General features: G+C 41.1%; 8 protein-coding genes across 23 annotated transcripts in view; all 8 read left to right on the forward strand.

Annotated features, from left to right (window-relative positions):
* The first annotated feature begins 325 nt into the window (after positions 1-325).
* On the forward strand, positions 326-29858 carry LOC108444268 (Snf2-related CREBBP activator protein). 6 transcript variants are annotated; one of them, XM_037544365.1, is made up of 35 exons: positions 326-535; positions 2370-2443; positions 2640-5692; positions 6040-6081; positions 6484-6738; positions 8926-9111; positions 9236-9376; positions 9574-9763; positions 11809-11978; positions 12085-12172; positions 12315-12404; positions 12568-12735; positions 13637-13848; positions 14003-14180; positions 14284-14420; positions 14582-14751; positions 14946-15138; positions 17842-17978; positions 18220-18406; positions 18583-18752; positions 18866-19023; positions 19187-19405; positions 19518-19682; positions 19832-20005; positions 20665-20976; positions 21238-21392; positions 21485-21795; positions 21890-22092; positions 22294-22463; positions 22579-22775; positions 22897-23011; positions 23107-23226; positions 23605-23784; positions 23876-23959; positions 24111-29858. In XM_037544365.1, exons 3-35 carry the CDS (start codon positions 3113-3115, stop codon positions 28302-28304), a joined length of 12051 nt encoding a protein of 4016 aa, XP_037400262.1. In that variant the 5' UTR covers positions 326-535; positions 2370-2443; positions 2640-3112; the 3' UTR covers positions 28305-29858. The 6 variants fall into 6 exon arrangements, with proteins under 6 accessions (XP_037400262.1, XP_037400264.1, XP_037400266.1 ...); XM_037544367.1 differs by having other exon boundaries at positions 2646-5692; XM_037544366.1 differs by lacking the exon at positions 326-535 and adding an exon at positions 632-748.
* Positions 29859-30489: 631 nt separating this feature from the next.
* ttll6 (tubulin tyrosine ligase-like family, member 6) lies at positions 30490-45441 on the forward strand. 2 transcript variants are annotated; one of them, XM_017725355.2, is made up of 15 exons: positions 30490-30622; positions 34258-34419; positions 34642-34679; positions 36163-36281; positions 36376-36506; positions 37005-37161; positions 37303-37446; positions 37693-37778; positions 38045-38270; positions 38450-38628; positions 40653-40841; positions 40994-41141; positions 41633-41878; positions 42243-42519; positions 44558-45441. In XM_017725355.2, the coding sequence occupies exons 2-15, from the start codon at positions 34259-34261 to the stop codon at positions 44800-44802; spliced, it is 2346 nt and encodes a 781-aa protein (XP_017580844.1). In that variant the 5' UTR covers positions 30490-30622; position 34258; the 3' UTR covers positions 44803-45441. The 2 variants fall into 2 exon arrangements, with proteins under 2 accessions (XP_017580844.1, XP_037399900.1); XM_037544003.1 differs by lacking the exon at positions 30490-30622 and having other exon boundaries at positions 34289-34419; positions 34639-34679.
* A 1897-nt stretch (positions 45442-47338) lies between these two features.
* On the forward strand, positions 47339-51220 carry hoxb8b (homeobox B8b). The gene is made up of 2 exons (XM_017725306.2): positions 47339-47940; positions 50282-51220. Exons 1-2 carry the CDS (start codon positions 47517-47519, stop codon positions 50584-50586), a joined length of 729 nt encoding a protein of 242 aa, XP_017580795.1. The 5' UTR covers positions 47339-47516; the 3' UTR covers positions 50587-51220.
* A 3244-nt stretch (positions 51221-54464) lies between these two features.
* On the forward strand, positions 54465-78691 carry LOC108413418 (homeobox protein Hox-B3-like). Of its 10 annotated transcripts, none has more exons than XM_017685923.1 (5): positions 54465-54592; positions 70593-70713; positions 74129-74180; positions 76825-77327; positions 78041-78691. In XM_017685923.1, the coding sequence occupies exons 4-5, from the start codon at positions 76907-76909 to the stop codon at positions 78631-78633; spliced, it is 1014 nt and encodes a 337-aa protein (XP_017541412.1). In that variant the 5' UTR covers positions 54465-54592; positions 70593-70713; positions 74129-74180; positions 76825-76906; the 3' UTR covers positions 78634-78691. The 10 variants fall into 10 exon arrangements, with proteins under 10 accessions (XP_017541412.1, XP_017541411.1, XP_037400119.1 ...); XM_017685922.1 differs by lacking the exon at positions 54465-54592 and adding an exon at positions 57981-58037; XM_037544222.1 differs by lacking the exon at positions 54465-54592 and adding an exon at positions 66824-66915.
* hoxb6b (homeobox B6b) lies at positions 60676-63189 on the forward strand. The gene is made up of 2 exons (XM_017685929.2): positions 60676-61674; positions 62354-63189. Exons 1-2 carry the CDS (start codon positions 61278-61280, stop codon positions 62605-62607), a joined length of 651 nt encoding a protein of 216 aa, XP_017541418.1. The 5' UTR covers positions 60676-61277; the 3' UTR covers positions 62608-63189.
* Positions 63865-66142, forward strand: hoxb5b (homeobox B5b). The gene is made up of 2 exons (XM_017685928.2): positions 63865-64627; positions 65095-66142. Exons 1-2 carry the CDS (start codon positions 64036-64038, stop codon positions 65340-65342), a joined length of 840 nt encoding a protein of 279 aa, XP_017541417.1. The 5' UTR covers positions 63865-64035; the 3' UTR covers positions 65343-66142.
* Positions 78692-78797: 106 nt separating the features above from the next.
* Positions 78798-81619, forward strand: hoxb1b (homeobox B1b). Its single transcript, XM_017685927.2, has 2 exons — positions 78798-80771; positions 80884-81619. Exons 1-2 carry the CDS (start codon positions 80186-80188, stop codon positions 81216-81218), a joined length of 921 nt encoding a protein of 306 aa, XP_017541416.1. The 5' UTR covers positions 78798-80185; the 3' UTR covers positions 81219-81619.
* A 7978-nt stretch (positions 81620-89597) lies between these two features.
* The window catches only part of skap1 (src kinase associated phosphoprotein 1), a 51809-nt gene continuing 33060 nt past the window's right edge, over positions 89598-108346 (forward strand). The window contains exons 1-4 of the mRNA XM_017685915.2: positions 89598-89806; positions 91257-91362; positions 92812-92834; positions 93511-93621. Coding sequence (XP_017541404.1) covers positions 89767-89806; positions 91257-91362; positions 92812-92834; positions 93511-93621 — 280 coding nt within the window. The 5' untranslated portion in view covers positions 89598-89766. The remainder of the gene's footprint in view (positions 89807-91256; positions 91363-92811; positions 92835-93510; positions 93622-108346) is intronic.

Genomic DNA, 108346 nt, shown 5'->3' on the forward strand with positions numbered 1-108346 from the left:
CACAGACGTACTTCTGAAAGCTACTTCAGCGATCTTTCAAAGTGCGTTATAATCTGACTTCCTTACAAGTTCTCGTTACTTAGCCCGCTCTCGCAGGTTGACCGAGCCTTCGCGTCCCTGTGATAAAGCAAAACCACCGATAACGATGTGGCCGCGACATTAGCGCTGCTACGCGGGGAGACGACGCAGCGCCGGAGCTCCGCCGCTAAAACAGCACGAATCTGTTTCTCATATGCGGCACTACAGCGCCGGGATCCAAGTCTCGCGAGATGTCGGTCGCGCTCGGATCTCGTTCAGGCTCTCGTTCCTCCATTTCGCTGCGTCGAAAGTCTCCTCCCCGCAACCGCTCCATTCAGCGATCCGAACCCAGTCTCTCTTGGACCGCTCTTTAACTTGATCTCACGAACCTGCCAGTACCTCGTTGGGTACCGAGAGATAGTTTGGATCGGTCCCGTCACGGATTGAGTACGATTTGAGGCGGATGGCGACTCCTTCAGCGAGAATTTAGTAAAAGAAAAGTGCTCGAAATTTTCAGGTAGGTGGGAACTTAAGATGGCGGCGGAGAGAGGAGGGGGGTGGGGGGACAGGGGGAAGTATGAGGGGAGGGGGGTGTTTAGAGGCGGCGGGGAGACTTTGACATGGCGGGATAAGTTGACTGTCTTATGGATTCGGCTGATAAACATACAGCCTTACCGATAAACATACTGATCTGGAAGGCCGTGTGATCAGACTGGCTTCATGTGGCGAGGTAAAGGGCAGCGGAGGCGCATTTAGTCAGATTATGCGCTCCATAAGAAGAGCAGCGCTGTCTCACTTCAGCAAAAACGCTTTCGTCAGTCACTTTGATCAGACTGTAGTTTACATTCTGTAGGTTGGCTGAACTTGAAATGACACACAGGTAGTCGGTTAACGTTAACCAGCTAGCTGCCCTTCTTTCATGTTGTAAAACTGCGATGTCATGTGTAACGCAGCAGCGTCCTCATTCAGCACTGTAGCTTAGTTAATACGCGATTTATACTCCTAAGTAACTTGCAGACGCTGATAATAATGAATCCTGCCATGATGAACGCGTTTAGTCTCGCAACTGCAAACACTGTTCCTGTGTCTGGTAACCTGAAATATTCTGACATCGCGTTGTTTCGAGTTCACCAGTTGAACTAAAAAGAGAGAAATTAAACCTACTGCAGGATTTGTTGACTATCATCTTTTGGTCATACACATATGACCCCGCGTAGTGACGTCACTTGGCTGCCCCCCTCCTTCCCTCCCAAGCTAACATTAGCTAGGTAACCTAACGCTAGCTTAGCGGGGTCTGAGCGAATGGAGACCTCTAGCTACTTTTTTGTTTCGCTCACTTATTATGCTTAGAAACCCCCACAGCTGTGTGAATCGCGCGGGTCTGTCCAGCTCGTTGTTTTGCACCGCTAATTAACTTATAAGCTTGAAACTGCGAGTGTGCACGCTAGCGGGACACCGCATTAGCTTAGCTAACTAGCTAGCTTCAAGTTTTCTCCTCACGAAGCACTAAACACTTAAATACAAGAGGCCTTGACTTCTTGCGGCTAAATGCAGGCTGATGGTCTTGTACTGAGCCCAAAAATGATCCCGGCCTGTCCATATCTGTGTGCTGAGTGTGTTCAGGCCCGAGCCTACTGCAGCCCGCCGAGAGAGAGCGAGAGAGAGAGACACTGCCACACTGCCGCCACTCACTGAAGTTACGGCCGACAGACAGTCAACGATATAGGAAATGAGTGATGAAGCCCCCGCCCGATATGTCTGTTTAAATACGAGAACAAGCCGAGATTTTTGCTTGTGATGAGCTAAATTCCCCCCCTGGCCAGATCTTTAGTTAACTAGGTGGGTAATTAGGCCAGTTAGCGTCAGTGAGCGCTGTGGTGAGCCTGTGACTTAGCCCGCCGGCTAACTAACTACATGATGAATAAATCTGTACAGGTCTGTGCGCGCAGGCCATTTAGTTTCATCTCGGAGCTAACTGCTTAATGTTTAATACACATTGCTCATGTATTGTGTAGTACACATAGATAACAGGCGGACCGCTAATATTTCGCACTTCTTGTGCGCCTTTTTTCCTGCTATATCACCAAAATAATAAGTTAAAGCATGTCCTCATGCTGTGTACATTATCATACCGTATCCTGTTGAGCCTCGGACACACCACCATCGAAAACACGTAGGAAAGTTTTGAGGAAGTTGGCAACACAAATCTTGCTTCAACATAACTAACCTTAGAGTTTGATTTTTCTTTTTTCTCTCGTTTATCATTTGTCACCGACTCTCTGTTTTAGTATAGTTTACCGTGTCCCCTTCAGATTATTCAGTTTCACTTGTTGTAATCTTTTGTTTCTTAGATGCAGTGGTATTCTTGATCTCAGCATCCTGGAAGTGGAAAGTACGGAAGAGACTGGTCCTACACCACATACAGGTTGTTAGTTGCCCGGCTAAAATATTAGACTTTGACTAATTGTTAGGACTGACTTCTTTTTCTTCGTATTATAGCTATTGTAGTAGTAGTTGTTGTTGTTTTTGTTGTTTTAAAGATTTTGCTGAACTGTCCATTTGGTGTAAGAAAACACATCAACAACTTATGAAGCTTAGTTTATCGCTCTCTTTTCTTTAAGGTGCAGTGTGTAGCAGAGGCAGTCCAGGAGAAGGGAGACTTGGGGAGGAGGTGGTGCAGCAGCGCACCCCTCCGGCTGTGGCTGTGCTGGGTGGCATCCCTGCGGCTACGCAGAATGTGGCCGGGCCACCCCAGCATGCCCTGCAGCCGGTCGCAGCTGCCCTCCTACTACCACCACTGGTCGGCCCTGCCACTGAGTCAGAGCAGCAGAAAGCAGACACAGAGGCTGCAAGTGAAGAGCAGAGCACCACAGTGGCTTGGCAAAACTGCAACACCAAGGAGCCTGAGGACTACTCCACCTTGGATTTCAATACTGAGGCTGTCCAAAGACAACTGGTGTCAGCTGATTTTGGAGACATACAGAATCTCTCACACGGACTTTCTGTTTGTGAGACAGACCGGATTAAAAAAGGCCAGGATTTACATTACGGGTGTGATACTGAGAAAACAAGCCTTGCAGACAGGGAGACAGACATGGCAGAGAGCACAGGCATGGGCCACTGCCAAGACTGGACTCTTAGCACAGACATTACAGGGGATCCTGTTGAGATGGAAAAGGGACGACTGGCTCCTGAGAAAGTATATCTGGGGCTCAAGTCAAAGACTGGTCAGGAGCAATTGTCTGGAGCTCAGCACACAGCTGGAGGGAGCACCCAAATCTCTCTATCTCAGTCCAGCTCAACGGTCTCTACTGCAGATAAAGCGACAGACAGAGATCATAAGCAACCTGGAGATTCGGAGCCGTGCCAGAGTGCTCCACTTACAGCAACAATTATCACTGCTAGAAAAGAGACATCCAGTGAGCTTAATAATACCAAGAATAGCATGGATGAAATCACAAAGCAGGAGAGCATTTCTTCAGGTACAAAACCAGCTGAGAAAGAGGGGCAAGCATTCAGTGGATCTCACCCAAATGCAGAAGGCTCGACAACAAAGCAAGAAAAACTTCTGTCTAAGTTGTCTGTTCCCACTGACAATGGAGATGGCAGTCCAAAAGACACTGATGAGGGTGATGGATACCTTCCTAAATGCCTCCAACAGCCTCTCCTTGCTTCAGTGGAGATTGACTTGGCCTCTGTTGCACAAAGAACAGCTATCCCTAATGCTACCTTCCCTCACAAAATGCCTGTTCCCTCCAATCACCCTGGAAATGCACAGGCTACAAAAGAGAACCAGCTGAGCCCAGACTATGTGAATTGCGGTGGAGCCTCCAAACCTGTTTTAACAGGGAATGAGACTAGTGCTAGTGGGGAGCAGGAGAATAAGACTCCGTCTTTAGACGGAGGTCTGTTTGGCAGCGTGGCTGTTACGGAAGTACTTTATGATATTTCTGTTGAAGAACCAAAGGTGCCGGGGGATGTGACGTGCACTCACAATGTACAGGCCCCCAAAGTGACTGAAGGGTCTCATGTAGTGGTTTGTGGCCCTACAGATGTGGTTGTTAAACAAAATGACTGTGCCAACAGCATACAAGTGACTCTTTACCCAGATCGCCAACCCGACGGGAGCAGTCTCTCCCACACAGACAGATGTACACCTTCAGAGGGACTAGACTCAGATCAGCCATGTCTCTCTGAAACCAGAAATGATCCTTTGATCCAGCAAGGACAAGAATCCATTGCAACAGATCGGAAGCTCTCACAGATAATATGTGTAAATGATGGTTTTTCGGTGCCAGGTGGCATAAATGTGGATGACAAGCAGACTGAGGGGTCAGAGGCGTTATCTGGACTAAGCACTGTTGAGGTGAAAAATTTCATTGATGTTGGTATTCTAATGCAGCCAGGTATGGAGGACACATGGTTAGTTGTAAGTGAGTCTTCTCCTCTGATGGACGGGCAGTGTGCTAGCACCGAGGATGCTGACATGATGGACGTTAGCACAGAAGCCATGGTGCATTGTCCTGAAACTCAGTCGTCTGTTGCTGTCTATGAGTGCACGGTGCCCTGTTTCCCCTCAGACACTATTCATGAAGATGTTAAGCTGCTGTTGCCAGAAAGAGGAGAGGAAGATTCTGCAAATAAACATTCTCTTGAACCTTTAACAGAAACATTTATAGGGAAGCTTGGTACTTTGTCCTCTCATTCCCAGAGTGTTTTTGCTTCACAAAATACTTCATCTTGCCCAACAACTGTAACTTCTATGGAAACATTAACTACTGCGTCCTCCACTCAAAGAGAAATGTGTCATTCAAGTTGCATGCAAAATATGGTTCCAAAGCCTGCAGTCTGCTCTACAGTTGAGAGCACTTTTACCATGTCTGATCCTAAACTAATCAACACAACTTCCGCTGTGCAAGAGGAAGAAGTCAAGTTGACAGAAAAGAAACCAGATGTGTCCCATATTTCACTTCCATCTGGTGTTATTGATCCAAAGCTGCTCATCTTGAAGAGAGGTGAGACTCCTCTCCTTAAACATCCTTCTTCTATATTAGCTAAGGTTTCCAGAATCCAGGACCCACATGTCCAGTCTGGCACCCCCAGTGATGGCTCAGTCTCTGTAGAGTGCCTTTTTGAAAATGACTCAGCTGTACATGAAGGCACAGCTGGTCCATCTGAAAAGGAGCCCCTCGCGCCTCCCTGCTTTTCTGCCCCAAACAACCCCCTCAATATTACTGGTTCATCCTCGAAGGATGAGCTTAAAAAAGAGGCCTTAACTGAATCGGCATATTCCCTAGGACTTGAAGACCAGATTCCCCAATGTGAGCCTCTCTCTGCTTCATCTACCCCAGCTCAGACCCATAATTCGCTTGTCCTGCCTCCATCTTCAGGCAGTGCATGGAGCAGCGTGTGCAGTGCCATCGCTGAGCGGAATCAGTCTAAACAATCTCCTGCCAACCAGCCATGCCAAGATTCCATGTTGTTGGGGGGCGAGTTGGAGGTGGAGGAACAGCACTCACCAGTTCAACATTTGGCAGAAACAAAGGATGCTCAACACAACACACCAGGGCAGTTTGATGCTTCTATAGGAGAGAGCAGTGATGGAGAGGCAGACAGTTCTATGGAAGCCCAGACAGATGACAGTATGGTTATGTCCAGTTCAGTGCAAAACAAGGTAAGGAAAACACTGTCTGAGTCAACTGTTGCTGTGTATTCATGCTTCAGTAATTGTAATACAAAGCATGACCTGTAGCCTATATTGCTTGCATATTGTCTTTGCTTTTTTGTCTGTTTGTTTGAGTGCTAGCTAGGTTCATTAGTGTTAGGATGATGGACTAAAGACTGACAAAAATAATTAAACAATTGTAAGTTCAGAGTACTCCATCTATCAGCTGTCTGTTAACCAGCAGTGTTTAGACCGATAATTCGTGCTCATATGCACTATTCATCGCACTTTGTGAATGCCATCATCTGATTCTGGTGCACTAGTTGGCTGCATGTTGAGCCATGTGTGTTTTGCAGCGTGGACAGAGCAGGACAGACAGACAGGCCTTTTTATCAAAGGTAAGAGGTGTCAGAATCTTCTACCGGCATCTCTCATTCTTAGACTGTCAGTCTGAACTTGCAAGCTGACACTTCCTCTGCTAATTCTAACCTGACTGAAGGCAGCTGTAAAGCTTACAGAAAAATTTAGTTTGACTCACATTCGCATGGTTCACGCATAAAGTATATAGGAAAATAACAAGGTTTTATTATTTTTTTTATGTTCTTTCCACAAAAGATGTCACCTGTTTGTGTAGATCCACTCCAGCTGTCCTCACGAGAAACTTTGCTGTCTTGTGTTCTTGGTCTTTCTCCCAGTTTACAAATATGTGTATGCACATTGTATTTTTAGTGTGTGTGTGTGTGTGTGTGTGTGTGTGTGTATGTGTGTATAATTTGTGTATTTTCCTGTTCTTATCTGAGGTTCGACAGTGGATAGCTGGCAGAGCCACAGCAGGCTCTACTCCCTCCACATCTCGTACACCATCTCCACCTCCTGCATCATCATCAGGTGACTGGACCCAACTTCATTCAGACAAGGCTGCACCCTTTTGTAGCTCTCATGGCAAACAAACGCCTTCTTCCCATAACTCTGGCGGAGCCTCTCAGTCAGATCAAATGCTTGCCCAGCGGCCTCGCTCAGAGAAGCACACTGACATGGCAGAGTTGGCCAAGCATGTGAGTGAAGTATTTATTTTCTTGCTGCTGCATTTTATATCATTATTGTGTGATCTGCCTAATCCAGATTTTGTGAAATTCTACATTATTCCAAAGAATCCTGTGTCCCAATCAAGATACTGTAGCTGATTATTAATGGCATGTAACTAATTGTGATTAACAGGGTGCATTTTTCTGTTTATTATATGGAATTATGAAAGTACAAGTCTAAAGTGGCCACATTAACTGATTTAAAATGTTGCTTGCCTCCCAGCTCAAGACGGACATAGCTCAACCTCAGATAAAAAACATTATTCTCTGCTGCCCGAACATGTTCAAGTCAGAAGTTGAACTTTTGCTTACGAGCGACCAATGATGTGTCTTAATTTTTTCCATTTACTTTTGTTTACATGAGTTTGCCTCAGATCAATGGATTAAAATGCACTTTGTTTGTTCTTGTGATGAGCTCACAAAATTGCAATCAGATGATTATGCAATAATTGTGATGGGCCTACCAATAACCAGTCACTAAATTTACTGTTGTGTGCTGTAAACATTGTGACCAGTAAGTTTAAGTGTAACCAACAATCAAACTTGCACAACCAAAGGCATGATATCCAACAAAAAACCTGGACAAAGTAAAGGAAAAGTCAATCATTCCAGGTTTTTCCTTACAAAAATCAACAAAAATAACCATAAACAAGCCAAGCAATTTTGTGCAAAGCACTGTCAAATGCTGAAATAAAACTGCTCCTATTTAAACCGCAAACGAGGAAATCCTCAAGATACAGACATGACATTCAGAGTCCTTTGTAAAACTTCAACACTTTAGCCTCAAAATTCTCATCAGTGACCCTGGCTCTGTTTGGGGTGAGAATCAGGCCTGCGCAGCTGAGTAATCTCTCGACTGTTGCAGAGCTGTTGCGGCACCACAGCAGAACTAGATTTTTAGGTAAAATAATATAATCCACCTTTGCGGTAAAATTGTTAACACACAGTTCTAATAGTTTTCACAACAAATGGTCTTAAATGCTGGAGTTACACATTACTGGTAATTCACATGCGCTGAAGACTGACGCGCAGTCTGTTGGTCACCATAGCAACACACATAATGAAATGGCAAAGAAAAAGATTTAAGACGAACGTCAGTAATTTGGAGATGGACTTTTTTTAAAATAAAAAAGTACTCAGCTGCTTTCATCTACAACAACTAGCATAGCTGAAGTCGCTTCTCATTCACTAGCTTTTTGTTCGAATTGTCCTTTCCACTTTAAAGCAGTACAATATGGCACGTCAGGCACTGTTTAAGGTGGAACGGGACAATTTGAACAAGAAGCTGGTGAATGAGAAGAAACTTCAGCCTTGTTGAAAGACATTTTACAAGAAACTCGCAGAGAAGTTTCTTGAGATTCAAGAAAAGCGCCCACAGCTGAGCTAAATGTTGAAGTAGAGCAAAGTGAGTGAGGTTTTTGTTCATATTTTTAGTCTAATAGCACATCAGCACATACTGAGACATATTTACAGCCAAGATGATCAAATGGGCATAAAGTGTTGTGGCTCCCAAGGTGGTTTCATTTTTGTTGAAAGGACAAAATGTCTCTTACCATTTCGGTTGTGACCCCTAAGTTAAGCCTACTAGTAAGGGGTGATCAGCTTGTGGGGTGAGCGCGTGACTGTTTTTGAATTGTTTACAGCTCAGTCAGGATTGCACAGTCGCCACCAGCCCAGTTAACGACTGCGATCTATGGTTCAGATTTTGAGTGGACTGCCTGATGCCTGTAGCGAAAATTCTCGCTATAGCTACACAAAAATTTGTTGGGTACAGCTACTAGCTACATTTCATAAAACTGTAACGGCTACAAAAATTTGTAGTTGGCTACAAAATTACCGCACAACTTAGCTACTCCCTCATCCCTGTTCAGGTTGAAGGCATATGATCCAGCAAACTCAAATCATTGTGTAGGGTAAAAAAGTGTAGTGTTTAAATTTGTCAAGTCAAGGCTAATGTGTTTGTGTTTCGGTATTGCAGGGCATATTTCATTTGCTACACATAGCACTGTCAGTATGGCATGGTATTTTGTCGGTATAGCCCTTGTGTAGGCCAAGGTAACCAAACTTCCAAACCAAAGGGTTAGGCATTGCTTTACAAGTAACATGGTTCTGTACGGGATTGAACAACGTTGATTGCGTATTTTGTGTTTCTAACAGGAAGCAGAGATTGAACATCGGACACTTGCTCTGAAACGAGAAGGATTCTGGTCCCTAAAAAGATTGACTCGTGTGACAGAGCCAGTCCGGCCTAAGGTGCACTGGGATTACCTCTGTGAGGAGATGCAGTGGCTTTCTGCTGATTTTGCACAGGAGAGACGGTGGAAGAGAGGTGTGGCCAGAAAGGTATGCTTTGAATTTGTCTTCATATTTCAAGCATCATTTGTTTTCTGAATATGTACTATAGCAGCTTAGCAACATGACGCAAAGTTTAGAGATTTGAATCTAAATAAATTGCATATCGTTGCAGGTGGTGCGGATGGTCATGCGTCATCATGAGGAGCTAAGACAGAAAGAAGAGCGAGCAAAGCGTGAAGAACAGGCCAAACTGAGGAGAGTTGCTGCATCCATTGCGAAGGAGGTCCGCGCTTTCTGGAGCAGTGTTGAGAAGGTGATGCATTTGTTTACCGTGCTGAAATAATTTCTATTATGGTGGGCTTTTTAATGATGGCAAATGATACACAAAGTTTTGAGCAAATGTGTGATAGAGCAGGTTAAACAGTCCAAGTTTTGTTTGCAATTAATAAAGACTCGTGTATGTTTTTTGTCTTTGGTCTTACATGTTTAATTTCTGTTTTTTTCACACAGGTAGTGCAGTATAAACAGCAGTCTCGTCTAGAGGAGAAGCGCAAGAAGGCCTTAGATCTCCAGTTGGACTTCATTGTTGGCCAGACAGAGCGCTATTCAGACCTGCTCAGTCAGTCTCTGCAAGCCGTACCTGCAGTCAGTACCAGTGTTACCCCCCAGTACTCTCAACCGAATGCTACAGATGAGGATGGTAAGAAAATGTACCTGCACTGAAAATGTTTTTGTGAATTCAGTGCTATTACAAGTGCTGAACAAATTAAAGAAGAATTCCAAAATTAAATAGTGTGTAGAGAATCTCCCTGAATTCTTTACAATGGTGGTGTTAGGAACCAGGGGTTGCAATGTCTGCAACACAAATATAGCCATTTTGGTTGCTATTCAAAACAACCAGTGAACCTGATTGTGTCCTTTTCATATGTAATGTTGATAATGATAAAATAGTGGGAAATGTGAAGGAAAAAAAAGGTTTTAGGCCAAAATTTATTAAACTAATATTTCAGTTTTCAGGCAGCATATTTGTAAGCATTTCATATAATGTTCTGTGAGGCACCTTTTGAGGCGTTAAACCCTTTGGACCGCCACTGTGAACAATTCTGACTTTGTGCTGACCATTCTGACTTTTTTCAGAATTTCACATCAAACCTCTCTGAATGACTTCATTTACAACCCCAATTCGGAAAAGGCTGGGACGCTGTGTAAAATGTAAATAAACTAAATAAAAACAGAATGCAATGATTTGCGAATATTGTAGACGCATATTTTATTCACAAAAGAACATAATAATTAAAATGAGACATTTTACCATTTCATGAAAATTAACTCATTTAGAGCTTGATGCATCTCAAAGTTGGAACGGGCAGAAAAAAAACAGCTGGAGGTGCTATTTACAACTAACTCTTACAACTAACTGTGACTGGGTATAAAAAGAGCAAATATGGGCAGAGTTTCAACAATCTGTGAAAAACTGTTTCTAAGAAAAATGTGAAATTGCACAGATTTTGGATATCCCACCATCTACAGTATGTAATATCAAAAGATTTAGAGAATCTGAAGAAATCCCTGTATGCAAGGTACAAGGTCGACAGTCAATATTGGCTGCTTATGAGCTTCACGCCCTCAGGCGGCACTGCATGTAAAACAGGCATGATTTCTCTACTGGAAATCACTGCATGGGCTCAGGAACACTTCTAGAAATCATGTGTCTGTGAACACAGTTTGCCGTGTAATCCACAAATGCAAATTAAAGCTGTGTCATGCAAAGAAGAAACCATATGTCAGCGTTTCTGGAACGTGTTGACATCTTCTCTGGGCCAAAATTCATTTAAAATGGACTGGGGCAAAATGGAAAACTGTTCCGTGGTCAGGTTAATAATTAATTTGAAATTATTTTTGGAAGCCACAGACTCGAGAGGAACCATCCAGCTTATCAGTGCACAGTGTAGATGGCATGGGCAGCTTACACCTCTGGAAAGGCTGTATCAATGCTGAACAGTATATAGAGGTTTTAGAACAACATATGCTCCCATCCAGACAACGTCTCTTTCAGGGAATGCCTTGCATATTTAAGCAATACAAAGCTAAACCACATACTGCATCAATCACAACTGCATGGCTTAGCAAAAGAAGAGTCCAGGTGCTGAACTGGCCTGCCTGCATCATGAAACACAAAAATCTAGCAAAGAAGACCCTGGAGAGTTGCGCAGCTAGAATCCTACATCAGACAAGAATTGGACAGCATTCCTCTCTCAAACCTCTAGCAGTTGGTCTCTTCACTTCCCAGACATGTACAAACTGTTTTGAAAAGAAGAGGGCTGCTAAACAATGGTAGACACAGCCCTGTCCCAACTCTTTTGAGATGCGTTGCTGCCATTAAGTTCTAAATAGTTAATATTTTTCATGAAATGAAAATCTGATATGTTCTATGTGCTACCATGAATAAAATATGGGTCTATGACATTTGCAAATCATTTGCATTCTGTTTTGTTTACATTTAATTACATTTTACTTTTTAGCGTCCCAACTTTTTTGGAATTGGAGTTGTACATTTTACTGGTTGTTATGCAGAAATCCCCATTTTAAATTGAGTTCTATTACTTGGTGCTTTTCAGGCCTGTATTATGCAAAATGCTCTCATGTAGAAAAAGAAATGTAGAATGACAAGTACACTACAGTTGGCATACAAGACATTTGTATGTTGTAGAACCTTAATCTATTTTTTCTCTTTTTCCTTTGCAGATAGAGACTTTGAGCCTCCATGTGAGGAGGAGGATGATGAAGAGACTATTGAGGTGGAGGAGCAGCAAGAAGGAAATGATGCAGAGACACAGAGAAGGGAGATAGAGTTGCTGAGACAAGAGGGTGCACTTCCCTTAGACCAGCTGCTCAGCACCCTCACTCTCCCCCAGGTACTCTCTTCATACCAATCAACACTTTCTATCCTATTGTTGTCACTACTCTTTAGTTTCTTTGTCAGTGTCAGGATTTGCTCACTGTAAAACATTTATCTCGCAGCACTCTGCTACAGAAGATGAAGCTTCAGACGATTCTTCCTCTGCAGTTGAGGATGAGGACAAAGAGTTTTCAGCTAATGAGGAAGATGGTAATGGAAATTTTCACATAGCTTAATTTATCAAATTATTATGCATTTGTATCTCTTTAAGAAAGAAGTGTTCGGACTGAAATTTTCCTTTCAAGGAAGGGATTGTTGGATATTAGTATTAATTGATCTCTCTGCTCCAAAGCGGAAGATGTTGAGGACACCATTGAAGCCCAGGAAAGAGTTGAGGGAGATGGAGATCATGCAGAGGAACTTGATGACTTGGCGAAAGAGGGTAACCAGAGTTTCTTTTGTTTTTGTCTGTTACATCTTTAACAATTTATATCTATAGATTTCTTCAGCAGCTTGTACATCAAAGTTCTTTAAATGTATTCACTTCCATTTAAGATAACTTTTTTTTTTTCCTTTTGCACATGTTTTGTACCCTTGGCCTTCAGGTGAGATGAGTATAGATGAACTGTTGGAGAAGTACAGAGGGGCATATGCTTCTGACTTTGAAGAGCCCTCAGCATCACCAGATTCTTCAGAGGAGTCTGAGGGCACTGAAGAAGAGGAAGAAGAAGAGACTGAAGGGGATGACAGCAGGGACGACAGTGGCACATCAGGTACTTGAGTGTGGTGCCAAGATTCACCCATTTATAAAAGATCTGTTGAGTAGCAAGTTCTTTTGACCGAATACCAGTTGTTATTACTTGGTGATTGTTCCTTAACCAACGAGCCTAAAATCAATAAAATATAATTTACAAACCTTCTAGTTCCAGATCTGAAACCTGATTGAGTCACTTTCAAAGCCACTGTAAAATACTTGATATATGCAAGCTTATGTGGCCAGAAACTGTTCAAACCCTACCTAAAGATTTGGTTTTGTTTAAACCACCTGGCTGACAACTTTAATATGATTACATGGCCAAAGACTTAAGTTGGCAAAATGACTAGAATGTATAAGAATAGACTCGCAGAACGCTCTATATTCTAAAGTCATATTTATTCCTCGTTACGAGCATAAGTCAAAATTATTATAAATTCCATGACCAAAGATAAATGCTAGCTTTGTACCTCAGTAGCTCTCAGATGCGGTTGCTATCCATCCCGTTTTTCTTTATAATTTTGTACACCCATTTCCTCACACCACCATGCATCATACTTTCTCTTGGGGAACATGGACAAAAAAGCCTTATCACTTGCAGATAAGTAAATCCCCTTTTGAACTATAAATTGTTTATTGGAACTTGGATAAAGCGATTTTTTTTATTTATTTATTTTTTTTATTAAACCAATAGCATTGGCTGAAGGGTTGTTTGTTCGTTAACAAATGGTTGAGCATTTACATCCCTTCTCTTGAGCCATAGTTTGTTTACTATAAATATTTGGGTGGTGATACTTTCAGATATGTCCATTTTTAATATCCATCTATTAAATACAAACGTTAGAGCTGGTTAGTGTAATGTTTTACTGAAATGTACTTATTCCTGTGTGTGCATTTTTTTTTTTTTCTTTTTCTTTCAGATTCAGCTGCAGCTGAAGATAGTGATGAAGAGGAGGAAGCTGAAGCAGAAGAAAGTGATGATGATGGAGGAGAAGGAATGGAGATTTTATTGCGGGAGGGAGATCACAGCCCCTCTGTGTCGACATCTCCACGTCCTAAAAAGGAGATCAGCCATATAGCTGCTACTGCTGAGAGCCTACAGCCTAAAGGATACACCCTGGCCACAACAAAGGTATGGGCTTTTGCTGTATTACTAGAGGATGTTTTTTGGTTTCATCTTAGTAAGATTTTCTTGGGCTCCTTTTATTTCTTTCAGTTGTTTAGTTGTGGTGAAGAATTAATAATTATGTGATTTGCTTATTTTTTCCCTTTCCTTCCTTTTAAAGGTGAAAACACCTATTCCGTTCTTACTTCATGGAAATCTGCGTGAATACCAGCACATTGGACTAGACTGGTTGGTCACCATGTATGAAAAGAAGCTCAATGGTATCTTGGCAGATGAAATGGGACTTGGTAAAACAATTCAGACTATTGCTTTGTTGGCGCATCTGGCCTGTGAAAAAGGTAAGACAGTGTGATTTGTCCCTGTAGTTCCTGTGCCATTACATCCGCTGCCAGACATAAGTGGAGTGGTGACATTTTACACTATATCTTGCATTTCTCAAAGGTAACTGGGGACCTCACCTGATCATAGTTCCCACTAGTGTGATGCTGAACTGGGAGATGGAGTTGAAGCGCTGGTGCCCCGGCTTCAAAATCCTAACTTACTATGGCAGCCAGAAAGAACGTAAACTCAAGAGACAGGTTAGCCTAAGCTTTCAGTTACCTGCATTATTATCACAAAATTTAATTTTGTTAGCTACACGTGTGTGTGTGTGTGTGTGTGTGTGTGTGTGTGTGTGTGTGTGTGTGTGTGTGTGTGTGTGTGTGTGTTGTGGTAACTTTTTCTTGCTTTCTTTTGTTAGGGCTGGACGAAACCCAATGCATTCCACGTGTGCATCACTTCATATAAGTTGGTTTTACAAGATCATCAGGCCTTCAGACGCAAATCTTGGAGGTACCTTATTCTGGATGAGGCTCAGAACATCAAAAACTTCAAGTCCCAACGCTGGCAGAGTCTGTTAAACTTCAACAGGTGCTTCAAGAATTGAATTTAAATTTTTCTTGATTTAAAATTATTTTTGTATTCAACATTTGTTTTGCTTTTTGTTTTGTTTTTTTAATTGTCAGTCCAAAGGCTTGAATTCTAAAGCAGTTATTGCTGTAGTGGCAAAATGGTATTAATAAAGCCTTCCCTCCTTCCCTCTGCCATTGTTATCTTGCCTGCAGTCACCGGCGTCTGCTGCTCACTGGTACTCCCCTGCAGAACAGTCTGATGGAGCTGTGGTCACTCATGCACTTCCTTATGCCACATGTCTTCCAGTCCCACCGTGAGTTCAAGGAGTGGTTCTCCAACCCGTTGACTGGCATGATCGAGGGCAGTCAGGAGTATAATGAAGGGCTTGTCAAAAGGCTGCACAAGGTGTGTGCTCTCATATAATCAGTAGACATGTGTTTGTGTAAATACAAAACTAGTTTTAAAAAATTGTCTAAATAGGTGAAAATTGCAAAATTTTCTTTGATGTTTATATAAATTAAAAATGATAAATGCAGGATACTTAGCATTTTTGATCTTCAAAAGGCAAAAATTGTGCTCATTATGAAACTGCTGTTTATAAAGTGTTCCAAAAACATCTTAATCAGTCATGAAAAAGGAGCATCCTGGAAGGAATATTACTTTAGTGTCCACGTCTCTTTGCCAAAAGATGTGGTTTGACAAGTCCATTTATTTTTGACAAATAATACCTGTTGCGCTCTCCGTACCAAAATAGAAAAGACCCATCCATATTGTTACCAACGCCAAGTTCAAAAACCAGCGTCCGCCATGATTTAGGGTTTTAGTTGCAGTGATTTAGTGTTTTAGTTGCAGTGGCATTGGTAACTTGCACATCTATGAAGGCACCATTTATTGCTGAAGATTAGGGAGCAATATATCGTTGTTGTCGGAACAAAACCTCGTATCTCCATTTTTGATGTTTTTTGGTTTTTGATATAACTTGAAAAAGCCTTTTTTTCTTTTTTTTTACATATAATAAAATATAAATTTCGTGATGAATGGACCAAAAGAAATGGCCGAAAATGACTTGGAAAAACGTTTGGTTCCATTGACTTGCATTAAAAGTAAAGTAGGTTTTTTCCTTCTCCTGTAAAGTTACCATTTTGGAGATACAGGGTTTTGTTCCGACAACAGCGACATGCTCCTATCTAGATGGTGTCTTTTTCAAGTATGTCCCTGTTTGTTTTAGCAGCACAGTGCCAAGTGACATACTGCACATGTAACAATAGCAATAGCTTTGCAGTCCAAGAGTGCAGGTGCTATGACCTGCCTCCCATTGAAAATATTTTGTGCATTGTGAAGTGCAGAATACAACAGAGACCCCAGACTGGTTAGCATCTGAAGTGTTGCATCAAACAAGAATGGAGAAAAATTTCTAAACTACCACAGTTGGTGTCTTTTTGTTTCCAACTGATTACTTAATGTTATGAAAAGGAAAAGTGATGTAACACAGTGGTAAACATACAGATCCCAGGAGAGGACGTGGGTAAAAATAATTATTTTCATGGAATGTTTTGCCATTTGTACACACATTTTAAAAAATATTTTATTTGTGACCACAATTTCTTAAAATTGTTTCTACAATTAACAGTGAAGGCGTTATGAGGACATTGTAGTTTTCCTTGTGATAGCCAAATAGTCTATTGAAAGGAATCAGCTTTTAAATTTAGGTTGAGGTTGTTGTATGCGTTTGCTAACCAACAATGAAGACTTTCACTGTTCATTTAACAAACTCTCTTGCTAATACAAAAGATAAATAAAACTCCAGTATTGTTCTTGTCAAAATGTAAAGCCAAGCATGTGAAAAGCAGAAGCTAAAATAACAAAACTAAATCATTTAATCATGTAAATAATAAAAAAAAAATCTATCTAAATTTATCTATCTAAATCTGTGTATTCTGCTGTCTGTCCATAATCTGTTGCAAATTCTGCAATCACAGGTCTTTATTGAAACAGAGGAAAGTCAGCATCTCTGTGCTCTTACAAGAGGCTCGCTGTCCTCTGAGACCAGATATTTTCCACTGCAGAGAAGATATGCTCTGATGAAGTGGATGGGAAAATTGAGAATGTTTGTGGCGAACTACTCAGAACAGTTAAATTTGAGCATTTTGTGTAAACATTTCAGCCCTTCGTCCAGCTGCTCTGTATATTTGCGTGGTCACAAACAATTGCGGAAGACCAAAAACCGGATCTGTTTGCGAATGCTTTGCTGCGTTCACCGAATTTGAACGCACCTTTAGCCTCAATGTTAAGATAATGATGCAGTGTTTAAAACTGTAGATGCTATTTGAACCGCGAACAGGGTCATTCTGAATAATAGTTACTTGCTTCTCTGTTCCAAACCTGACTACGATAAATATTTTAGAGAACATGCATTTCCAGATAGACGTAGGACAGCTTTTAACATTAGCTAGCTAGATCAACTTCAGTGAAACTGATTTGCATGTGCTCCCATGCAAGCTTCGGCCGTTTTTTTCTGAGTTTATCATGAAATGCTCCCACACTTTTGAGGATTTTTTTTTTTTTTTTTTAGGCTGCCATTATGCTTTTGTCAACTATAAGCGTTAACATGAAAACGTAAAATAAGCGGTAACGTGAAAACATTTCTAGTGATCACCAGAAAGATGTGTAATGACGTCACTAACTGAACTGTTAATTGTGGAAACAAATTAAGAAATTGTGGCCATGAATAAAAGAAAATGTGCACAAATTCTAAAACATTCCCTCAAAGTAATCTCTGGGGCTCTGTATAAAAATGCCCTGTCCCAACTTTTTTGGAACATATTGTTGGCATCAAATTTAGAATAACCATGTATATTCAAAATTTTTAATTTGTAGAAACACTGTCTTGTCTTTGTACTGTTTTCAACTGAATGCAAGTCAAAAAGATTCGCAAGTCCCTGCGGTTTGTTTTTATTTATATTGTACCTACTGTCTTAATGTTTTTGGATTTCAGCGTGTACTTGCAACTATATTGATTCTTTGCCGCATACTGACAGACAAAAGATTGTTCTCCAACATCAGTATTCACTGCATTCTTCTTCACACTCAATGCATCCCTTGTTATAGGTACTGAGGCCTTTCCTCCTGCGGCGTATTAAAGTAGATGTGGAGAAACAAATGCCCAAAAAGTATGAGCATGTTGTGCGTTGTCGCCTCTCCAAAAGACAGCGCTTCCTCTATGATGACTTCATGGCACAGGCATCGTGAGTGTCCATTGACTAGAATATTATATAGGTGATAATGATAACAGCTTGTGGAAAACAAGAATTTGATTTATACTGATTACAATATTTAGAGTGATGAATACTGATTTATTTGATTATGTTGTTGGAATGTCCTGATGGGTAATGTTTGTAGACGATCATTTTTTAAATTAATTTATTTATTTAATTCCTCTTTCTGTCTTTTTCTCAATTTTCTTGTATTGCTTATTTTATTCACTAGTACGAGGGAGACTCTGGCCAGTGGCCACTTCATGTCTGTGATCAACATCTTGATGCAACTGCGTAAAGTATGTAACCACCCCAATCTATTTGACCCACGGCCTATCCAGTCCCCCTTTATCACTGAGCCCATCATCTACTCCACTGCCTCCCTGGTCCTGCACACCTTGGAGACCTCGCCTTTCCAAGTGAGCATTTGTTTTCCAATCAAGCAATGTGCACTACCTAATGCCTTTTTATGATGCATTGAATATGGTGAAATTATGTGAAATCAATGCACTTTGTGCTGCCCTCTGTTGTTTGCTGGTGTTGTCCATTTCTTTGCCTTGGAATGTTTATTCCTTTTGTCTCTCTTTTCTCATAGCGCTGTGAACTCTCGATGTTTGACCTGGTTGGTCTGGAGGGGCGCATGTCACGATACCAAGCAGACATCTACCTTCCTCGCAGGAAAGTGAATCACCAGCTGATTCAGGAGATCATGGAGTCCCCTGAGCCTCCACCCAGACCCAAACCTGTTCGCATGAAGGTGAACAGGTAAGAGATTCCAGGATAATTACTTATTAAACCAGAGTCCTTTGAGTTAATGTATCATTGTTCCTTGTGAACTTATTGTCCATTAATAACATGGTTAAATATATCATGTAAAGGATGTTCCAACCGCTTCCCAAGTCTGAAGGACGTTCATCAGTGACTACAAACAGCCCACGGCCCTCATGTCCTGTCTCTGCTGCTGTCCATCCTCCACGCCCCCCTCTAATAACAGAGGTCACGCCCACTCAGCCTCCTGTACCATCAGCATCACAAGGTCAGCCTGGGCTCTCAGCAACTAGTTCTTTGTATATGAAAGGTCTGTCAATCTGGACAGCTTTAACAATTAGCTGATGCGTGTGCCCCAGTTAGCGTGAGAGAAAACACAACATCCATGTGCTTCTTCTTTCCTCCCTCACTCTCATCTGTGTGGATTTCAGTGTGTCCAGTCACTCCTGTTGCTGCTCCACGAGCTCCGGTGTGTCCAAGCGGTTCCTCCACTGGGGCTGCAGTCAGGCCCAGCGTTCCCCAACCAGTCCTGGCTGTTCGGCCCTCAGCACCCTCCAGCACCCAGACAGTGTCTGCTTCCCCTCAATCCCCCAGCAACGTCATGACACAGAGAGTCCTTCTAAGCCCTGATATGCAGGCTAGATTACCATGTAAGTTCACGTCACTATGAATTGGGAGTCTTGTTCTGAGCATGCTCATATATATATTTTTTTTTCACCCAAAAATAGATATTCAGTTTTACTTTCTCTGCGTTACACACAGCTGGAGAGGTGGTCAGCATTGCCCAGCTGGCCTCTTTAGCTGGCCGTCCGGTCTCATCCAGTCAGGGCAGTAAACCAGTCACCTTCCAGCTCCAGGGCAACAAACTCACCCTCTCTGGCGCCCCACTACACCAAGTGCCTGTGCCCCAGCCACGCCCCATTCAAGGTGAGTGCTGTCTTTGGTCAAAAGATTTTGGCCCTTTTCTTGCATGAACTGCCCCGAATAGGTTTATGTTCCTGCACGCCTGCAGTCTGTCTTAAGTGTTGGTGTAGTCTATGGCCTAACACTTTCTCCTGTGATTGTGTGTCCTTTAGGAAATGTAATGCATCTGGTATCCAGCGGTGGGCAGCACCACCTTATTAGTCAGCCAGCTCAGGTGGCAGTCCTTCATACAGTTAGTCAGTCAGGTAACAGCTCAGCAAATCCCAGCCCAGGCAGCACAACCCCAACCTGCTCTGGACTAGCAGTACCCCTCACTGCTGCTCAAGGTACTGGTGCTGTCCTTGAGTTCATCCTCAAAATCATTCTCATGATGGTGGCTACAGTACTGTAGCCTGGGTACCAGCCTACCTGTTGCAGAGCAAGACATGGGTAGTGTGGTATTGGTTGTGTGGATTTTGTTGCAAGTGTTATAAAAACAGATCTTACGGTAACCAAGCTTTTTTTGTAATAAATACTAAAGGGACACACAAGAATAATATTGTGATGAGTGATAAGTTGCAGGGAAGGTTTGCTTAGTTCAGCCCTCTAGATCTAGAGCATCCTTTTTGCAAGCTCTTTTTAGAGTTACATTGTGTGATTTTGCAGAATACAGCAAATGATTTTCTCTGCTCTTGCTTTTATGTTTGGTGTAGGTAAGCTGTATTAAGTGGTTCAACACGTGTTGTATTTGTATCACCTATAGGCCTCACTGAGTGGGAATTAGACAAAATATAAGTGCCATAGAAACTTAACATGCGTTCTAAAACATTTTTAGGTTTAGATTGTGTTGGAAAAGCAAGCACGAACTCCTGAGCTGTAGGGATTGCGTTAGCTCTGCTACTGTAAGCCATAGTATGGTGCCCAGTCCAAACGCAGTTTTTTGAATATAAGCTCAGATTAGTATACAGAATATATGTTAACCTCTGTTTTCCATTCTCTTATGCAGTACCATCAACAATGGTAAGCGGACCGGGAATTGTTAAGATTGTTGTGCGCCAGGCAGCAGGCAAAGAGGCTGGGCAGGTTCCCACTCTGGCTGTGGCCCCATCCCCTCGTGTTGCCCCCCCACAGTCTGTCTTGCTTCATCCACATGGTACCCCAAGCCCTGCTCTCCGACCACCTACTCCTCAGCAGACTCCCCATCGGTCTCCTGTTTATGCTGCACCACCTCGAGCTCCTACCTCGGGCCCAAGCCAACCTCCATCCACCCGCCCAATGCTCAAGGTGGTACAGGGATCGTCATCAAGCACAGGGCTAGGTGAGCGGAAACTAGATATTTTATATGCATGTCCACAGACCTGGCGTTTAGGGTTCTCCTCCAAGCACATTCAGCTGTCCAATGACGTTGCCCAAGCAGTATTTCGAAAAGATATGATGGCTGGCTTTTGCCTTTGTTCTCCTAGCTCTGGTGGTATTGTGTGATTTTTGGGTGTCCTAACTAGTTGATGGAGTTAGATATTACAAAACCTGGGAGGGGAAAAAAAACACTGCTGATGTTGATTCCTTTTTTCTGCTGCAGCTAAGAATGCTTCATTAGGGCGTGAGGAGAGCAGTAGTGATGTCACCCTGCGAATGGGCAATCATAAGCCTACATCCTCGTCTCAGAACAGTACAACTGTATCTCAGCGTGCTCGAGTCCAGCCTCCACCTCCACCACGATCCCCTTTCTACATGGTATGAATTCAAATATTATAGATGGTATGAACTGAAAACAGTTTTTCTTTCACACTGATTTATTTCAATTTGTTGTGTTCTTGTTCTAATAGTCATGGCTTGCAGACCGGCGTAAGACTCAGAGAGATGCCCGGATCTCTCAAATTATTCGAGTCAATGAACTGCATAGCAATGCCAAACCAGTGTATGGGCGAGAGGTTTTGGACTTTCTCACCTTCCTCCCAGGCCACAGTCCCATCCCTGCCCGCCCTGTTATTAACATGTGGAGCCACTCCGGATACAGTTCTTGTCTTGCTGCGCAGTCAAAGTATGTGAGTGACCATGTGGACCAGAGCAAAATTCTCCAGAAATCCATTCATAATTGTGAAGAGAGGCTTCAGCTGCTGTCTGAAGTCATAGACAGGTATGCCTCCAATCCTTTACAGTGATACTTCAGCACTTGTTAAATATCTGTTTTTGTATTCAAGTTATTGTATAACTAATGCCCCTTCTCATAGGTTCACGTTTGTCATTCCTCCAGTGGAGGCCAAGCCCATCACCATGCACTGCTGCCACCCCCCTCCTTCTCTCAGCCACCAGCAAGCTCTTTTTTCCTCAATGCTTTCTACCCACTTTTCTCCTCTTATGGATACCTTGCACCGTATCCAGCGCAATATGCGAACCCAATTTCCTGACCTGAGACTTATCCAGTATGACTGTGGTGAGTATCCCATTATTCTTATTTTTTGAGCTCACATAACTATTTGCAGCTTAGTTACATTACCAGAATGTTTAATACATTTTAAGTAATCTGGAATATTACACAGGTTTATATTTAATTTTTTTTACTAATACTCTGTATTGCATGGGTCCCAGTGTAACAGCTGAAATGCTCTAATGGTTTATTTTTGATTGTGTTTAGGTAAGTTGCAGACCCTCCATCATCTGCTGCGGAAACTGAAGACTGAAGGTCATAGAGTGCTCATATTTACTCAGATGACTCGCATGCTGGATGTGCTCGAGCAGTTCCTCAATTACCATGGACACATTTACTTACGGCTGGATGGCAGCACACGAGTGGAGCAGAGACAGGTGTGTGTAGTCATCTGGAGCACTGCATGATTTGTGTCTTATTAGCTAAATTAAACCTTCAGGTCATTTAAAGTGTATTTTTGGTAATACTTTTGATATTTTCTCTACCTCTCAGGCCTTGATGGAGCGCTTTAACGCAGACCGACGCATCTTCTGTTTTATCTTGTCCACTCGTAGTGGTGGTGTGGGTGTAAACTTGACAGGGGCTGACACAGTAGTATTCTATGATAGTGACTGGAATCCCACCATGGATGCCCAGGCCCAAGACCGCTGCCACCGTATTGGGCAAACTAGAGATGTTCATATCTACAGGTGCTGGCTATAATTCTAAATATTTATAATAAACTCCATTAGCGTGGACAGTTTAAACAGATGCTTATGTGGATCACTGGATTGTTTGTACTTCATCATTTCACTGTCAAAATATCTTTAGGCTTATCAGTGAGCGGACTGTGGAGGAAAACATCCTGAAAAAAGCCAACCAGAAGAGGATGTTGGGAGATATGGCAATTGAAGGGGGGAATTTCACCACTGCCTTTTTTAAACAGGTATAGTTTTTTGTATTGTTCTTTTATTACCATAATCATTATTTATCAAGAAATGGTTAATGTAAAGTGGTGTCCTATCTCTTAATCTCTTACAGCAAACTATCAGAGAGTTGTTTGATGTGTCTGAGGGAGAGAAGAAGGAGGCTGAATCAAGTGTATCTCCATCAGATGATGAAGAGGCCATCAATAAACAACAAACTAATATTTTAGAGCAGGTAAGTCATCCTTTTCTCAAAACACTTTGATGCACCTTTGGCTATCAGAGCTAAGATGTGCTGCTATTTTAGTTTACATGAATTAAATCGGCGGCACGGTGGCATGGTGGGTAGCGCTGTCGCCTCACAGCAAGGAGGGCCTGGGTTCGATTCCCCGGCCGGGCGACCGGGGTCCTCTCTGTGTGGAGTTTGCATGTTCTCCCCGTGTCTGCGTGGGTTTCCTCCGGGTTCTCCGGTTTCCTCCCACAGTCCAAAAGACATGCAGTTAGGCCATTTGTGTAAAAAATAATCAAATTGTAAGTCGCTCTGGATAAGAGCGTCAGCCAAATGCCGGTAATGTAATGTATACAAACCAACAATCTTTATCCTTCATACTAGGCCTTGTGTCGTGCTGAGGATGAAGAGGACATAGTAGCAGCTTCCCAGGCCAAAGCAGAGCAGGTAGCTGAGCTAGCAGAATTTAATGAAAATATTCCTTTGGATGATGGTGAGAGCAGAGACCAGGAGGAGGAGGAGCTTTCCAAGGCGGAGCAGGAAATTGCAGCTCTAGTTGAACAGGTAATAATTTGTCTCTGTAAAATGATCAGTCTTTCTTTACAATTTATGTTTCTTCATATTCTTTGTGTATGCTGTTTTTCCTTTCAAATAGCTCACTCCCATAGAGCGATATGCCATGAATTTCCTGGAGGCATCTCTTGAGGATATTTGCAAAGAAGAACTGAAACAGGCAGAGGTAAACTCTTGTTAACTGGTACTAGAAATGATGTCAACCGTACTAATCTCAGATAAGGACATATTGTAATGGCATTGATCAAGTTGATAATGGTTCATATATATTTTTTTAAGATGTGTGCTTGAGTGATGCTTTTTTGTCCTGACAACAGGAGCAGGTTGAAGCTGCAAGGAAAGGACTAGATCAAGCAAAGGAGGAAGGTCTGAAACTGCATCAGTCATCTGATAATGATGAAGAGGACTCCGCACCACCCAGTCCTGAGGAGCATCTTCCAGCTCGCCGTGCACGCAAACACAAAGAGAAAGGTGCTCCGTCTACGAGGGTCAGTGGTAGGCTTAGAGGAACACCTGCTAAAACGGATGATGTGTCCTCAACACATCCATCGCCTGACAGAGAGAAAGGGAAGAGGGGTGAGACACTGACATCTGAGCATAGTGGGAACCGTTCCTCTGGGTCCAGCTTGAGCCTCAAGTCTCCCCAGCCCAGAGAAGTGCCTGAAAGACTCCGTAGTAGTGCACGGGGGAGAGGAACAACCAAAGAACACGTGGCCTCCCCAGCTCCCACCCAGGCAGATAATGTGATGCCCCAAACTGATCAGCACGCCTCAGATTCTGGACAATCTCCAACACATGATTTGGTCTCCAAATCCAAACTGGCACCATCCCCACATCACCAACCTCCCTCTCCATCTGGTCCAGTGCCTTCAGCAGCTGCCTCTCCATCAGTGGACAGAAGCTCAAGTGGACTTACGTCTACACTGGCAGCAGCACACAGAGAAGCAGATGATGAGCATGGAGTAGAGGTACAGTCATATAGTTCTCAGCAGGATGTAAAAGAGAGAGAGAGGGGGGCATCTGTATCTTCAGACTCCATCTGCTCTCCAGAACACCAGCCTGAGCAGGATAACCAACCCTCACTCTTTTCTTCACTGGCATCTCCGCACCCACGTTCACCACGCAAGCGGCAGACTGCTGATGGAGAGGTCCTCAAGGGCCTTCCAGAAGATTCCCCGTCTGCTAAGGTCCTTAGAAAGCTACCTGGCCGCCTGGTTACTGTAGTTGAAGAGAAGGAACCAAGGCGGAGGAAGAGGGGAATGAGTGGAAGTGGTGGAATACAGACTGAAGGTTCGTCAGAAGAGATGGAACACTCTGAGTCAGCCCAAGACACAGCCTCCCACTCTCCAGCCTCCCACTCTCCTGATCAAGCAAGTCAGTCTCTGAAAGATAAGCCTCTTCCTAAATCACCTTCCACATCTCCTCCTCAGCAGCAAGGACAGGACCAGGTCTCACCATCTTCATCACTTTCAAGTCCAGGGAGAAGTTACCAACCTTACTCTCCTACACATTCGCCAGATATGCCCGTCCTTCGCAACTTGCCAGTGCGCCGGCGCCTGGAGACAGAGTCTCGTATGGCTGCTCAGTTAGGAGAACAGTATGCAGGTAAAGGCAGAGGGCTAGACAGACGCACCCCTCTATCACCAAAGAAACAGGACCCTAATTTGTCTAAGGAAAGCACTACCAGCCCCCCTGTTGCTTCTGATCCCAATGCTACTAATTCTGTGTCTGTGAAGCGTAAACGGGGTAGACCCCCCAAAACTGCATCTAAACCAGCAGAACTCGCAGAACAGGAAACAACTGGGGTCCAGGACTCAAGGAGTGAAGAACAGAGTCCACCCCTCTCACCAAAACGAAAGAGGGGCCGCCCTCGCAAAGGTTCCAGCACAAATATTGCACCGACTGGTAAATCTGGACAAGAGGAAAATTGTCTTGCAACATTATCCGGAAGTCTTTCACAGGAAAATCTTCCGTCTCTAAACCTTAACTCGCCTAGTTCCAGTATTGAACCTTTAATTTTGCCCTCTGTTCCTGAGTGCATAGGAGTAAGCTCTTTAGCTGATGTCCCTTCTGCATCATCTGAATTCACCCCACTTCCTAAAACAGACTCTAAAACCACTCAGTCTACTACACCCATTCCTCCATCTCCAACACCTGTTGAATCGCAGATACAGCTAACGGATACTTCAGAAATCTCAGTGAAGGCTGAGCACACCAGCCTGATAACTACAGCTCCCCACTCTAACTCTCTAACCATATCAGCTGCAACCCTTTCAACCCTTCCTACAGCAAATGTTAGTCAGACCAACACAAAACCTTCACCTTCACTGCAGCCTGCCGCTATCCCAAGCGAGACCAGTGCTAGCTGTGCCCCTGTACTAGCCCAAGAACCTTCAGTTTCATCTCTGTTCTCAGTTTCTCAAAACAGTCAAGTAACAACTTCTTCACAGCCATCAGCTGTAGCAAGCAACAGCGCTACTTCAGAGTTATCACTAAAATCTAATAAGACTGCAACTCTCCCACAAATTTCAACTACGTCTACTGAATTGGTGTCACAGCCTTCTCCTGAGAGCAAGGTAGCAACTGCAAGCCCTCAAGAAATATCTCATATTCCAACTGTATCTAAAACATCTTCACAGTCTTGCCCTCCATCTGCACAACTATCCCATGAGGTATCATCTGAACCTGTTTTGAGCCCTGGTTCCCCTCCGCCATCACCAAAATGCGACTTGACTGAGCCTTCTCTTGAACCTAATGTACCACAAACCCCACAACAGCTGACACCTAATCCTAATGCTCCTGCTCCTTCTCAGTCTCAACCTAAGCCTGAACAAACAGTTCTAGCCCCTGTACCTTCCTCACCATCACCCAACCAAAGGACAACAGATCCTCCTCAGCCTTCACTGGCTTCCAGTGAGAGAACCATACAAAGGCCTCTGTCCCCTGCAGAGCAACCTGAAACTGAGAATCAGCAAGGCTCGGATGTATCAAAAGAGGATGGCGTAATTGAAAGTACAGAGAAAATGGAGGTGGAGCCCTTTGGAAATCCTGAGCAAGTAGACAAAGATGATACTCAGGTCAAAAGGAGGGTAGCGAATTTGCCAAAGGATCAAATGTCTGATGCATCGCTACCTGCATCCTCAGAAGTAAAATCTGCACCTGAAAAGGATGCAGCTGAGAAGCCAGTAGAGGAAGAGAGTCTAACAGAAGAACAAGAAAGAAGAGCTTCAGGCAAGAAAAGAAGCATTAGCAGACAAAGCAGTCAAGAATCTGTCCGGTCCTCCTCTCCGTCCTCTGTTTCTTCCTGTGGGACACGCTCATCTCGGTCAAAAAAGGCTGGGGAGAGTAGGATGCCTGCAAAGAGAAAACGAGTGGAGACAGACTCAGAAAAAGAGAGCACAGACAAAGGGACTGATAAGGAGCCAGTGACATCTGCAAGAAGACAGTGTTCCAACTCCTCCACCTCTTCTTCAGACTCTGAGGACTCTTCTAGCCCAAAGAGACGCCTTACTCGCTCATTACAAAAAAGCTTGGAGAAAGAGAACAGGAATGACAAAGGTGATGAGAGATGTAGTAGGCGGTCAGACAAGAAGGGTTATCAGGCCAACAAAGAGGAGGAGTCTAGAGGAGCGACTCCAGTTAGGGTAACCCGTAAATCCACAGGCTCACAGCCTGCTTCACAGCTGATGACTCCAACCTCCCCTGAGCCTGAGGTACTGGGCAAACGTTGCTCGGCCCTCAATGCTGCTGCCAAGCTCTTGGCTATGAGAGGAAGGGGACCAGATACACCAAGTCCTAGCTCCAAGGGTAAGGCATTTGGGCAGCAACAGGCATCTGAAAAAAGCAAGGGCAAGCCAGGACAGGACTCCTCAAGGACAAATTTAGTTAATAATAAAACAGGTAGTGGTCAGCAAACTCCTACTCGTTCATCAGATCCTTCACAGTCAACCACTGCAACAAATCTTTCTGCTGCCCGCTCCACACGGCAACGACCAGGCAACCTTGTGCCTCCTTTGGAAGCTGAAAATAAGAGGGCTGAAAACAAGAGGGCCAAAAAAGAAGAAAAGAAAAAAACTGCTGACCACAAGGAAGAAGTGGAGGATGAAAACAAAGAAACAAGGTCTTCAAGAGGCCACAGTGCCTGCAGTAGCATAAGCAGTGAAAGAGGGCCAGGCAGCAGTGGGAGCCGGAGTAGCAGTAACAGTAGCCAGTGCACTCGTAGCCTGAGCTCACGGAGCACGGGGCCGCTGCGCTCTCGCTCAAGAGCTCCTTCCTCGAGCAGTGACACAGAGAGAGGCAAAAGCAGGCAGAAAAAGACTGGAGATAACAGAGGTCGTGAAAGCAGGAGAGAGAGGCAGAAGCATGAGAAGCCAGAGCGGAGCGCTGGATCTAGTGAGGGAACTCCTGATAGGGTGCTTCGGAGCGTAGCTGCACTTGCAGCAGCCCAGGCTCGCACTCCAGCCAGCAACACCCGCTCCTCGACGTCCCAACAACGGCACTCCAAGACTTGATCAGGACATGAGATGGAACTGTAAGCTGGTGGAAATAACAAAAGAAATGCAGTGACGAGGAAAGGTTTTACTGGTTTTTATAAACGGGGATCAATTGTATAACTTGCCATACTTTAATGTTGTTGGCGAGGAGAGATCAAATTGTGAGTCTGTTGCACTTTGTGACAAGCTGAACTTGCTTTTGGTGCATTCTCAACTATGTCAAGTTAAGCCATCTTCAGTGTGGAGAGGGAGCATAGATACAGACAGATGGGGCAAAAAGGGTACCCATTAAAATGTGGCATTGCAGTCCTGGTGATGAGATCATAAGGACAGTACCTCACCGTACCATAAGGACTTTGGAAAGCTGGGCAAGGGGCAAGAGTTGTTAGTAGTTCACACTATGTACTGTAATCATTTAAAGACTGGAATACTAAAAGAAATATGTGTTAAGATGGGTCACTTAGGTTGTACCCTTTATACAGAGTTTACTTGTGCTGCAGGGGCGGGGTCACGAAAAGTCATTTATGCTACATTCGGAAGATTGAGTGGGATTGTACAATTGTTATAATGTTTTTAAACAGTTGGTTTGTGACAAAATGTTTGCCAGCTGTTGACTATTGTTTGTTTCAAGTCAGTTGATAAATTAAGAAAATTCTGTGGTTTCTTCCAGGGTATGAAGAAGAGAGCAGGTCTGTAAATGTGATTTTTGCTGCACTATGCTGGAGTTAGTCTGCTCAGACCTCTTTGTCTTGTATTTTTTTTTCCCTGTCCATTACTTTTAAGTCCAGCCTGCATTTTTCCATTTGCACATCTCACATGATGTCCCTGGCATTTGAGTGCATTGTGATAGTTTTTTTAAATCCTTTTCAATCAGATTACTTCTCTACTGGTACCTCACAATGTTTATGTATAGCTCTTGAGTTTGTGATGAATCTTGAAGTCTGCTTGTCATTTGCTTTCTGGCAATATGGATATGAGAGGCAGCCTCATTTTTTTTCACTGTTCTTTCCAAAGTATTAGTCAATATGGTCTACTCATTAAATTTTGTCAGACAGTCTCAAATCAGTGTGACAAAGTGAGAGTGCCTGCTGATCCACATCGGAGGGGATCTCTGTATGCCTTGTTAAGGAAAGAAGTTTGGGCTTCAAACATTTTTAGTGTTCAAAGTGTAATAAAGACATTTCCATCCTAAACCACAGGAGGTGTGTTCTTGTTGAAGTGCAACCAAATTGAAAACACCTCTCAAGTGTAAATCGCTATTGTCATCTGTTTTTCTTAAAAATTGTCCTTTTTATGGCAAGATTAAATGCAAATACTCCTGCAAGAACCTTCAGAGATTTTTTCCTTTCTTTTTGTTTCGGTTGAACCTTGGCTGTAAATTGCTGTCTTTGTCCCATTTTGGGGGTAGAGACTTATTTTGGGGTATGGGTAGAATGTGGTGATGGTCTTATTTTTATTTTGTTTGTCTCTTCTAATTTGTTACATTCCTAATGTTCCCTTGTAATTCCACATTGTTTTACTTGAAAGATTGAAACAACAAAAGTCGGTTGAATAAAAAGACCAAAAAATATATTTTACTTGTCATTACTTGATGGATATGCATCTGCTGGAAGAAAGTTTTCTGGGTGGTGACAGTGATTTAGCCCGTCAGAATGTTACCCTAGACTCCATTTTATATATTCATTTATTGATTTCCATTCAAATTTCTATTTTGAAAGTTTATAAAATATGTTGTAAAATGCATGTTTAAAACTAAATTTGAAACCTACCTGTTATTTGTATACTGTTTTTGATCCTTGACGCACTACAGTGTATGTTTGTACACGCTTTACCCCTGCAGTACGGTATTTGCTTGCATTAATAAGAAAGCTCTCAGGCTTGTTCAGTCACACCTCAGCAAACATAAGTTGAGCCTCTTCCCCTGTCCTCGTTTCCACATACTCTTAGACAAGCCTTGTATTCGAAATCATACAGATTAAGACTTGACCTTTAGAAAATTGAGAGGCAAGAGTGGAAAATGAAAAACATGATTATAAACAGTAGATTTAAAAGAGAAGAAATAAGCAATACATCGAATACTAAATTAGTTTTTAATTAAAAGTTTATTTATTCTCTTTCGAACGGTCAAGAACCAATCAGAAAGCTACTAGTATTGGAGCGCGAAAGGTGATTGGACGGCTGTGCTTTCGCTTAACCTGGTGCACTGATCTAGTCCCGCTCTTGAGACTGGGCAACATCAGAGCGTGAGAAAACACGTTATTGCTTGGCCATGACACGAAGAAATCCATAGCCTGATGTGGTTATTCACCTGCCGTGTCCTTTTCTAACGAAAACGGGTAAGCATTTGCACACATTCATCTGTAAGGAGTCCGGTAACTGTTCGTTTTTTCGTGAGTCTGTTTTTCGGGTTAGCCACACTAGCCGCTAATCTGTTTATAATGAAGCGTTCTGTTGCCATGGCAATTGGAAATGCGCAGCACGCAGTCGTGGTTATGCTAAAGCTAACTTAGCTAGCCAGCTAGTGTTTCTGGCTAGAAGAGCACATGATTAATGATACACGTTACATAGCTAGTTAGGCTGTATATCACTCGAACAAGTAACCTGGTTAACTTAGTTTTTTTTCCTGTGCGGTATTTCGTAAAAACCGGAGTGAATTTAGTGTGAAATGACTTTTCCTGAGTCTTCAGACCTGCTGAGAAGTACCATTGGGCTTATTTATCGCACGAATATAGTAGAAGGTTGAATTTGCTGATTATTTTGTAATTAAAGTAAACATTAACGGATAAAGTAGTTTGTAGAGCATAGATTTCGGCGTTATACCTCACCTGCTATCTGCCATACTTCATATTTTGTTGACTATTCAAATCTTACAGGCTGCGCATTTGTTCCAGCACAGATTTGGGTAACGTTAGCTAAAAAAAATCTCCAAGCTCTTCTCTAATTACCTTGGACAAATATAAGGGATTAGCGCGCTCTCTCTCTCTTCTCATTCTTGCTCGCACCCTGTCCTTCAGTTCATCTTTGGTGTTGGCACGTATCAGGTGTTGTTTTCGTGTGTTTCTAATTGGTCACTCGATCTTGAGGATTTGGTGTATCGGCATGTAAGTGTATCCGACTTGGGTCATTCCTACACAGGGGAGATGAATTTGTTCCTTTTTGTCAGGGACTATGTGCCAGCTTTGAGACAGACATGTGGCCCAGAGTACGTCACCCCAGCAGGGAGACTGACAGAGTATCAGTAGACAAGCCAAACCTGAGAGCAGACTGAGTCAGTTTAGTCATTTTCCACCTGAAGCTGGAGAGGCTCCCGAGGCCTCTGTCAATATTGGCAGACTGTTCTCAACAAGTTCACAGGTAGGTTAAGTGCGTACAGCAGTTGTCAATGTCACCAGTTGTGCCACCTGCTGTTGATGTTTCACATGCACTTTCGATGTCCTTTTCAACTGTAGACAGGTCTTTGGTAAAATATTAGAGAACTGGTTGTACAAACAGGCTATGCCGGTATTGAATGAGAAACGAGAATGTTCAGTGGTAACATTACTCCTCTGTTAGGTCAGTGGGCTGTTTCAGCTAAGCCAAGAGCCAAGAGTTCATCTTCAGGATTATCCAGATCACTGGATCAGAATACAGTTACCCAGCACCCAGGCCTCCCACAGCTTGCTGGGTTGTCCCTGCACACCCTCCTGTATTCATGGCCACCTGGGGCCAAGGTGCCTGTCCATCAGTGATGAGGCATAAAGTGTTGTGTCCCATATTTGTATCCCACTGTTCATGATTACTTTTGTTTGACTGTGTGGATTGCGCTGTTGTTGACAGATAGCCTAGTCACCCTATGGAGAGAAATGGAAATAGAAACGTGATGCTAAGTCCCTCTTTGCGCGCTACAAGCTATTCTAATGATATGGTTGATTGGGTTTCCGTGTGGGAATGTGACATCATGTAATTTGGCACATTCTCTCAGTTCTGCTCTTGAGTAATGCAGGTTTTGTAAATCCTAAGACAAGCTTCGTCTATTTCATGTAACGTCTCGGTGGATAAATCTGCCTCTGCCCTAAATCGTCTGATTGCAGAAAACATTCATGATGGAGTGTCATATTTAGTTAATGCTTCAGTATGTACAAAGTATAATGCACTGTTTTGGGTTTTATTAGTTTCTGAGATGTACAGTACTTTGCATAACCCGGAGACCATTGCTTCATTTAATTCCCAGTCAAAATGGCCATTAAGGAGACATTATTAATTTTTCAGGAACGGAACGAAAACAAAATTTAATAGAAAGTTACACAAAAGCCTCAACAACTGAATATACCAGGTTTGTCAGTATTTTGTGTCTATTCTTTGCCTTTATTACGACTTTCATTCTTTTCAGAAGACTTGCTCTCAGTTCTTCACAGAAATCTGCAGGGATATTTTTCCACACCTGCAAAATTCAGTCTTAGAAGTTGGTTGCATTTTGTGTTTCTCACAATCCAAGTGATCCCATTTACAACTCCATTTCCAAAAAAATTGGGAAGCTGTGCAAAATGTAAATAAAACCAAAATACAATGATTGCAAATGATTTAAACCCCATATTTAATTGAAAATGGTACAAAGACAACAAATCAAGTGTTGAAACTGAGAAATTATATTGTTTTTTGAAAAATTATGCCCGTTTTGGGGGCCACAAAAGGGTGGTAAAGTTGTGTAATGTTTAAAAAATACTTGATGGTTGATTGGCAACTGGTCAGTAGCATGACCGGTTATAAAAAGAGCCTCTCAGAGACGCTGAGTCTTTCAGAAGTAAAGATGAAGAGGAGTTCACCACTTTGTGAAAAACTATGTGAGCAGATAGTGGAACAATTCAAGAATAACTTTTCTCAGTGTAAAAGAGCAAAGAACCTTTGTTTTTCATCTACAATACATAATATAATTATAAAATTCAGAGAATCTGGAGAAATCTCTGCATGCAACGGACAAGGCCAAAAACCAGTATTTGCTGGCCATGATCATTGGGCCCCCCAGGTGGCACTGCATTAAAAACAGACATGATTCTGTTGTGGGAATCACTGCATGGGTTCAGAAATACTTCTGAAAACCAGTGTTTATGAAAACAGTTTGTCGCTGCATCAACAATTGCAAGTTAAAACTCCAAAACGCAAAGAAGAAATCATATATAAACAGGATCAAGGAATGCTGCCAACTTCTCTGGGCCTGAGCTTAAAATGGACTGAGGTGAAGTGGAAAAGTGTCGTGTGGTCTGACGAATCAACATTTGAAATTCTTTTTGAAAATCAAGGACGCTATGTCCTCTGGGAAAAAGACCACTCAGCTTGTTATCATCGTACAGTTCAAAAGCCAGTATTCAAGATATATACATGTTTTGGCAACATATGCTGCCATGCAGATGACGCCTTTTTCAGGGAAGGATTTGCTTAATTCAGCAAGATAATACCAAACCATATTCTTCATGTGTTACAACAGCATTGCTCTGTATTAAGTGTCCTCATGCTAAACTGGCCTGCCTGCAGTCCAGACCTGTCTATACTGAAAACATTTGTCGCATTATGAAATTAAAAATATGACAAAGGAGAACCCACAACCCCTCACAGGTGAAATCCTATATCAATTGATATATGAGTTGTTGTCATACAGTAGTATTTTCCATTAAAATATGGTTTACATTATTTTGCACATCATTGCCTCATATTTGTACTTACATTCTACACAGCATCCCAACATTTTTGGAAATGGGGTTGTACAAATATACTCATCAATCCATAAAACCTCATTCCACATCTTGGCTGTCCAGGCAGATTTTCCAGCGCAGATGTACCTGTAGAAATAATCATGATGCAAGCCTAGAATTTTACACACTGTAGCTGAGTATAGTGATATTTTTTCCTGACAATGCTAAGCAAATCTGAGATGGTCAGTCAGAAGGCCTTCTTGATTTCATGTTATTTGACTCCTGTCTTTCCTCTGACCTCTAAGCATGGGGCTTCCTGCAGAGAGTCCAGAGCCCCAGGACTCCTTTCAGTGTGAACCCAAAGCAGGAGAGGAGGGAGAGGGCTGGGGTAGCGATGACCATGCTGAACCCTGCACTCTCACCCCTTTATCTACAGGGAACAAGAAAAAAAAGAAAAGAAAGAAAAAGTAAGCTGTTTACTTAAACGTTAGCTATTGTTCATGTTGCCATGTTACATGATTACTGTCACAATCAAGAGGTTAGAGCCGTTGTATATGTTAGTCTTAGTCATTTCAATAGATAAGTCTTGTTATCTTCAACAAGCTGGAAACTGTCAGCCAGAAGAGTGTTTTAGAAACTCTGAGCACTGCCTAGGTCTGTCCCTTTGTCTGCTTCCTCTTTTCCAGATGATTGTGGATCAATCTCACCAATTGTAAATATGAGAGTGGTAAGTTCTGCTCCTGTCTAATGGATGTGAATTCTGGATGGATTATGACTATTTTCAGCCTAATCTCTATGTGCTGCAGTTGTAGCGTATGGCCAGTAATTTTGACTTTTTCTGTTCCTTGTAATGTTGACTGTTATAAGTAATTAGTGTAATTTGTTCTGTCAGGGAGCAGTTTTGCAGGGGAAGAAGGTGTGGAAATATGTTTTCTGCACAGCAGTTTGGGTGATGTTTTCACAGGTTCTTGCCTGATCATATGTGCTAGACACCATAAGAAAAACAAATGTGACTGCAGTTGAGTTTTACAATGCTGCTCCAATGTTTGAACAACATTCAACAAGAACAGCTTTGGTAACTCATTCCCACATGCCTGTCTTATTCTAAGAGCTTTATTTTAAGAGTGTAATAGCTGTACTATACTATGTAATAGTACTGTGCAAAAGTCATTAATTCATTCTTTTATTTAATTTCTAATAAAAATGGCCATTAAGCCCAAGTTATTGTTTTTTCAGCATCAGGAGATGCATAGTCAACCCACAAGTATACAGAAGAAGAACTAACATAATTTAAAGGAATAGTGTTTAGGGTGTCCAGTCTTTCTTTGCCTTTCAGCTTCCATTGTTCTCTGGAGACTTGCTTTCAGTTTTTAAACAAATCTGCAGAGATATTTTTTCCACAATTTCAAAATGACTTAGGGACTCTGGGGTGGTCAGTCCATTGTTCTGAGGACACTAGCAGCTTCTCCTTTGTTTGATTTACAAGTGTTCTTCTTTTTATCTATTTCAATTTCCCAAGAGCTTCTTGACAGCTACACATCCTTTCAAACTCAGTTGTTGTCTTCTCACAGTGGAAGGATGGACAGAAACACCACATTTTTTTTGAGATCTGAAGTAAGAGTGGAGCTTAATTTTCTCCTCCCACTCAAAAAATGAAAGCTTTAAGTGGTGTTTATCTGATGGTGACATTTGTGGTGATCTACCAGGTCTTGCAAGGTTATTAGCAATCCTATTTTCTGTATAGCTTTTAATATTATGAACCTATTAATATTCCAACATTTTTTGGAAGCTACTGTTTTTTTCACGTTTTGTTCTTGCTAGTTAATTATTTTATATCCATTCTCCTCAAAAATCTCCTGAAAAATGAAAAAAAGCATGTACTTAATGACTGTTTTAACTGGAACTTAAAGAAATGAATAGTCATCTCTGACTTTACATGTTGTAGTCATGTATTTTAAATATTTATTCATGGAGTTCTTGGCCTTTGTTATAAGTGAGCTTAATCTCAACATGTTGTAACTGCTTTTCAGTACAAGGAATACTCCACAATCACTATTTTCCGTAGAAACTGATACTGATGCAGCTCATAGAGATTTGGTTGAAAATGCTGAGGATTCAATTAAGGAAGATTTCTCTGTAAGCAGTCTTGCACTCTTGTAACTCCTCATTCGTGATTTAGTGTTCACTGAGCTTTCTGTCCTTTCTGTAAGTGCGCCGTGCTGCTCACAGATATGGCCTGCGAGAGGCTGGGGAAGGAGAAGACTGGACCTTATTTTGGACAGATTGCTCTGTCTCTTTGGACAGAGTCATGGATATGAAGCGATACCAAGTACTTACACTTGTTTTTCTCCACTTATAATGTAGGCCTGTTTTCAGCTGTCCTGTTTTTGCACTAATGGTACCTGTTTTTTTCTGCCATGAAGAAAATCAACCATTTTCCAGGAATGAGCGAGATCTGCAGGAAAGATCTTCTTGCAAGAAACATGAACCGTATGTTGAAGCTCTTTCCCAAAGACTATAACATCTTCCCTCGAACTTGGTGCCTTCCTGCAGAGTGAGTTTTTTTTTCTACTTTAGAGCTCCTAAGGCATTAAAAAAATAATGTTCCAGTTATATGTGTCACAGATATTCCATATGTTCCATCTTAAATTAGAGGTGGGCAGTTTGATGATATTTATCATTATTGCGATCAATTATATCATATAATATCACAATATTTATCTTTCTGAGCGAATTGTGGATATTGTCAGTATTTTAAAGACCACTAACCAATTGCATTTTTCATTACAAAGAACATAATTGATCTTGTTTAATTGGATTTGTGTATGTAAAATATTGAATAAAAATCATTATACTCAAAGCTCAGAAAAACAAAATATCTTGATGCATATTATTTATCAAGAAAATGTCTTAAAGTATCAAGGTCAGCCTAGGTGGTCAGTCTAGTCTAGGCTTACATCATCTCTACTCCAAATGCTGAGCAGTCTAAGATTAGGCTTAATCCCTATACAGAAGACCAGTCCATTTTAAATGTGTGTTAAATATGCTACAGTTACAGTGATTTTCAAGCCTACACCAGAGCCAAAAAGCATAAGACGTACATTTGCAAGCCAGACTCAGGTTGCCAAGGACGTGGTATCTTTCTCACCAAGTCCAGCAAGGACATTCGTCCAGGGGAACACATGATCTGCCAAGTGTATATATCCAGGGTGAGAGACACTATTCATAAACCTGCACAGCCATTACATGAATCAAAACTCTTTTCTGATGTGTGTCCCATGTTACAAATACACGATGAATTACATAGGTATTCTCTGTAATGTTTAAATGCATTGTCTTTCTTTCCACAGCCATTCATAATTGACAGATTCAAGTTTGACTTGCGCATTTACGTCTTGGTGACTAGCTGTGACCCCTTCCGTATTTTCGTGTATAATGAAGGACTAGCCCGTTTCTGCACCAGCCAATACAGTGAACCCACCAGCGGCAATTTGGTGAGACAAAGCAGACAGCTTGGTGACTTACAAAACATATATTCATTTGTAATATTCAATTAATATATGTGGCACCTTTAAAGTAGAAAAGCTTGTTAAGCAAAATACTTGTCATTAAAAAAGCAAAAATAGCCAATGTTGATGCAGTATCAAGTATCAAATACATAATACAACATAACATTTAACCATTTGTATGGATTAAGAAGTTTGCTCTCTCTTTCTTTTGCCCGCCCTTTTTCCTAAAAGGATGAAGTTTGCATGCACCTGACCAACTATGCCATCAACAAGCACAGTGAGAATTTTATCCGGGATGATGACACAGGCAGCAAGAGGTAGTATGTTTTTCCTAAATAGACAGGTATTTTTAAAAAGCCTGAAATAACAGACTTTTGCTGGCTCCTATTACAAAATTATTGTGTTTGTTTCTGAGATGTATAGCATAGTATAGGATCTGTCTAAATCTATGCATTGATCCTGCATGACATTCACTAGGACAAATCTGATCTTGCTTTTCAACTAAAGAACTTATTTAGTCATGGAAATCTCAAAATAATCTCATAAATCTAACACCAAATTCTATTGTTTTACTTTCTTGCAGGAAGCTTTCTACCCTCAACAAGCATCTGGAGGCCATGTGTTATGACACAGAGAAGGTGTGGGTGGACATTGAGGATGTGATTATAAAGACCCTTATCTCAGCTCATCCCATTCTCAAGCACAACTACCACACCTGCTTCCCCAACCATGTGGCAGGCAGTGCCTGTTTTGAGATCCTGGGCTTTGATGTGCTGCTGGACCACCGGCTCAAGCCCTGGCTACTGGAGGTAGGAATACCTTTGGGAGTGTGTCATTCCGTTTTTCTTCTGTCTAATGGTTAAGCACCAGATCACTTTATCACCTCCGTTCTGCTTGTGGCATTCTCTCGCTGTATGAGGGAGTTTCATTTTTTGTGTATATATTTGCATTGGTGTCTTGAACCACTTCTGTCTGTATTTATGTAAAGGTCAATCATTCTCCAAGCTTCACCACTGACTCTCGTTTGGACCGTGATGTGAAGGATGGCTTGCTGTATGACACTCTGGTGCTGATTAACCTGGGGGCTTGTGACCGCAAGAAGATTTTAGAAGAGGAGAAACGTAGGGTGAAAGAACGACTACAGCAGAATCGCTCCAGAGAGGCCAGGTCCTCCATTGCCACTATTATGCACAATCACTGCCTTTGCAAACATCCTGAAAGATTATGTTGACCAAATTCAATACCTTAATAAGCACCTGTGAGCCCAACAGGCAGGTTTCAAATTCTTGACAGGTCATTGTCTAAATTACATTCCACATGCATGTTATTAGCATCAGTGCTTCTTTATTAGTCGGCAGTCTGCTGCGGTCAGTAAATACATCTGCCTCTAGCACGTCACACTTATTTCTGGTTTAAGCCAGAACCCATATTGGTTTGCAATTTGGACCCAACCTGAAATCAAAATTGACATTTTAGCTACTTTAAAAACTAATCCATTACAAATTGCTTATTACATCTCTCAGACTGTAATGGGAGTGCTTATAAGAAATAATCATTTGAAAAAATAATCTCACTACTCATTACTTCTGTGTTACTCTCTAAAACCCAGACAAATCTGAACCAGCTGGAAAGTACAAGAGGAAACCCAATAGCCCCTGTCATGATTTACAAAAAATAACCTATCACGGTAAACACTGTTCAAAAGGCCTGTCTCTGAGTTTTGAGTAAGACAGACGTAGGTATGTTGATTAAAATGATCAAACAGCTTAAGTAGCTCGAAAACAGCTGCCTCAAAATAAAATCTATGTATGTAAAGGCTACAGGACTGCTTCTAAATGTATTCCCTTTTCTTCTTCAGCACAGGGATCTTTATTTTGCTCTCCAGATTTACATTCTACTGCAGTGCACATATTCACAATCAAAGATCAAAGTCATGAAGTCAGCTGTCGCAGGTAGCACATGTACAAATTGTGTACAAGGACAGACACGGATAAACTACAAAGAGGAAATTTATGTTTCAGATGCATTATATGTGATTAATACAGACATTTGAGGTTCCAAATACTCGACAGGTCTAATTCCACACTTATGTTGTTAGCATCAGTGCTAATAACTTGCACATGAATTGGTGGAATTCCTACTAAGTCAGTAGCTGTATTGTGATTGGTGGAATTTCTACCATAATACGTTATAGTGCTTCTTTACAGGAAAAAGTAATCACGTTACTGTTACCCCCAGAACTGGTCCCTGGTCATTTTAAGCATGATTCATTGTATCATTTAAAAAATAATGCTCTTATGTTCTTGTGATCTTGCAGCTAACTGATAAAAAAAATATCATTACATCACCATGATGTTACAAAATCGTTGCATTTTAGCCTGTTTAGTCTGCAGTAGGTCAGCTGTTGGATTCTTCTTTTTCAGTGATGCATAATGCAGGGTGGCCAATCAGAACTGAACTTGTTTACATCAGTCTTAAAGGCCCAGCAACAACCTGTTTAATTTTAAGGGATAAAGAGAGGTAAATCCCTGGGAAATGGTAGCATAGAAATAATTTATGACTGCTATAGAAACACAAATGTTATGTGTGAGTTTCATGACATAAATAATAAAATACGCAAAACATTTGGAATATTGCCCCAATATCTAAAAAATGTACCTTTCAGTAATCATTATTGTAGTTAAAGTTGCATTTGTATCAACAATGTTTCACTGAGACCCAGGCCTAGTTGAAAATCAAAGTTCCATTATATCTCTGTGCATCTGCTTAGCTTTCCACTCTCGTAGTTCACCCATTGAGAAGTCAACATGCACACCCACCCGCACACACACACACACACAGATTCCTGATTGTTTAAAATTACTGTTTGATACGTTCTGTCAGTTGTTGTATCAGTTGGATCACTGAGCAAAAAACCTCCCAGGTCCATTTAAGATAACAACAGCAATAAAAGGGAAAAAAGGAAATGTTTATATAAATAAAGAATATTCTCTTGATAAGATGTTAGAGAAGATGTAATTTAGGGGAGACAGTGCTTGTGACTCACCATACCTTCATTCAGGTAGCCTGACATGTCTGTGAGTTTCTCAGTCATATTTTGCAACTACCCAGCCATACCAAAGCATCGCAGCTATCCGTTTAATGACAAAAACTTGCTTTACAAAGATTCTGCTGGTCTGTTTTATTATTAGGAATGAGGAACTTCGCCAGTCCCAGGCAGCCAGTATGGAGCAGATGCAGAGATATGAAGCCAAACACCTGGGAGGATTCCGACGTATCTACCCCAGAGAGGGAGGAGAGAAATATGAGAAATACTTCAAACATAGCAGCTCTCTCTTTCAGGAGACAGCAGCCTCCAAAGCGAGGGAGGAGTGTGCTAGGTATGTGCTTCATATTCAAGCATCTCCATTTCTTCCCAATGCATGCAAACACAAATAAATGTGAATAAACAGAGTAAGGTGCCCCCTTAATTGTTGTTTGGAGTACGATGCTGGAATGTCAGTGTCAGGTTACTGTATGTTCGTGTGTCCAGGCAGCAGTTACAGGAGCTGCGTCTAAAGCAGGAGCAGAAGGGAAATCACAGGCGGGATTTACAGGGGGAATCTGCAGGAGAGAGAGCTAAAGTGCGCAAAACGCAAACTCGAACCACAAACTCCAGCCCAAAGTCTGAACAACAAGACGTGAGTTGTCTTCTAGCACACCGGTCTGCCTGTTTGTGTGTCCTTTATTCACTTCTTTAAAGTGTAAATGTTGACCTACATCACTGTAATTAGTGTGTATTGAGAAAGTTTCAGCAGAATGCATCAAGAAATTACTAGAAATGAAAATTGTAGTATATTTGTCAGTCATTAATACCTTAAAATATTTAATAAAACATCTTAAAATACCTTCTGTTGCCTTTTTATAATATTTCAATGACCAACAGTTATTAACGAGATTCCAGCTTTGAAGTTTTTATGTGGTGTACATTAATCTACCACTAGAGGGAGCTAAAATGTTTGATGAACCTGTCTTCCTGGAAAGCTGAGCCAGTCACTGAAATGTATTATTATATTTAAGTAGTAAATATATTCATCTATTATAATGCATTGTTATGTTTTTTTCAATGATTCATGTCAGTGTTCAGCCCTACTTTAAATTCTGTGATTTCCTCTGGCTGACTTTTCTTTAGCATCTGTCCATGCACCCCCTACCTGCTTCAGTAGGAGATATTTCTCAGGCTCTGGATGTATCAGAAGAAGAGGAGGTGGCGCGAGTCAATGGACTCCTGGAAAGGGAGAACTTGCTGCGGGACTTGGGGGTAGTTGATCAGGTGCACAGGCTACTCCAGGGCGCCCAGCCTCAGTCTGATCCTGCCAGACATCTGCAAGAACAAACCATTGTTCATTCACGTAACAGACATGAAAAGCTGAGCAAGGTAAGAGAGCATAAACAAAGTGGATAAGTAAAAGCAGTAGTTATATTCCATCTATTTAATCTGACTGAGAAATGAAGCGGAGAAGATTTGTGATTTTAATCCAGTATGAATGTACAATATTCATGGTTTTTTAAGATTACTGAGTGGGTTGTCTGTTGCATAGTGCTGATGTTTACATCCAGAATATGACTTTTAATTACAGACTCTCTGTGTTAATTTGGAGAAATGACACAGATTATTTGTCCTGTATGAATTGGCCTTCACAAATTACATAACAAGACCTTAGTTAATCAGACAAGTCCTATTAATGATTATGTATAGGGTATTTGGAGTTATCCTCATATATCATTTCGTACTGTTGCAGATGGATTCTCTGGCAGAGTTCTGGAGGCAGAAGCACCCTTGTGCTGTGATTCAGCGGCAGGTTCCTCCTGGAGCTAAGCCCTGCCTGCAGTACATTCACACTCACCTTCTGCAGCAGGATGCGCACTGGCATGAGTGGGGTCCTGCTCGACCAGCGCAGAGCGAGCCGGCCGGCTTGCAGCGTTATGCACTGGAAACAACAACGGCGACAGAGGCCAAGCGGAAGGGTCTGATGGATCATAAGAGAGTCACCAGTGCCCATCGTGTGCAGTGTACAAGTAAGCAAATCCAACCAGTTTCTAGGCTGCTCCTTTTGGTGTCTCAGCATTCTGCTGTTTGTGTGGTTTTATATGTCATAGATTATTTTTATATAACTGGATTTCCTTATAATTAAGAATATTTTTGTTACTGCACCTTTATTAGACTGTTATAATAAGTTACACATGCTCTACAGAGAACACACTTCTGCACATTTTAATGAACAATTACTGTCTACAACCCCTGGCAAAAAGTATGGAATCACCAGTCTGGGATGAGCACTCATTCAGACATTTTATTCTGTAGAACAAACTCAGATCAAAAACATGATGCAATAATAAGGTCATTCCAAAGTGCAACTTGTTGGCTTTCAGAAACACTAAAAGAAATAAAAAAAAACATTGTGGAAACAAAGTAAACGTTACTTTTATTGAGCAAGCATGGGGAAAAAAATATGGAATCACTCAATTCTGAGGGGAAAAAAATGGAGAAAATAAGGACACACCCAGTCAATTTCCTTTCCCTAAATGGACACCTGCCTCAGATTAGATCTGCTCGTTAGTCTGCAGTTAAAAACACCTGCAGTCATGACACCTTGGAGGGCTGCTGGACGAAGTGGAGTGGCAAGAACCATGGCTCCAACAAGAGAAATGTCTCTTGAAACAAAAGAGAGGATTGTGAAACTTCTTGAAGAAGGTAACTCTTCACTCATGGTTGCTAAAGATGTGGGCTGTTCACAGTCAGCTGTATCCAAGATATGGACCAAATACAAACAGCATGGAATGGTTGTTAAAGCCAAGCGTACTGGTAGACCAAGAAAGACCTCAAAGCGTCAAGACAAAGAACTTAAGGCCATTTGTCTTGAAAACCGAAAAAGTACAACTAAACAGATGAAGCATAAATGGGAGGACGCTGGAGCCAATGTATGTGACCGAACTGAAATTTCCACAGTCCTTGAAGATATGGGGCTGCATGTCAGGCAAAGGCACTGGGGAGATGACTGTGGTTAATTCTTCTATCAATGCACAAGTTTACATTGACATTTTGGACAGTTTTCTCATCCCTTCAATTGAACAGATGTTTGGAGATGATGAAATAATTTTCCACGATGACAATGCATCGTGCCATAGGGCAAAAACAGTGAAGGCATTCCTTGGAGAACGACACATTCAGTCAATGTCATGGCCTGCAAATAGTCCAGATCTCAACCCAATTGAAAACCTGTGGTGGAAATTGAAAAAAATGGTCCACAAGAAGGCTCCGACCTGCAAAGCTGATCTGGCAACTGCTATCAAAGAGAGTTGGCACCAAATTGATGAAGAATACTGTTTGTCACTCATCAAGTCCATGCCTCAGAGACTGCAAGCCGTTATAAAAGCCAAAGGTGGTGCAACTAAATGCTAGTGATGTATTTTAAATGTTCTTTTGTTTATCTGTTTTTCATGATTCCATTTTTTTCCCCTCAGAATTGAGTGATTCCATATTTTTTTCCCCATGCTTGCTCAATAAAAGTAACGTTTACTTTGTTTCCACAATGTTTTTTTTTATTTCTTTTAGTGTTTCTGAAAGCCAACAAGTTGCACTTTGGAATGACCTTATTATTGCATCATGTTTTTGATCTGAGTTTGTTCTACAGAATAAAATGTCTGAATGAGTGCTCATCCCAGACTGGTGATTCCATACTGTTTGCCAGGGGTTGTATTTACTGACTTTACTGACTGATGTTGGGGTAAATGTGAACATAAAATGCAGCCTGTGCCAAAGTTTTACAAATTAATAATAATTTACAAATTTACAAAAATTACAATAATTACAAATTATTATAAATTCTTAAATTATAAAATTATTATAAATTAAAAAAAAAATCATAAGGTTTTCGTATTTTTGTGTGCTATCTGTAGAGGACATTTTAACTTAAGTTGACTTAGAAAATAAACAGAACAGAATTTGATGAGGGGGTTCCAACTTTTGAGTATGGCTGTATGTAAACATCTGTTCTGAAGTTACACTCTTTTCTCTCTCTCTCTCTCTCTCTCTCTCTCTCTCTCTCTCTCACAGTCACTAGCCCTCTTGTTAAGGAGGGCATTATAAGCTCCCCTTTTGCGGAGCTGAGGATGCGAGCTGCCATGACGGCTGTGCCACAGCTGGTCTCCAGGCGACTGCGCTGTGCCCCAGTGTGTTCTGACCCTAAAGCCATGCAAAGTCTGTTCATCATCTCTACTGCAGCCCCTCTGGTCACACGGCCAGACCTCTCTTACACCCTCCGCAAAGCCCCCCGCAAAGAACCCCAGCAGAGCTGTTAATGTGGGAAGTGTTTCTGCTCAACAACACTATCTCCACAGCCAATCACAGCAGTCGTCCAGAGCGCATCCACTACCTCTGTTTGGTCAGAGCTCCGCTCTCTTTCTGTCTTTAATACTCATCTTTTCATCTTTTGGGAACTTTTTGATTTTCTTTAATTAAAAAGTATTATAGACTATGTTGGGGACTAAGAGGGGCTGGTGCCTGATGTGGCTTTGCTTTTTTATTTTTGGGGTTTCTTTCTTGGAATTTCAACACAAGTTTATTTTATTATATAAAAATTAACTATTGTGAGTACTTTTATAATATATGTATATTATATGTATATTATATGTCTTTCTTAGGCAATAAGTACCACATTGAGTAATGTATTACTGCATTGAGCCTTCACTTCTACTGAGCCTGTGGAAAAGCAGCTAGGTTATTTTAATAAATGTCAACAATTTTTATTGTTTATTAATTGGTGGGACAACATGAAAATAAGCTGTTTTCTGTAGAACATATAAAAATGTACAGTGGGAGTTTATATTTTTAATATAAAAAGAAATTGTATTTTAATACTAAGAAATAAAGCAAACAAAAATATCTGTATGCAGTTTAATTCACACTGTGAAATTCAGACTTACAGCTTCATCACTGTTTCTCTGCCAGAGCTGAAAATGAGGTAAACAGCACTAAATACTCATAAAATAAACCAAATGGAGCACAAAAGCCTTCCTTTAATCATATATCTCATCACTTTATTAAAAATGTGTCCAGATTTTTAAAATGTTTTTATTGCTCAGATTTTTAACCTTTTCTAAATTTCACGTTTATCTAAAAGCCATGAAACCATCCACATATGTGACGCCACACGTTAAAGTGTTAATAATCAGGATTTGAAATGATTACATTTTATTTGATAATAACAAATTAGAATTTTGAAGCTTTAATTAAAAGAATAAAGGGTTTCCACGTTTGATCTGTTATCTCCAATGACTTCTTTGTATTGAGGGAGACAAAATTTGAGTGAAATACTAATGTATAGTAGAGCATTACAGCCATACAGGACAACAGTAGCATAATAATATTAATAATAATGATAATAATAATAATAATGTCATAGATTTCTGCGAATAATCTGAACTTCTCGCGGTGTGTAATAAAGTCTGGTTGTGAAAGAAACAGTGAATTTGAGTTTAACGTTCAAATCAGAAGAACATATAAGATGAAGCGTCGCTGTTGAGCGAATGCAGAGCGTGCTCTGATAAACAGACAGACGCGCGTGCGGTTCTCAAAGCTCGCGCTCTTTTACCTGCTTCGTTCACTCAGCCGAGCTGTATTAACGCAGCCCGTTAGGATGTTAGGTATTCTGCCTAAAGGTGGCTTACAGGCGTGTCTTGCTTCGTCTGAGAAAATCGTGAAGCTTTTCACTGTGTTAGAAATTTTGTTTGTGCGTGTTTCGGGGAGAGTGGTGAGAATTATGTGGGGGGTGAAGTACTGATGTTCACCGCACAGCGGCGCTGCTGCTCTAAAATCATATTGTGCGCAGTTCATTCTCAGAGCAGCTCGTCATTTAATATTACAGTCGGAGTTGGTTTGACAAATTCAGGTCTGCTCGGCTCGTTAAAGGCTGTTCTGAGCGGTTTTAGGCTGCTGGTGGGTCCGAGTCCTGAACTAAAGTGGGGCGTCAATAGTGGGTCACTAACGGAAACCCCTTTAGAGCAGGTTTAGACTTTAGGTCTGAGCTTAAAAATCACAGACGTGTAAACTAATTTGAACGGCAGCTAAAACGCTCTGTCTCGTGGTGATTTAATGCGATTAAAGGCTCTCGAGACTTGTGTGGTTACAGAAGGCGAGTTTAGCAGCAGCCCCCCCACCCTCCATATGCAGTCTCTCTTTCTCTCTCTCTCTCTCTCTCTCTCTCTCTCTCTCTCTCTCTCTCTCTTTCTTTCAATATTTCTCTTTCTCTCTCTCTCTCTCTCTTTCTTTCAATATTTCTCTTTCTCCCTCTCTCTCTCTCTTTCTCTCTCCTCTTTCTCTCTCTCTTTCAATATTTCTCTTTCTCCCTCTCTCTCTCTCTTTCTCTCTCCTCTTTCTCTCTCTCTTTCAATATTTCTCTTTCTCTCCTTCTCTCTCTCCCTCTCTCCCTCTGTTCCTCTCTCTCTTTCAATATTTCTTTCTCTCTCGCTCTCTCTTTCAGTATTTCTCTTTCCTTCTCTCTCTCTCTTTCACTATTTCTCTTTCTCTCCTTCTCCTTCTCTCTCCTTCTCTCTCTTTCTCTCTCTCTCCCTTTCTCCCTCTCTTCCTCTCTCTCTCTCTCTCTCACTCCCTCTCTCTCTCGCTCTCTCGCTCTCTCTCTCTCTCTCTCTCTCTCTCTCGCTCTCTCTCTCACTTCCTCTCTCTCTCGCTCTCTCTCTCTCTCTCTCTCTCTCTCTCTCTCTCTCTCGCTCTCTCTCTCTCTCTCTCTCTCTCTCTCACCCCCCCCCCCCCTCTCTCTCTCTCTGCTCTGTGAGTTTGGAAACGCTCAGCAGAGCATCATCTCTCGGTTCTGAAGGAGAGCGCGGTTCCTGATCACTGAACACGGCTCTACTCTACAGGAGCTCACAGGGATGTCTACGGCGGCAGAAGTGGGCTTCAGTCTAGCGCGCACTGAAGCGGGGGGCTCTGTTAGCCTAACCAGTTTAGTTCGGATGAGCGGAAAAAATCCTAATAAGCCAAAAACAAACAAACAAGCATGAGCTCCTATTTCGTTCATTCTCTCCTCACCAAATTCAAAAGCACCGAGTCTCTTCGTTCCGGCTATTACGAGTGTTCGGGCTACGCGGGGGATTTCGGGGGGCGCTCGGCTGTGCTGTACGGACACAGCGCTGGACCTGCTGCCCCACACGAAGCCCAGCTGCAGGACTTTTACCCCCACGGAGCTGCACCCTTCCCTCACGCGCACGCCTCTTACACGCACAGCGCAGGGCCGTACGCAGAGCCCATCGGAGACCCCCTGGGGAAGGACACCGCGCACGGGCAGACCCTGTACTCTCTCCAGGACCCGGATTTAAGCCAGCAGTTCGGGGACTGCAGTCTGAAAGCGAGCTGTGCGAGTGATGGTCTGGAGAGCGCATCAGCCTGTCCAGCCCAGATGTACCCCTGGATGAGACCCCAAGGTGAGACCCGCGCGCTTTAGGAGACACCAGGCACGTTATTACCCCCAATTAGACTTTATGACACGTGAGAATTAGGCGTTATAACCGGAGATGGGTAGCAACGTCACTTAAAAGTGCTAGGCACTTAAAAAAGATGGTACTTCAAGGGTTCTTTAGTAAAGACAATGGTTATATTTGGAACCATGAGTTCTACATGGTTCATGGTTCTACATGGTACATACGAGTTTTTGCTTACATGGTTCTTTGTAGGGTGAAAGGTTCAGTCTCTATGGTTCTGTTTAGCACCAAAGGGGTTCTGATGTCCTCTCTATGTCAGGCATGTAATAACAGAACCTTTTTAGTGCTAGATAGAACCTATACAACACATTCTCCATCAGTCAGAAGGTTTTTAACCATGCAAAGAACCATTTAAGCATGAAATGGTTGCGTGTAGAAAAAACAAAAACCCTTTACTAAAGAACCCTTGAAGAAGCATCTTTTTAAAGAACGTTCTTAAGTTCAGGTTGGACGGGTTTGTACTGTTCTAAGAGTTTCCTGATTTTAGCACTTTTGGTTATACAGCCTGAATGAGACTTCAAGCTGAGATCCATAAGATGAGAGCCATGTCACGTTTTAGACTCCAGGCCTGCTTATTGCCCCAATTACATTTTATAACACACGATAAATTGGCGTTATAACCAGAGGTGGGTGGTTATTCCATTTGTTCAGTCCCAACCAGCTGCTTAAGTACAACTTAAATTGATAAGTGGTTTTCTAAGTATTTTTAGATGATAATTTTGCTAATTCAGCCCAGCTGAGCTGCTGGATAAAGCCTCGAGCTGAGATGTTATCTGAGGAAGCCTCCATGGTTCAGTCGAGACACTTAAATAGGCTGTAGATCTGCATGAGACCCCTAATCACATTTTACGACATGTGATTTAGGCGTTAGCTGCCTAGTTGCGTTTACTGAGTTCCACGTGATCAGCCGTCATTTTATTGCTGGATTTGTATTTTCAAATCAAGTCTGTTTGTGAAGAGAGGAACTGACTTTCACTCGTTCGGGTTCATTTCAGGTTAATATCGCTCTGTTTAGATGGCCTCAGGCTGCTTCTCTCCTGATTCGCCAGCTCAGCCTAAACGTGGTGGTTCATCTGCACCGGCAGTTTAACTGGCTTTATTCAGGGAAACACTGAGATCGAAACGACGTACAATGACACTACAGATGAAAAAATGCGAGATTTACCATCAGTTCAAATCTAAAAAACACTGCGAATCAACTCCTGCCCTGATCCACTTTTCACGGTGGAGCTGCATCACACGCTTTTAGACGCTTATCAGCCCAGAAAGAGAAAGAAAGCGCCTAAAGAGCCTCAGTTCCCTCCTCTTCTTCTTCTTCTTCTTCTTCTTCTTCTTCTTCTTCTTAAAAAAACATAAGCTCTGTCAGTTCAAGCACTGCTCTGGGAAAAAACAGCAACACCACCCCCCTAAACTAAGCACAATAATAATAATATTATTATTATTATTATTATTATTATTATTATTATTATTATTATTATTATTAATAATAATAATAAACCTTAAAGCACCCTCATTTATTATGAAGACAACAAATTAGAGCAAATTAGACCAAAGGTCTGAGAATGTGTGTTTTATTTTATGTACTGATGAAATTACTGGAGATGAGCGCGCGCGCGCACACACACACACACACACACACACGCACGCACGCACGCACGCACACACACACACACACACACACACACACACACACACACACACACACACACACACAGGTGGAGTTGTCGAGGTCAACTCTTGTCCAGGTGTCAAAATCCAGATGAAAGGAAAATAATAATAATAACTGACTGATTAAAAACGATCTGATGTAGATTACAGCGCTGATGTCATGTTCTATTATTATTATTATTATTATTATTATTGTTAATACTACTACTACTAATTATTATTATTTTCAGTCTACTGCATTTGTGTGTTATACTAACCATGGCTGTGGATATTCATACTTTTGCAAAACCGACAGTTTCTATTAAGTATTATTATTATTAGTAGTAGTAATAAGTAGTACACTTACTAGTATTAATATAGTCAAAGCTGGAAAGTAAGCAAAGTAAGAAAGTCAGAAAGTAAGGCCTGCTTGGCTTGTGAAAGGCTTGTTAGATTTTATGGAACAGTTTCCAGGTATCGTGAAACGCAGTATGCATTGATTTCTTGAACACAAAGGATCATGATTTTCTTCAGAAAAGTTCCGGGTTAATCTCTGAATTCAGTGTCTCCTCTACTTCTGACACCAACGCAACGCACGAATACTCGGTTACTCATGATCCCTCTTTCTGCCCATCAGGTGGCGGGCGGAGGCGGGGCAGGCAGACGTACAGCCGCTTCCAGACGCTGGAGCTGGAGAAGGAGTTTCTGTACCGGCCCTACCTGAGCCGCAGGAGGCGCGCGGAGGTGGCGCGTGCGCTCGCGCTCACAGAGAGGCAGGTGAAGATCTGGTTTCAGAACAGGAGGATGAAGTGGAAGAAGGAGAACAACAGAGACAAATTCCCCTGCAGCAGAGAGGAGCAAGAGGAGGTTGAGAGGCAGTGGCGGGAGCGCGCACAGGACAAGGGAACGTGCACAGCGGCCGAGGGGGTAACATCCCCCTGAGAAAAAGACAAGTTAGCTTCAAGATCTACTCTGGAGTAGACTGGACACTCAGTGGTCAACTGACAAAGAATAATAATGAAATAATGGTGTGGTCAAGGCTGTTTGTGTCTAAAGCGGATCCAGGTGTTATTGGTCATCGGGAAACGGACGGTTTTTAAAACATCTTGTTTCTTTCTTTCTAAATGAAAAAAAAACATACAGTGAATTTAATAGCATCATTAAATAAAGACAGTCATTGTGGTACGAAATTGTATGTAACCTACAAAACACCCTGCCTCTCATCACCCGATAAGCTGTGTGTGAAAGACTCAACAGTACGACTTACACAGCTGTCGTGGTTTGTATTGAGAGCTGACTGGTAATCGGGAGACTTTAATAACCCTTCTGTATTTCCAGCTTCTGTGGACCAGTTCATCTACAAATGTAAGAATATTGCATATTATATAATCCTATATTACATAACATACCGTACTGTATGACCTGATGTCCAGTTACTGGTAAAAATTGATAATGCGCATTGTTAAGCTCTGTCACACACGAGCTATTTCTTTTCTGAACGCACTGCACAGAAAGATTATTATTATTATTATTATTATTATTATTATTATTATTATTATTATACTGTCACTATGTCGTCCATGTTTCAATCAATTCTTGCGTTCCAATATCGTAATTGCAACGCGGCCGATTAATTTTTAGCGTCAGGAAAAAAAACATTATACAATTTAATAAAATATAATATAATAATCTTATAATAAAATAAAAATCTTAACTGCTCATTGAGCTGATGTTTGTTCGATATATGTTTGAATATAGTGGGTGTATTTTTTCACACATATGACGTGGGTCTGAAAAGGCTCTTACTCGTTTTAGATCATGTAAAATAAATCAGTGGGTTTTGTTTTATTTCTTTATTTAATTTTTTTTTTTTTTACAGCGTCCGTTCAGTTTTTCAAAGAAATCTGCAGGGATGTTTATCCACCTCCAAAGTTCAGTTGGGAGCATTTTTCTGCTTCTCACGATTCAGTAATGCTGTTGAGCTCTGCTCAGTGGAAGGATGGACAGAAACACCTGTGGAGTTTTTCAGAACTGAAGGAAGAGTGGAGCTTGATTTTCTCCTCTCTCGCAAAGAGGAAAGCTTTAAGTGCTGTGTATCTGATAGGGGCAGTTTTGGTGGTCTACCAGGTCTTGCATGGTTGCTAGTAGTCAAATTTGCTCTGCTTATACCAATCATACAATTCTTTTCACTTTTTTCTTTTGAACCTCCGTTTATTTCATTTATAATCCTGACAGAAATATCGCTTGATAAAGGAAAATCTCAAAGGTTTTTTTGACTAGAAAGTATTTAAATGAGGCAATATATTTTGCACACTGTAACTGTGTATATGTGTGTGTGAGTGTATCTGAGTGTGTGTGTGAGTGTGCATGTGAGTGTGTGTGTGAGTATGTGAGTGTGTGTGTATGTGTGTGTGTGAGTGTATGTGAATGTGAATGTGAGTGTGTGTGTGAGTGTATCTGAGTGTGTGTGAGTGTGTGTGTGAGAGTGTATGTGTGTGTGAGTGTATCTGAGTGTGTGTGTGTGTCTATGTGAGGATGTGTATGTGAGTGTGTGTGTGAGTGTATGTGAGTGTGTGCGTGTGTGTGTGAGTGTATCTGTGTGTGTGTGAGTGTATCTGAGTGTGTGTGTGTGATTGCTTGTGTGATTGTGACTGTATGTGAGTGTGTGCATGTGAGTATCTGAACGTGTGAGTATGTGTGTGTGATTATGTGAGTGAGTGTGTGTGTGTATGTGTATCTGAGTATGTGAGAGTGTATCTGAGTGTGTGTGTGTGATTGTGTGTGTGTGTATCTGAGTGTGTGTGAGTGTGCATGTGAGTGTATGTGTGTGTGAGTATGTGACTGTGTGTGTGTATTTGAGTGTGTGTGAGTGTTTGTGCAAGTGTGTGTGTGTGTGTGTGTGTGTGTGTGTGTGTGTGTGAGTATGTGAGTGACTGTGTGTGTGTATGTGTATCTGAGTATGTGAGAGTGTATCTGAGTGTGTGTGTGTGTGAGTGTGTGTGTGAGTGTATCTGAGGATATGTGAGTGTGTGTGTATCTGAGTGTGTGTGAGTGTGCATGTGAGTGTATGTGTGTGTGTGAGTATGTGACTATGTGTGTGTGTGTGTATTTGAGTGTGTGTGTGTGTGTATGTAAGTGAGTGTGTATGAGTGTATGGGAATATGTGTGTGTGTGTGTGAGTGTGTGTGTGTGTGAGTGTATGTGAGTGTGTGTGTCTATGTGAGGATGTGTATGTGAGTGTGTGTGAGTGTATGTGAGTGTGTGTGTGTGAGTGTGTGTATGTGTGTGAGTGTTTCTGAGTGTGTGTGTGTGTGTGTGTGAGTGTATCTGAGGATGTGAGTGTGTGTGAGTGTATGTGAGTGTGTGTGTGTGAGTGTTTCTGAGTGTGTGTGTGAGTGTGTGTATGTAAGTGAGTGTATGTGAATGTGTGTGTGTGAGTGTGTATGAGTGTGTGTGTGTGTGAGTGTGTGTGAGTGTATGTGAATGTATGTGAGTGTGTGTGTGTGTGTGAGTGTGTGTGTGAGTGTATCTGAGGATATGTGAGTGTGTGTGTATCTGAGTGTGTGTGAGTGTGCATGTGAGTGTATGTGTGTGTGTGAGTATGTGACTGTGTGTGTGTGTGTGTATGTAAGTGAGTGTGTATGAGTGTATGGGAATATGTGTGTGTGTGTGAGAGTGTCTGTGTGTGTGTGTGAGTGTATGTGAGTGTGTGTGTGTGTGTGTGATTGTGTGTGTGTCTATGTGAGGATGTGTATGTGAGTGTGTGTGAGTGTATGTGAGTGTGTGTGTGTGAGTGTGTGTATGTGTGTGTATGTGTGTGAGTGTTTCTGAGTGTGTGTGTGTGTGTGTGAGTGTATCTGAGCATGTGAGTGTGTGTGAGTGTTTCTGAGTGTGTGTGTGAGTGAGTGTATGTGAATGTGTGTGTATGTGAGTGTGTATGAGTGTGTGTGTGTGTGAGTGTGTGTGAGTGTGTGTGAGTGTATATGAATGTATGTGAGTGTTTGAGTGTATGTGAGTGTGTGTGTTTGTGTGTGTGTATGTGAGTGTGTATGAGTGTGTGTGTGTGTGTGAGTGTGTGTCTGTGAGTGTGTGAGTGTGTATGAGTGTGTATGAGTGTGTGTGTGTGTGAGTGTGTGTGAGTGTGTGTGAGTGTGTGTGAGTGTGTGTCTGTGTGTGTCTGTGTGTGAGTGTGAGTGTGTGTGTGAGTGTGTGTCTGTGTGAGTGTGTCTGTGTTTGTGTGTGTGTGTGTGTGTGAGTGTGAGTGTGTGGGTGTGAGTGTCTGTGTGTGTGTGTGTGTGTGTGTCTGAAGCCTCTAATTTAACATAATTTCATCTTTAAATCTCTAAATCTTTAATGCCCAGTGTTCCACTTTTTGTTAAACTGCAGTAAAATCAACACTTCAGACTTCAAGCTCCCGCGCTGCGACTGTGCGGGACTGAGGAGGGAATCAGTGCGTGCTGCTTCCTCTGATCACTGGCTGAATGTTTGATCAGGGTGGCTGTACTGTGAGCTGAGGTCGTACTGAGTGGCTCCGCTCAGTCCTGCTGTAAAGCTCCTAGCCCTGCTGGATGTATATGGGAGCACTTAGACTGCGGTCTGATTGTCCTTTTTATTGTCTCTTGTTAGGAGCGTATGTGAAAAGGGTCCAATAAAGATCCCTTTTGTGTTGATTGTTTTTCTTTTCTCTCTTCCTTCCTCCTGCCTGCTCTTTTTCCGGTTGTAAGGGGGGGTTGTCCTCAGAGGAAAGGGCACCAATCCTTACACACCGTCTGGCGCATCACACTTTACAACTACAGTCTCATTCACCAACTACAGACTCATCCATCCAGCACAGTCTCACTCTGTATGGCAGCTCATCATGGACTGCCCGTTAACTGATCCTCTGACATCTATCCCTGGATTTCATCTGCGAGCTTTTAGACACGTTTGGCGCATCTGAGAGAAGCTGGTGAGTTTTCGTGATCACTGCTCTTCTGCTGTCTTTCTGGTTACGCCAAATGACGTGTAGGAATGGAGTGAGAACCGTTTAGAATTTGAGTTTGCCTTTCATTTCTCTCTGAACCTCTCAGACCCGCGCGGGGGTCTGTTGTCTGTACTTCTAACTGTCCCCTTTTCAGTAAGCTGGGCCATCAATGACTCTCCACGGGATTATCCCCCTATTATAAAACACCGCGATGAGGATTTCAGAGGAAGGTTCCAGTGTTAGAGTGAAGACTGAGTGTATTTTTGGATTTTTTGTTAGTTTTGTCAACTTCGGATGTGAATGATGAGATTTCTCATAACTCAGAAATGATCTCAGATAAGATGTTTGGTCACGTGTCTGAGCTCAGGGTCAGTGAAGAGCTGTGTGTTGGTTTCCTCTCGAGCTATGAAAGTTCATTTTTACACCGCAGTTTGGCTCTGAAATGTTCCAACACTCGTTGTCTTTCAGTTAAACCTGCATGTCGCCAGTTTTAGTGTCACATACGTGTTTAATTATATCAAAGAAATATATACAAACCCTGAGATTTTAATATCATGCAATTTACTCGTATATACAGCCGAGCGTGAAGGTTTGGACACTTCGGTTCAAATGATGTTTTTTGTCCTAAGTGAAAATGAGTAAACAGATCGTCCACAGAGAAAACACGATTTAGAGTATAGTTACTGTCTGTTTACTGAGGCCAGCGCGTCGGAACAGAAAAGCAACTTTTTAACGTCTTTTTAAACAGAAATGATGCGTTAACATTTTCTGAAAAATGACTTAATTTCAGTGAATCAACAAACCGTAATTATTATTTGTAATGTATATTATTTGCATTACGTTTAATCCCTGAACCAGTGAAAGTGAAGAGCAGAGAGAGAACTGTTCAGGTCTGAGTTCTGCTGGTGTTCATTAAACGAGCAGTTAAACTGAGACCTTTGAGTTTGGATACAGTGTGTAGTTATATGACGTCAGTTTAAAAATTACATTAAAAAAACAAATGAGACTTTTGGACCACGTATAATAAAAACCTGCGGAGCTTATATTAAATCTTAGAAGTATGTTCTCTGGCAGAATTTATCATTATTAATTACTGATCAATTTTACTGAAGCTAAAATATAATATAATATAATATAATATAATATAATATAATATAATATAATATAATATAATATAATATAATATAATATAATATATAACGACATTTAAATTAAAATCATACGGGTTCCTGAAAGGCTTTGAAAGGCTGCCTCTGGTTGCTGGTAATGGACGGATTAATATCGTTTAGAAGAACATTATGTCGAACTCTCAAGAACCATAATACACACCAACAACACCAACAGTAATTATATCTGATAATAATAATAATAATAATAATAATAATAATAATAATAATAATAATGTACCGTAATAAACACCTGGATCTAGTCCAGTCTGGCCAAAGGGCAAACTGTGATCTTACTCAATTTAAAATATCTCGCCTGAAAATCGGACTTTTGTCTATTACTATTATGATTTTTCAGCTGACAGAGCGCAATCATGAAAACCTGCTGCGGATTTTCACTAAAATATTATAAGCCTTTTTTGTAAATATGCCAACAAAACCAGAGTTGCCAGATAAAACGAAATAATATGATACAAATATAAAAAATAAACTAAACTAAATGAAAGTAGAGGGTATGTTCGTATGTCTGTGGATTCTCGTCATCACTGTCTGTTTAATTCGATGCTTTTTCATCACGTTGACGCTGTAAGACAAACATTTTACACTACAATAACTCAGTGATCCTGAGGAAGTAAATCCGGCCTACATTATAGTGCATTTTTGTTCCAGACAGACACCAGCAGCGAAATAACAACAAGGGAAAAACAGCTCCAGACATCTGAGAAACTCGGGCAGGCGCTCTTTGTTCATTGCTTTTATAAATTAGTAAATGCAGCTGTTTAGTCTCTCGAGGACACAGCTGTGTGAATAAAGTTAGTGCTTTACTAAACTTTTAGTCAAAGACCTCGAGTTAATGTAGCAGTTGGTTGTTTCTGCGCGCGCTGCTGTTTCAGAACAGAGTGCAAACGGCCGCTGATCATGAATTAAAAAGGCGACCAGGCCACAGTAAAGACCGTAGAGGTGTGTGTGGAAAAAACGAAACAGAGTCTCTGCTTCTCTAAACGACACAGGCGTGTTCGATATAAACCTCTATCTGTGTCTTTTATTGCTGCAGGTAAATCGCGGCTCTGCGCTGCAGAGCGACCGCCTGTAGGCCGATTTGAGGCCTCGGCTCGACTCTAGCGGGTTTAATGTTCCAGTTTGTGCGGACGGTTTGAGCTGAAGTCCATCCAGTCCGAGAACACGCCGCACAAACAGCGCAGCTGTCCGTCAAATCATCATTCAGAGAATCCAACTGCCCTGTTTTCAGCTTTTAGTCGGCCCTGCCGCCTTCAGGCCTGAAGGAAGTGGCCTGATTTCGGGAGGATCCGGGCTATAAAGCCGCTTTTGGGTTATTCTGTTTTATTGCCCCAATAAATGTCGGAAATCAGTGTTTATTCTTACAGGAAGTCTTTGTTTCCGCCGAGCCTGTTCAGCGCTGTAAAAGCTTTTACACCGTCCGTTTGTCTGGATCCTCCGCTCTTCTAGTCCGCTTATCCGGCAAAAGAGCCCAAACGGAGAATCTCGCTCCGGTTTAATTCTCAGATCATCTAGTTTTTCTCCAAAATGCTGAAACGTCGCTCCGGGAATCTTCGATTCCTGCGCGTGTTTCTAAGACCCGACAGGGAAGTGTCCGAATGATTAAAAAAGACAGGTTCGTTTAATTTTTCACACGACTCTGTTCATGACTCATCACAGATCACGGGCATTTTCACGGGTGGCGGAGCGACCGGGGAGTGAGATGCGCTCAGATTCAAACATCTCTCCTTTTTTAACGAAAAAAGATGGCGCCTGTCGAGCTTCTGCTGGAGAGAAAGCAATAAACTCCCAGTTGTTTATGAAAATTTACAACTTTGTGGTAGAAGTTTATGTGAGGCTCCGGCCCGTGATTGGCTGGGCGCGGTCACATGACCAGCTCCCTGTGAACATGAACTTTTTATGATTTCCCAAGTGGATATAATGCAGCATTCTTTTGGTCAGGGCGCAGTCAGTAACACCTCTGCCTTCCTCTTTACGCCTTTCTTCGTCCATAATATGGAGCTCTGTCTCACAAACTGCACCTTCACCGCCCGAGCTGGGTATGAAGATGGCTGGAGCCCCTCAGCATCTCCACCGCAGTGTCAGAGTGGATCCCCCTCTCAGAGAAGATCAGTCACTGTGTCGAAACTCAACTCGCTGGAGGGTTTTTTCGTTTGCCTCACGCTTTTGATGACCTTACTCGACCGAGAGTGCTTGACAAATGGAAAATTTGGGAAAGTGCTGCGAGCTGCTGATGACCGGAGAAGGTAGGACCCCGGGTGTGTTCACTCTGATGCTAAGCAGCGCATGTTTGTGTTTTATGTAAGCCAAGAGAACGATGGGCCTGCTAGGCGCTTTGGGGCAGACATGCCTGTTGCGAAGACGGTGGACGTACTGGACGCTGACCAAGGCAAGAACGCAGTGACTGTGTGAGTTCCTCCATAAATGCTAACGCGTGTGTGTGTTTATTGGATGCTGGTGGTTCTGTGCGCGTCCTACTGACGGAGCTACAGAAGGCAAAGTGAGAGCTGTGCTTTTAGACCTTCTCTGGCGAGCTTAACTGTGCTGAAAGGTCTACAAGTGGGAATGTGATGATAATGCTGGGCAGATCAGGTCAGCAGAGCATGAACTAGCACTGGAAATACCTCGCTTGTGAACGCAATGGCGGGTGTTTTTTTCCTCACAAAAACTGAACATGATTGCTGCCTAAATGATACTGAATGAGGCTTTGTTGATCTCTGCTGTGTGGTTATTTATTGTCCTATTCATATTTTCATCTTTGCCATTTTCTGCTCTTGTAATTGCTGTTTTTATGTATGCATTCATATTTTTTGCGCCACTGAGTAACCGAGGTCGCTTCTTCATGGTCATTCATAACGGTCACATATCATGAAGCATGGGCGCAGTTGTGGCTCCATGTATCTTTGGATGCGCTCAGCATTTCAGAAATGAATCCAGTCATTTGGTCATCTTGGAAGCTGTTGATCACCTTTTGTTTTAGCGTTATGCACAAGTTTAATGAATGTAGGCTCCTATAAATCGGCTCACTGTCCAGTTGTGTTTCTATGTTCTGAAATGCTGACTGATGGTGGATCAGCTGGCGGTTGATTCTGAATCTTTAACCGAGCTGAATCTCTTTTGTTCGTGTAGTGTGAACGGTGGGTTAACTACTAAAAGGTGCTGTTTATCCTGTAATGGCGCAGTGTGCCTCATTTCTTGCTCTGGGATGCCATCTAGTGACGAAGACACCGAGCCTCTGTCGACACTGACCACACCAATGGACAGGTTCTTTTGACGAACAGTCCGTTTTCCTGGTTTTGCCTGATCCTGTAGCCACGTGGATCCACGCAACGGTCAGCTCTGCTGATGTGTCCAGTCAGGCCACGGGCTACAGATCAGGCCAGATCAAGGACAGCAGACAGGAAAGGAGCTTTCTCTCACCTTCTGGGCCGCAGCCTCTGTGTTCTTGTGTGATCTGACTTTAGGCCCCACATGCGCAGACTGCGTTGTTGCCTCTACACGCGCACTTCTTCATTCCTCACACGTTTAAAAAACAGGGTTCTTCAACAGTTCTATTCAGAACCATAATCTACATGTATAACCATTTAATGCTTAAATGGTTCTTTGCATGGAGACGTCGTTCTTCATACTGCTGGAGAAAGTGATGTGTATGGTTCTACATAGCACCTAAAAGGGTTCTGCTATTGTTACGATGTCAAGCTTGCAACAATAGAACATCCCTTTTCGGTGCTGTGTAGAAATATTTTGAAAAAGCTTCCACATACACGTTCTCCATCAATCTGGAGAACCATTTCACAAGGCACAGAAATATTTAGCCATGAAAATGGTTCTAACTAGAACCCATTGTTCTAAATAGAACCATTGCCTTTACGAAAAGCCCTTGAAGACACATCTTGGAAGAGTGGAGGTCGTGGCGTTTAGATGGATGTGAGTGTAATTTCCTTCTCTTTCACTCAGCTGACCTTGCACAGCGCCGTCTTGTCCAGGCTGCAGGAAAACGCGCCTGCGAGGTGGACTGTTTTATTTGGCTGGCCTGAGAGTCTCAGACGAATCCGCGCTTATCCTCATTCACAACGTTTCATTTGCACAGCAGCGCCCACATTAAAGAAACATGAAAAGGCTACAGCGGTGAAAAGGGCAGAGAACCAGTCCTGCGGGACGGCCTGTTATTAAAATGCGCAGAGCTTTATTTGAAAAAGCGCGCGCCGCGCAATTGTGAATGTTGCTCTTGTGACTAAATAAATAACTAACCAAATAAATAAATAAATAAATAAATAAAATCGCAAGACAAAAATAAAGCTGCCACATTAAATGTCACAAAGCTTACAGTAGATCAGACCCTCTTTCCTGGCACTGGTGACGTAAACTGTGTGACACATTAAAGGAAATGTTTGCTTAACGATTAAGACAAATATATACATAAAAATCTGCATATGGGGGAACAACTGGTTTAACTTGGATGACAAATTATTCGTAACGATCCCTAAATAGATTAAACTATCGAATTCCAATGCAGTGCTGCTCTTACCGTTGAGTGTACCAGCCTGCTCGAAGATCATTCCACCTCAAATTTATTTTCAAGTCCCAGAAATAAACCGAGAATTCTGGAATTACAGAATCCTTTACTTTCTGGAAAAAAGCATATAGTATGTATAAAAAGGATATAAACTATAACATTACACAGAATGGTATAAAATACAGGCAGCTACATATAAACCTAGATTAGTTAGGGATGCAGTTTGAGTCTGAGTTGTTTTTTACCTATGAGCTGTATTTATACGTTTTTTCGTGAAGTTTTTTATTATAATTCAGTGTTTAAGGAGGGCTGATGTTCGCAGTGATGTTATATAATATAAATGCTGTATTCAGGATATCAGTGTAAATTTGTTGTGAACAGGGGGATCAGATCTTTGTACTTGTCGCACATGTAGATAAACCTGGAAGCTGTTTTGTTTAGACGCTAAATATCCGTGGATTCGGTGTCCGAGCGACGCCGCAAATGTCCAATAAGAGCGATTTCCCTGTTTCCTTTTTTTTGGCGATTAAGTGTGAGTGGAGAAATGTAATTGCTATAAATTCCGTAAACTTTGCCTGGACTTTATCTGAAACTTGTAAAACTTGTCAGATCGAAGCAGAATTTGAGCCTCATTAATGCGACATTTGTTGAAGTATTTTTCCTCAAATTTCCATGTATTAGTTAAATAGTAAGAAACTCTTAAATTCGAGGGCTTTCTATGCCTTGGGGATTCCATCCCGTGCAACAAGACCCCCCCCCTCTCCTTCTCCTCCCTAAATGCTTTTCTAGCAGAGCTGCTCGGGATTGGCCAGACCCTGATCAGCTGGTGCGTTTCCCTGCGCGCTCACATTGGCACCTCGCCACCCCCCCTCCGGCTAAAAGCAAACCTCAGATAAAGTAATGGCAAAGCACACTTGGACTATAAAACACAACAAATCATAAACCCTCGGACAAAAACCGTGGCCACCCAATGAGTTCCTACTTCGTCAACTCCACTTTTCCCGTGTCTCTGCCCGGGGGACAGGAGTCTTTTTTGGGTCAGATCCCGTTATACTCCTCAGGATATACGGACTCTTTAAGGCACTACCCGAGCACTGCGTTCGGAGCCACCAATGTGCAGGAGAAGGTGTACACGCCCTCCTACTACCAGCAGGCTGCGGGGGTGTTCGGCAGGAACGGAGCGGGCGCGTGCGACTACGCCGCCGACCGCGCGTGTGCTCTCGGAGGGCTTGAGGACTCGCTGGTGCTGAACCAGGAGCAGTGCAAGACGGACTGCACCGAGCAGAGCTCAGACAGATACTCTTACAGCGAGGACAAGCCGTGCGCCCCGGTCTACCCGTGGATGCAGAGGGTGAACTCGTGTAACGGTAAGTCTGCTCTGCTTCTCAGCCATGTGGTGTCGTTCTAACGACTCCGAGCCAGAACAGTATAAAGAAGCAGCAACCCCACTCACACAGAGGCTGCTTTTGGAGATCTGTCACTTTTTAACGACATTGTTAGCAGGAGCAGTTACGACCTCCCTGGAGTTTGGGCTTCTGTTTTGAGCTGCGCTTTGATTTTCAGACATATAGGCTGCACTGGTTGGTCAAAGGTTCTTTAGAATAGGGAACGGTTCTATTTAGAACAATGAGTTCTATATAGAACCATTCCAGACTCAATCTTGACATCGTCACAATACAAGAACCCTTTTTCGTGCGATAGAGAACCTCCAACAGAACCATATACAACACATTCTCCACCAATCTGAAGAACCATTTCTCTACGTAGAGAACCACATAAGCATGAAATGGTTCTATATAGAACTCATGGTCCTAAATAAAACTAAAGAACCCTTGAAGGACCCTGTTTTTTGAGAGTGAGGGGAGAGTGTGGGTTCTTTTGTCAATGAAATATGTAAACATTTCAGTTACCCAAATGTATTGGAGTCTGTAAGGCGCCGAAAAAGTTGTTAGCAGCAAAATAGTAATAATAATAATAATAATAATAATAATAATAGTCTGATATCTGATCTGGACATGCCTAAAGCTATCTTCTACTTCCTGACAGGCATGCCTGGAAACACCGGCCGCAGGGGTCGACAGACGTACACTCGCTTTCAGACTCTCGAGCTGGAGAAGGAGTTTCACTTCAACAGATATTTGACCAGAAGACGCAGAATCGAGATCTCGCACGCGCTCTGCCTGACCGAGCGGCAGATAAAGATCTGGTTCCAGAACCGCAGGATGAAGTGGAAGAAGGAGAACAAAGTGATGAACTCTGCGAAGGCCGGCGAGGAGGAGGATGGTGGCAAGGCGGGATAAACGCACCGCAGTACACGCACTGTGCAAAATATTCAAACAAGCGAGTCCAGCATTTTACCCCCCACAGTGTTGTAGCCTGTAGTATTTTGATGTAGATGTACAGATTTACCCAAACAGAAAGCAGCTACCTGTTTAAAGCGTTGTTGAGACCACAAGCCACCAGCAGAGACTTTCTGACGGCTTTGTGCTTTAAAACCAGGCATCTTTATCATTCTCACTAAGGCGGTGGGGACAGAGAACAGGGCACCTTGACCAACTTTGTGTATTATTATTATTATTATTATTATTTTTATTATTATTAATAATATTTGGAATTGGGCCTGTTTTAATTACCTGACAGGAAAAGAACGGTTGCTTTTCCAGCACCCTTGTTTTTCCACCTTCTAGCTTTTACCGAGACCTGCAGAGCGAAGTGGGAGGCTAAGGACATGGAGATGTTTAAACTGCTGTGTTGAACTGCTCTCATGCTTTATTTATTTTGTTCGTCACATTGTGTATGTGGTTGCAGTAAGAGCAAAGCATTAGTGAACTTTGTTAGCAATGCCATTTTTTGTCAATAAAATAAATGTTTAACCACGTTTATCTGCTCGCTTGTGTGCGTTGAATGGCCAGCAGTGCTGAGGACGTTCGAAAAACATATTAATATATAAGCAATAACATGAGCTAACATTTTTAATACAATCTAGACCACATTAAATGTTGATTCGTATGAATCTCTGAGTCGGAGAAAAGGCCTAAGTTCTGTTAAAATCAACATTTAAATCATGTGCGTACATTAGATATGATCTATCTATGAAGATCAGAAAAGACCAAAATGTATGCTTCATAATTTCCTCTACTTTTATAAAATAATAATAGGAATAAATAATAACTGCTACGCTTGGAAGTTGTTTCGAACGGGTTTGCTATGTCCCTGGATTACAAGAAGGAGATTAAGTCTATTGCATATTAAACAGACGCATTTACGCTCCCTTTCTTACCATTAAACCAAATATATTATAACAATTTTGCGCACATTTTTAAACGGGCGTCGTTGCACACAGTCTGAGTGGTAACACAGGACTGAAAAGTGCGCAGGACTGTGCAGGTGTTTTGGGCATTTTGCAGTTCTCCCAGTAGGTGACGCCCTCTGCTAACATGGGATGCGGCGCGCGACGGGGAGGCACCGCTGAGTTGAATCTAACGATCATCATTTCGTCATCATTTGTAAGCACAGAGCATGAATTACCTCTTGAAGTCATCAGAGAGAATTTACGACTGGTCAACAAAGGCACGTGACGCCCTAACGCGCTCCCATATTTGGCCGCATACATGGCAAAAACGAAGTACAGTGCATTGCTATAATTCATTTTTCCATCATAAATTGTGCTGCGCGGGATTTTAACGACCGAGACCTGCTCATCAAGAAAGGCTTTTAGAAATCTCCAAATGAGCTCTTATTTTCTAAACTCCTTCTCAGGGCGCTATCCAAATGGCTCCGACTATCAGTTACTAAATTATGGGACTAACGGCGCTATGAACGGCTCTTACAGGGACTCCACGAGCATGCACCCCGGCTCTTTCGGGTACACCTACAATGGAATAGACCTCAGCGTGAACCGCTCCAGCAACAACAACGCCCATTTCGGCGGCGTCGGAGAGAGCGGCCGCGCTTTCCCGAGCCCCGGCGCGGACGCGCGGTACAGGCAGACGAGCTGCTCGCTGGCGTCTCCGGAGCCGCTGCCGTGCGCCAACACCGACAGCCTGAGCCTCAAAGGCTCATCTCCGTCCTCCGAACAGAGCGCGACCGGGGGCAGCAGCAGGCTGACGGGAGGCGGCGGCGGCGGCGGCACGAACAGCGCGCACTTCGTGGAAACGGACGAGACGAGCGTGGTGTCGGAGCCCGAGGAAGGCGCGCAGCCGAGCAACCCGAACCCGCGAGCGCAGAAGCAAGAAACGGTGGCTACCTCCACCTCGGCGCCCGCCGACGGTCAAACGCCACAGATATTCCCGTGGATGAGGAAACTTCACATTAGTCACGGTAGTAAACATTTCTGCTGTTTTGATTTACGCGCGGCGAAATGGCCTCGAATAAATCTGCTCTCCAATCGAAAAGTCGTAAAACGAGAGTCATAAAAGCGATCATTAAAAGCAGTGATGCGAAATGATGGTAAAGATATGGATTAGATAAACAATCTGATGCAGCAGGGGAGAAACGGAGTAATTGGGCTTTTTTGTCATTCACCTTTACGATTCTAACATTTATCTGTGTGTGTGTGTGTGGTGGTGGTGGTGGGGGGGGGGGGGTTAATATTTTCAATTCAGAAATACTTCTATAGCTTTCTGATCCAGCTAAGATCAAACAGCGATAGGGAGAAAGACAAAGTTCCGTGATCTGGATGCTGGTGTAGGTGTAGTACACGGTGAAGCAGCCCAAATCCAGTTCTCTCGGTTCCTATAATATCTTCATGGTGCTGATTTCTCTTTTTTTCCCACCCATATCCATAGATATGACTGGACCTGATGGGAAACGAGCTCGAACTGCCTACACTCGCTACCAGACGCTAGAGCTGGAGAAAGAGTTTCATTTCAATAGGTATCTGACCCGGAGGAGGAGGATAGAGATAGCCCACGCACTGTGCCTCACGGAGAGGCAGATTAAAATTTGGTTCCAGAATCGGAGGATGAAGTGGAAAAAGGACAATAAGCTGAAAAGCATGAGTTTGGCTACGGCAGGAAGCGCTTTCCAAAACTGACCGTGTTCGACCATAGTTGAAAATATTCGACTACTGTTATCGCACTGCACCTTTTCTTTCCCTGCTTGGCGTTATCAGGCATCCGACTTGTCTGTGTAACTCGGTGTAAAACACGACATTTTTTTGTCAGCCGTTGAATATTGTCCATCACATATAGGCTATAGGCTACTGGTAGCCTGGTTCCAGCTGCCATGAAATAAGTGTAAATGCTACGTATCAAGGTTATACTTTCGTGGAAGAAAGCATGTTCCATGTAAACGCTCTTTGTGTGCAACTCCAGACCTGTAACAGGAATATTGTACAGTAACAACGCGCACTACCTATATCAGAGGCGATAGTCGAAAAAAAGAAAACTTTGTTGTACTCTTATAAACTTGTATAGAAACGTCAGTGTAGACCGTTTTCCAGTTTTTTGCAGGACATTTATGCTTGTGCCGCGTTTATTATGAAGTTCATTTCTTGCATAGGATAGTCACATTGCGGAAATATATAAAGGAAAAAAAAGAAAAGAAAAGAAAAGAAGTGATCTATATTCGCACTTAGCCTACGTTTGTGTACTTTATGTTGCATCTAAACATTTCGGGGCTCGTAAAATGTTCCATGAAGGGTGAAATATGTTTGATGTCCAGTATTTTATTTGTACTGTGTGAGTGGTGTGTGTTCCGTGTTAAAACGCAAGAAAAAACCGAGGAACATGTTTTAACATTGATATGCTGGACATTTTGCCAGCTGAGTTTTTTTTTCTATTTGTGTCAATAAAAAAATGGTCGGTCATTCTAATTTGAAAAATAAAGTTTCTTTCAGTCTTATGCTGGCTTGAGTGTTTGCTTGCGCGGTGGACCTGTAGGACCATCAGTAGTGGCGGGTCAAGTTTACAAACCTCCTCCCCTTCAACGTTCATGCGCTCATGGTTATCGTTTTGCTCTGCATTTCAACCTATTGCAGCCTGAGGGATGCAGGCCTGAAGAACACTGGACTAAACGCGCAGACGCTCCTGATTTCATGACCTAACCCTGACTTATCGAGCCGCTTCATTCCGTTTCGTTTGGTATAATAAGCCCGTTCTAAATGTAAAATGTCAAAAGGGAATTTCAAGCTGTAACATGAAAAAAAAGCTGTTTTTCCACAGCGCTTTCAGAATAACTACTAAACCTATAAACTTACCTCGACATGGTCAAATGGTCAAGTGGAACTGCGCCTCTTAGGAAGTGCTAATAAAACTGCATGAATAATCTTACATCAGAAATATCAGACTCAGCCTTCAGTGATTTCCTCGCGAAGTCCAGTCTATAACATGGCCTTGTAGTTCTCTGCAGCGCTAAAAAGTCACGTGAGGTCCATAAAGTTAGCTTTATGGTTTTGGGGGTTGACAATGTGCTACATAATTCACATTCTTGAATGAAAGTGACGGTTTGACTGCTTCAGCGGGAGTCTAAAGGTTGTGGACGCCGTGTGGGGTGCTATAGTAGTCCAGCTACCTCGGCCAGTCTGACATGGCTAGTCACTGTTATTACTAATATTTTTAATTTCTGAAGGCTTTGGGAGACACTGAAAGACAGACGGACAGCTCAGAGTAAGTTTCACTTTTGTCTGTATGTACATTTAATTCATTCTCTTTTTTTCTTAGAGAATTGCAGTTTGCACCGTAATAATGAGGCCCAGATATTTTCCGTCTGACCGCTTAGATATGGACTACAGTGCTTTCTCGTTTGTCGAAGGGGCTGTATTTTAGAGTTGTGGATGCTTTTTTTATCAGCGCACTGCGTTGGCTGGCAGTATTAATGTTTTGAGTGATGTGCTTTGCCGATATTGTCCTCTCATATTTATAAAAGCAGCTACAAGCACGCGTTGAATGACAGATTAAGAAGTAATAAATTGGTCCTAACGAATTGTGGACTAGAAAATGTTTATATTTTTTCTAAAAAAACAAAAAAATAAACAAACAAAAATGCAACTAGGTCTAAATAGATCACTGAGGGAAGAAATAATTGTTTATTTATTTTGGGAAATTCAGGCAGCCTGATCAGAGACCCTGATCAGTCAGAATGGAAGTGAAAACATGATGTAATCGCAGCAAATTCTTGCAATGCACGAGGCTGCCCGATTCATGACTATTAAAGTCTCATTGTACTACTATAATGTGTTTTGCATATTGATAGGGGTAATCTGCGCGCTGTTCTCATCAATTATTCATTGGGAAGGGATCACTGCGAGGTCAGGAGACTAGTGCTGAACACATGCCTTACCAGAGCTCACCACCAGCTCCGTGCCAATCTGCCAGGACGAGCTCTGCAGCCTCCAAAAACACAGACACTAGATTACACTACATTACATTACACTGAGACTGGAGGTCATTAGACCTCGGATTTCTTCTACTGTAATATTGTCTGTATATAGCCCAAATTTGGGAGACTGTATAACGAGACCAGATTCGCTGCATGGACGCAAAATATTTTATGCGTATATAATTCTCACCCCGGAACAATTCATGTTGTACCTATTACGACCCACATCGAGTGTAAATCAAATGTAAGCTCTAGACTGAGCTGGTGGTCGTGTATACTGTAACGCTGCTTCGTGGCCAGCAGAGCCCGCCTTACTCCGAGCTCCTCGGCCGTCTGTCGTCCATCAGCGCAGCGCCCTCGAACATGGAGCTCTCTGCTGCAGCTCCAAGGCTGGGGATGAACACCCAGCACATACACGACTGGAAACCCTTACAAAACTGCTCTCGAGCTGTAGTTCGTTTATATAGACCGGGCGCGCAGTTTGAACAAGAACTTCCACTAATCACTAACGAAATAAACGGAGGATACATATTACTCTGACTGAGGCTGCCTGCTTTCCCCTTCAAAAACGCCCTTAAGCTAATGACCCGGCCTGAGCCACGCCGCTCTGCGCGCGTTTAATGGGATCTGAGTTCATCCTAAGGTCACGCAGCGAAGGCACGATTCTCACTTTATGGCAGGTCACAACACAGATGCCCACACTGCGTTGCAAATACTATTGCGCGTGTTGCAAATAATATTGCGTACTTACACAGCGGCTCCTCTTAACAGCTAAATCAAGACGTCGTTGTCTTGGAAGTGCAGCGAAAAGCAGAGCGTAGAGTTTACACGATGCAAAAACATAAATAGAGTTCAGCGCACTTACTTTTCGGGGAAGAATTATGCTGACGTAGCACATTTTATTAGCGTGCAATACATTTACATAAATTTGATGCACAGTTTTTTTTGCAGTGGCCTATCCAACTAAAGCTTTCTCAGTGCTCAAAATTAGGAACATCTATTTTCTATAAACTGGAGTCCATCAGATAGTATTAAAACAAATATATATATATATATATATATATATATATATATATATATATAATAACAACAACAATAATAATAATAATAATAATAATAATAATAATTATTATTATTATTATTATTATTATTATTATTATTATTAATAATAATAATAATGTGTCCTGTGCTCCGTGTTTGTTTGTATGGAGCTGGTAAAAGCGATGGCAGGGCGCGGCAGCAGGATGCCTAATGCAGTTGATCAATGATGTCGCGCTCAGGCTTATCTTTAATTTTTCATTCTCAATCGATTGTAATGCGTCCAAAAGGTTCTCTGCTATCTCGAAAGCAGCTCGGTTTGTTTCCCAGTTGCACGAACGCGGAGCGGTGCGTCAAGGAGGAAGCAATCACAGCCTGTACGCCAGTACAGTTTTACAGATTTACGATTTGAGCGGTGACGAGCCCAGAGATAAGATGGAGAAAAATGAATGGGATCGCGCGCGCAGGACAAACAAAGAGTGAAAGGGAAAATGTAAGTTTGCTTTAATTCGTTCACGGCCTTGTAACCTAATATGTTAAATATATGAGCGGCAGTTTTTGGTCTGTATTGATCAGAAACAGAAGACGCGCTGTTTGGAATAAGACTGTATTCATTAGAAGCCTGAACAGCGCAGCACTGCGCCGAGACCTGTACCAGCTGTTCTTTAGGCCCACTGATTTGGTCTGAGAGCCTGTTTTAGAGGAAAGATTATCTCTGACCATAAGCTTATGTGCACTCATGTGCACTGTTACAGAAGCCTGTGACGTTTTGTCAGCTTGGCAGGTCAGACTCGGACATATTTCGCTCGGGTCAATTTGTTGCTCATATCAGTCACATGACTGGAGATATCTGTCATCTATATATACCCTGTAGATCCGAATTTGTGTGCAACGTTATTTATTCACAAATTCGCGTCTTGGGGAGTATGTAGTTGATGTAAACGCAGCGTCGATTTGGAAGAGTGAATGTCGTTTCTGGCCTCTTCTGGTCATTTTTCCGCTTCATTCTGACCCTCATTAGTAAAGGCCTAGACTGTCAGATAACAAGGTTCTGTGCAGGGACATTTTTCTTTCATCAATGTGCAAACAATGTAAATGCCCCGTTAAAGGTACATTTTTAAACTGTTAAAAGTTTGATGGTGTACTTTAGATAGAAGAAAGATAATATTTGTACCTTTTCATACCTTAATGTTTTAAAACAGAGCGATACAATAAAAAGGCTTGAGGCAAGACAACTTACAACGCAATATGGAACAGTTATGTTCCCGAACTAAAGGTGCTGTAGACGTATTATTGAAGGTACCAGCAAAGTGACAATTCACTGCCCTTTTTTTCTGAGTGTTGACAGGCTGTAACATCTGAGTTGCAGGAAATGCAAATGCAGGTCAGATGCATTTGGAAATTTTCCCAAAGTATGTTTTCTCACATATGACAGCCATAACTGAAACTCACCGGACTGCTAAAGAGCTCCAAGCGTACTGAAGGGGACAGCACACACTCACACAGCTGGACGAGCCTTGGTCAGACACAGGTGCTTTTGTTGTCTAATGTGCGAGGGCTGTGAGTTTCTTGTGAGGATCCATCCACATAAAACTGAGCTGCTATTTGACCAGCTCTCCATCTGTGCTGTGCTCCAGTTTGGCTCGTACGCTGGTTGGCGTCGCCCTTCTTATATAGATTAACGGGAAAGTAGCACAAAACATCCACATTTCTGCCTTTTCTTCTCTTACACAGTCTCAGAAATCTATACCTACCTGTTATCTTTTATACCTTTCAGTCAGGCTGACTTAACGTAGTCTTTATCAAACCTTGCATTATATTCATTGATGGCTTGGCTGGGGGTGGAGAAGAGGGACGGACTAGGAGTTTTGAAATTGATTATATGAAAGAAATTCTATTCATGTCCTATATTTTCTGTTTTTTTCAGCAAACAAACACCTCAAAGAGGCAGTGACAGGACGGACACCGAGCAGAGATTTCCGTGCAACATCTGTCCAACTCCGCAGGACTCTGAAACCAAAGGGAGAAAGAAATATGGAGCAGACCAGGTACTTTTTCACTGAGTAGTATTTAAATAATATGCATGCATTCCTTGAAAATGCCAATTGTATGAGCAATTGTATCCATTCTCCTGGAAAACGCCTTCACTTTTAGATGTTAATGTCTTTGAAGAAGCCACATCCAGTTTCCCTGTATTTTATTTTATTTTCCCTCTTGACTACTGGTGTTCATTTTTACGCGACAGTTTCCAACCTCTCTTTATCCCTTAATATTTACACACACTGTTTTTATTACTGTGTCTTTAGTATGGTTATATTTAAGCGAGCTATAGTCTGATTGGCTGCCCTGCAGGGTGACTAGTTTAAAAAGCAGTGCGGACGGAAACCCCTCTTATAACTTCAGCATGAATGGGCGGAGCTATACTGCAGGCTGAGCTTGTGGCTTTGCGATTGCAAAAACGAATGAAAACATGCGAGTTGTTTGCAGTTTAGTTTGCATAAACTGAGGAGCTAACACTGTGTTTCTAAACTTACTGTTCGCATGCAACATCAAAGTCCTGCTTCAAAGCGAAGAAATATTTTATTTAAAACAACAATAATAGATTGCATTATCCTCTTAGTTAATTGTTTTTGAATATATGGCCTTTTTTGATGCTTGTGCACGTATTTAAAGAGTATTGAGAGAAATCGTTTTGACATAATGGAGCTCACCCTTTATACAATGCAAAAAGAGAAAGATAAATACAAATAGGGCACACATGTGGAACTGACACTGGCCTTGTGAGAATGATACATCTTTACATCACGCTGAACTTCACAGTGGGCTTTAAAGTGCGGTAGTAAGGACAAATTTAAAGGGCATCACCTGCTTGATTGTCACGTGACTCAGAAGGGTACAGGGCAGCTGTCTCATGGTAAGGGTGGGCTCTCTGAAAGGCCTCTCCTTCCGACCTAACAAAGAGGCCACAGTGATAGTGAATGATTATTGTGGCGTTACCATAGTTGTAATTTATTATTATTATTTATAATTTCTGCACAATTCAGTTGTTGAAAAGTAAATGATGAATTGTAGATAAACTTAAAAACTCTATTTTCTTTACAGTGGTGGTGATGAGAACCAGGCGGTGACAATAAGCAATTCCAGTGAACCTAGACGTGTTTTCTAAGTGTAACGTTACAGAACCATTCAGACGCTCGCGGATAAAAAGACCAAAAAATGCTTTACTGTTTGAATCATCAATCAAACTCGTTCTCAGAAAACAGGCACAGGTCAAATCCAGAAAGGCCAGAGAGTAAAGAAACACAAACATAACAGGCAAAAACAACCCAAAACGGGTCAGGCATAAACAGGTGAGTCAATATACAGCTAATGAGTGGTCGCGGGTGTAACAGATCAGTACTCAGGAGAGAGAGATCTGTGATTGGAGCATGGTGGAGGGTCAGGAGTCATGGGATCTCCCAGAGGATTCTGCGAGATGGAGTCCAGGGAAACCTCTGATCCATAGCGATGCGTGACACTGAGTTGTTTGCTGTAATGCTGATGCTGGTAAAATAGTGGTAAATCTGGGACTCTTTTTTTGCAAAAGCTTCTCAAAACTATCGCTAAAGAACGTCTCAGGCATCAGGCAGCGTGTTTGTAACTATTTCAGAAGGGCTCCGTGAAAGTTAGGTTTTAGAGGCGTTAAACTCTTTGGACGTCTGGTTCCTATCACTACCGCTGTAAATAATTCAGATAAGGCAGGTTCCTTTAGAACAGAGCACTTCACGTCAAACCACTCTGAATGACTTTGTTTACGTCTTAATGATTCAATTATGCAGACATTTTAAAGAATTAGTGGGATTCCCCTTTAAATGAGAATAATCGTGTCAGGAGTTTGATTTATAGCTAGTAATGCATGATTCTCACAAATGTTTTGACTTCCTGTCTGTAAACTCTAGCGTCTGACTGACCTGAGCGCCTCCTGATGGGGGAAGCGAATGTGAAGAACTTTTAACCTATTAAATTAATAAACACGTGTCACTGCGCATGACGTATCGCTTCTGAACAGACTGACTGGAATCGCCTACAGTCCTACAACCTGGACAAATGTCTGCACAGGAGCAGAGCGGTTCTGAGTTCTTGCAGGCCAGCAGCCTGGTCGAGTGTCCACCACAGAAACCTGTGAAACAGAAACAGGATTCTTTAATGTAGATGTCTGATTAGGGCGTCACAGCTCCAGGCTGGTTGCCTTAGTTAGATATTAACCCCTCACTGAGGAGTGCGCGTGAGCAGGAGAGCCGAACACTTGAGAGATCAAAGGCCTCCAGACCAATAAGGAATTGATCTGAACACCACTCTGGACGGCGGCAGTCTCTCATCTTCATCTTCAGTAATTACAATAGACTACCAGGAGAACTCCAGAAAGACGATTATTCAAGACCTTCACGCCATATCGACTGATTTCTTCATGGTGACAAGTTAGTTGCGCTAAAATTACAAATTGTTCTTCAACACCTGGCAAAAAGAACAGCCCCTAAACGCAATCTTTCCTGTTGTATTATTTAGAATATTCCTCATAAAGACAGGGTCACACACACACACACACACACACACACACACACACACTATATATATATATATATATATATATATATATATATATATATATATATATATATATACATACTGTGCAAAAGTATACAAGTGGGAATTAAAAGGTTGCTTATCTGGTCAGTATTTACTTAGAAAATGACTAATGATAAAAATAATTATAATGAAGTTCGACCACGGCCCTATCTGGACTAAGCGGTAAACGACGATGATGATGATGATGATGAAGTTCGGTATTATTAATTGTAATTATCGTCCAGTACTACAACTGTGTGATATTTTTGTGACTTTTATTACTAATATATATATATATATATATATATATATATATATATATATATATATATATATATATATATATATTAAAATATTTATCTATTTTATATTACTTTTATTACAAAGGCTGGGTTGGTTAGTGTGGACGCTCGGCCCTATCGTTATTTTGTCCAGAACGTCAATACTGCTTTAGCAGAACATCCTGATCTTGCTTAATTTTTGTTTGATTCGCAGTTCAATTTTTATCGATTGCTTACTCTGGGACACAGCACCATTTGCCTCGATCAGCGTTTACAGTGCGCCCCTCTCCTTCCTCTCGCTCGGTCTGCTGTCCAACCGTCTTGTGTTTCAGTCCGTTCAGTCCGTTTATCATGTGCGTCTCCCTCCTGTGAGCTTCACGACCCTCCTGAGTTGGGCTGTCCAGTCTGCCGTGGTCCTTTAGGCTGTATGCTTGGTTTTACTCTGTTTATTGTTGTTATCACTGTTCTGTTCTTCTGTTTGGGGCGTGTTCAGCAAAAATGTGTGGTAAAAATAGGACAGTGTTCCAGGCTAATGTTTCATGTGGGCAGCCCTGATTAACGGATTTTCCCCCTCCAGGTATTCGCCCTGTGTGGGATTCTCCTGCATAAAGTCTCCAGAGGTTCTGCTGGTGAGTAGACTGAATGGAGTTTGTTTAACTGGGATGTAAAACTGGGTTGAGCCACTGAAGTAACTAAGTCATTCAAGCTGAGAGAAGAACAGACTTGATCTTTGATCTGATGGTGGATTGAACGCGTGTCAAATTAAACCTCGCGTCTTTATGTGATGAGATTGAAGAGATACAGAGTAAGTGCTGTGTTGGACAGTCTAATAGCTGAAATCAAGCGCTGCAACAGAAAGACACACAGGCACTTTTGCTGTATGTTCATCCTGCATCAGTAGTGCCTGCACGGATATGAATGTGTTTCAGAAACACTGTGGATCCGAATTAATAGCCATTATTAGGCATTAGAAACACTGTGGATCCACATTAATAGCCATTATTAGGCTTTAGAAACACTGTGGATCCGAATTAATAGCCATTATTAGGCATTAGAAACATTGTGGATCCACATTAATAGCCATTATTAGGCTTTAGAAACACTGTGGATCCACATTAATAGCCATTATTAGGCTTTAGAAACACTGTGGATACACATTAATAGCCATTAGGTTTCAGAAAAACCTGGTTCAGTCGGTATCTTGATAAATACAAGCACGTAGCCTTCTGTAATTCGAAGTGGACTTAACCCATTGACGCTCACATCTGAATCTTTAAAGTTCATTTGATCTTAAAATTGGTTCATGGTTTTGTTGGGTCAATAAAAACCCAAAGGAACACAAAGGAAATTTATCACATCAACACAATTGCTTTTTTAAAGTTTGCGTTTTTGGAAATTATTGTGTTCATGCAGAACAATTTATTCATTAGAACCACTTAACACATTTCAGTCATGCGTTAAGCAATTCAAGCACCTGTTTTCAGTGTATTTGTTCTCTGAGCTTCTCTGCGAGCAGATCTGCAGAAATGTTTCAATCAAATTTTTAACAAAACAATAGAAAACCAAATTGTTATTATGAATAAACGTATCCACTTTATAAGCAATTAGATATCGAGCGAGTCGCCTATCAGTCAACTAAGGTGTAACTATGACATTTTATCGCCTCAGACTGGAGGTGAATGGAGGAAACTGGAGGAGTGAAAGGAGCCGTGTGTGTGTGTGTGTGTGTGAGTGAGGGGGTGATCTTTCTGATCGAGTAAGGGATTAAAAGCTCGATCAGATCTCTGATCGCTCGCTGATCTGAGGGAGCTGAAGTCTCTCCGCCGCGCGGGGTGAGAGCGAGCTGCGCGCGCTGGAATAGACTCAGTTTGTGAATGGCGGATATGTCCGGGTGATTTATCACCATATTACTTCAGCTAGAGTTCACCACGAGTTCAGGACCCTTTGTTCTTTCTTCAGAGTCGTCGCTTCTTTCCCTTTCCCTCGTTTCTTTTCCTGTGCAGTCCCTTTTCCACTTGTCTGTTTCTCGGCTTCTGCCGACAGTCGTGAAGGCGGTTCACCGCAGTAACATTTAAATACTTAAATAAATCTTTATTAAGTAAATTGGTTGCAAAACGAGGAAGAAGGTGAAATCTTTTTGTCTTATTTTCGTCGCTAAAAAAGACAACGCGGAATAAGGTGTATTTTATATATATATATATATATATATATATATATATATTTGCTAATTTTCATTTTATTCTTTACTCTTTTTTCACCTAGGCCATGCTTAAATGGTTCTTTGCGTGGTGAAAATGGTGAAATGGTTCCTCAGAACAGCATCGTAACATTTTTTTAAACAATAGCAGAACCCGTTTTGGTACCATTTTCAAAATAGTTCTATACAACACATTCTCCATCGATGCGAAGAACGATTTCACGTTTTTAGCATGCAAATGGTTCTCTACATGATTCGTGGTTCTTTTCTTTACTAAAGAAATCTGGACTAACCGTTTTTAAATGTGTGGCCTATTGAAATCTGGTATACGAGCCACTCCAGCTTTAAACATTCTAAACAAAACACGGCTGTTCTCTTCGTCTCCTGACAGACCGTCTGTATTTACAGGCTGCTTTTACTGTGGAAAATAAAAGCAAATTTCCAGTAACAGTTAATAAACCTGTCTTTTCGCGTTTGTGAGCGATTTTCGTTCAAACGCTCCTGCTTTTGACAAGAAAACATATACTCGGTGTGTGAGGCGCATCTTCAGCGCTGTGTGTTACACATGCTGCAGTTTCAGGCTTGACAAAAAGCTGATCTTCAAAGACAATTTCTAAATGCCAGGAAAATCCAGTCTCATCAAATACTACAGCTTAACAGCGGCCTGGGCTGTTATAGATTCATATCTGCTATATCTGGATAATCATATCTTCATCTGTTAGCACCACATAATAAAAACAAAGAGGCTCAATATTATTTATAGCTGCAAAATTAAAAGGAATTTCTGCACTGAATGTATTTGTTTCAAATGTACGCATCAGGACCTCATTTACAAAATATATCACATGAACACAGTTTTGAGCAAAAGTGCTAAAACAGTGCGACCAAGTTGTGCTCGTGTGATATATGGCATCCATTTGGAACTGATGCACATTTGAATCCGTAAAAATTCAATGCATATCTTTTCTCCAGTGTCTCTTTCGCAGGAAAGACACGCTCCCTTCCATGAGCTCTTTCAGCTGTGCAGATGGATTTATGTCTCCTCATTCATACTCTGTGCTGCTCTGACCTTTTAGGTCGCCTGCCAGGAGGCCTCTGGAAGGAAGCTATCACGTGACTTGAGATGCCAGTGTTTTGCCAGAAGCCCGAACAGCCGCGATGCAGCTAATGAAACCCTTCCAGACAATGCAGAGCAAGTTATACAACATCGGCTCCGGCGCCTCGTTTCAGAGTGACGGCACGTTGGGACACAGTGACGCTCCCCGGGAAGACCACCGACAGAAGAATGTTTGTCCATTACTGTACCTTGGAAACGACACCCCGAATCACCTAAAGAAGAGCAGCGAGGACACTACTCTTCTCAGCCTTCCCGGTGAATCTCACCACAGCTTTATAGCATCACCCCTCCATCTCCCTGCATCACCAGCGCTACACAGCTCCTCTCTGCACAGCGGCCACATCAGCACTGCTTCAAAGCTCAGCTTTACTTTTGACGGCAAGCAGATCTTCCCCTGGATGACAGAGTCTAAGAGAAATCCCAAACAGAAAAGTCACAGCTTCTGCGATGCTTCTGTTAATGGTGGGTGAAGTTACAGCTGGAAGTCACTATACATCATGAACAGGCATAGCATTATTAGCATTACTCAACTTCACGCTTAAAGCCTTTAAAAGGACCTAATGACCAGTAAACTGTCAGTGTAAATAAAGTTCTTTGGAGAAACGTGGATGAACCACTTGAAGAACTGATTGTTTGAAGAATGTTTCAATAGATGGCTTTTTGAAGAACCATTCGATCAGATGTGCGACGTGTGAAGAACACAAAGTTTAAAGAACGTCCACATAACGTGAAACTTTTTAAGAACCATTTAGGGCGCTTTATTTCTGATAGTCCACAGTGTTTTTGAGAAGAAAGAAAATACAGTACACATGCTTAAGACGATGGTTCTGCAAGGGTTCCCTAGTAAAGTCATTGGTTCTGTTCATTGTTTTGTTTAGTAATAAAAAGGGTTCTACCACTGTTGGCATTGTAACAATGGCAGAACCATTTTTGGTGCTATATAAGACCATTTTCAAAAAGGTTGTAGAGCCATATGCAACATGGTGGAGAACTTTTTCACCATGCAAATAACCATTTAAACTATAATAGTTCTTATATTAGAGCCATTACCTTTGCTAAAGAATCATCGAATCTACCATAGACAGCAGTTTGGTCATGCATTCATTTATTTGTTTGTTTGTTCGTTGGTTCCAGCGCTAATCAGTGCGTTCTGCTCGTGTTCTGTTGTTCTGCAGGCTCCAAAAGAACTCGCACTGCGTACACGAGCGCCCAGTTGGTGGAGCTGGAGAAGGAGTTCCACTTCAGCCGCTACCTGTGCAGGCCTCGGCGCCTGGAGATGGCCAGTCTGCTGAACCTCAGTGAGAGACAGATCAAGATCTGGTTCCAGAACCGAAGGATGAAACATAAAAAAGACAATAAACTGAAAAGAAAGCCCCCCTCTCCCAACGCAAGCCCGCCCCGTTCCCTGCGAACGAACGTTAATAACCCGCCTTCAGAGACTCTGAATTCTCAGCCTGTTAGCGCTCCTCAAAGCCGTGTGTCCACTAGCAGCCAGGTTTTCCGAAATCGCGTGGATTCTTGGTGTCACACGCAGAGAAATAGATCTACAAATGACTCGAACTCTCCATTTGTAAATGATGGTGATGGTGTTGTCTTCAATGACCACGGCTGCTTCAGTTATGTGGAGGGTAACCAAGGGGCTTTTATGACCTCCTGCGCGCCCCCAATCCACAGATTTACTCATTTTTCACACGTTTTGTCTCACAGTAGAGTTGAGCAGCACGAAAGCTGTCTGAATCGCAAATCCTGGTCCTCTGCTCAGCTCTAAAGCCATTTAATTTACTCTTCAGCCGCTTTGGCTCCCTTACTAAACAAATCAAACGTTTCGTTTAGTCTATCTTTGTACTGTTTTTATTTTTGTTTATTTGGATCAGTTTTCCTTCTTTCTTCTCAGCAGAGCACCGATCGCAGCTTCAGCGCTGTGTCACTCAAAATCATCTCACTGTCGCTTGAAAGATTGATTATCGTCCAGCAGGCTGTCTCTGTGCTTCCCTGTGAGCAGGCATGGTTTACTGCTTTCAGATTTGTACCTGTTGAAAGGAGAGCGGCCTTCATCAGCTGCGTTAGATTAAACGTGTTTTAATAAACAGCCTACAAATCCACCCTGAGCATCATTTCCATATGACTAATCATAAATATCTTGCATTAAGAGAGTTCTCTTTGCTTTTTTGGTAATCATTGTGCTGATGTGCAATATTTTATTCATGTGGAAATGATGCACATTTGAATCCAGCGCGTTCAGTGCATCCCTGTGCAGTGGAGTCTGTGTCCGCGCTGTTTTCCTTTAGAATCGGCTGCAGAAGTGACTCAGACCGTCTCCGATGAGAAAACAGAGGCCACATTAGTGTCTTTGTGTTGAGCTGGCCAGTTTTAATCCCTTACGCGTGGAAAAGAGACGAAAAGTTAATCGCAGATGGAAAGAGTGCAATCTTCAAATCTCAAGAGCAGCGAATTTGAATAGTTTCAAGTAGATCATTTTAACCTAATAATATCACGGAGCTTGTGAACTGTCTGTAGATCAATAATAAGTAACTGAGCGTCTGGTAAAAACGTAATTCAATTCAGTTCAACTTTGTCATTACACATTCAGGCGGTAGGCTACAGTATAACAAACACGCCCGGGCTCATTCTCTGCAGAGCGGTGCATAATTAATTAAGACAGGGACTTGAGTGCGCATGCACGAGATGGATGCCAGACAATAGGTATACGCAAAATAAATACAAAAACAATAAATAGACAGTAAATACAGAGGTAACCAAACGTGTACTGGCGCATAGAGCATATGTATGTGCAACATGTTCAAACTATATGCTGCGATTTTTAGGGGTGGTGTTCAGTAAATTATAGTGCGCATGTTAGTTCGAGTTCAGTCCAAGTATATAAACGTTCAAATCACGATGGTGATAATCGCGCTTGTGACGTGACGTGTTTCACAGGTCTTTAAAAACCAGAGCACTGCTGCAAAGCCAGATCACCCAAAGAAAACGTAGTAAAACCGTAAAACTGTTCTATATGGCTGCGATAAGAGCGCCTCTCTTCAGGCGCGCCCTGTGAACGTGTGCGCTTATCTGACCGATGGGCTGGATGCCATTGATGTGTTTGTCATGTAAATACAAGCCCTTTGATGGACACTCGCTACGCCCAAGTTGCTGCTGAAGGTCGCATCCCATTGGCGCACTTTTGGTCACATGACCTGTCACTTGGTTGATATGTAGCCGGATGGAACTTTTGGAGATTTGACGTACTGCTCCGAGGTTGCAGGGCACCAGGGCAACGCTTGACCCCCATTGAATTAACCACCGCTGGACAATCATACAGAATGAATTCTTACTTAGATTACACGACCTATAACCGCGGACCTAACCCCTTAAATGCCAAAGTTGGATGCTTCTCTTTGGATCAGGAGTACATGCAGAGCGCCTGTGCGAGCACCAACAGTTGCATAGCTGATGGGCGGCCGGCTGGAGGGAGCTCGCTCACACCGGCGCTGCATGAACCTCAAGGCATGGGCTACGCACATCAGGCGTCCCAGCCGTACCACATCAATCTGGATCTTGTTACAACGGGACAGGCCGGCTACGGCAAGCAGAACCGCGCTCACTTGGACTACGGTCACCAGAGCATGCTCGGTCAAGGAGAAGACCCCATGTATCTACAGTCCCCTGGCTTTCCTGTTGTAAGCATGGGACCCAGCAGTGGAACACCCGGCGAGGCGAACTGCAGGCCAGCAGCGCTCCCAGTGAGCCAGTACCCTACATATCCCTACGGAGAGAGAGAGCAGCACAGCTATGCGGCGTATAGCAAATACAGCAGCCTGATCCCCCCCGACTCCGACCCCAAGAAGAGCCCCAGCCAAACACCAACTTTCGACTGGATGAAGGTGAAGAGGAATCCGCCCAAAACAGGTATGTTCCCCAAAGATCTCGCCTCACGGAGGCCTGAGTGGGACTCATGTTTGGTGCTGGTTCGCACCATCGCATCTTCTTTCCTTCTTTAATGCTTGTTTTTGTTTTGCAGTCAAGGTCGCTGAATACGGACTCCACGGCCAGCAGAACATGATTCGCACCAACTTCACCACGAAGCAGCTCACAGAGCTGGAGAAGGAGTTTCACTTCAACAAGTACCTCACCAGGGCGCGGAGAGTAGAAGTGGCCGCCACCCTCGAACTGAACGAAACGCAGGTGAAAATCTGGTTTCAGAATCGTAGAATGAAGCAGAAGAAACGCGAGAAAGAAGGAACCGTGCCCCTCATAAACCGCGTCGCCGACTCCGCCGCTGGCCAGAGCCCGAACACCTCCAGCACCTCATCTCCAGCCGCCTCGCCAAGCTCGGACACTGCGGCCCCTAACTGACCACACTGAACGTGGTTTGCGCTAAATGACTGTCAGGGTGTTTTTGTGCCAAACGAACTTTCCGGTTGCGTGTCTCACTTTTATTTCTGAGGACATCTGCCTAACTTATTATGCATTCATGGACCAAATGTCAAACATCTCCTAGTTTTGTCAGTAAAACCATTTTGCAGATAAAGCATGTCGCTGCTTTAATTTCCCCCAAAAGCCCAAACATTTGGCCTTCTATTAAAATGATCACGCATTCAATTCAAGCTATGTAACTGTCTTCAGCCACTGAATGGCAGTTTTAGAATTTGCACTAGAAATGTACTTCGGAGAAAAAGGGTTGTGTTGATATGTGCACGGTGCTCGTCTGTCCTGTGCAATAATAATTGAATAAAAGTTCCTTTATTTTTGTGAAATGAGTCTCTTAGTCGCTGGAAAATGTGTTGATTCTTTCTTCATTTCAAAGCTCCTGTCTGATGTTGGTAAGATCATGTGCTTTGTTAAGGGGCATTACAATACAATAGGGTTCATTTAAATCAGTGATACCCCAGTATGTATAGTTTGACAAGAGGAATGTTGCAGTACACACCGGGTGGCTTCCTATGACCTTTTCACCTCCCAGTGCCTCCAGGCTTTCTAAACATGTAAACACTCCTGCCAGCTCACTTCCACAGCACTGACTCCTTCTGCACTTCTGCTCACTTGTTACTGCGCCATGATTTATGATGTGGGTTAAAGTTTTCGTTTCCAAATTTTCACAAATATCTGGCCAGAGAATATCATGCAGACAGAAATATCTCATAATCAAATATCTTTTGTACATATGATGAAGATGTACATATAAATATACACTGGCTTATGATTGTGGCCTGAACAATCATATCCAAACAAATATATTATAAAATCTATGATCCAAAGCATAAAAGTGCCCACCAAGTGCATTTAAATAATTATACAGACATGGTAATCATTTTAAAATATTGGTTTAACCTCTTAATATAAATACAGACATTTTGAGATTCAAATATTAAATAACACTAAATGTGAATTAGATTTTTTTTAAGTCAAGAAGTTAAGATTTACATAAAGGCATTTAAAGACGTTTGATGTGAATTAGTTCATTGTAGAGAAACTTACCAACTAATGTTTCTTTATAGTGGTAATGATGCTAACCAGGTGTCATGATGCCTACAATCCAAATTTAGCAATTATATTTACTATCCAAAATGACCAGTGACCTACTTGTATTTTGATCTTTTATATGTGATGTTAACATAAGTCAGGTAAAATAAAGGTACTCTGAAAACAAAACAAACCAAACAAAAATATGCTCTATCCATTAAAATAGTCCTGCATGCACTTCTTTGAATGTTTAAAAATATCTTTAAGGCTAAAATTTGATCTCAAAACTACTATAAAACAATGCCACCTCAGCAAATTGTCCAAATAAATGTACATTTAAGAATCTAAAAACAGTCAGATCTGGGATAACCTCTTCGTCAGCCTTACCTCCACCTAAAAGTTTGCAGGGACTTGACAACCCTGTTTCATTCCCCTGATCATCTGATGGACTGCTCCAATATTTACTCAGGGTGTTGGGTTTGCACAGTTCCTGCCCCGGCAGCACTGCACTGTCAGCACCCTCTCCACTGACCAGGTTCATCCAGAGTTCAGGCCCAAATTAATTCACTAAAGCCATGAGCCTGGCCAGCAAGAGAGGAGAAGGGTGCCTGACCAAAGGTCAGTGATGGACTAATCAACCCACAGCATTAGTCCCTCATCTAGTGTCAGTTAAATATACAACATTAACATAGATATCACATTTTAATTCTTCTAAGGTTGAGGATTTGCTCATTAGCAATGTAAGTTGAATATTTTTGTATATACTTTATCAATTAAACATAACAGAATGTTCAGAGAAAGGCTGTGTACACTGGGATTCCAATGTGGAATTTCCCACCAAAGTGTGTACCAAAATTAATTTCCAGTCAAATTGGCCAATTAGTAAAATGTATTAATTTTTCAGCAACAGAAAAAGGCACAGAAGCCTCAAAAACTATTTTTATTTTTTGTATATAGTGTGTCTCTGCTTTTAGTTTTTCAAAGAAACCTGCAGGGATATTTTCTCACTCTTCAAAAGTTCAGTCTTAGAGGTTGGTTGAATTTTCTGTTTCTCTCATTTTGTCTTTGTCTTCTTCTTGGCAGCTACACTTCCTTTCAGACCCCTAGTGTTTTGTTGCATTTGCACAGTGGAAGGATGGACAGAAACACTAGCTGTAAGTACTAGTTTTCTAATGGTGACAGTTTTGGTGGTCTACAAGGTTTTGCATGGTTGTGAGGTGTCCCATTTTCTCCATATCTTTCAATCACTTGTTGAACTCTAGTTTTGGAAACTCCTATATTTTCCTTCATTTTCTTTCTACTTTTTAATTAAAACATAACATGAACAAAAACAAATAACATACATAATGTCTACTTTAACTGGAAATAAATTAGGAGTCGTCTCTGACATAGCTCTATTTCTCTGTTAACTAACGTAAAATCTTGACATTGTTGGCAAAATGATCATTTTTCTTTGTTATCATTCAAGAGACCAGCTTTCATCTGAGATCATGTAAAAGATCATTGCTTCAGCTGCAGTTATCTAATTTTTTTTTGCTTAATGGGGGAAATTATGTTGGTGTAGGTACATTTGTTAGTCAGCTACAATTGGTGCAAGTGTAAGAAATGGTGTACGTGCTTCACTTTTACAACAGCTTTAAGCTCTAATGCTTATAATTGCAGCATTTTTGCAACGAATGTGATCATTAGTATGTTTTCCCTGCCCTTTTGGATGGCTTAGCTCTGGGCTCCCACTGGGTCCCCATCTGCAGGCGTCAGAGATGGAGCCACAGCCCTATGGAGACAGATGTTCAGCTTGCCTGCAGGAGGAGGATGTTTTTCACCAGCCTTTCAGCTTACAGGGAAACCTCATGCTACAGTAAGCGCGGTGTGGGGAGACAAGAGGAGGACAGTGGGGAATAGAGACAAGGTTAAAACACAAAAAAAGTGTGTCAGTGAGGAACAGTAGTGAAGAACAAACAAGAAGCAGATAGGAACTTTTGAGATTCTGTGGTTGCTACTACTAAATCATACATCTCAAGAGCCAGAGGTGGTGCTGAGCTGCTTTTTTTGCTGCATCACCCCAAGCAACGGCTGTAAGAGTGGTCTCAGTGCATACAACCCTTGCTATCCTCCCTCTGCTGCTTGACCTCACCAGGTGAGTAAAGCAGCAAGCCTCGGCATCCTCTGTGCCAGTGAGCCGTCATTCATCACCAGCACAGACAGCCCACTTTCCAGCTCTGCACGACACCAGGGAGGTCAAGAGTCAAGATAGAGAGGCCACAGCAGAAGAAGTGTAAGTATGATGTATGGCTTTTGCGCACTGCATACTGACAGGTGCAGCATCTACAATGTGGAGTCAGGTCGGAGATCTTCTGTGTCTTCTCCCTCTCTCTCATGCTGAGTACGGTTGTCACAAGAGCTTTTACAAATCAAATGCTGGCCTGGCTTGACTTCCTGAGTCTTGTTCAAGTCCTTCTGAAGCATGTCACTCCACAGGGGTACCTGAGCTCAAAGGGATAAAAAGAGAACTGTATACACTATTCATTGGCTTTAAACAAGGGGGTCAGAGGGGCATTTTGTATGTCTCCTTGCTTTTCACAGACACTTTGCTAAGAGTAGGGCCAGAGGCCTCATGCAAATAGCCTCCACCCCTTGCTGGAAATAGGCATAACAGGAAGGTTTCCTCCTCCACTCTCTATAGTGTTGTTTCTCAGAGAACTACACAACCATCCCCCTCCCCATGACCTGTACCCATATTCCTATGGTATGCCTTCAATCCATTACCTTGTACGTGTGTGTACGTGCGTGTGTGTGTGTGTGTATTACTGAAAAAAACAAATTTTTTCACAGCCATTTTCACAGATGTAGCTGGTTGGCTAAACTAACCTTAGCCTGAAACCTACTGCATTCTCTTAGCGCTTTCTTTTATTTGTCATCTTAGAAGCGTGTGCACAGCAGCTCTTCATTATGTTACTGTTTTTCAGCCCTGCTCAAATTTTCTGAGCTAGCATTAAAACAATGTTTAAGACAATCCAGTAATACTTAGGTAGCCTAGCCAATAAACTTTGTGAAACATTGGTGCTTTTTGAACATACTTTCTATTAATCAAATGTTTATGTAATATATCATATTTTAGTTATAGAAATTGGAAATAGGATATCATAGCTTTTCTAAAATAATTTTATCTAGGTTAAAATATGCTGATGGATTATGTTAGCGTGGTTACATTAGCAGATAAACATGAAAACTTAGCTGTTGGCTGTATCTTGGCAATGTCTTGATGTATTGCTACCTTCAAAGTGTATCTCAAATACCTCTACCTTCAAAATGCATTTCAATTACAGGTACTTTCATCAAAATATTGTTTTCAAAAGCACTGACTAATGAGACAACACACACAGCAAGGCATCAAGGCAGCTGCCTTCAGTTTTGGACACAGCACTAATGGTGATAGTTGACTTTACACTGTTCTGCTATCAAATTTGACAAGTCAAATGAGCCACGGTGAATGGAGGAGCACATTCTAGAACATCCTCACAATCAGACACTGGCACAGCACACCAACTCAACATTTTAGTTCATTATTGTTTCTTGTGGACATTGTCTTGATGTGCTCTGGGCTTTTCACATGTGTTTGTTAGACCAGTGTTAGAAGAAAAAAAAGATAATTTGTAGCATATGACCATTAGGGATGTTAAAGAATGTTACTGGACCTTCCCAAGGACAATCACTATCAGTTGCTGAATGACCTTTCATGGATCAATCTAGTACATTTATGCATAATATATTGTTTACAGAGGTTCAATAACTGGTTTATTTACAAGAATGTTTGGTAAATGATATAGAACAACCAGCACAGTTATAGTAGCTTGGTTTTAAAAAGTCAATGGTGTGAAATAGAGGGAGACAAATGAAAGGTGACAGAACATTTTATCAGTGACAGATTTACTGTCTCATTGGCTGCCTTCTCAGTCTCTTCTACTAAGCAGTGAAAGCTACATGTTTGTTCAAACAGATATACCCTCTCTTTCTCCCATCCAGCAGGACCTTGGTAAGAGTGTGTAAATAATGCACATAATCTGGCCATTTTTTAACTGTGATCTCTGTATAAATAATTATTATATGACTATTATATGATTATATGATTATATTATATTATATTATACCTTCATTGGTTCATAAGCAAGTAAATGGAGAAATCTGAAAGAGGCAATTACTAAATTCCAAAAATCACAAACAAGAGTAATTACATAATTAAAGACCACCTGTCCTTGCTTATTCTTTAAATTTAAATCCCTTAGTTTACTTAATACGACTGTTTTTGACTCATTTCCAAGCCTCTCATTAAGGCACATTACAGTAAATTTAAAAGGCCATGTCTTACATTTTTCTTGTTTATTTTTTTCCCCTCAAGATCCACTTATGGCTTTTGTCTATCAGAATAAAATTTTGTCATTAATAAATTTTACAAGACCATTTACAACCCTTGTTTAACTCTTTGAATTAAACGGCCTGTTTCTGTTACAGTGACATTAAAAATGATGTACGTAATTGACCCCTGTTTTGACTGACTGCTCTGTATTGCACTTCATTCATCCAAAAGCAGTTTGGGATGAAACACTCCCTATATCTTCAGTGTGATGGGGTGGAGCTAAATTATTGGAGGCTAAATAGATGGATATATGTAAACATATTAATGTTTGTCACATCATAAAATCAATACATTCAAATCAGTTTGTTTTTGCAGCTTCAATGATCAATGATCTGTATTTTATAACTTAAATATATGTGACTTTCTAACTTTACACATACAACCATAAACAATCTGTGATGTGGGAACTTTACACTGTCCCTTACACAGTGAAATATCACTGCTATCGACTTGGGTCATAACATACAGATAGATGCTTAGATATAGTACCTTCCTATGGGTGTTTATCCTGTGTGTCAGCTTTCTACTGAAGACCTATTCTTCTCCTCAGTTCACCTTGCTTGAGGTTTGGGTGGTAGCTTGTACTGATAACTTGAAAATCCTGTGGACAAACTGTCATGCTTTTTTGTCCTTCAGGAAATATTTACTACAGAACCTCTTAAGCACCACCTCAAACATCTTCTTACTGGTGCCTGTAGGTTTATCTACAAACGTGGGAGAGGAGGAGGTTAATTAGCAGCAAACAGCACACTGAGGTTCAAAAGGTCAAGCCAGTAGCAAGAATGAGCCTTGGGCTTTGAATGCATTCAATGGTGTGATATGTATCTGTTCCTTTATTCTTTACTCTAATTAAGCAAGCAACGAAAATGAGTTTATTGATAGTAATTGAGTCTCATCGAATGGCACTAACCTTAAACTCTGGAAGTGTCCCAGTGCCTTCAAACTGACCCCTGCTCTCCAGAGGAGTGCACTGCCTGTGTCTTACAGTGTGATTTTTGTGGAGGAGGGTGATTTACTCAGATGAGAGAGTGGTGCCCCTCCCCCAAGTGAAACGCAAATGAAAAGGAATGCCAAGATGAAAAAGCCTGCGTCTCCAGATAAGCAAAGAGAAGAAAGGAGCCAGCGAATGGCAAAGGAGCTCTCTTGGGGAGATGAGAGGTGCTGATGGCAGTGTTGGTGGTGGGAGATCATAGCAGGTTCCTCTCATCAGCCCGAGACTGTGTTTGATACTGGGTCTTTGTCGCCCTTTCAGCTGTGTATTGTTGGGCGGTGTAATCCTGGGCAGATTACAAAGGCTTCTTCCTTTCATATGACTATGCCCAGCAGGCAGGAGGCAGTGCTCATGGAGGGCTGGGAGGCCTTGCTCATTCCTCCCTTTTACCTTCAACAGGGGCTGTAGCTACAGGGACAGAGAGGAAGAGGTCAAACGGTCATGTCCTCTTTTTGGAATGCTACCCCCTCTACTCAATTCAGATTTGTTTTTCTCCTGTTACCATCCTATACCTGTCTAAAACTGTTACTGATAAGAAAACCTGGGCTGCTTTTTAAAAACTGTTATCTGACTGCAGTGAGTTTTGTGCTAAAAATACTTCGCAATGTGATCATCGTGATATTGTTTTTATACATAATATCTGACTGATAAGTGTGGTGCTTGTATTTGACATGTTGACCCGTTATAGTTCTCAGTAATAAACCTGTTTGCATCAGTAGTCAGGATTTTTTCTTAATTTACCCTTCTCAATTCATGAGTGGGTAAGCATTGTTCCCAAAAACGTGAAACACAATACATGTAATAAATCTACCAATTAAATGTACATAACAGTACAAGAGTCATGTCAAATGTCAGAGAGTCACCTAATACAAAAAGATTATATACAGCACTGAACATTGAAAGAAGTACAAGAATTTACACTATTCTGAGAGTCACTCATATTTTTCCATGTTTAATTTCTCTTGATGTGATAAGAAATATAGCATAGCTTTTATTAAAAAAAGCAACATATACTTATGCCAGACAAATCAAACCTCTATTGTATAGTGTAATTAGAACACTGTACACTTAATGATTGGAAAATTTAAAGGAGAAGTCCACTGATTAAAAATCTCTGCATAGTTACATGGTTAGGATGTAAACAAAGTCATTCAAAGTGGTTTGGAGTGAAATGGTTTATTGTAGAGAAACTTACTCCCTAAGATTTATTTACAATGTTGTTGATAGGAGCCAGCAGTGAGATGTTTCACATGCCTTATGTGTCTACATGTGTATTCTGAGTTTTTCTGTGTAATGTTGACAATAGTAAAATGAAATAAACACTATAATATACTAAATATTTTCATTGGGTAGCATTTTGCCCTGCATGTACCTCTCCATCATTGATGGATTTAAAAAAAATACTCTTTAGCTTAAAACCTTCTCAAAACTATTCTAAAACAGTGTTTCATGCATCAAGTAATATATTTGTGAACAATACATGTCTTCTGTGAGGGATCTTTTAATAGACATTAAATGGTTCAGAAGTCTGGTTCCTAACATTATCAGTGTAAAGAATTCTGAGTCATTAAGTTGCTCTGCAATGCACCATTTCATATGAAACCACTCAGCATGACTGTGTTTACATCTTAGCTATTTTGTTCTGAAAGAAAAAGGTTGAATTCCATGCTACCAGTAGGAGTAGTCTATAAACAAAGTTCATGATAGTCCATTTAGAATTTTCTCACCTGTAAATGACTCTTCTTTAACACTAGGCCCCACTCTTGTTCCACAGAATCCCACATTTGTTTAACCAAACTAGTTTCAGTTTCACAACATCGATAAAGTGCCCTTCCTCTCACACTCTGTAGAAGAGTGTGTGGATGTCTGCCATCACTTCACTCTTAGAAGCAGTGAGCTACGTTAGTACCAGTGAGGTATGCTGTGGAGACAACATTCACACTCAGAGGCCCTGAACCTTTAATTTTTTATGCAAAGAAACATAAGAAGGTAGGACAGGCCAAACTTTTCAGTGGACTTTTACTTTCAGAGCACTTATGGGGACAATTTCTGAAGATATCAGGAGACTTCTAGCAGGTAAAACACTAACAGTGTCTCATTAATATGCTTTTGTCTGTTCAAAAAGGAAAATATATAATAAGGGCTGATTCAGTGATGCTTTTAAAACTTTAATTATTATGTACTGTTGAATACATGAATGCTTGGTAAATCAGTGAAAACATAAATGGCAGGCTTTTATTTTTTGCATGTTGTAGTCATTTCTGCTTAACATCTCACATTTGCTCTTGTAACGCTAATAATCATGCTTAAAAAGAAATTACGCTGATTTCAAGATCATGTTGTTGAGAAAAAAGTCATTCAGAATGTTTTGATGTCAAATGCTTTTCTAGAGAAACTCATGGACTCTTGGACACTCATGGATTACTTAACAATGCTGGTGATAGAATCAGGGGTCATGATGTCTAGAGCACAAATATAGCGAGTTTATTTACTATCCAACACCACCTGTGAACCTATACATGTCTTCAGAGATCATGTATGTATTGTTGATAGTGGTAAAATAATGGTAAATCTTATAACTTCCTGCATGTGGTACTCTACACTCCACTTAAAGTATGTGTATTAGGATTTAACCTCAATCTCAAAACATACCAAAAAAATGTCTCAGACACCAGGCAGCACATTCATAACCATTTTAGGTAACAACTTTCTGTGAAGGAGCTTTAGGAACATATAACTCTTTGAGTGCCTGGTTTTTATCACCACCACTGTGAAAGATTCAGACTTAGTAAGTTTCTCTAGATTGTTTCATATCAAACAACTCTGAATAGCTTTGTTTCCACCATATTAATCACATTTAGCAAAACAGCTGAAAAACTGGTTGAATTGTCTTTTAAATCCGATCTTAGACATCAGCGAAAAAAAGAGTGGTATAGAGCCTTTACATTGTGCGGAGGTTCTTTGAACTTTAAAAATGTTCTTCTTTACATGTACAATAATGGGTCTTTTTAAGAGCAGTTGATTTAAAGGTTCTTTAAAGGACCAAAAGCGGCTCTTCTATGTCATCTCCCCAAGAAAACCCTTCTTAAAACCTAGTCTATGGCCAGTGTAATTACCATTAGTTTTGCACAGAACAAGATGAGGCTATACTATTCTGGATTTACTATTACTGTGTTGAGATCAGATCAGATGAAAACATTTTGTACTACTTGCTTTTCCATGAGGGTGGCCACCTGTAGATTAACATCTTCATTCATTCATTCATACACACAAAAGAAGCCACTGTCAGTTGTACGTACTGACGTTTATAACATTTGCATGAGCTGGTATTTCCAACTTGTTCTTTTGGAGAGTTTTTACATATAAGAGACATCAGTTGAAAGGCAACGTGTTTGTGCATAGAAAACATCACAACTCTGGATCTGAACTGTGTTTTCCACTCATGAATGTTTCCATTCTCTAATTTGGTCAGTTAGGTTTAGTTTTGCTTCCTCAGTTGTTCAGTGAATGTGTGATCTTTTATCAGATTGTGAGCTGTTTGTCTCCAGCATTCTGCAGGACGAGAACCTCAGTAAGCATGCTTACGAAGCAAGGGAAATTCTTCTGAACAACTTTCGAGTCGTCCACAACAAGTAAGAACTTCATAGGCTTTCAGAATTTGAACAGCCACCTCCTCAGTCCCTATCAAATACTAAGGGCCATGTGACTAAAAAGCCTTAGTAGACACATTTTAAAATCTTATGTCTCATTTGTTTTGAACTCAAAATTTTAACTGACATTTTAAAAATGAAAATTTAGCAAATAAAATATTTGAAATGTAGCTTGAAAATCAACTAGCTAATCGCAACCTTTGAAAAAAAGACAATGTTTAAATGAAACATGTTGAACAATAACACAGGAAGTTCCCTTCTTGCTTTGTTCTTCTTGCACTTGCTGCACCAGTTGTGCTTGTCGTTGTGGTTTTGTGGCGTGTGGTGCTGAAATAAGGGGTTTTATAGAGCAGCAGAAGTGTTTTCTTGTTTCCACTGTAGAATTTAGCAGCCTACTCAATAATCCACTCTGGGAGGGCACATACAGGTAAAAAGCAATGAAAGGTTCATTGGCTGAGCTGAAGCTTTGTGAGTGACAGGAAATGTCAATAATTACTGTGTTAAAAGGTGGAGATGGGTTTTATTTTAAACATAAATAATTCATAACACTCACGGTAACACTTTACCTGAAGGGTGTCTACGTTACTCATTCACAACATCTTACATAAACACTCCATAACATGTTTATAAATGTTTAAATCAACATTCAAAAAGCATATATGTTTTACATGACATTAATATGGACTACTTTCTCACTGTACTCAGTGAGAATACAGTACAGTGAGAGCACAGAGAGAGTAGTCCATATTAATGTCATGTAAAACATATATACTTTTTGAATGTTGATTTAAACTGAATGTATAATATATAATTTATTTTTTTTAACTAAACTAAACTAAACCTAATAACATTTTCCTCATACATTTATAGACTGTTAACCTTATGTACAATAAAAGTGTAAAGAAAACATAGAGTATAAAGGAGAAAGAACAGCAATGTAGAAAAAACAAATGCTTAAGAAAAAACAAATAATAAAAAAAAAGTTGAAACTTCTAAGCAAAATGTGCCTTTTGCACTTTTTTCAAAGGTGGGATGACATGTCATTTTATTTTGGCTGTCCAGAAATGAAAAATGGGCTCTTTTATTTTGAAAATTATATCTGAGCAAAATGACATAGTAGTCCATATTAACATTGTGTAAAACATTTATACTTTATGAATGTTGATTTAAACATTCATTCAAGTACAGTGTTCCCTCAGAATAATCAATTGGAAATCAAATACACTCACTGTTCAATCTCAAATAACATCTCTTGTGAAATACAAAAAAAGTAATGAAAATATTTGGTCGAGTAATTGTAACCATCCTCCATTAAGAAATAGCATCAGAAGCACAGCTGAAGGTAATTTAGGAGCATGTTTGATTCATTTCTTTTTGAAGAGATCATTTTATCTTGTCTCTTTATAATTCTGTTTAAATCCGTCTTTACAGAAATCCAGAGGAATTCCCCTACAGTAAGTGAATGCTTATGGTTGGTTATTGTTTTAACTGACTTTTACCATAAGAATGACATGGTAGCGAAATTTCTTTTTCCCTAAACAATATAATGTAACACATTGCAGTTTACATTCTTGTACTAATTACAGTTACTAATGTATGAAGAACTGTGTTACATATGGCTAAAGATCCCTGCGCTGAAGAAGAGGAAAGCCCCAACCTGTTTCTATTCCTTTGCTTTCAAATAGAATTAGTTCATTATAATTTTAGTCATGCAAATGTCTTTTTCAAAGGCAAGACATTTATAATTTATAAATGATATTTATAAATATTGGACTTTCCAGTTGGTACGTTTTCCAGGTAGCAGTAAGTAAACCAATTCCATTACAGTTTAAAAGAAGCAATTAGAAATTTGCAGTTGATTACTTTTTTGCATAACTCAGCATTCAATCACTCTGTCTTTGTGATATTTTACATCATTCATCATGCTCATCAAATGCAGTGTCCAGATACTCAAAGACAATTCTTATTTGACACTCTTATCCAGAACAGTTTACAAAATGTGCAAACAGTTTATGATTTAAAAGACAGCAGTCCTGTCTCAGCAATGTCCATTTAAATAAATACAAGTGTAAACCTCATGCGCAAACTCTGCTTACAGCTTTTATTTATTTATTCACTTTTCTCCTGTAGCTGGAGGGGAGGACAATTCAGATGACAACCACAGCTCTAGCCTGGGACGTTCTGCCCCTTCTGATGATCTGTCTGTGGCTTCGGACTACCAGGAGGACGCTGCACCCGAATGTGAGTCCAGACCTCCTTGTGTTGTGTGTGTTCAATTGAGTGTGATGTAAGAGCTGGTCCCCTTGTCAGGTACCATCTTCCATTGATTCCTTTCTTTGAATTTCAAGCTTCAGTCCTACAATGCTTGACCACAGTGTAGCAACTAGTTACATTCACACGCTTATTGTGCAAAAGTCAGACCACCCTTCACCTATAAAATGTCCTGACAAAACAGCCATAAATACAAGTTATTCGTTTTTTTTCAGGAGATATTTCGGAGAAAATTAGATACAAGATCATCCACTTGTGTAAGGAAGAGGAAAGTTAAAGGAAAATACATTTCAAAATATAATTTTAAAATGTTGCCAGATACAGAAGAAATGTGAATCCTAACAACCAAATAAAACCAAAACCAGACCATCAAAACTGTCACCATCAAATAAACAACATTAAAAAAAAAAAAAAAAAAATCAAAGGAAAGTAAAAACAGAGGTTTCCAAAGCTAGAGTTGAACAAATGACTGAAGGATGTAGAGAGAATAGGACTCCTGACAACCATACAGGACTTTGTAGACTACCAAAACTATATCCTTCCGCTGTAAGAAGACGATGCTCTGAACCTGAAAGGTTGTGTAGCTGCCAAGAAACTCTTACTGAGGAAAATGAAACAGACAAAAAAGAAAGTTGCGAATCAATCACAGAAGCTATTGATGGTCTCAGAACAATGACTGGCCACCCCAGTCCAGGCCTCAACATCACTGAATGTGTTTGGGATTATTTGAATCATCATCAAACTTTGGCGTTGTGGAGATTTCTGACTGAATTTCTGACGTCCTGAAAAGAATGGGAGCTATAATTATAGGCAAAGGGCAGACACACAACATATCTATGATATTATATTTAGTCGTTGTGGCTTCTGTGTAATTTTCTCTTAAATATGTGTTTTCTGCTCTCCTGGCATTGAAAAATTAATAACTTGTACATAATGGCTGTATTAACTTCAAATTAAATAAATAAGGGCTGGTGTCTGACTTTTGCACAGTACTGTACATGTAGTCAAGTAATACACACACACACATCTTTTAAGCTACTTAGAAGATCACAGGGGGTGTTGGAGCCTATCCTAGCTGTCCCATTGAGTGGAAGGCAGGATACACCCTGGACAGGTCGTCAGTCCATTGCAGGGTAGATAGACAGACGGACATACACATTCACTCACGCACTCACACCTAGGGGCAATTTAGCATGTTCAATCGGCCTGACTGCATGTCTTTGGACTGTGGGAGGAAACCCACGCAGACACAGGGAGAACATGCAAACTCAGAAAGGATCCTGGTCGCCCAGCAAGTCAAGGCCAGGTTCTTCTTGCTGTGAGATGACAGTGCTACCCACCTGTATTCAAGTGACATTTGGCTGAATTTGTACGTCTCTGCATATTTTCAAATTCTAAAAATGTTACTTCTTCTTATGTTCATTTGTGAGAAAGGGAATCAGCTTTTTACTCAGTTACACTTTAGGCGTGAATATTTCATAAATAATTCTTTTTTATTTTGGTGCATCTGCAATGCTTTCTGATTGGTCACACTTTTAACTTTTGGGGTTCTTTTAAAATGCCATGAGTCTATTAAAAATATGTTTTAAACCAAAAGATTGTTGCGAAACTATGTCTCAGCCATCAGAAACATGTGCATTTCTTGTAATGATTTTCTGTGAAGTGGCTTTTACAAGCAACAAACTCTTCAGACGTCTTGTTCCTACTGTTGTAAAATTTTTTGACTTGTCAAGTTCTTCTGCAACAGAGCATTTCACACCTACTACTCTGGATTACTTTGTTTACATCAATGTTTGACCTATGCCCAGGTTTAGAAAAATTGTTGGAATTCCCCTGGGACTTGACCTGTTATGTTTATACCTCTATTTAAGGAGTCGCTTTTTTGAAGGATGCTTTTGCTGTTATGTAAGGCCATTTTCTCACAGATACTTTTACTTGACAGTTGTAGTCTGTTCACCCACCTCTGCTTGAATGAGTTTTCGAAACATGTCATGTAGTTGCATTTGTACAGAGCACACAAGAGTCAATCAGTTTAGCTACAGTAGCAGCTGTTGAAGTAGTATGAGAGTTGGATCAGCAGTAAACAGGTCAAGTGAAAGGTTACACCAATCATTTAGCCGTCCTTTCTGATATGCATGTATGTAGTAAGCTGTATATGCAATCAAGTCATTTGAGAGTAAGCATGCAAGATGTACCTAGCCTCTTTAGCACATTAGGGAGCATTATCTTTGAAGGATGTGGGGGTTTTATTGGGCAGAGTGATGATAAACTACAGTGTGGTGGAGGTGTTTGGTAACAGATCACCCTCTAGTGGATTCCCACGCCTGTGCTGCGTGCCAGTGGGATATGGAGAAGGAGAAGTGGGGGAGGAGGAGTGGGTGGCTGTCACTGTTGTCTGGGTAGCTTCAAAAGAAAAGGAATGAAGAGCATCCTCTAGTGGACAAAAATCTGAATTGCTGTCATTAATGACCTCTGTCTGGCTCTGGAGGGTCCTTAGGGCTTTCCAGTGGTATGCTGTTGGTGCTTTGGTGTTTGCCTATGGGTTTGCATTTACAGGCTTATGCAAATGTTTGGGCACCCCAAGTCAAATGACTTGTTTTGTTGTCTTCTCTCAGACATCTTTTACAAACGTCTACACATTTTAATGCACAATTACTGTTTATTTGCTGAATTTTACATATTGGAAACAAAAATAAAACCTGAAATGTGGCCTGTGTGAAAGTTATGCCACATTTTATATATATTTTTTCCATTGTGTCAAATTTAACATTGAGACAGGTATTAGTTAAACTACAATTAGCAGAAAATGCCACATTTAACTTATTTCCACTCAGCAAAATCAGCAAATCAGCAAAACCTGAAGTGTTTGAACATGTTGTTACAGTATTCATTTTGTTAGCTGTTTGGTTAAAAGTGGAATGTTGAAACAGCAGCTGCTTTCATAGTGAATGAACTAGCACAAAGGACTTAGAATACGATGCTTTTACATAAAATTTGCATTCAAAGTAAAGCATGTTTTTTTCTTCTGTAAAGTTACCAAAGTTTTATCACAACAACATATTGACAAACATAAAAAACATGACTCAAGGTGCAAATAGAGAAGGTATTAATGAGTCACACGGTGAGAGAAGATGTAAAGCAGAGTGCAAAAGGCCGGGGTGCTTTATCTGTGCACAGTCTGGTGTGCTGACTGGTTTCTATCAGCAGAAACCAGTTTACAGAGAGACTACGCTGGCTCTTGCTCCAGGCCAGAGCAATGACTGATCGTCATCCCTATAGTTTCTCTTTTAGCAGCTGGGCCTGAAACACAAGCTTGTACCTGAGGGGCTGTGTCTGCTCCCCTCTCCACTGATCACTTATCTGCCACTGCAAGGTTTTTTTTGGGAGGGGGGGTGAAGAGATTGCAGGTTTATAAAGTAGAGACCTCCACCAGTGTTAAATTAGAAAAAAATGTCAATTTGTGTCTATACTCCTCCTGAAACAGCAAATAAGGTGAACTATTTTCAAACAGTTTTTGATTTCAGAGAGGAAAAGTGAAAGAGAGTAGGATGATGGTTTTTCAAAAGAAAGCAGTGGCATAACTAAAATGTCATACTAATCTGTACGTAGGTAGTAAATGTGGGGATTCCCTTCCATGTAGGTAAGTATAATTTTGGACATTTGTGCTGGTCGGAATGTTTTCAAATTATAATTGTACTCAAGTGTGTTCTTCATTTATTTTTACCCAGCTACATTTTAGTCATTAACATTGAGTTACTAATTCCTTTTTGTGCTTTGTGATTGGACTTTTGGGGTTTATTGAATCATTTTAGACCATCTAAAAGAGAACAGCTTGAAAAACATTCATAGACACTGAAGTTCTGCGGCACTTCTCTAAATCACTCTGTACTTAAGTAGTGTTAGTAACCTGCTACTTTTGAACTTCAGATCAGTTTTATCATTATCATTTATCATTATTTCATTATAATAACAATGCTTTCACTGAAATATGTTTTTATAAGCTATAACTGTTTCAAAATATCACTTTGCACAGTAATATGATGCTGTTTCACCCGGGTGAGCATTATTTTTTCAACACACTCATTTGGTAGTTTTAAAATGTAGAAAAAAGAGTGAAAACTGTGTGTTCTTTTGATACAGCTGCAAGAAAAAGGAGCAGTGTAAGTTGGGGGGGTGGGGGGGGGGGGGGGGGGGGGGGGGTTGTAGCTTGTGTGGGGATTCACATCATGTCACTCTTTTAATAAAGATAATGACCGAAGGGGGCAAGTGCAGTTCAGGGTTCATGTTTAGTTCACCAATGTTGAATCTCATGCCGGGACCTTTGAGAAAATGTTTATGGACGTTTTGGAATTTGAACAGCAGAGATGAATATAGTTATGGAAATCGTGTTCATTCGCTTAACTGAGGGACTTCTTAGGCTTTTCAGTATTCAAATTCATTCATTTTCTTACCCATTTCACAGACCATGCTGAGAGCTCCCTCTGGAATAAAACCTTGTTTTTTTGGGGGGTGGGCAGGGGCTTGATTGAGAGAAAAATAAATAAATAAAAACATAAATATGGTTTGATATCGCTGTATGTGATTTGAAGGACTTGATTGAGTCGATAATCTCCAAGGCTGATACATTCACAGTGAGTCTATGATAATGCAGGGTGAATTTAGTTCAGACATTCTTTAGTGCTGTGATGTCACTGTGCCGCTTGTTTGGGCAGGAAGTTGAGTTTGTCTCGCTACTTTGGGCAGAGGACGAGGGCGCTTGGCTGGCTGGCAGGAGGAGTCAGTGTGATTTCATTTAGCAAGGACTGCCTCCTCATCTCCAGAGAGAGCAGCCTGACACCAGATTTGTTATGGCTGACAGGAACAGATGGGCGCTCCATTGTCAGCGCCCCTGTCTGTATGGTAATGTGAACTGAGTTTCACCCGCAGACCGCACGGTTGACCCGGCCGTGCCTGCAGCCTCTCCGCAACACCGTCTGGATGACAGCAAGTCCTACAGGCCTTGAGGAACCCTCTGTTACAGTAGATCTTTAGCGACATAAAGGTGCTGCAGAGGGTTCTGTGCACAATAGCATATAAGAACTGCTCTAAGTTCCCTGAGAACCCATGATCAAAAAAGATTTGTGAGCAGGAAGAACCTTTTAAGGGTTCAAAGATTTAAGGGTTCTTCCTGGAGCCTCTAGATTATGTAGAAGTTCTTTACATTTTGAAAATGGTTCCCAGTTCCCTAAATCATGCATTGCAAGTTTCATTAGGAGACCAAAAATTACACCTTTATTCTTAATATTTTAGATACTGACTTGACCACATGAGAGACAAAACCCCCCAAAACACATTAAAATGTCGCCCTTAAAAATAATGGCTAAAAAAGACAGCTCTTTGGAGTGATGCCACTGAAGAACCTCTTTTGATTCCCCTTCAGTAGATGGAACACAAAAGCAAAAGAGGTTTGTCTATGCTGTCAACCCTTTTTGGCGCCTTTGTTTTTATGTTAACAGTGTAGCCTCTTAAGTTTAGATGAGTTCCTTGTTTATGCCCCGTCTTTCAGTCAGTATATTGTAGACAGAATGTGTACAGTTAGAGAGGTCATGGGGTGTGGGTGTGTGTGTGTGTGTGTGTGTGTGTGTGTGTGTGTGTGTGTGTGTGTGTGTGTGTGTGTGTGTGTGTGCGCGCATGTGTAGAAGTGGCTGGGTGGTATCAGACGCTGCACATGGCCGAGCCCCTTTGTGCTCACTGACTGATTTATGCTTTGAAACAAAAGCCCCTTCCAATGCTGTTATCTCAGCTCACAGTGGCCCAACAGCAATCCAGGAGAAACCAATCAGAGTGTAGGAAAGGAATCTCAGTTCTGCTGAATCTCTATTGTAAATTAGATCAAGATGTAAATTTGATTTTGTCAGAGGATTACAGGGCCTAAATTAATGGATGTGTTGGTTAGTGAATTGATTGCTGTAATTAATCCCTGGAGAGTTGAAAAGAGGTTTTGTCAGTGATGTTCTTAACTTACTATGGCTGCCTATGTGTGTGTACATAAACCTGTTATGTCATTTTCTTTCTTGCCATCCTTCTTTCTTACCTTTTTTTGGCCTCCAACTGTTATGCTGCCATGGTAACCTCATACATGTACAGTTATCAGTCATGCACTGAAAAAATAAATACACAACTTGAACACCTCTGTCAAATTAAAAGTTAGCGCATCCTCTGCAGGGAACAATTTTTAAAAAATAAGCTGCATTTTTGTGGTAATTTTAGTGCACCCTTTTTGTTTATTTGTTTTACATATTGTTTAACACATTTGAAAAAATAAAATGCGTAAAATATGCCATAACTTTTTTTATTACAGATTTAATTTAGTTCAGTAAATAAACAGTAAATTGTGCAGAAGTGTGTTCTCTGTAGATGATATGTAACTTATTTTCCTTTAGAAAATCAACATGTAATTCAGTAGGGGCACTGAAACTTATTCAATATCACTGTATTCAAAGACCACCTTTCATTTATTGAATGTTAAAACAGCCAGTATGTCTCAACAACTAAACACAATGTCAAATTTTATTGTCAGTGTATCCACCATTTGTCTTTATTATGGCTTCTTTTCTGCAGATTTGCTTTCAATTTTTTTTTCTAAGAAATCTGCAAGGATATTTTTCCACAATGCCAAATTCAGTCTTAGAAGTTGATTACATTTTCTGCCTCTTACAATTTACATAATCCCAAACTCATTCAGTAATGTTGAGGTGTAGACTCTTGTCCTGAAATAAAGCAGCGTCTTTGTTTGATTCATAAATTTCCTTCTTTTTTGTCTGTTTCCTTTTCTCAATTAAGGGTTTCTTGACAGCTTCACATCCTTTGAGACTCATAGTGTTGAGTTGTCTTCTCATAGTAGAAAGATGGACAGAAACACCTGTGGATTTTTTCAGATCTACAGTAAAAACGGAGCTTAATTTTCTCCTCTGTCTTTGAGTGCTGTTTATCTGATGGTGACAGGTTTTGTGGTCTACCAGGTCTTAGGAGTCCAATTTTTCTTACAGTGATTTTTTAACTCTTGTTTTGAAAACTCCATTGTTTTTCTTTTTTCTTTTCCTTTAGCTTCACCCTTCCTTACATAAGTGGATGATTTTATATCTAATCTCCTTAGGAATATCTCCTGAAAACTAACTTGAACTTAATGGCCATTTTGACTGGAGATTGAATAAATGAAAGATGTTCTTTGACCTTTGCACTGTATTGAATATAACATGTAGTTTTTATGTCAGTTTTCTCACTTTTTGTGATGTGTTGATTTATGTGTATTCTTTAGATAAAATATCTACATATTTGAATCAAGTAAAAATCACTGCATCTTTTTTTGAGTATCTGCAAAAGCAAACAGTTGATTCGTTTTAATCACTCTGGTACATGTGCAGGCTGAGTGGAAGCTCTAATCTGCTGGTACTCACCCTTTCAGGCTCTTGTCAAGCTCTAAATCATACAGTTGAAGACAGTTTCTGTGAGTGGCCTGACTTTGAGCGGACCCTCTTCCCTCTTGTGAACTTTTGACCCCTGAGTGTTGTGTTGGTCACTTTATGACCTGTCTGAACTCTGTCTGTGGCTGCATTGTTGACCTCCACTCCTATAGCAACAGCACAGGTCAAATAAAGTTTCTCTGGATAGGAAGGGATGAGCTGCTTGACAGAAAAATTCGCTACTGAGCACATGTGAAGCTTTGTTTGTTATCTTTTTTTATTTTATCCAACTATCCATGTGTCTATTCATTCATTCATTCTCTCACACCATGCTTATCCTTCCATCATTCTTAATTGTGCATTGAGCAATAAGGCGTTGGTAGAATGTTAAATGGTAAATAGTTCAGTGGCAATGATCCCATCTCTTTCACTTTTCTTCTGCTTTCTTTCTCCCCACATGAATGAATGAATTGGAAACTAAAATATATTTGAAGAAACAAACATTTTGTACGTCACTGCCACATGGGTTCAACAGTTCAGTATACTCCAAAATGTTTTCAGTGCTGCGGCTGAAATTGTGACTATTTCCTTTCTTTCATTTAACCCTCAATCTTACCTTTATTTCCTCCAGAAATAGTTACTCAAATGAAGGAGGCTGGCTGTCTCTCAGCCTCTGCTGTAAATATATGAAAAGATATTTTACTGTGTGTTTTTAAAAATACATTTTTCAGCGTGGACATATTGTCCTCCTTGGCTAACCATGACTATTAGAACACGTCCTTCAGTGTAAGTCATAAATATCAAAATCTGGTCAAAAACAAGGAAGAAAACACCTCTGTAATAAAGTTTACTTCTGCCAACGCCTGTATGGGAGTTTATTAACATGTTAGCTAATGTTAATGCAAAGCTAATGGCAAATCTTCTTGATTACACAATACTTTAAGCTTGTAAAAGAAATTCCATGTTTTAGTTGAAGCTTGTAACATGCATTGACCTTGTAGTAGTTTTAAAACTCCTTCAGAATCCTGCTGTAGAGCTGCTGATTCTGTTTTCCATTTTCAACATCTGATTGAAAAGCATTGTTAACTTGTAGTTACCAGGACTTCCAGAAGACCAAACAATTCTCACAAAATTTGTCCTGTCCATTGTAAATCAGTATGATTTGTTGCTTCCACTGCCACTTCCTAACTATGTTAGTCATTAATGAGATGCAATAAGACTTCAGTTCAGCTCCTGAAGTCCTAACCAATGAGAGACCATTGGCTGCATCTACCTAGACACCAGGACAAAAAAAATCTGAATGAATCATCTTCTGCGGATTCCCCTCTGAAAGTTCTAGAAAAACCTTCAGTTGTTGCACAACACATCATTAAGGTTTTTTGAAGTATAAAAAAAGGTTTCCCACAGTTCTGTATTTCATTTACAAAATGGTCTTTAAAAAAACATTCATTTAAATATGCGTCTTCAATGGCATCACTCTAAAGAACATTTCTGACATCTTTATTTTCCTCTAATTCTTGTACATTTTTTTCTTTTTGTACAGACGTGGTACACAAAGCAATGTGTCAAGGTCAAAAATTTGCCCTTTCCATTTTTATTTGATTCAGTATTTAAAAAGGATTCAGCAAACAGTCAGATCAGATGAGGAAGTGAAAGTCTTTAATGATGCAGAAAGTATACAACAGGCAGAATAGGAAGTCCCAATCTAGAGTGTCTAATCTTCCTCGTAGCCTGCCAGTATCAAAGACGAATGGCAAAACAATTCAATGCTGCGGGTTCATGGAGAGGTTAGCCTGCCCAGGTACCGTCAGCACCCGCTCCCACTCCCCCTCACCCCCTTTCCCCATCTTGCAAATGAGAATTTGATTTTTCTCTCCACTGGATTCCATTTCTTGAGATTGATGAAGTTTCAATGCAAGGCCCAGGTGGCCTGATGCTTTCTTAGGGAAATAAATGAAGAGCGTAGAGGTGTGCGAGCCTGTACACACAGCGGAAAGACATTCTGTTCCAATGTCCTCGCAGTGTCTGTTTCGAGTTTTAGCTCAGTGCCATTTTGGCAATCATTACACTAGACTGAGCTAGTTACGTTATGGCTCTGCGGTGGAGACTCTGAGTTCTCTTTTTCTGACTTCTTTTATCTTTTTGTGCTTATGCTGTATTCAATCAAGTTACTATAAAGAGTACACTATGATTTGCTGATGTCAAATTATAACATGTAACTTAAATCACTGCTTATGTTAAACCATTTTTACAGTGGTTTTCTGATTTATGGCAAGGCTGTCATCTCAAATTGTAACGTCATGTAATTCCTCAGCCTTATTCCTTTCAAGAACAGCTTGTCTAAAAAAGTGTATGTACATTTATATTTTTCATGCAATGTATATGTCAGCTATATATAGTCATACACAACATTTGTACACCCCAGTCAAATAACATATATTGTTTATTTTCTAACTGAAAATATGTGAGTTTTTTTTTTTTTGCAGGAAACAGACTTAAATATGACATTTTCTGCCAATTCTGTACACACATTGCTTGGTTTAACAAATGTTAACAGTAACTGTAGAAGAAACAAATAAACAGTAACAATGTATTAAAATGTGCAGACTTGTGTTCTCTGTAGAGGACGTGTAACTTATTTTCACTTAAAAAATCAACAGAACATGTCATTTGACTAAGGGTGCCCAAATGTTTGCACAAGACTGTATATATAATAAAATGTGTATAAATATACAAAGCTTATGCATAATTTGTAAATGTAAATATGAACATTTATACCATTTTAATCAATGTAAATATATGTGACATATCATATCCAGCCATACTGCTGTAACATGTTATGGTAATACACTTATTACAATGCACAGTCTGGTAATACACTTATTACAATGCACAGTCTGGTAATAAACTTATTACAATGCACAGTCTGGTAATACACTTATTACAATGCACAGTCTGGTAATAAACTTATTACAATGCACAGTCTGGTAATACACTTATTACAATGCACAGTCTGGTAATACACTTATGTTATAAGTGTATTTTAATATGTTTATTGCTGGTTATTACACTACTAGTATCAATTTCCATTAGATTAAGCTCATTCAGGGGAAGCTGAAGGCCTAACCTTTTGTACAAAAGACAATGGTAACCACTGCCGTGTGTGATTAGCACTGTGACTGGGAGGGCCAGGACAACAGTGAAAGGCCAAGGTGAAAAAGTGATGAGGCTTTACGGAGGAGTGATCCCTCATGCTGGGATGGCTGCTGGCTGCTGTCCATGGCCAAGCAGAGCCAATACAAACACTGCACTGGGACTTCCCCTGTCTTCCTTCATTTCCACACAGCAGTGCAACTGGAAAAACTCACTGCAACATTTCAGATCTGTTCTCGAGCTAGATAAGATGTATAAATATCACCACGGTCCCTGTGAATGAGTGTGAGATTAGCACTCACTCAGCCTTGTCTTTGGACCGGGCCTGAAAGCAATGCAGCATCTGCTGACTGAATAAAATGTATGTGTGCAACACCTTCAGCTTTACACTATCACACTGGTAGTGCTGTAGTAGAGACCAAGCAGCAGCTCAGTGAAATTTTGACCAGTCATTTAACAATTTTGTGGATATTAAAAGTTTTGTGTTAAGGTTTTATCTGGTTACGAGAAGGCGTGAGAATATTTCAAATGCTCAAGGTTTCTTCTCCATTAAACATTATTCCGCAGCCAGATAGTTTTTAAAAAGTGATCTTTCATGAAGGAGCTGCGTTCGCATTTTAGGCCAGCAGTCATGTGAATTGATAAAGCTCCGCATGTGCGCGCCAGAGAATTTACACAGATATAAATACAGTGCATGTTAGAGTAATATTAGCATTCATTTCGCATCACTTTTAACCTGTTTACTAATAAAATTCACGTTTCCAACGCTGTTTAAGTTATTATATTCACGATATTGCCGAACATGCAGTCACTGATCACTGAATACTAATTCTCCAGTCATATTAACAAGGAGTCTAGTGTTTATAAAAGCCCGAACAAACAAAATACCAGGAGCTGTTTCACGGTTATGATCGTGAATAATGCTCGTGCCCGTCGGCTACGCTGAGTGAAACGCGCTACACTGAATGGAAACACGGCAACGATCACATTCAGCCCGTGAAAACAAATGAATGGGAAAAATGAATAACAGAGAAGTAAATAAACACGATGGCTTGTTGAAAACACAGCCAAAGAAAAAAGCAGCCGGTAAAACATTTGAAAACACTGGTTTCAGAATAAGGTTTAACCGAATTGTACTGTGATCTATTAAAAACATAAAAGGCTTTAAACACCAAACTCAAACAGGAGGTCAGAATTAATTCACTCAAGAACTTATTCAGGTTATTTGTGATTAATAAGACTAACACTAATCCTGCCTGTATTCAGTGTTTCTTCATGGAAAGTCTGGAGAGACGTTCACAGGCTAAAACTACTGAAGAATGACGTGAAGAATCCAAAGAGACTGAGACGGCGTTACTGAACAGGACCGTTTACTGTCTTACTGAAAACTGTATCGACTTTACACATTATTATAGTTTTAATTCTTTATTTAGATTTATTATACATTAAAATGCATTAAATCATCAAATAGAATTATTCTTTTTCATCTTCTTTATCTTATTATTATTATTAATAATAATAATAATAATAATAATAATAATAATAATAATAATAATAACAACAACAATTATTATTATTGTTGTTATTATTTTTTTAAATCATCATCATCATCATCATCACTCCTCTGTGTTTTCACTGTGCGGTAAGATGAGCTTCCTCGCTGATTTTCCAGACTCTCTCACTGTAGTTTCAGGCCTTCTCCTGAATCTCCTTCTGCTTCTTCTTCAGTCTGAACTCTGAACCTCTCCGCACTTCAGCTCAGCTCTGAAACGACCCTCAGCCACTCCGAGGAAGACCCCAACTCCTTCTTCTTTTCTTTTTCTGCGGGGTATCGCGCGTCTTTGTTCTCCTTCTTGCCCGACAGGCTGCGGTTCTTGTACCTGTGAGGACTGAGACCAGTTTACTAACTCAGCTCATCAGCGGGGACAATGAGAGAACAGCGGACACTCGGACACTCACAGTCTAACACGGACTCTCAGACCGCTGGACTTCTGTCCGTCTGTGAGCTGAAGGCTGAGATAATTTATTTACACCTCATGTAATTGAATTATATTTAATAATATTTAATACTATTTAATTACGTTTAATTTAGGCTGCTATATAATTTGTGATTGCATCGGTGTGTATGAGAACAACAGTATTCACCAATATTTATAATTTTTTATTTATATATTACAATCCTAAATATGGAGTTATTACTCTGGTGCTTTTTGGTTAATAATTGCTGATGGTAATTTTGCAGAAACAAGTTTATTAATAATGCATCTTGTATGTGAGGGTGAATTCATGCCAGTCAAAACTTATTAGCTTCAGATTATTTTAATCTAATTTTTTCTGATATACAAGTCACTAACTTTATAAATTGCTCTGCTTTATTTACAGAATTTTTAAAAAATTGGGTGTAAGGCCTTCCATGGTTTTTTTTTTTGGTTTTTTTTTTCAATTACACAAATGCACATTCATATCAGAAACATTGCAGACTTTAATTACCATTTTTGTAAATAATGTATAAGCACACAATAAACAATTCAGCTTTTATAAATTCAGTTCATTTGAGACTATAAACAAATGACTGATGAACAGTTAATCAAGAACTCTCTGTTTCTGTGGTGCTGAGTCTGGGCTCCTGTGATGTGTCACACACAAACTCACAGCACTTACAGTTAAACTTTTGAGTGGTTGTCATAAAGCAGGCAGTGAAATGTGTTGAGCTCTTATGCTCTCCTCACACTGAGTTCCTCTTCTCTAGCCTTCTCAGGGCTGTTTCATAAATTTCATAAACTGCCCTTATTTTGTGATCAAAGGCAGAAAACAAGGCAGCAGCTCTGGCCCTCTAAAGTGTCTAACACTGCAACACTGCAGCTCTTAGAGGGACTAGACCAACCCTCATCCTCTTCAATATGCTGGAGTGCAGATGGTTGAATACAGCGCCTTTTTCAGGCTGCATCATATGTACATCATGCCTATGCACATTCGGTGAATAACAGATTTTTCGCAATCAAAACGCATCAACCCTTGTTGATGTGGAAAATTGAAGGAAGATTACCTCCCATTGTGGCTTTCGTGGAGGCATCCCTCTCTCTGTCTGGTATTGCGTTATTTCTCTCTCTGCGTTATCACTGCTGATGTGGAGGCGATGCACAGGGGCCACAGCCTGGCCTTTAATGAGGAAAAATGTGTCAATTTGCTCGTTGCTGTATGCAGTTTGAGTATTGGCATGGGTGTGGGGGGGTTAAGGATGCCCTGAGTGGATCCTTTTTCCTAATCAAGTGCAGCGCAGGAGAGTACGGCAATTCCACTCACTCTCTCCCTGATCAGCATTCCTCCCCAGCCTCGGCCTCGGCCCCCAGGGACCCCAATGCCTTCTGTTTCACCTCATCGTCAGGGTTCAGCCTGAGGTCAGCCTCACGCTCGCCTCACACACGGCTAACCGACACACACAGAAAGGCCAGTGGACTGTCTCACCTCCCTCATACCTATTTCAGAGTGCAGGCTCTATCTGTACAAATCAAAACAGCTGCAGATGAATTACACACTGGAGCAGATTTGATTAAGAATTTAAGACAGTGGAAAGAAGAAGAGCTTCCATTATGATGGACAATCAACTGTTTCTCTATGTTAGGTATCAGAAAATACAGGACTATTTCTGTTATTAATAATAATGATAATAATAATAATAATAGTAAATAAAATACTGATTTACTAACCAATAGACATCACAACAATATGATGACTCTAATTGTAAACCTACTTTTGTTTTCCTACACTCATAATATTAAAGGTGCCATGTAATACAACACAACCTCTTTTTGTTCCCTATAGAACCTCTGAATGTTTGTCTTTTTAAGAACCATTTAAGAAAATGAGATGCATGAATATAAAGAACATTTCACAAAATGTAAAGACCCACCATATAATGTAAATCACTTTGAGATTTTCCCTGGAGCTGAACGTTCAAGCTAGCAACAATTTAAAATCATTATTTCAACATGTGTGCTTTTACATTTCAATTTCCAACGTACGCTCTTAGTAAAAGGGTTCTGCTCAGTATCAAAGAATGGTTCTCTGATGGCTCCAACACATCTTACTGATCTGCTGAA

Source organism: Pygocentrus nattereri, chromosome 13 (assembly GCF_015220715.1).
Source record: "Pygocentrus nattereri isolate fPygNat1 chromosome 13, fPygNat1.pri, whole genome shotgun sequence".
In the NCBI taxonomy this organism is placed as follows: Eukaryota; Metazoa; Chordata; class Actinopteri; order Characiformes; family Serrasalmidae; genus Pygocentrus; species Pygocentrus nattereri.

Excerpts from the sequence above, each read along its gene's own strand:
- LOC108413418 (XM_017685923.1), top strand. The coding sequence starts at position 76,907 with ATGCAGCTAATGAAACCCTTCCAGACAATGCAGAGCAAGTTATACAAC. Across the intron at positions 77,328-78,040 it reads CTGCGATGCTTCTGTTAATG|GCTCCAAAAGAACTCGCACT; the intron begins GTGGGTGAAGTT and ends GTTGTTCTGCAG.
- hoxb5b (XM_017685928.2), top strand. The coding sequence starts at position 64,036 with ATGAGCTCTTATTTTCTAAACTCCTTCTCAGGGCGCTATCCAAATGGC. Across the intron at positions 64,628-65,094 it reads GAAACTTCACATTAGTCACG|ATATGACTGGACCTGATGGG; the intron begins GTAGTAAACATT and ends CCATATCCATAG.
- LOC108444268 (XM_037544365.1), top strand. The coding sequence starts at position 3,113 with ATGGCAGAGAGCACAGGCATGGGCCACTGCCAAGACTGGACTCTTAGC. Across the intron at positions 11,979-12,084 it reads GCACCCTCACTCTCCCCCAG|CACTCTGCTACAGAAGATGA; the intron begins GTACTCTCTTCA and ends TTTATCTCGCAG. Across the intron at positions 12,736-13,636 it reads GGACGACAGTGGCACATCAG|ATTCAGCTGCAGCTGAAGAT; the intron begins GTACTTGAGTGT and ends TTTTTCTTTCAG.
- hoxb8b (XM_017725306.2), top strand. The coding sequence starts at position 47,517 with ATGAGCTCCTATTTCGTTCATTCTCTCCTCACCAAATTCAAAAGCACC. Across the intron at positions 47,941-50,281 it reads CCCCTGGATGAGACCCCAAG|GTGGCGGGCGGAGGCGGGGC; the intron begins GTGAGACCCGCG and ends TCTGCCCATCAG.
- hoxb1b (XM_017685927.2), top strand. The coding sequence starts at position 80,186 with ATGAATTCTTACTTAGATTACACGACCTATAACCGCGGACCTAACCCC. Across the intron at positions 80,772-80,883 it reads GAGGAATCCGCCCAAAACAG|TCAAGGTCGCTGAATACGGA; the intron begins GTATGTTCCCCA and ends TTTGTTTTGCAG.
- ttll6 (XM_017725355.2), top strand. The coding sequence starts at position 34,259 with ATGGGGCTTCCTGCAGAGAGTCCAGAGCCCCAGGACTCCTTTCAGTGT. Across the intron at positions 41,142-41,632 it reads CAAAGTCTGAACAACAAGAC|CATCTGTCCATGCACCCCCT; the intron begins GTGAGTTGTCTT and ends ACTTTTCTTTAG. Across the intron at positions 41,879-42,242 it reads GACATGAAAAGCTGAGCAAG|ATGGATTCTCTGGCAGAGTT; the intron begins GTAAGAGAGCAT and ends GTACTGTTGCAG.
- hoxb6b (XM_017685929.2), top strand. The coding sequence starts at position 61,278 with ATGAGTTCCTACTTCGTCAACTCCACTTTTCCCGTGTCTCTGCCCGGG. Across the intron at positions 61,675-62,353 it reads GAGGGTGAACTCGTGTAACG|GCATGCCTGGAAACACCGGC; the intron begins GTAAGTCTGCTC and ends ACTTCCTGACAG.